At 46.5% G+C, this 115,690-nt stretch overlaps 1 protein-coding gene, 2 long non-coding RNA genes and 1 pseudogene across 9 annotated transcripts; 3 read left to right on the top strand and 1 right to left on the bottom strand.

Moving 5' to 3' along the window:
- The first annotated feature begins 16,837 nt into the window (after positions 1-16,837).
- Positions 16,838-62,109, top strand: Arhgef37 (Rho guanine nucleotide exchange factor (GEF) 37). Of its 7 annotated transcripts, none has more exons than XM_006526028.4 (13): positions 16,838-17,063; positions 29,763-29,959; positions 31,067-31,190; positions 35,624-35,771; positions 44,928-45,127; positions 46,438-46,568; positions 47,249-47,353; positions 47,984-48,094; positions 49,182-49,511; positions 51,832-51,960; positions 53,866-54,061; positions 55,514-55,674; positions 58,717-62,109. In XM_006526028.4, the coding sequence occupies exons 2-13, from the start codon at positions 29,774-29,776 to the stop codon at positions 58,924-58,926; spliced, it is 2,031 nt and encodes a 676-aa protein (XP_006526091.1). In that variant the 5' UTR covers positions 16,838-17,063; positions 29,763-29,773; the 3' UTR covers positions 58,927-62,109. The 7 variants fall into 7 exon arrangements, with proteins under 7 accessions (XP_006526091.1, XP_011245250.1, XP_006526090.1 ...); XM_006526027.4 differs by lacking the exon at positions 16,838-17,063 and adding an exon at positions 17,105-17,302; XM_030250512.1 differs by lacking the exon at positions 16,838-17,063 and adding an exon at positions 17,106-17,375 and having other exon boundaries at positions 44,980-45,127.
- A 2,432-nt stretch (positions 62,110-64,541) lies between these two features.
- On the bottom strand, positions 64,542-68,991 carry Gm46637 (predicted gene, 46637). The gene is made up of 2 exons (NR_168274.1): positions 68,880-68,991; positions 64,542-67,414 (listed from the first exon to the last, which is right to left on the bottom strand). It is a non-coding gene; the product is annotated as a predicted gene, 46637 (long non-coding RNA).
- Positions 68,992-69,158: 167 nt separating this feature from the next.
- Lncbate10 (brown adipose tissue enriched long noncoding RNA 10) lies at positions 69,159-83,541 on the top strand. Its single transcript, NR_045419.1, has 4 exons — positions 69,159-69,838; positions 79,436-79,503; positions 79,760-79,881; positions 82,604-83,541. It is a non-coding gene; the product is annotated as a brown adipose tissue enriched long noncoding RNA 10 (long non-coding RNA).
- Positions 83,542-86,612: 3,071 nt separating this feature from the next.
- On the top strand, positions 86,613-86,713 carry Gm25834 (annotated as a pseudogene).
- The last annotated feature ends 28,977 nt before the right edge of the window (positions 86,714-115,690 follow it).

Genomic DNA, 115,690 nt, shown 5'->3' with positions numbered 1-115,690 from the left:
ACACATCTTATCGACACTTTTTTTTTTCCTTTTGAGACAGGGTTTCTCTGTGTAGCTCTGTGTAGTTCGAGGCCAGCCTGGTCTACAGAGTGAGTTCCAGGACAGCCAGAGCTATACAGAGAAACCCTGTCTCAAAAAACCAAAAAAAAAAAAAAAAAAAAAAAAAAAAGAGTAGAACACAAATTTGAACAATTGTGTCTGGGTAATTGCAACTGTATTTATGGCTAAATCTAGATTTTAAGCAGCTACAGTTTTTTGTTGTTGTTGGTTTTTTTTTTTTTTTTAAGTTAGTGTTCCTCAGGAAAAGCTCCCTGGTTGGTAATCAGAGTGTGTTTTGGGTAAAATTAGAACAAACACAAGAAGTTGAGGTGCATTCAAAAACCAGAAGCTGGCTTGCTTGTTTGTCTCTAGGATCACAAACGGACAAAACAGTAGAAAACTGCAACATCTTTATAACAAATACAGCAAGCCCCGCCCCAGGTGCTGACGATCACCCCCACCCCCAGGATAGTCAGTATCAGATGCAGGAGTCAAGGGAGGGATTGAAAACTCCAGGAGACTGGAAATATGCTTTTGGGTCAGAATCATCATTTACTCAGCCTGTTTCTCAGCATTTGACACTGACAGCAATTTTATCTTCCTTTTCCTCCCTCCCTCCCTCCATCTCTGCCTCCCTCCCTCCCTCCCTCCTTCCCCTGTCCTTTCTTTCTCTCTTTTTCTCTTTTCTTGGTCTTTGCTCTCCCCCACTACATTGTTCAGAGGATTTTGTTAATGTAATTATGACATAGTGTCTTCTATATACGACAGTAAGTTATGGCCACGGAATCTTAACAACACGGTCACTTAAATAAGACGGGGCTCAATGACTGCTTTACTTTAGGGTTTTACTGCTGTGAACAGACACCATGACCAAGGCAACTCTTATGAGTACAACATTTAACTGGGGTTGGTTTACAGGCTCAGAGGTTCAGTTCATTATCATCAAGGCATGACAGAGTCCAGGCAGGAATGATGGAGGACTTCTACATCTTGCAAAACAGGAAAGCAAACAGGAAAAAATTGGCTTCCTGACAGCTAGGAAAAGGGTCTTATAGCCCAGACCCACAGTGACACACTTACTCCAACAAGACTACCCCTCCAAATAGTGTCACTCCCTGGGCAAGCATATACAAACCATCACAATGATAATACTAGTTAGTACCCAACATGGTTGTGGGGAATCTCAAGTGCCCAACTCTAGATAAAGGCAAGTAATGGCTGCTACGAGAGGGAGGGTCAGTCTTCTCTGGGGTGGGGCTCCCTAGCAGGTTATCCAATCCCAAATGTTCAGCCATGTGTAAGTGACCTCTATTATACATATGCCTGTGTGTTTATGTGTGTATATAAAATATGGTTGTGAGGGAGTAGAGGACAACAGGAGTGGAGCTATAAGGGGAGAAGGCTGGAAATGATGTAAATGCAGGGCACAGTACTCAGTTTAAAAAAACTGTATTGAAGAAACCCATAAACTCTTAGGACTATTTTATAGTTCGTGAGCTCCTTACTCCCTGTTGGGCTCTGAACTTGGTAAGAACTTCTAATAGAGCTTCTTACTTATATCTCAGTGGGCAGATGATATAGATTTAAGACCTCTCTACTTACCAGTTAGCCCTTTTAGCTTATATAAAACTCACGTTTCAATATTTTAAAGACTGTTTAAAATTTCAAGTATACATGTGTGTGCACATATGTTCAACTTCCTTTCTTCCTCAATCTCTCTCTCTCTCTCTCTTTCTTTTTCTTTTCTTTTCTTTTTTTTTTCCAGACACGGTTTCTCTGTATAGCCCCTGGCTGTCCTGGAACTCACTCTGTAGACCAGGCTGCTGGCCTTGAAATCCACCTGCCTCTGCCTCCTGAGTGCTGGGATTAAAGTCGTGCACTGCCCGGCCAGTATCACTCTTAATGTCTATGGAAATATGAATGGTACTGATGGAATGCTGAACCAATCCCAACTGAATATTCTGTTGTTTTCTAGACCTTTCTAGTCTAAACAAACAATGCTATAATGAATATTACTGTAACTAAAGTCTAGAGGCTAGACTTTAGTCCTTTTAGTCCCAGCCCTTGAGAGGCAGAGGCAGATGGATTTCTGATTTCAGGGCCAACCTGGTCTACAGAGTGAGTTGCACCATAGCCAGGGCTACACAGAGAAATCCTGCCTTTCCCAACCCAACCCAACCCAACCCCAAAACAAACAATCAATCAATCAATCAATCAAACAAACAAACAAACAAACAAAAAAACAATAAATGGTCCTCAGACGGGAGCTACAGTAGCAGAATAGTAATTAGAAGGGATTGAAAGGCTTGTTCCTTTTCAGGACAGTTAAGAAAGACAGCAATTATAACTTAGTTTTCAGAATAGCTATTTCTGAGGATAGGAGAGGGACACGAGGTTAAATAATCTCTAAAAGCCCCCCTCCCTTTTTGCGTAAAAAAAAAAAAAGCTTAATATAGAGTGAAAGGAGAAATGACTTATACCACCCAACACAGTAAAGAAATGAAATTCAACAATGAAGATCCAGCCAAGCCTCTCCCCTTTTTCTCAGGATCACTCTGAAACAATACTGGAGGCGTTGACTTGTTTGTCTGAGTTGAACATTCCACAGTATAATAATGCACAAAAGCTGGAAATACGTCCTGACTGTTAACAAGAAGGCGCACATCACTATGTCCTTGCTGACCACCCGACTAAAGCCAGGCCTTAAGCATCAGGTAGTGAAAGAGAATCTGCCTCCACTGATTGGCCTTCTCTAGCATTCTCCCACAATTCTGGTTAGATCGACCCGACAATATTTATATTATCAAATTCTATTTTTAATTGTTTTATTTCATTTGTATGAGCTGTTACTGTGCCACCTGGCAGTTTGGGGTGTTCGTTAGCTATTTTTTACAAGGAAGACCGCGTCCTTAAATTCTGGACTTTCTGCATCTTCTATGTGCCTTTCTTTTGTCCTTCCCAGCTTCTCCTTCTGCATTGTTCACTAGCAAGGGCATGAAGCCGTGCTCCTGTGACTCACGGTTCACTTTAGTAATCCACTTTTCTTTGTCAGACTAAATTTGGAGTCTCTTGAGTTACCATTCCTGAGGAGTGCTGGTCCTAAAGCCACATCCTGTTAACTCTCAACTTGCCAGGCTGAGGCCTGGAGGCATGGATGGCCATCACAGGAAATGGAATAACTGCTCCTTTGGGGGCCCGGCTAAGACTTGCTGCAGTGCAGTGAACAGAGCCAGAGTGGCCATGTGCGGGTCTTGGTGGTGATGGTTTGGATTGCAGGGTCCTAATCCGCCAAGACAAAATATCTGGTTATATTGAAATAACCCTTTACGCTTCAGAGTGTTTTGTAGTTTATGAGTTCCCGACTTCCTGTTGGGCTCTGAGCTTGGTCAGAACTCCTAAAAGGACTTCTTACCTATGTGGTCAAATAATAGGATTCTTCTACTTACCTGGTAATCTGTCTAGCCCATATGAAACATATTTTGGCATCCATCTATCTATCATCTATTAGTCTAGGGTTTTTCAAGATAGGCTTTCTCTGCGCTGTCCTGGCTGTCCTGGAACTCACTCTGTAGAGTAGTCTGGACGAGAACTCACAGAGATCCACCTGCCTCTGCCTCCCTCCCAAGTGAGATTAAAGGCTTGTACTGCCACCACCTTACTTACTTGGTATTTTTCAAAGGCGCAAGTTTGGTTATCATCCTTTCTTAGCTTAGTTTTTTTAAATTGTTCAACCACAGTGTCAAGGACTGCGTCACTCTGCATTTGTTGGAACAGGATGTGGGAGAGCACTTTGTCTCAGCCATAAACCTCCCAGAAATATATGCTGCCACAGTTATTATTAGACAATTCAACAAACCAAAGGTGACATTCTCTAACCTCTTGGAGGGAGGGGATAGGCTGCCAGCTAAAAGACGAATGTCACAATTACTGTTTGATATCTGAAATGAGAAAGGCAGCAGTTAGGGCATTTCCACAACTCACTTTTCGTGGCGACAACTCCTGTTGACAGGGTATTTATAAGATGTCTAAGTGTGTCACAGGGAACAGAAATAAGAATTTCCAAGCTATTCTAAAGGTTTCTGAACCTGTCTTCTACTCATCGAGGTAATATTGGGTTTTTACACGGCATCTACCTGGATTGAGATTTTCCCATGCTAAGGCAACCATTACTTGCAATACTTATTGCACTCATTTTACAATATTTACAAAAATTTATGCAATGCTACTACTAATATATGTATATATATATTTAAAAGTAAAGTCTCACAATGTAGTGGGTGACCTAGAATTTACTATATATTTCAGGCTGGCTTCAAACTCATAGAGATCCTCCTGCCTCTACCTCTGGAGTGCTGGGATTAAAGTATCTGCCATTACATCCAATCTATAATATTATTCTTATACACATAAGCATATGCCATAAATATTGCATAGGAAGAAAATTGTCATTGTTTAAAATGTTTTGATAGGACAGCTGAGGCTCATCTACTTAAACAGATTTTTTTTCCATGTTGAAGAGCAGGCTTTTTATTATTTAAGTCCCTCCATTTCAGGATTGCAAAATATATCAAAGACGGAAACTGTAAATGTATATCATAATTAAAAGAAGCTACAAAACCAGACATCTCTTTAACAGTCTAGGATACACAACCAAAGAGCCTTTAAGAACCGTGTCATGGTTTTCAATATTTATACAATGCTGCCATCTTGTGGCCATTTACTATAGCCAGCCTTTTATGACTGCTATACTGTGACTTAGATTGCCTAGCCGAATCTGAAGTCAAATATTAAATGCACAGAACCAGGCATTTGCCAGTCACAGAGAAGAAAATAACCCCCGAGTAAATACACAGTGTTGAACTCACTCTGAAAAAAAAAACAACCAACTATGATGTTTATAGAATATGGCGGATGAGAAAAGACCATGTCAGAGAACAATTAAACATTATGTGCAGAACAACACATACTGCAAAGAATCCTTTTTCCTCTTACTATAATGACGTCATACTGTGTCATACTCACTGTGTAGTGCATTCTGTCTCTCTGTAGACAGTGATCGATGAGAATGACGATCAGGCCTATTTGTATTTTGTGACGTAATGAGCGAGGGGCATAGAGAACAGAGGACAGATTCAGAGTTGTAGTTGAGCAGGTTTTGCAGATTCCCAGGTCAGTCAACACTCTCTCTACCCACAGTATCACATCTATTCCCCAATAACAGAAGCCTATTGGTGACTTAGAGACATTAAAACACATTTAACCTTCTCGGTGGCCACTAAGAGGGGCAGCCACTAGGCACGTGTACTGGCATTATTTGCTGAGTACCACAGTGGGCCAGTCACTGTATCAGCTCTAACACCCCTGCATCGAGGAGGTTTCCAGTCTAGATTGAGATGATCTGAGTAAGAAATGCCATTTTGTCTATGGCCTTAGAATTAGTATAAGCTCAGTGAATCCCACAAAATACTCTGAGATAGTTATGTGATCTCTCCATTTGGGTATTCTGAAGTTTATATCTTTCTTATACATTATTTCATTTTTTTTTGTCAATCAACTCTGGGAAACACATATAGACTTATCAGGGTGTGGTGCTACATGCTCTTCACGAGGCAGAGGCAGGTGGCTCTTTCATTGAGTTTGAAGCCAGCCCCAAGAAACGAAGTCCCAGAAATACTAGTGAATATATCCAAAGTCATAAAGATAATTAGAGGGGCCAGTTTGTGAAATTTTCCAATTCGTTTTCCTTCTGTCACATGGCAAGGGCCACTTTACTGACTACTTGATGCCAACAGGACTACTATTTCCTGAGAACTGTATAGCATTCTACATCTAGCTTTATGAATATGTGCATATATATTATGTATGCCTGTATGCCACATCCTTAAATATTTCTGTATATTTCCCAATTGCAATGGCATCTTTAATAACCCTAGTTTGTTTGTTTGTTTGTTTGTTTCTTCCTTCCTTTCTTTCTTTCTTCCTTTCTTTTTTCCTTTCTTCCTTTTTTAAATGTATAGAATAGAGTTTATTCAGGGCATGGGGAGGGGAGTTAAAAGGGTAGTAGAGGCAGAGAAAGGCAGAGAGGGAGAGGGAGAGGGTAGAGAAGTAGAGGCCGGCCATGAACAGGTGGAGAGAGGGGACAGGAATGGGGAAGGGAGGGGGGAAGGGAAGAGCCCAAGAGGGCAAGAGAGATGCAAGAGTAAGAGAGCAAGAGACATAACCCTAATTTCTTAAAAATTAGTTTTTAATTTGTGTGTGTGTCTAAGTGCATATATGTCACATGTATGCAGGTACCCAGGAAGGCCAGAGGGAAGCATCAGAGACCCTGGACTGAAGTTAAAGGCACTTGTGAATTACCTGACTGAATGATGGGACCTGATCGAAGTCCTCTAGAAGAGCAGAAAGCTCTCTTAACCCACGAGCCATTTCTTTAACCATACATTTTTTAAAAATCAAGAAATTTCATGTTGACACAGTACTGCTGTTTGATCCTCAGTCTGTATTCAAGCTCCCTCAGTTGTCCCAATAGTGCCATTTTCCCACACTCCAGGATCCAATTCGGCATCAAGAACTGAATTGCATTATTTTCTGTCCTACCCATTTTCTTCAATCTGGATTCTTTAGCCTTTGTTTATGGGTATATTTTCTTTGTTCTGTTTTCTTTCTGATATGCAGTCTTCCATGACTGATTCAGGGACTCACTCTGTTGACCAAGGCGTGCGTGGCCTTAAAGCAATTCTCTTAAACCTGCCTTTTAAGTGTCAGGATTATAGGTGTGTGCCAGCACACCTGGCTTCTTTGTTTCTCTGAATTATCACTTTTGAAGATGGCAGGCCAGTTATTTTGCAAAATGGCCTTTAATTTGCATTTATTTTACATTTCCTCATAGGTACATCCAGGTTATAAACCTGGAGCAGGAACATGTTTGCAGCAACTCTGCGTCCTTTCCTTTGTGTCCTATCCCTGTCACATGCTGCCCGTACACCTCAGTGTTCTTGAGATTACATTTTGGTTAAAGTGGTGCCGGCAGTTATTCCACTGCGCAGCCATCATTTTGCTTTTGTAACTCGTGAGTGGGTATGGTAGTCCTCCTTCCCCACCTCCACCCACTCCCAAACAGGTGAGCCCTCAGTAGAGAGGATTGAGTGTAGCGCCTTTATACTTTAGGCACACAAGTGGCCACTGTGCTTTTTACTTTTCTTCTTTGAAACAGGGTTTCACTAACTTACTCAGGCTGGCTTTGTTTTATTTTTATTTATTTATTTTATTTTTTTTTATTTAAAAAAAAAAGATTTATTTATTATTATGCATAAGTACACTGTAGCTGACCTCAGACACGCCAGAAGAGGACGTCAGATCTCATTACAGGTTGGTTGTGAGTTTGAACTTATGACCTTCGGAAGAAGAGCAGTCAATGCTCTTACCCACTGAGTCAGCCCATATTTTTTGTTTTTTTGAGACAGGGCTTCTCTGTATAGCCCTGGCTGTCCTTGAAATCACTCTGTAGCCCAGGCAGGCCTTGCATTAGTGTTCCTCCTGCCTCAGCCTCTCGAGTGACTGAGATTAAGGCCCCTAGCACCATACCCAGCTCGGCAAGATATTTTGACCCCCTTTCACATCAAACTTTCACTACAGCACATCCTTCAAGAATTTTTCCTTTCCTTTCCTTTCCTTTTTTTTTTTTTTTTAGATTTATTTATTTATTTATTTATTTATTTCATGTATATGAGTACACTCTAGTTGTCTTCAGACACACCGAAAGAGGGCATCCGATCCCCATTATAGATGGTTGTGAGCCACCGGGTGGTTGCTAGGAATTGAACTCAGAACCTCTGGAAGAGCAGTCAGTGCTCTTAACCGCTGAGCCATCTCTCCAGCCCCTAAGGATTTTTCTAACAGACGATTCATGTATATTGGGACGCTTTTGCTGTAAGGAACAGCTTTCCCAGTCTTTATTTCTTCATTCATTCTGTTATTTCTATCAGTATGGGCTTGTGGATTATTATTGTTTTAAATGCTTACTTTTATTTACATGTGTATATGCTTGTCCGTGTGAGTGTGTGCTATGTGCGCAGACTTCTAAGGACTGAAGGTCGTTTTGATCAGCTGGAGCTGGAGTTACAGGCCACTGTAAAAGGCCTGACACGGGGGTGTTGGGAACGGAACCTGCGTTCTCCGGAAGAATAGCAAGCGCTCTACTGAACTGTCTCGTTGGAGTCCTAGATTATTATTTTACTTGATTTATCATTACTTGTTGATATTTACTTGGATAAATTAACTTAGAATTGGCCAGGAAACCCTTGCAAGTTAACTCTTTATATCATTCTGATTATTATATTCTTCCACACATACCCCTCCTCCCACCCTGGAGACAGAGCTCTGTATAATAGCCCTGGCTGTTCTGGACTTTGCTTTGTAGATCAGGATGGCCTCTGACTCATCGAGATCCGTCCACCTCCGCCTCTCAAGAAGTGGGATTAAAGGTGTGCGCCGCCAGGATTTTCTTAATTACTGTTTGTTGGAGGAGGACCCCGCCCCCTGCGGGCAGTGCCATTCCTAAGCAGATGGGCCTAGGCTATAAAGGAAAAGGAGAAGCAATTTAGCAAGTAGAGTTCTGTTGGGTTATGGGGTATCCTGGGCTCGAGCTGCTGGGGAGGCAGGACACATAAAGTTTTGACTATGTTTACCCAACACCAGCGCCAGGTGGGTGTTGGGCTATGTGAAGCCGCGGGACACCGCTTGGGGTGTTGGGGAGCACAGTCTGAGGTCCCCGGGGACTGCTGGAGCTGCAGGGAGGCCAGTCTGGTTCTCAGACTCTTGGGCACGCAGGCGCTGCTGGGAGCCACAGAAGAGCTGAGAATGAAGTGGGGGCCGGAAGGCTGGATCTAGCCCAGGGATGAAAGAGGGGAGAGCTCCGGCTGGGTCCTACAGGGAGGAAAGTCCTTTGCTTGCTCCACTGGCTGCTTGGCTTGATTGGAGGCAGTGGCTGGGAGAGCTGAGAGGCCTCCGTGAGATACTAGGCTGTTTAGGGGGAAACCTGCTCCATTGCTCCCCCGGTGAAAAGAGACAGACCATGGTTTTAAGGCATTTATTGTCATGGCAGAGAGTGTTGATGGGTAAAACATACCCTACTTTCTCAGGGAAGGCCTGAGGTTAAATACCTTTTGCAGGGAGGAGTGTCTGGGAAGGAAAGTTTATTGGCCTTTAGGTACGTCATTAAAATGGAGATCTGTCTTGAGGCAACGTGACCATAGGTCACGTCCTCTACCTGTGGAGGGGCTTGGGGCGTTGGCTTTACATGACTGATGGTCACAGACCTATGGAGAGCTGTGGCCTCGTGTCAAGAGTCTGGTGTCCAGGAGTGTAGCAAAACACCTACTGTTCTTTGCAGGGTTATCCCCTGCAGGGTCACCGGGGTTTCCAAGCTAGCTCAACCTAGAAACCAGGCTGCCTTTTACAGTCCTACAGAGTTCTTCCACGGTTCAGTTTCTGTCTCCAGATTCCAGCCTTGAGTTCCTGCCATGGTTTTCCTTCAGTGACAGACTGTAAAGCGTGGGACAAAATGAACAATCCCCTGCCCCAAGTTGGTTTTGACCACTGTTTTATTTCAGGAACAGGACAACAAACTAAAACAAGGTTTTTTTTTGTTTGTTTGTTTGTTTAATTTATTTTTTTTAATTAGGTATTTTCCTCGTTTACATTTTCAATGCTATCCCAAAAGCCCCCCATACCCACCCCCCCCTAAAACAAGTTGTTTTAGGGTTACCAGCCTCTTCCAAGAGACCTGGCTCCTTTAATGAGGAATGCTATTTAGAAGCCAAGATCTGGGTGCTGGGTATGCTCAATATTCCTGGTTTGTCTCTATTTGTATGAATTTAAGCAACAGGTATTTTTTTTTCTTTTCTTCTTTCTTCTCCTTCTTCAATTGTATACTCCTAATTCCAGGGCCCTGTTTTTTTCTTAACAGCCAGAAATTTGGTTCCTCTTCATTTCTAAGTTATCTTTCAACACCAACCCAGTGACTAAAGATCCAGAGGGTAGCCTCAGAAACCTACTTATTAGAATTTAGCATTTATTAAAAATTTTAGGGGCTGGAGAGATGGCTCAGGAGTTTAGAGCACAGAGTGCTCTTACAGAGGTCCTGAGTTCAATTCTCAGCAACCACATGGTGGTTCACAACCATCTGTAATAGGATCCGATGCCTTCTTCTGGTGTGTCTGAAAACAGCTACGTGTACCCATATAAATATAATAAATAAATACACAAATAAAATAAAAATAAAAAATTTAAAAAGACTTATTCATTTTATTTGATGTGTGAGAGTATTTTGCCTACATGTATGTCTGTGAATCATGTGTATGCCTGGTGCCTGAGTAGTCCAAAAAAGGACATAAGGTGCCCTGGAATTGGAGTTACAGATGATTGTGAGCTACTATGTGGGTACCAGGAATAGACTGGGGTCCTCTGGAAGAATAGCCAGTGCTCTTACTCTTTGCAGGCATCTCTGTAGCCCCTCAAATTGAATTCTTTATGTAAAATAAATAAGAATATCAACCTTATCACCATAAAAATGCACTTTTGTTAAGAGTGAATGATATGAGGTTTAAATTATTAAAATTTACACTGTCTAACTTTTGACTGTGGGTATAGTGTGACCATCCAGCCTCCTGTTCCTGCTTGCTGTGCCTCCTTCCCATGACAGTGTGTGCCTCCTGAAACCAGAAGCCAGAATAAACTCTCCCTCCTTCCCTCCCTCCCTCCCTCCTTCCCTCCCTCCCTCCCTGTCTTTAGAAGAAAATGTATACCAAAGAATTGTTTTAAGGTAAATTTCTTTATGATTCGTTCATTAACACATGTTCAGTTTTATAACACTATTTTATATATCTGTACATCTGGGAGTTTAGGACAAAAGAGTCACAAATGGAAAAGGCTTGAGAAACCCTGCTCAAGGAGATGTCAGGTTTTGTGGCACACGATTGATAGTCACTCTAGAGGCAGAAGGAGGCTGATCTCTACCAGTCCAAGGCTACCCGGGTCTCTATAAGAAGTTTCAGCACAGACAAAGACCCAAAAAGAACAAAGACTGACCTCTACCAACCTGGAAACACTTGTATCAGGAGACAGCTTGGACTACAAGTTTTAACACTTCCCCAAGCCTACTAGCATACACGGAAGACTTCATTCTCACAGAAGCTCCACAATTGCGTAAACCAAACTGTTGAAATTAATCGTTCTTCCTCCCTCCCTCCCTCCCTCCCTCCCTCCCTCCCTCCCTCCCTTCCTCCCTCCCTCTCCAGCTTTGTCTACTCTTGTGTCTATACATAGATTGGTTGTCACCATCTAGAGAACCCCGATGAATACATTCTTTTTACTTCTTGAAGGTCACTGAGAAAATGTTTTCTCCTTAGAGACATTTTCACTAATGTGATGCTTGGGCTTGATAATTTGACAGTATCCCCAAGTCACCTAGGAGTCACACCTCTAGGTATATCTGTGAGAGTGAATAACTAAGATGAATAATTGATGGGGAAGACCCACCTCCATGTGACTGGCACCCTACAAGGTGTGGCCCAGATATAAAGAAGCTGAAGGGACTTCTGAGACCTCCATCAAAAAGCACAGAAGCAAATCCATCTTTAAATGGATGTGCTATACCCATGCCCAGGCTCAAGTATATCCTGAAGGCATGTATGAGTTATATGAAGACGTGGCCCAAATGGCTATGGATCCTGTTCCTGCTACAGCCTCTTCCACCCCCAAGCATGTGCCTATGTCCTCATGCGATCTTGTATATGATTATAGAGAAAGAGAAGACTGGGCCTGGTCTGTGGATGACTCTGTGGAACACTCTGAAGGTACTGTCTGGAAACAAGTATCTGCAGGATCACAGCATGCACAGTGGTTTGCATTTATAAGTGTTTGGGGACACAGACAGACAGACACACAGACAGACACATACACAGAGCCTCCTGGTGATGCTGTTTGGGAAGGCTCTGGATCCTTTAGGCGGTGAAGCCTTGTCAGCGGACACTAGAGAGTTACTGGGAACTTTGAGGCTTTATAGCTTGGCCCCACTTCCTGCTCACACTTTGGTTACTGAGTGCAGGGGTAATATAACCAATCACCTTCCTGCTCTGCCATCTCACCTTCCCTGCCTGCTGCCATGTCTTCTCCACCGCCATGGACTGTATCTCTTCAAAACAGTAAGCCAAAACAAATCCTTTCTCCTGTAAGTTGCTTCTGTCGGGATATTTTAATCGTACCAGTTGTGGGGCAATGGGCCAATGCACAGACAGTCTGGTCTCCAGTCGAGTTGAGGTCTGAACCCTGGTAGGATCCTGTGGTGATAATTCCCACCTACATGGGACAGCAGGCATTTGACCATGTCTCCTGGAACCCTGGCTCCTGTCAAAGTTACTGCCCCCACAGCAGGGAAGTGTGGCTAGTAGTCACATAGACAATGTCCCAAGCTTCTGACCTTCAGGCTAGACTTCTCCCAGTTACCTAGCAACAGCCCACCATAAGAGGGGCTGCTTGGCCCCACCTCACTCTCTCCTCGTTCTTACTCTCTCCTCTCACTTTTACTCTCTCTCCTCACTCTCTTACTCTCCTCCCACTCTCTTAATCTCTTTCCCTTTTGCTCTCTCTCTCTTACTCTAGCCTTTCTTCTCTCTCTCCTTTTCTCCCTTCTCTCTTCTTGGCCATGGCCAGTCTCTCTTTTACCTTCTCTCTTTCCCCCTGCCTTTCTACAATAAAGCTCTAAAACCATAGACTGTCTCTATTCATCAAGGCCCACTGTGCTTGGACAATGCGATAGGCTTTCCTCTAATGAGCCATTTCTAATCGCCCTTTGGAAGGCCTTCCTGTGCTCCAGTCAAGGACTAAGGACTCTCACCTGCGTGGGAACCTCTCTTGCTCTGCCCTCTCTCCCATAACCCCAGGGCCGAGGGTGTCGCCCAGGGGCCCCTGGTATTGGGGGCTGCCCCTTGTCCACCCCCCGTTGAGTGGGGTCAGTGGCTTAGATGCCCATCCGGGGCCGAGTATAAAGTGTCTGACAGCCCTCCTGCATCTGCCGGCCCAGAGCATAGGAGGAACTCTGGCCGGATATGGGCTCCTCCCTTCCCCCCTCCCCCCACACTCCCTTAGTTCCCAACAACCAGTTAGTAAGTAACTAAGACAACATGAAACCAACACTTTTGTTTTTATTAGGGGGCAAATGGAGCCCAAGAACAGTGACTTCCTTTACGGATCAATCCACTGATGAATTCATAGGAGTGGGGAGTCAGGAGGTCGGGGCTAGTTGGAGGGGTGGATCTCTCTTCTCTCCTTTTCCCTTTCCCTCCTGATTTCTTGGAGGTGAGCAGCTTTTCTTTACCATGAACTTCCTCCATGACATTTCTGCCTTGCCACAGACCTAACAACAATGCCCCTGGACAGTCACTGACTTAAATCTATGAGACCATGAACAAATAAAATTTCTTATCCTAAGCAATTTTGTCACAGCAACAAAAAAAGGAATACACTGTTCATCTTAGACTATGATGAGAAAGAGAGAGACATATATAGTTAAATAGATAGATAGATAGATAGATAGATAGATAGATAGATAGATAGATAGATGCAGAGAGAAACAGCCAATTCATAAAACTATTTGGTCAACTGTAGTGAATTACAGCGAAGATGTCAGTCAACACTTGTTCTCAGAATAAGAGCTGGGTCAGCTATGAGAGTGTTCATCACCAAATCCAGAGCCTACTGATGGGATAGCATCCTTCCTGGGGTGTGGTTTCTTCATGGATCTGATCATCTAGCCCAGTGGTTCTCAACCTACCTAATGCTACAACCATTTAATACAGTTCCTTATGTTGTGGTGACCTTCAACCATAAGACTATGTCATTGCTACTTCACAACTGTAATTTTGGTACTGTTATGAATCGTAATGCAAATATCTGATATACAGGATATCTGCTACATGACCCCCCCTCCCCGCAAAGGGTTTGCCACCCACAGGTTGAAAATCACTCATCTAGCCTCCATGGGTGACTGCCCACGTTTCTAACTTGGTTCTTGACCCTTTCCTTTTGTCCCTTTTATTTAAGATTTATTAGGATTTTATTTAAGATTTATCAACACACACACACACACACACACACACACACACACACACACACACACACACACACACACTTGCCTGTATGCCTGTGTGCCATGCATGTGCAGATACAGGTAGAGGCCACCAGAAGAAGGCAGTAGATCCACCTGGAGCTGGAGTTACAGAATGTTGTAAGCGGTCCATTGTGGGTACTAGAAATTAAATTCGGGCCCTTTGGAAGGGGAGCATGCACTTTTAACAGCTGGGCCTTCTCGTCTACATCTCTGTCGATTCAGTGAGCCCCCCAAGGACCTTCCAATGCACTCTGTTTGTGCTTCAGTTAACCAGTACCAGTTTTGTTACTGCTGAAGACCCTAGCAGCCTTGTTAGTCTGTCATTTCTAGACATATTTAACCCCAGGGAGTTACATCTTGCAGCTTATAGTACGTGTCTCTAAAGAATACCATGGTCAATTTCGTAACTGGTTTGGGAGTTCTCTCTGAGTTCCCCTTAAGTCTTTCTTGTATGCCTCAGGAAAAAGGAGAAATGGCAGAGAAAACGGTAGCTGTCTTTTGATTCTCAAAATACCTGCTATCCCATTTCAAATCAGCCCTCACTCTTCCTCTCTCTCTCTCTGTCTCTGTCTCTGTCTCTCTCTCTCTGACTTTCACAACTTTTTTTTTCGAGACAGGGTTTCTCTGTATAGTCCTGGCTGTCCTGGAACTCACTCTGTAGACCAGGCTGGCCTCAAACTCAGAAATCTGCCTGCCTCTGCCTCCCAAATGCTGGGATTAAAGGCATGCGCCACCACAGCCCGGCTCACAATTCTTTTTTTTTTAAAGATTTATTTATTCTCGGGAGGCAGAGGCAGGCGGATTTCTAAGTTTGAGGCCAGCCTGGTCTACAAAGTGAGTTCCAGGACAGCCAGAGCTATACAAAGAAACCCTGTCTCGAAAAACAAAAAAACAAAACAAAACAAAAAAAGAGATTTATTTATTTATTTATTTATTTATTTATTTATTTATTTATTTATTTTATGTGTATGAATACTCCATTGCTCTCTTCAGATACACCGGAAGAGCAGTCAGTGCTCTTAACTGCTGAGCCATTTCACAATTCTTTTGTTGTTGTTGTTGTTGTTGTTTTGTTTTTTGTTTTTTTTTTTTTTGGTTTTTTTGAGACAGGGTTTCTCTGTATAGCCCTGGCTGTCCTGGAACTCACTTTGTAGACCAGGCTGGCCTCAAACTTAGAAATCTACCTGCCTCTGCCTCCTGAGTGCTGGCATTTCACAATTCTTAATTTGTACTCTCTTATCCACCCACTTAACACTAACAGTGTCTTTTTGGCAGTATGCCAGGTACTGAAGAAATCCAAAGATCAGTGAAAAAGAATCCCAAGAATACGCTTTTGAATTTTAAATGAAACAAATGTATTTTTGTTTGCTTGTTTGTTTGAGACAGAAATTCACTGTGTAGCCCAGGCTGACCTGGAACTCGTTTTGTAGACCAGGCTGACTTTAAACTTACAGAGATCTGCCCGCCTCTACCTCTCAAGAGTGCTGGGATCAAAGGCATGTCCTACCACTCCGTGGGACAAATGCATTTTTTAAGTAGGTAAATTTTAAAGATTGATTACTACTGAAGAAAGAAGGAAAGGGGAATCCTTTGTATCTCTGGGTCACCGTCACTAGAGGCAAGGGGATGCTTATTTCTTTTTAAGTTCAAGAAATTACTATTAAAAAACAAATACAAAAATCTGGAGATTTAAAGTGTGCACACTTTAAATCTCAGCACTTGGGAGGGAAGAGGCAGGTAGATTTCTGTGTCTGACACCAGCCTAGACTATATAGTGAGGTGCAGGTTAGCCATTGCTACATAGTGAGATCCTGTCTTTAGATAAATTCTAGGGTAGAGCTGGGAAGGGCCGTATCTACAAGCTTAGATTACTTTGATAAGGGGGGCTGGTGAGGTGGCTCAGTGTGTAAGAGCACCCGACTGCTCTTCCGAAGGTCCAGAGTTCAAATCCCAGCAACCACATGGTGGCTCACAACCATCTGTAAAGAGATCTGACTCCCTCTTCTGGTGTGTCTGAAGACAGCTACAGTGTACTTACATATAATAAATAAATAAATCTTTAAAAAAAAAAAAAGATTACTTTGATAAGAAACACTGGGCTTCACCGTGTTTTGCTCTTCCAACTGTGAGTTCAGTGCCCAAGACAGGAGGCTATGGCTAACCGAGAACCTACCTGTGGAATTAACATCTGAGTTTTCAGTACCCAGAGGTGACCCTCGATTACTGTAATAATACGAAATAAAACATCAGCATTTTCACATCCCAGAAGAAACTACTGGCAGCTTTGTCTAAGATTGCACGCGCAGAGAGAGCCTTGGAGCAAGAACCGGTAGTGAGTGCTCCACAGGTTTAAGTCTCAGCTGGTTAGGTTTTGGTTGACTTGACACAAGCTAAGGTCTATTGAGAAAATGCCTGTATCAGATTGGCCTCTAGGCAAGTCTGTGGAGGGCATTTTCTTGATTAATGATCACTGTGGAAGGGCCCAGCTCACTGTGGACGGTGACACACCTGAAACCCCTGGTTTGTAGAAGAAAGAAGGCTGAACAAACGAAACCGTAGGGGAGAAAGCCAGTAAACAACATTCCTGTACGGTCCCTGCCTCAGTTCCTGCCTCCAGCTTCCTTCCCGGCATGAGTTTCTGTTTTCACTTCCTTTGAGAATGGGCTGTGATTTTGACATCCACCGTGGTCCTCTCCCTAAATTGCTTCTGGTCATGTGCTAATCGCAGCAATAGAAAGTAAGTTAAGACACAGCTCTCCAGTTCAGTGATTCTGCTCGCAGCACAGAAGAAACCCATTGTCAGCAGGAAGGCCCACGAGGGGATCTGTCGCCCTGGTATTGGGGTGAAGTCCCGCAGGTGAGTTGACAGGTGAGGTGCTGCCCGCCCCGGGACCAGCGGAGGCGCGGTCTGGGAACGCCCTCGGCTGCTGGATGACTCAGGGAGCGCGCGCGGAAAACAACCTGGCCTTAGAGTGGCAACTGACAAAGGCGAGGGCGCGCTCTGCGCGTGCACAGCAGACAGTGGAGCTTCCCAGAGCCGGGCAGCTGGAGCCCAGCGGGTGCAAGTGACTCCGGAGGGCATCCGGCGCGTGCGCGGTGAGTCCAGCCCGGCGACGGCGACAGGATGCCGCCAGGAGGGCTGCGGGGAAACAGCTGCTGGACAGATGAGGTGCGCGAGGTTGTTCTTGTTGGGGTCAGGCAGAGAGGCAGGGTGTGGCCGGATCCCAGGCCCCACGGTGCTGGGTCTCCAGCCTATTAGGCGCTCGAGCCACCAGATTCAGGTGGCTCCCCTGATTTCCTTTCTGGGTGGGAGAAAGGTCCTGGAAAGTAAGTTGGGCTAGAGCAAGGTAAACTGTTCTGTTTTTTATCTCTCTGCCTGGTTCGGATGTGAGGCGGCTTTAATAAGAAACCATTCATTAAAACAAAGGAAAGATTCAAAGGACAGAAAAGAGTCCTGGCTAAGAAACTGAGTAGACCGGCAAGGCCTGGGAAGAAAGGATCAGAAATTTAAGACGGACTGAAGGGAGAATTGGCCCGGTAGAAAAGTGGTATCAGAACTGGGTCCACAAAGCAGAGCTGTGGCTTCTGCGTGTTGGCAAGTTGGAAGTGGAGAAGCGCACCCCTAGGGCAGGTGCTGGTTCTTGGTCCTCTGGAGGTCAGTGGTCCAGCAAAAGAGCTGTCCACTGCCCACCCAGGCAGAATCTCTCAGAGTCTCCGAGAACAGTGAGAACAGTTTGTTCCTTGCGAGGGAAGTGGAGGGGTGGGGTGGAGCGCCAGCCAGCCAGCTGCGAAGTAGGCAGCCTCCTGACGATCTGGGACGTCCAATTTGCCCTTTTCCAGGCTCAGTACATTGCCCTCCAGTTTGTTTTGAGTGTAAAGCTTGGTACCTGGCACGCAGTAGATGCTCAACAGAAGGGCTGATGCCGATAATCAGATCAAACACGGCTGTGCCAGTTAGGAACGACCTGGAAGGAATTAGGCTGTGTCCAAAGTGACCTAAAATGAAAACTTTAAAAAGTGTGTATGTGAGTGGGACTAGGGAGATCGCGAAACGGGCAAAGCCTTGCAGGCGTGAGGACAGGAAATTGGATCTTCAGCACCCACTTAAAAAGGCCGTTCTTGCCGGGGAGTCTGTAACTCCAGTCCATGGAGTGGGGGCAAGCAGAGATAAAGGTATCCCCGAGACTTGCTGGCCAACCACCTTAAACCAGATAGGTGAGCTGCAGGCTCAGTGAGAGATTGCCAAGTTAAAAAAAAAAAAAAAAGTAAGTAAGTAAGTAAGGTGGAGAGAGGCTGAGGGAGCCATCCTACGGGATCTCTGGTCTCCACACACACACATACACCACCCCAAAGACGAAAGTGTACACATGAAAGTATAATAAAGTCAAAGATACCGTAACATACGTTCAGTAAGGGTGAAGCGAAGTACTTCATTCACGGTTTTTAAGATACTTGTATTTATTTTGATTATGTGTACGAGTGTGCCTGTCTGTAGGTATGTGCTTGTGAGAGCAGGGACTCCCTGAGGTCAGATGCCACCCAATCCCCAGGGAGCTGGAGTTACACGTGGTTGTGAGCTGAGTGCCATTGGCGAGGGGGAACTGAACTCAGGTCCTCCTGAAGAGCAGCGGGCATTCGTAATCACTGAGCCCTCTCTCCAGCCCCTCAGTTCACTGTATGACCCAAAGTCAAAACTAAATGTGGAAACTACCAGCTACTCTAATAAAGGTGGTCCCTTGGTGTCACTCGCCCGAGGGGAGAGGACATGAACTGGGACCTGGCAGCACCGTTCTTGCCCAGCCACATGGCCTCATTGAATTTCTGCCAGGGCACAGGATTCGCCAACAGCTGGCTCGCCTCTCTCTCGGATCAGCAGATTACTGCAGCAAACAGTGCTTCGGTTGATTCTGCTCCAGCTCAAATCAATGGCTTTTTATTTAACTATGGAGAGGGGGTGTGTCCGAGCGTTGTCATCAAAGCAGCTTGGCATTTACCAAGCTTGACAGTCCACAGCCTGGTGCTTGTTTATTGACAGGCTGAAGAACTTTAAATCTGTGGGTCTGCAGTTGTGAAGACACAGACTGGGCAGACCCACTGCTCTATAAAAAGACCTGCTTTAAAAAAAAGTCTGTATGGGCTCCTTTCTCTACCCCTTTCAACCTTCCAGGGAGAGCCAGGGAAGTCTGGCTAAGGGTAAATAGCTGTTTAATTTGGGTTAAGACACATACCACCTGTCTGACCATGTATTTACGAAGAGAAGAGAAGAGAAGAGAAGAGAAGAGAAGAGAAGAGAAGGGGAAGGGGAAGGGGAAGGGGAAGGGGAAGGGGAAGGGGAAGGGGAAGGGGAAGGGGAAGGGGAAGGGGAAGGGGAAGGGGAAGGGGAAGGGGAAGAAAGAGAAGAGAAGAGAAGAGAAGAGAAGGGGAAGGGGAAGGGGAAGGGGAAGGGGAAGGGGAAGGGGAAGGGGAAGGGGAAGGGGAAGGGGAAGGGGAAGGGGAAGGGGAAGGGGAAGGGGAAGGGAGGGGAAGAGAAGAGAGGGGAAGAGAAGAGAGGGGAGGAGAAGAGAGGGGAAGAGAGAGGGAGAGAGAGGGAGAGAGAGAGGGGGGATCTTTGCTCTTTTTCACTTCTGTATCACTCTCTTCTTAACTCAAAGGAGTCTTTTTTTTTCTTCTTCTTCAGGAAAGTGACTTTGGTACCTTTTTTTTTTTTTTAAAGATTTATTTATTTATATGTACACAGTGCTCTGCCTGCATATATGCTTGCACACCATACCAGAAGAGGGTGCCAGATCTCATTACAGATGGTTGTAAGCCACCATGTGGTTGCTGGGAATTGAACTCAGGACCTCTGGAAGAGCAGTTAGTGCTCTTATCTGCTGAGCCATCTTTCCAATCCCAAGATGTATCTATTTTTAAAATTTTTATTTATTTAGTTTTATTTGTATGAATTTTTGCCTGTGTGTATGCCTGTGCACCACGTGTGTGCTTAGTACCCAAGGAGTCAAGAAGAGATTATCGATCCCCTGGGACTGGAGTTGTGAGCTGCCCTGTGGTTCTGGGAATCAAACCTGAGTTCACTGGAAGAGCAGCCAGTGTTCTTAACCACTTATCCATCTCTCCAGCCCCCTATGAAAGATGTCTCTCAAAGATGAGTCCAAGTTTTCATGTTTTAAAGATCATGGCATGCTGCTGCCATGATTCCAGTCAGGAATCTGTCATACTCTTTCAGGAAGAAGGTAGAGTGAGAACTTAGGTGGTCTTTCAGATAGGAAACACTGGAGCGATTAGTGGATATTGGTAAATGAACAGAACTCAGGTGGTGACACATACCTTTAACCCCAGCATTCAGTAGGCAGAGGCAGATAGGTGAATCTCTGAATTCCAGGACAGCCTGGTCTACAGAGAGAATTCCAGGACATCCAACACTACACACTGAGAGCCTGTATTGAGAAACAAACAAACAAACAAACAAACAGATTTTAAAAATCTTTCACAATTTCACATGTGTATACAATGTATCTTGATCATACACACACCTAACTCCCCCTTCCACTCTCTTTAGACCCCCACATTCCTTTTCTACCTTCATGTCTACCTATTTTTTCATAGTCCATGATATTCAGTTAGTTCTGTCTGCATGTGTATGGGTGTGGAAACATCCACGGGAGCATGTGCAACCACCCATTAGCCACACCCCTGGGGAAAAAACCCACCCCTCTCCGGATAACAACTGTCAATAATTCTTCAGCGGAGGGCGGGGCCTCATGAGCCCCTCCCCTGCCCACGTTGGAATGTGGGCTATCTTGATCTTCCGCAGGGAATCCACAGCTGCTGTGGGTCTGTGAATGCAATAGGCATATCAGGTCCAGAAGAAACATCTCAAAGCATTTCTCCCCCTCCTCCAGCTCTTACACTCTTTCCACCCCTTCCTCTGCCATGTTTCCTGATCCCTGGAAAGAAGATAAAACAAGAGTGTGATATAGATGACCCATTTTAGGGCTCAACAGTCACTTAGCCACTTTGGCCCGCTGTAGAAACTTCTCTTGCTGAGCTTGGGAGCAACATTAATGCATGGGGGTGAACATAAATATTTAGGAGGCAGTTTGACAAGGTGTCCATTTAACAAAACAAATGCTTTTTGTAGGTTCCCCACTAGAGCTTATGACCTTCCTAGCCACGCGCTCGCGTGTGCACGGGCTTTTAACCAGGATGACAGTGACAGACATTAGTTCCAACGCAGCAGGCCTCAAATGCGCTCTGAAATCAGATGGCTATTCACTAACAGTCATGACACCATTATCCCGGTGGGTGCATCTTGCCTGGCAATTTTTTTTTTCCAATTTTAGTGCACATGATGGCCTCCCAATGCTGTTTTCCCCAGCTCATAACCACATCTTTCTTTCTTGTTTGTAAGGATGTCCTGAGAGAATCACAAGACCTTGCTGGGCCAGATTGCTGGGTTATGTAGGCTACAGCATTCCTTTGAGCTACTGACGCAGTTGACTGCCAGAGAATGAGGATAGTCTGGCATGACCTGCTTTTTTTTTTTTTTTTTTTTTTTTTTTGCCTGTGCTGACTCCCAGTGACCTGTTTCCTTCCAAGGACTAAAAAACCATCTGTCTTAATCAAGTGGCAGAAATCCAATTCAGAGTCCATAAGCCAAGGTGGAGGTAGAGAAGAAAAATGTATTAGCTCTTGTGAAAATAAAACCGGAACGGAATCAGTCTCCATTATGACTGGATTGAGTTACATCCTCAGGTCCCACTCTCCCTCCCAATCTCTCAGTTCTATTTTTGAGGCAATAGCAGCAATTTTGGGTGATGGCTCATAGTTCTTATTGTCAATGATGACGATTAGCACTTCAGTCATCATGAACTCTTTTATGTCTCCATTTACTTGAATTTGATTGATTGTAACAAAATCAGTCAGCAAGTATTCATAGATAACTTTCCACCTACCTGGTCAATGATAATACTAGCTGTCTTAGTCAGGGTTTTATTGCTGTGAATAGACACCACGACCAAGGCAACTCTTATAAAGGACAACATGCTATTGGGGCTGGCATACAGATTCGGAGGTGCAGTCCATTATTATCAAGGTGGGAACATGGCAGCATCCAGTCAGGCATGGTGCAGGAGGAGCTGAGAGTTCTACATCCTCATCTGAAGGCTGCTAGCCGAGTCCTGACTTCCAGGCAACTAGGATGAGGGTCTTACAGTCCACACCCACAGTGACACATCTACTCCAAGGACACACCTCCTCCAACAGGGCCACAACTTCTAATAGTGCCACTCCCCGGGGGCAAGTATATACAAACCATCACACTAGCTTTCCAGTTTAACAACAACAACAACAACAACAACAATAACAATAACAAAAGATATTAAAAACCAGCTGAGAGCTTATGTTCTGGGCAGTCTGTTAGACATTCTCTTATCAAATCGTATAAGGATGGTTGGATAAACATGCAAGGAAGGTTGGTAAATTGATCGCTGAATCAGAATTTCAAACCAGCAGCTGGCCTCATACTCTGGAGGCAGAGACAGAAGAATCAAAGCTAAGTGTGGCCATGTGAGAGCTGGAGCTAGCCTGGGCAACACGAGACCCTGACTCTAAAGCCTATGAATACGACGTGAAATCAGGTTTTCTTGGCTCCAGGCCTGGGCTCTGATCCTTCATCATCGTTTTTACAATTATTTTTAGACAGAGCAGAGCCATCAGATAGTATGTCTGTTTTATATTGTTTCTGAGCGTGAATATTTTTCCTCTTATTGAAAATAGATTTTTTCCCTCACATGATGTATCTTGATTACAGTTTCCCCTGTGTCTACTCCTCCCAGTTCTTCCCCACATCCCTTCCCATCCGGATCCACCCACTTCTTGTCTCTCATTAGAAAACAAACAGGCTTCAAAGGGATGCTAATAAAATATTCTGGAATAAAATAAAATATAATAGGAAAAAAAGACATTAGAATAAGACAAAAACAAACAAATAGAAGAAAAAGAGCCCAGGAGAAGGCACAAGAAAGTCTGCACACTCAGGAATCCCATGAAAAGACTAAGCTCGAAGGTATGTATAATGTAGGCACAAAGGACCTGTAGGGCTGTTGGCCCTCAATTGCTGGGCACTGAGCATGAATCTTAAGAGTATGGTTAGTAGTGGAACTTGAGAGATGGCCCAGCAGGTAAAGTCACTGGCTTCGAAAACCTCATGGCCTGAGTTTGATCTCCAGAACCCATTCAGAAAGCTAGAATGGCACTCATTCGTAATACCAGTAGGTAGAAGACAGGAGCATCTCTGGGCGCTCAAGGGTCAGCTAGCCTGCTGTACAAGGCCCAGCATCAAACAACAAAGAGACCATACCTCAAACAAAATGGAAGGCCAGGACTGACACCTGAAGTTGACCTCTGACCTCTCTACCTGAGTGTGCCTGTATATGTAAGATATACACACACAAATACACTTGGTAATCAAGTAGGGGCAGGCTTACAAGGTGATTCAGACACAAATTTCAATCTCAGACCCCTCTGAGCTTGAGCGCTGCAAGCTCTTTGTATAGGAATTTTTCTTCTGACTGCTACAGAGGTCTCATCAACCATGCCCTTCAGCCAGGGTCCCCTCCTGGCCACTGTTGTTTTTATAGGTGTTCCTCAGTAGGGTCTTTTACTATCACAGCTCCTGACCTTCACCTTGGATAGCCCTCCGTGAACCATCTTTTCTTTTAAAATTTATTTATTTTATGTATGTGAATATGCTGTCTTCAGACACACCAGAAAAGGGCATCGGGTCCCATTACAGATGGTTGTGAGCCATCATGTGGTTGCTGGGAATTGAATTCAGGACCTCTGGAAGAGCAGTCAGTGCTCTTAACTGTAAGATCCCCGAAGCTGGGCCTCTGCTCAAGTCCCGGGATGAGCTGGCCAGCACCCCAATGACTTGAGAGAAAACCACACCTGATGCAAACTGCAAGAGGTTTCTAGGACGAACTCTTTCTGCCATGCAGCACAGGGGCGTTGGACCCTGAGCGGTGACAGTAGGGGGCTTTTAACAGCTAGCTGAGGAATTGGGAGGAGTTGGGAGGAGTTGGGAAGAGTTGGGAGGAGTTGGGAGGAGAGTTCTTCTCTTCCGGGTGTCCTTGGTTTCATTTACAAGGCAGGAGTGGGGAGTGAGTTCTTTCTGAATTTTTATCTCCATGTCCTCGGCACAGGAAGGCAGGCATCTCTGGTTTTATAGTATAGAAACAAAAAGGCTTTTTGCTGGCTATAGAGAACAAAGAGCTTCTTTCTGGCTGTATTTTTAGAGATCAGGGAAAACAAGCTTGGGGAACATCCAGGGGCTTTACCTTCCAGGGAGAAATGCTCTAAATCGGGGTCTCACATAATCACTGAGCCATCTCTCCAGTCCCCTTCTTAATTTTTTCATTTACATGTGTTTATTTGTTTCACATATATGTGTGTAGGTGTCTACATGCCATGGTGCAGGTGTGAAGATCAGAAGACAGCTTTCAGAAGTCAGCTCTCCCTTTCCACCTTGCAGGTCTTGGGAATTGAACTCGGGTCATCAAGGCTTGCTGGCATGCTCTTTTATCCACTGAGCCACCTTGGCCTCCCTCCCTCTGCTTGTCTAGTGGCAGTATCTTGCTGTACAAAACCCAAGTCAGGAAATGGACACTAGCATACTACATGTATGCAGTTATTTCACAGCATTTTATCACATGATGGGTTGCGTAACCTCCACTTATGCATACACGTATAGACGTTCCCACCACCGCAAAATGCTCCTTCATGTTCATTTCTATAATGTAGTCCCATTCACTTGCCTTCTAGCCCTGTCCCTAGGCAGACAGCCACTGATCCGTCCTCTGTCTCTGTAATTTCATATGTCATTTGGTGGAATTACTGAGGACAGTAACTTTCTAGGTTGTTTTTAACAGTCATTTCTTGAGAGCCCAACCAAGCCAGTGCTGTGTGTCAATATTTTGTGTTCATTTCTGATTGTTCAGTCTGCTCAATCATTCAGCTGTTAAAGGGCACTCTGATTGTCTTCTGTGAGTAGTCACATATAGAATTTTGTATGGACCTACATTTACTTCCTCTGGGTCAGATGCCTAGCTGCCTAGGAAGGTGATACGTACATGCCTCATTTGAAAGAAACTGAAGACTTATTTGCCAGAGTACTGTACCCAGGAGGAGTTGGAGCCATAGGGGAGAGGCAGATGAAGGGTACTTGTAATGGAATGTTCTAAACCTTGACTCTATCAAGGTCAGCAGATGAGTAATTGAGTCATATGTAGTTTTGCAACTGACCGTGCATGAAATTGCATCAAGGGCCAATGTAGCTTCTCTGTGTAATTTAGAAATTTTATTTATTTACTTATTTATTTATTTACTTACTTATTTATTTATTTATTGTGTGCATGTGTAGGTTAGAGGACACTTTCTAAGTGTTGGCTCCCTTCTTTTATCATGTGTGTCCTAGGAATGGAATTCCTGTCCTTAGACTTGGTGACAAGTACCTTTACCCACTGAGCCACCTCACTGGCCCACTGCATATGAATTTGAGCTACAGATCCAGCCCATACATTATTATTGTTGTTGTTGTTATTTATTATTACTAATTTAAATAAAATTGGAAAAAATCTCATTTTTTCCAGTTAATTTTCAGTTGCTTCACAGTTATAAAAATGTCACTTGAGCTGACAGGCTGGCTCAGTGGGTTAAAAAACATTTGTCCCCAGGCCTGACAACTCTCATGCTTTCCCCTTGGAAGGTTTGGTATTTGAATTTTCTGAAATCGCCAGTATATGAACGGGAGAAGAGCACCACAGGTCATAATTCTAACCTGATTTGGAGGCCCGGGGCTGGGAAACTGTCTGACTTTGACAGATACATAGAGATAGGCCTGGAAAGAAAGCAGCATGAGCCACTATGAATACACCGAATGGGGAACCCCAGGAGGCCTGTCTGTTCAGGTACCAGCCCTGTCTGCACAATATTTATTCCTCCAGCAATGGGTCAAGATTCCTTTATCTCTTCTGCACAAAACTTGTTTTATACACACACACACACACACACACACACACGTATATACACACACACATATATATACACATATATATGTATGTATGTGTATAAATATGTATATATATATATATTTGTTTGATTGACTGGTTTCTTAGTTTTCTAAGAGTTGTCTGTGTAAATGTTCCCAATTAAATACCAGATTCTATACTAATTCAACAAATCAGGCAGTGGTGGCGCACTTGGGAGGCAGAGGCAGGTGGATTTCTGAGTTTGAGGCCAGCCTGGTCTATAAAATGAGTTCCAGGACAGCCAGGGCTACACAGAGAAACCCTGTATCGAAAAACCAAAAAAAAAAAAAAAAAAAAAAAAATCTGTTCTCAAGGTATTCTCTAATCTTCTGACATTCTCTAGTCCTAATTGTTCTCCTTTAGCATGAGGCCAGCTGTCAGCTCTAGTGTCCCCTCCCCTACCTCCTCCACCCCCCAACAGCGCCAGGATCCCATCGGTTCCTCTTCAGCCTGTTAATCACTGCTCTCCAATATCTTTCTTGATTTATTTCCCTGGTGGGCTGATCCTTTCCTCTGACTCACCATTTCATGAATGGAGAGTATTTCCTGGCAAGTTCCCAGTTGGCTGAGATTGGCCGCAATCATTTCCTTGCTCCCTCTACTGAGGGCACAGTGGCACCAGCCCACTCACCCCCGCTCTGATTTAGTTCCCTGGAGATTTCTCTTAGGCTTTTGTAAGCCCTGCTCTGGAGTTAAAGTTACATCCGTTCTGGCTTCTCTGAGTGTTTCATAGAAAGATTTTCCTTTTGTTCAGGTCGTCTTGTCCATACCATGGCCTATTTATACAGTTTTAACATCTAGACACAACGAGTAGAGAGTACATGGGAGTTTCAGCGTTGAGAAGGGTGAGGACCAGGAATGGGCTTAGGGAAGAAGAATGCTACAGATGGAGCCGGGGAGAGGTGCAGCAAGTGCAGAAGCAGCACAGGGCAGAGAGAGAGGCACCACCTTCTCTCTGGCTGGCTTCTGGCTGGGGGCAGTGAGGCTGAGCAGGAAAGAACTATGATTCTGTGGGCAGCAGGGGATGAACGCCATGACCGCAGCTTGTTTCAGGGACTTTAAACTGGAAGCACATCCAGGATAAATGTGAATGGATGGCAGGGTTGGAGGGAGGTCTCAGTTCAGAAAGATGGTCCTGGAACCTTAGAAAAATCACCTGGCAAAGCTGGGCATGGTGGTGCTTACATTTGATTCCAGCACTCAGGAGGCAGAGGCAGTGGATCTCTGAGTTCGAGGCCAGCCTGGTCTATATGGTGAGTTCTAGGACAGCCAGAGCTGTACAGAGAGACCCTGTCTCAAAAAAAAAAACAAAAGGAGAAAAAGAAGAAAGAAAAGTCACTTGGTCATAGGCTCTAGGTCATGATTGAGGCCCAGAGCCAGGAACCGTGGGGGAGAAAAGGAAAGAGGACTTAGCTGAGCCCAGTGAAGAAATCTGGGTCAACGACTGTGGTGCCCCTGGGTATTCACCAACAAAACTTCAAGTCAGCACCTCCAGAGCTACATGCACATCAGAGCACTTTTCCGAATACTTAAGCTATGGAAACAACCTGGGTTGCCTCCAGCCAGGGAGTGGCCAGGCTTTGATATATACGGTAGGATGGATTTCTTTTTAGCCATGAGGAAGAATGGAGCTGTGTCATCTATAGGAAAACAGATGTACCAGGGACTATCATGGTAAGTATGTTACAGGAAGACACGATCACAGGTCGTCACTCACGTGTGGACTTAGGTTTCATATAGGTGCAATGGGGTCGGCATAAAAGGGAAGGACTGCCTTTTATGGGGAGGAAGTGTGATCAGAATACATGTATATATCTACATGGGCATGACCTCAAGAACATATTTTAATATGAGATTTAATAAAGAACAATATTTAATATGTTCTCAAGAGCATAAAATATTTTAAAAAAAGATGTTTGTATGTATGTATGTATGTATGTATGTATGTATGTATGTATGTGGTCGCTGTGTTCAGATGCACCAGAAAAGGACATCAGACCACATTACAGATGGCTGTGAGGTTCCATGTGGTTGCTGGGAGTCAAACTTAGGACTTCTGGAAGAGCAGCCAGTGCTCTTAACTGCTGAGCCATATCTCCAGCCCCCCAGCATAAAGTATTTTTAAAACGAATGACTGAATGCCTGAATCACTCTGGTTCAAACTTTTGAAAAAAAAAAAAAGCGATTTTAGGAAAGTACATTGAGTCCTGGGAAATACATTTCTTTTTTTTAAATTATTTTTTATTGATTATTTGGGAATCTCACATCATGTACCCCAATCATGCTTACCTCCCAGTTTTTCCTATGTCCACAACACCCTCCTCCCTCACCAAAAAAAAAAAAAAAAAAAAAGAAAAGAAAAAAAGAAAAAACCAAGTCCGTTTTGTGTTGTCGGTATACTCATTGGAGCATGCTCACATTCCTGGTGGCCGCCCTCTGTCCCCAAGGGAGGAGGATTCTTTCCTTGCTCTCCACCTGCATTCTCTCGAGAAGCTATCAACTTAGGAAAGCCTTGTGGTGGCTGGAAAGGGGCAGGGACGCACTGACATTATCGTGGCTTCAGGTGTCTGCTCAGACAATGAACATCCGCACGGACTTCGGTGGTAACACAGGCCACAGGCATCAACACGACCCTTGGCCATAGGACCACCAACCCACTCATGGCCCCCAATGGCTGCAGAGACCATGGGCCTCAAACATGCCCTCAGGTGGCTACACATGCCACTCACATCAGGATCCCCCTCCAAACCATCTCCCAGGCAGCAAAGCCTGAAGACATTACCAAGGCACCAGGCAGTGGCAGAGATGCACGCATATGTCCACATGAATCACAAGGCTTCATCCTGCCCAGGGCAGCAGCAGCAGGGACCGCCTACACCAACCTGGCCTCCTATGGTATCGAGGACCTTGGTGGTCCTTCGAGGGGATCTGATCCAGAAAGTGAACTTTTCCTCATTCTGGGCCTCCGACATGGCCCAAAGCTAGAAGAATCCTACGGCAGGAAAGCGGGTCCGGGTCCGGGGACTAAGTCTGTATCTGCTTCAGCACCAGGCTGTTGTATACCATCCTGCCAACCCTACTGGGCAATGGCAGCGTGTCGGCCTCAGCACTCTCTCTCACCTGCCTCTGCCAATCACATCTCCCGTCCTGCCTCTCTCCATGGCGCATGTCTACATCTTTATCGTTGTAGTGGCGCCAGCCAACCAGCGCCTCAAGGCAGAGGCAACCCTTTGGAAATGAATTTCCAATGTCAGCAACAATTTGAGCTGTTGTTTGACCTCTTGCATTGTTCAGACACCACCCGCAAAAGCCAACGGTTCACTGACTGTTTAATAAACAGTTGACTCTGTAGCTGATGATGTTTTAGGCCACTTGATAAGTAGGCTTCAAGTTAGGGACAACATTTCCCAGGAGATGGAATGAGAGGTCTACCTTACAATTGGATTGAGATTTTTTTTTTTTTCCAGAACCTGTGGACATGGCTGACTTTGGAGCAGATGAGGCCTCTTCCAAGTCAGAGAGTCCTGAGCAGGAAGATCAGGGCTCTGAGGACAGATCGCTGCTCCATCAGAGGCTGGCCATCAGAGAGCTCATTGACACAGAAGTCTCCTACTTACACATGCTCCGACTCTGTGCCTCTGACATCAGAAGCCACCTACAACAGGTACTCATGTGCCCCTACAACCTGTCTTCATAGCAGCAGGAGTGGGCTGCCTCTAAGACCTCTCATCATAGATATAAGCTGCCAGTCTTTATTGACTGGCCATGTAGCTTTCAGCAAGGCCTTGAATGACTTGGGTGTGTCCAACTTGCAGCCTCTTAGCCATAGAGGCTGAGGATAGCTATGAATTTAGCCCGACATAAAACTTACTTAAAGTATTATGAAAATATCATTGTTGTCTTCTTTTGTAACTCAATTTTGCAAGGTTAGTTTTTGAAGATATATTTATTTATTTTTAATTAAAAATCTATCTATCTATCTATCTATCTATCTATCTATCTATCTATCTTAATGCATTGGTGTTTTGCCTGCATGTATATCTATGTGAGGATGTTGGATCCCCTGGACCTAGAGTTACAGAGTTGTGAGCTGCCTTGTGGATCCTGGGAATTGAACCTAGATCCTTTGGAAGAGCAGTCAGTGCTCTTAACCACTGAGCCATCTCTCCAGCCTCTTGAAGATTTATTTTTATGTGTATGAGTGTTTGATGGCATATGCTTAGATAACTGTGTGTGCGCCCGAGGAAGCCAGGGAGGATGTGAGATTCCCAGGAGCCAGAGTTACAGATGGTTGTGCGCTACTGTGGTGGGTGCTGGGAAGCTAGGTCTTCTGCAAGGGCAGCAAGTGCTGAATCAAACAAGCTATTGGACAGACAAGGAAGGAGTTGGAGCCGGCTGAAAAGCCTTCAGGTCCACCTCCATTAGTCTACTCCCAGCAAGGCTTACCTCCTAAAGGTCCCGTAGCCTTTCCAAATAATGCTACCAGCTGGGGAAGCAATATTTAAACATACGAGCCTATGGGAAACATCATATTCAAATCATAACACTGACCCCTTGCCCCAAACTAGCCCCCATCCCCAGTCTTAAGCATTCCTTCCATGCTGGACACGCCGAACTTGATGTCTCTTAATATTCTCAAATCTTCCACAATATTGCATTGGGCAGCCAGTCTTCCCCAAGAGCGATATGGCCCCAGATAGCGTGAGTGGCCAGGTCTGTTCCCGAGAGTCCCCTACCAGGCCCCCAGTCTCTTCATTTTTGTTGTTTCCAGCTGCCACCAGGCGATCTGGACATCCTGTTCTCCAACATCGATGACATCATCCAAGTGAGCAGCAGGTTCCTTCGAGGGCTGCAGGAGACAGCCTGCAGGGAAGAGGAGCAAGCGCACCTGATTGGTAAGCAAAAGACCCAGGTGTTCACGGGCTGCTTGGCTTGCTTGCCCTCGGCTCTGTCCACACAGCCTGTGCTTACCGCAGAACTGGCTCCCGAGCTCCAGGGAAAATCAGCGAGGGGAAGTCTGGGCATGTCAGAGGACGCAGGGCACTCATCTAGTGTCTGATCCCTGTGGCCCCACTCACGGCTTCCTCGAGGCGAAGCTTTTAGCACATGTACCTGGGAGGAGATGCTGAAACCACAGTTCTTCCCAGTTTAGTCTCCACACGGTACTGATTTAATTTTGTCTTTTATATGTATGAATGTTTTGCCTGCATGCATGTCACTGGACCATGTGAGTGCCTCGGGCCTGCAGCACATGCCCAGAAAGGGGCATTGAATCACTGAATCTCCTGGAACTAGAGTTACAGATGGTTGTGAGCTTTCACCTGGGTGTTGGGATTTGAACCCAGTTCTCCTGAAGAGTAGTAAGTGCTCTTAACTGCTGAGCCATCTCTCCAGCTTCTATTTTTTATTTCTAATTAGTAGATTTTATTATTTTTTTTAGAGCACTGTTAGGTTTATAGAAAACTGACCGTGGTACCAAGCGTCAGAATGATCTCAAACCTTGTTTTTAATGCAGCAGTCTTCTTTGTCTCTTACCCCTATGGTGCTACCCCAGTTCATTTACTCGTCCCACCTTCTCCCTGTAAGTAACCGGATTCCTATTAGAAGACACAGAACACTTTAGGAAATGGTTCCGGGTCTGTTTCATCTTCTCCACTTGTTCTAGCTTTACGGTACCTGCTCTTGAAATTAAGCTGACATGAGACCCCAGCTCAAACCACTCCCTCCGCTTCCTGCCACCACTGGATTCCAAACTGAGCTCCTGGCTGCACACCACTTACGCTGATGCCCCAGCAACTTGGCTTTAGTATCCCATGTGTTTCCACCCCTGTGTGCCTGGCTCACTTTGTTCCTAGACACACCAGGGTCTGTGGCTGTTCTCAGGCCAGGGTTACCTGACTCTGGGCCTTGCTATTGTCATCCACAAGCTTGGGAGTCACCCCTCCCCTGGGCTTTCTGGGGCTGGCTACCTTCCTCAAAAAGACACCCCACCCCCCCACCCACACCTAGTCTTTGATGTTTATTTGGCTTTACTTTAACATAGTCATCCCTTGGTATCTACAAGGGCAGGTTTCCCCTCACCGGTGCTCAAGCAGACCCCTTGTGTAAAATGGCATAGTATTAGCATACACCCCCTGAAGCTCCCCTGGACACTTGAAACCATGCTAGAGGGCTTCTGATGGCACTGGTCAGGGGTTGTGTAGAAGGCTGTGGATGGAGGCAGCAAGAAAAGGTCTCACATGCTCAGAACAGACACTGTTTTCTTTTATAAAAGGTGTTTGATACAATTTAACTGTAGGACAAAAAAATGATGAAAACAGTATTTTAAATAGAAGTTGCATGGAGATTTCTAATATCCCATTAATGTGTGAGGATGTTCAACCTGCTGATTAAGGGAAATGAATGGAAACTACAACAGGAACAAAGTAATGTTTTTTTTGTTTTGTTTTGTTTTAAAAGATTCATTTATTTTATGTATACGAGTACACTGTAGCTGTCTTCAGACACACCAGAAGAGGGCATCAGATCCCATTACAGTTGGTTGTGAGCCACCACGTGGTTGCTGGGAATTCAACTCAGGACCACTGGAAGAGCAGTTGATGCTCTTAACTACTGAGCCATCTCTCCAGCCCCATGTCTTTTGTTTTTGTTTGTTTGGTTTTGTTTTTTGTTGTTGTTTTTTTGTTTTGTTTTGTTTTGTTGTTTTTTTGTTTTTGTTTTTTCGAGACAGGGTTTCTCTGTATAGTCCTGCCTGTCCTGGAACTCACTCTGTAGACCAGGCTGGCCTCGAACTCAGAAATTTGCCTGCCTCTGCCTCCCAAGTGCTGGGATTAAAGGCATGTGCCACCACGCCCGGCTTGTTTTGTTTTTTTTTTGAGACAGGGTTCTCTGTGTAGTTCTGGCTGTCCTAGAACTCACTCTGTAGACAAAGCTGTCCTTGAATTTGGAGATCTGCCTGTCTCTGCCTCTCAAGTGCTGGGATTAAAGGCATGTGCCACCACTGCCTGCTGCAAGGCAATTATTAAGATGGATGCTTCAAAATCCAGAAAAATTTGAGAGCTGACATGCTACCACAGGTAGAAAATTTCACACCTAACATTGTATGGTGGATCACAATTAAAAGACAGGTGCACCAGAAATAGGACAGAAACATAAAAAAGGGCAGAATTGGGCAAGAACTGTGTTGGATATATATATATATATATATATATATATATATATATATATATATATATATATATATATATATACCTAATATTCATATGTTATCTTGGACCCCAGCCCCAAGAGATTTTATTATATATATATACAAATATCCCCAATCTTGAAAAATCCAACACCGGAAGCGGTGCTGGTCTCAGGCAGTTTGCACAGGTAATTTCAACTGGTCTGTATAGGTTATTGGCCTGCTGTCTATACAGGGCTTCTTAAACTACACTCAAACTGCTCACATAGGTTATCAGCCTGTTTTATGATTCTACACAAGGATCCGGCTCCACTCACAACTTCTTTTTACCTAAGAAAATTTTACACAACTCAGGGGTGGAGTATATTGCTATCTAATATATATATATATATATATATATATGCCAGTTAGTGATGGCGCACATCTTTAATCCCAGCACTCAGGAGGCAAAGGCAGGCAGACCTCTGAGTTTGAGGTCAGCTTGATCTACAGCCCTGGTCTTCCAGAACAGCTAGCGCTATCCAGAGAAACTGTCTCAAAACAATAGCAAAAACAAAAAAGCAAAAAACAAAAACAGAAAACCCTGAGCATTTACTGATAATCACAAATAATTTTAAGACATGTCTCCTATATTCATAGTTTTGCCACTTATTAAAGTTGAAGGCAGCAGGGATTTGTATCACATAAGTTTAATTTCAGTATTCAGGAGGCAAAGGCCGGTTTGGTCTACAAAGCAAGTAGTGAGACACTGTCTCAAATACAATAATAATAACAATTATGAAAACAAATTTCCATACTAGTGAGATATATGTGTTTATTTTTAACCTAAAGAATTAAGTCTTGGCTGAATATCAGATACTTTACAACATAAAACATCCTCAGGTTTTTTTCTTTTTTTCTGAGTTGATCAATATTTTGATTTGACCATTATTAATGTTGAGAATTCCACTTGGTCTGAATCTGTAGTACAATGACAGAAGTGTAGGGCGTCTTTTTACTTAAAAAAAAAAATTAAGGAAAGTACTGTCTTAATTCCAAGCCAAAATTTGACCACGTTTAAAAAACTGAAACTCCAGTCAAGCAGTAAATTTTATTTTTATTTATTTATGTGTGTGTGTCTGTGTGTCATATGTGTTAATGTATCTCTAGAGGACAGAAGAGAGCATTGGAGTCTCTGGAGCTGGAGTTACAGGTGGTTGTGAGCCACCTAGTATGGTTGCTGGGACCTAAGCACAGGTCCTCTGACAGAATGGCAAATTATTTCTATGAACCACTAAGCCATTTCTCCAACCCTCTCAAGCAGAAAATACTAAAATCGGGCATTCTATCACAAAGTGATCCAAAGATACACTAACTTGCTACATATGGAGTGACAGTAGAGAAATATTAAACGTCTCGCTTTCCACAACTAAACCAGTCTGTTTCTGTAAGAGCAGAAAACTTTGTATATACGGAGAAGATGCTGTGACTCCTTTCATATCATCCGGGGGTCTCAGGTCTGAGAGGTATTGCAGGCAGTGTTCACTGGGGTTGTGTAGCATGAGGTCGCCTGCAGAACAAAGTGCAGATGTTGCGTGTGTTCAAAACCAAGGCAGCAAAACCAAGGCAGCAGAGGAAGTTCCGTGAGCCCGCACAGGTGGGCGTGGACAGAAACACCACAGGTTCATATTCAGTTTGCTTTAGAATTGATCTCCGGTTACCCTGGGTTTGGAAATTTTTTACTCTTGCCAAACTTTCCCAGACCCCACATTTAGGTCTGCAGCCAGCCCCACCTGGGGTTATGACCTACAGTTTAAGAACCTGGACCCCCAGGGCTAGAGAATTGATGGGTTAAGAACACTGACTGCTCTTCCAGAGACCCTGAGTTCAAATCCCAGCAACAACATGGTGGCTCACAACCATCTGTAATGGGATCTGATGCCCTCTACTGGTGTGTCTGAAGACAACTATAGTGTACTCATATAAATAACATAAATAAATAAATCTTAAAGAAAAAAGATATTTAAGAACCTGGACCCTACAGCATTCTGTTACCCACTCAGCAACGTCATGAAATGGCTGGAAAATAGAAACAGACCACTGCAGAGCAGACTCTACCTCCCAACTTGTAACTGATAACCCTTGTTGCTTGCTGGCCGTCAGGTAACTTATTCTTGGAATTCCAAGAGGAGTTTGAACAAGTCTATAAAGTCTACTGTGCCAACTATGACCAGGCCCTGCTGCTGGTCAAGGCGTACCAGAAGGAGCCAGAACTGCAGAAGGAGATCCAGGGCATCATCGAAGCTGCCATGTGAGTACCATGTCTGGCGACAGTTCAAGTCTTGATCCTGCTGGGGTCTGCCCAGGCTGCTTGGGGCCTGTGTCAGCAGCCAGGCCTCTCTCTCAGTCAGGAAGGCCTTGCTGCCAGTCAATGTTCAAGTCTCAGTGGTCTCAAGCAAGGCTCCAAGCTTCCTTGTGTTCCTGTGTTTCCTGTCAGTTTGGATTTCTATGGATAGCTCTTTTGCATGTACAAGTAGTTACAGATATACAATCTTATTTCCTGCCTTCCTGCCTCCCTTCCTCCTTCCCTCTTTCTCTCCATTCCTCCCTCTCTTCTTCCCTCCCTCTTTCCCTTCTTCCTTCCCTTTCTCCTTCCTTCCTTCCTTCCTTCCTTCCTTCCTTCCTTCCTTCCTTCCTTCCTTCCTTCCTCCCTCCCTCCCCTCCTCCCTCCCTCGTTCCCTCCCTCTCTCCCTCCCTCCCCTCCCTCCCTCCCTCCCTCCCTTCATTCCTTCCTTCCTTCCTTCCTTCCTTTTTCTTTGTTGTTTTTCCAGACAAGATTTTTCTGTGTAGTGCTGGCTTTCCTGGAACTCAGTTTGTGGATCAAGGTGGTCTCAAACCTGCTTGCCTCTTCTCCAAACTGCTAAGACTGAAGGTGTGCTCTACCACTCCCAGAACACATATCGGGTTTTTGTTTTTTAAAAACCTACTACTTCTACTTCTCTATCTCTACCCACAATAGGGTTTCTTTGTAGCCCTGGCTGTCTTGGAACTCTCTCGATAGACCAGGCTGTCCTCGGAATTCACAGAGATCCTCTGCCTGCCTCTGCTTTCCTAACCTGAGGGCTGGGATTAAAGACATGCACCAGCATGCCTGGCTAAACTTCTAACCAGAAGCCAGTTACATTTATTTCTTTCTTGGAGGTGCTTCCACTTAAACACACGTCATTCCTCATCCTTTGTATTCAAGAACACATGTGGTCATGGTCACTGGTGCTATGACATTATCTCCCTGGAACACTCTGCGTGATACAGTTAGAACCCTCACTTAGTAATTGTGACCAGAGGTTCCTCTGCTCTGGCCCAGCCAGATGAGGAAGCTATTGGATCACATTCTAGGGCATGTGGGCGAAAGGAACTCCTTTAGGAGCTGAGATTTCTGGGTGGGGAAGGGCACCTGTGAGGGCAGACATCAAATGATACAGGACAATATCATCTGTAATGGTAGCAAGATGGAAGGAAATCCCCAAAATCAGAGAAATAAAGTCAGTCATAGACATTAAAACTGTGCAATAGATAGCCTCAAATGTCAAAAATTCAGAGACCAAAGAGATACATAAAGATAGGAATATAAATGCTCAGGAAAAATAAATTCACATGCACACGCTTGCTCCAGGTAGTCATGCCAGCTTGCTTCACCCGTGTTGCGGGTGGGTGGACATTCAGTTTGTTTTCATTCTCTCAGTATTATGGGCGGGGCATTTTTTTTTCAGGATTTGCGGTCATCTTACTCTGCTGCAAGTCATATTTTTCAGAAGTTGGGTATAACTAAAACCTCCCTGTAAAGACGTGCCCATTTATATTCCTGTCAACAGCACACACTTGTCTCCCACATCCTTGCCAGTGCAGCATGTCACCAAACCTTAGGAGGCTTGCCCTGGGTTAGGTCAGGAGGTGGTCTCCGGCTGGCTTTATTTTGCCTCTATCTTACAACAAGTTGGCCATCTCTTTGGACATTGAAGAGTCCTTTGTGGATATTTTCTTGTGACACATTCTGTTTCTATATTAAAGAGAGTGTGTGTGTATGTGTGTGTGTGTGTAAAAACAGATTTCTCTTATTGTTTGGGTCATTTATTCATTATTGGTTCACATTTTACTATTTCCCTTCTATCAAAATTTATATATTTCTTTTTTCACATTTCTTGACGATTTCATCCATGAGTGCTGTATTTATATCATTTCACCCCACCCAACCTTCCTCTGCCTCCAACTCCTTCTGGGTCCCATTCAGCTCCCTCTTAAGCTCAGGTCTTCTTCTTTAATTATTACTGTTGCACATGTATGTATATATGTAACACACACATGTATATGTATGCACACACATACATATATACATATCCTGCTGAATATATTCAGTGTTGATCATATGTATATGAGCTGAGATCATAGATATAGACAAGGGCTGACCACGTGGGATTAGATAACCTAGCATGAGAATCACACTTGCAGAAGTCCGATTCTTCCTCTCTTGGTAGCCATTAGTTGCCTGTAACTCTTCATCCAGAGGGTAGCTGTTTTTTTGTTTTTCATGTATTTGGTTTTTGTTTTTTAGTTTTGGTTTGTTTGTTTAAGAAGCCAAGGCAGCCGGGTGTGGTGGTGTACGCCTTTAATCCCAGCACTTGGGAGGCAGAGGCAGGCAGATTTCTGAGTTTGAGGCCAGCCTGGTCTACAGTGTGAGTTCCAGGACAGCCAGGGCTACACAGAGAAACCCTGTCTCAAAGAACCAAAAAAAAAAAAAAAAAAAAAAAGAAGCCAAGGCAGGGGAATTGCTATGAGTTCAAGGCTAACCTGGGCTACATGGCAAGCTCATATCTCATAATTCCAAAACTTGGCTGGATGGGATACTGTACACTTTTAATCCCAGGACTCAGGATTCAGAGGCAGGAGGATCTCTGTGAACTTGAGACTGGCTTGGTGTGCACAGCGAGTTCCAGGCCAGCCAGGCTTACATAGCAAGATCCTGCTTGTAAGCAAAAATCCTCCAAAGCCTACAACAGTGAAAACCCAGAGCCAACAAGAAGCCCCAAATACAACTTAAGAAGCTTGCCAAGAGGGGATTGATGGCCGGGCTTGAGAAATCAGGGTGGCGGAGGCAGGACAGGGAAGCCATCATTACCTCACACAGGTGCTTCTTTATGCCCTAGAGAAAGTGCTGAGCAGGCAGGCGTGTGCACGTGGCGTGATGTGAAGTCGGGCCAGCCTTTCTCATCTGCCTTGTCTTTCTCTCAGTCTTCCATCTCCTTCTATCAGAGTCTCCTTTTCACTCATATCTGAGATCCTCTCCTCAAAAAAAAAAATTGTCTCATAGGTCTCAAAAACATAGGCTTTTGTAGGGCTATTTATTAGATGTGTGGCAGACTACAAAACCCAGGAAAGCTAGAGCCCAATGTGGGACAAAAGGGAGCAGTGGAGACTGTGGTAAAAGGGAGATGGCAGACCCTGTTTAGAGCATAGAATGGCTTTAGGAGAGTGTTGCTGTCAGTAGCTTTTGCTAGGTAATAAACAACCTAAAACAGTGCCTTAAAACAACATTTACTGGGCTGGCAGGGTGGTTCAGTGGGCAAAGGCACTTGACTGCTGCCACCAAACCTGACCACCTAAGTTCACTTCCCAGAACATGGTGGAAGTAGACAACAGTCTCCCACAACTTGTCTTCTGGCCACATACATGTGCTGTGGCCCACCTGTGTCCACATACATACACGCAAATAAATGCGCAAATATTAAAAAATAAGATTTTTCAGAGAAGCAGAAACTTAGGTGAGATGCCTACCATGGGTTCTGTTCCTGCCCTCCCCCCACCCCCAGCCTCCCAACCATGCTAGAAGCAACAACTAGTTGGCAACCAGGTTTCTGTTTGTCCTGTTTGTGCAGCTCTGGAGCCAGGCCCACATGGTGGCAGATTGGGTTCAGCCCCTTCCTATGAGAGCCATTTCACATCTCAAAACCAATTTCCTTATGGGTCTGATGGGAGTCCTAACAGGGCTTGGTGGAGCGTAGACACACGACACAAGGGACGCTAAATAAGTCCCAGCTATTCTTGTCATCTCAGCCAGACAGGAATCGTGTCGCTCTGCAGTTCTCGGTCCTGTCCGTTGCAATGTCTCCTTTTATACCAAGTATTAAATGTGTTTATTATCCTGAAATAAATCCTGGAAAACGGAGCCTGCCTATGAATGACCTGGGGAAAGTCAGTGTGATGCTAACTCTAATATGAAGGAGAAAGGATGGAGATGCATTTTCTAGCAATGTGGGTTTCAATGTACACTTGGGTACCAGCACTCCAGAAGCTGCGAGGAAGCATGCTAAAATTAGCTTGCCTCTATACGTAGGAAGTAAGTTTGGAGGCCAGGAAAGAAAATCCTGAAGCTGCTCTGTTTAAGAAGTACAAGAAGGGCTGGTGAGATGGCTCAGTGGGTAAGAGCACCTGACTGCTCTTCCGAAGGTCAGGAGTTCAAATCCCAGCAACCACATGGTGGCTCACAACCACCCGTAACGAGATCTGACTCCCTCTTCTGGAGTGTCTGAGGACACTACAGTGTACTTTAAATAAATTAAAAAAACAAAACAAAACAAAAACTTCTTTTTAAGTACAAGAAGCTCTGCAGTTTCATGAAGTTCCATTCGTCAATTCTTGATCTTAGATCATGAGCCATTAGAAATTTTGCCCTGTGCCAATGAGTTCAAGGCTCTTTCCCACTTTATCCTCTATTTGATTCAGTGTATCTGGTTTTATGTTGAGGTCCTTGATACACTTGGACTTGAGCTTTTTACAAGGTGCAAATATGGGTCTATTTTCATTCTTCTACATACAGACAGCCAGTTAGACCAGCACCATTTATTGAAGATGCTTTCTTTTTTTTCCCCATTGTATATTTTTGGCGTCTCTGTCAAAGATCAAGTGACTGTAAATGTGTAGTTTTATTTCTGGGTCTTCAATTTTAGTCCATTGATCAACATGTCTGTCTGTGTACCAATATAATGCAGGTTTTTTTTTTTTATCACTATTGCTCTGTAGTAAAGCTTGAGGTCAGGGATGGAAATGGAGAGGAGCCTGAGGAAAAGAAGGTCCAGCAACAGGCCCAAACTGGGATCCAGCTCAAGGGGAGGTCCCATGGCCTGACTCTATTACTAAGGCTATGGAGCACTCGTAAAAGGGGGCCTATCATGACTGCCCTCCCAAAGACCCAACAAGCAGCTGAAAGAGTCAGATGCAGATATTTGCACCCAACCAATGAACAGAAGCAGCTGACTCCTGTTGTTAAATTAGGGAAGGCTGAAAGAAGCTGAGGAGAAGGGCTATCATGTAGGAAGACCAGCAGTCTCAATTAATCTGGACCCTCCTCCCCCAAGATCTCTCAAACGCTGGACCACCAAACAGGCAGCATACACCAGCTGATATGAGGCCCCAACACACATACAATAGAGGATTTCCGGGTCTGTGTTCATTCAGAGATGATGCACCTAACCCTCAAGAGACTGGAGGCCCCAGGGAGTTTAGAGGTCAGGTGGGGTGGGGGATGGGGACATCCACGTAGAGACAGGGGTTGGGGAGGAGGTATGGGATGTGGAACAGTCAGAGGGGTGGATGGGGAGGGGAGTAAAATATGGAATGTAAAAAAATAATTAATTAAAAAGAAGAAGTACAATAAGATGAAAGAGCAGAGGGTGTGTGTACCCAAGGACCACAACCCACAGGGAAGGCAGTCCTGACTTCATGTGTATGAGGCACTAATGATAATGTAACATGATAGCTCACACACTCAGGAGGTCGGGAAATGAGAATGGATGATATCCTTGTAAATAGCCTGAGTCTTTTGTATAGAAGGTGGTGTATAAAAAGCCGGGTAGTGGGCTGGAGAGATGGCTCAGCGGTTAAGAGCACTGACTGCTCTTCCAGAGATCCTGAGCTCAATTCCCAGCAACCACATGATGGCTCACAACCATCTGTAATGAGATCTAACGCCCTCTTCTGGGGTGTCTGAAGAGAGGGATGGTGTACTCATATACATAAAATAAATAAATCATTTAAAAAAAAGAAATTAAAAAAAAGCCCATTAGTGTGTCGTGTGGATGGATAGAGTCTGAGAGTCACAGAAGTATTTTGGCTCTTGGAGTCAGAGTATATTTTGAGGACCTGTTCAGACTCCGAGTGTTCAGAGGGACATGAGAGACCTGTGCTAGTCTCTGTAGCACAGGTCTGTATGTGGGTTATTGCCGTTCCCAGTTAGTGCTTGCTCTCTCTCTCTCTCTCTCTCTCTCTCTCTCTGCTTTCGACATGTGGATGGAGATGTGAGCTCTCAGGTATTCCTGCTTCCATGCCTCTGTTCCACCATCATGGACTCTTAACACTCTAACACTGTAAGCCCCAAATTAAATTCTTTTAACAATTGTGTGAGTTGCCTTGGTTAGGGTGTTTTGTCACAGTAGTAGAAAAGTCAGACCGTGGTCTCAGAACGTACACTGACGACTTCACCTTTGTGTGGATTAGCTGTGAGGGTAGCCTGACCTTTAAGACAGAAACGAAGGATGGCCAGGCAGCTCTATATTAGGAAGGAGCTTTCACAGAGTGGCGTGGGAAAGGAGGCTTAGCAGAGGAGGACCAGGCCTGGAAACCAATGCTTTAGAAGGCTGGCAGGCGCAGGGGTGTTTGGAGAAGGCAAATAACCTGTTTCCCTTCATCAGCTAATTGTGTTTGGTTTAAATATGAACGTAATACTCAAATTATACGCAAACACATGAAGTCCATTCCCAGTTGGCCTTCCCAAGGGATGGCCATTCTCTGTTTAGTTTTCTTCTGTATAGTTACAGACAGAAAGATACAGAGGCCGGTAGGGAAGCAGGAGGAGGTGGTGGTGTTTTTAAAGAGACGCCTTCGCTATTCTAGAACTTTTATTTAATTGTAGCTGTGAGCATTGTCTCCTGACAGTGTAAGCGATTCTCCCGTGTTCCTTTTAGGGCTGCATAGAGCTTGCTCCAGGACAGCTCCCAGATTTTGCTTTACTCCCCTATTATTCTATTGGTGGACTGTATGTGTGTGTGTAAGTGTGGGGTATGTGTGAGAGCGTGTATGTGTATGAGAGTATGTGTATTATGTGTGTGAGTGTGTGTATGTGTGTGTGTGAGAGTGTGTATGTATGTGAGAGTGAGTGTGTGTATGTATGTGTGTGAGTGTGTGTATGTATGTGTGTGAGTGTGTGAGTGTGTGTGTGTATGTATGTGTGTGCATGTGTGTGAGTGTATGTGTGTGAGTGTGCATGTGTATGTGTGTGTGTGTGAGTGTGCATGTGTGTGTGAGTGTGTGAAAGTGTGTATGTGTGTGAGAGTGAGTGTATATGTATGTATGTGTGTGTGAGTGTGTGAGAGTGTGTATGTGTGTGTGAGTGTGTGTATGTGAGTGTGTGTGAGTATGTGTATGTATGTGTGTGTGTGTGCGCAAGTGTGCATGTGTATGTGTGTATATGTGTGGGGTATGTGTCTGTGTATGTCTCTGTGTGTGTGTGTGGTGTGCAGTCATAGAATTGCTGAACAACTTAACCTCTACCCTTATTTGCTTGAGCCAAGATTTCTGTGCATAGATGTCTAGGCTGGGGTTGGTGGAGCAAAGGTATGTTTCAAAAATATTGCCCAACTGTCCCAGATCTCAGCCAGTGACACTCCCAAGAGAATGTAAGAAGCTGTGTTCTGTCAAACTCCCTCAGCCTTCTGTGTTGTCCTTCCATTCCTATCATTTATATGAGATGGCGCATAGAGTTTTCCTCTGTGCTATTTTAAGAAAGCCACAAATGTGAGTGAGTGGCTTCCACCATTCTGTACTGATTCCTTGGTGACATTAAAAAAAAAATGCAGTCATCTCTTTAAGGACCCCTAGGCCTCTGGTTTGTACTATGGTGACAGTTGTCCCTGGGAGGCAGCTGGCTCTTTCCAGTGGAATGTTAGCCTAGAATGAAGTTCCCAAAATACCCACCCACAGTTATCTGAGCTCAGGACACCCTTAGGGAGAGCAGATGGCCGGTCCAGGTGAAGTCCACCCGTTGCCCCCCTTGGGCTCCCACCTGCTATGTCTATTCTTAGCCTCTGAGCTGTTTCTTTTCTGAACATTTGGTCTGAAGAGTTTTCCTTAGGAAGGACTTGACTCTGTTACAGGGCCCCAGAGGCTGGCCCTTAGGAACACTTGTGATTCTTGTAGGAGGCGCACTGGGACAAGTTAGGGGCTGGAATTCTATACACCTCTCAGAATCTGAGAATCACCAAAGAAAGCTTGCTGCCGGAGCCTCTCCCCAGCGGCCCTTGACCTGCCTCAGTGCGTAAGAGCATTGGCTGCTGTTCTAGAGTACCTGGGTTAGATTCCCAGCATTCATATGGCAGCTCACAACTGTCTGTGATTCCGGTTTCAGGGGATCAGACACCCTTGCACAGACATACATGTAGGCAAAACACCCACCAATGCACCTAAAATAAAAATAAATAAATCATTACATGTTTTTTCTGATAAAAATTCCAAACCCATAGAAAACTAGGATGATATGATGAAGATTCTATCTACCACCTGAAATGAGAGTTAACACATCAATATCTTCTTATCTATTTTTATGCTAAACTATTTAGAGGAAGTTGATACTTTCTCCCATATACTCTAAAAATTAGGCTCCCGTGGTACTTTTACACTCATTTATTTATTTAGTGTGTGCATGTATTTGTGGAGGTCAGAAGACAGCTTGTAGGAAGGAATCAGCTCCCTCCTGTACCATGTGAGCATCAGACACAGGTCCTCAGGCTTTGTGGCAAGCCCCCTTACCTGCTGAGCCATCTCGCTGGCCCTCAACCCTTTTTAAAGTAATAGCCTATTTTGTTAAGTAAAATATCAAGTGAGTGACCTCTGGGTCCTGGGATGTTGTTATCGGACTAGAGACGTGACGTCACAATTGAGTGCAGTTCAGCATGTGATTCTGATGCTTGGAGAGAAGCTAACGGTGAGAACAGGGGCTTGGGATATATCGAAAGCAGTAGGACCACACAAGGCCACCAAGGGCACACGTGGAGGAAAGGGCTCTAGCATCAGGCAGACAGAGTAGCCCATGGAATGAGCAGACACTGGACAGAGGGTCTCTGGGTCCTACTGAGTGATACCTGTTAAGGAAGAGGGTATAGTCAGTCATGTTTAATTCTGAGAGGGTGAATAGGGCCAATAGAGCGCTGGACTTTGTACAGATCAGGGATTATCAAGGCCTAGGAATGGCTCTGGCTGCCTACTATCTAGATTCCATAAGTTACAGAAAAGACAACAGGGAGAGAGTGCACTGCCTGATATCACACACCGAGCTAAGTGACAGAGCTGGGCCACGACCCTAAAGCCCCCTGGTCCCCTAAAAGATGGTCTCTACCTGCCTAACAGCAACCTTCTCCCTCAGGCCACAAGCTGGACCTTCGGGTCTCAGTTTCTTCCTTGTGATCCCTCTACAGAGGATTACCAAGTACCCCCTCCTGCTGCAGAAAATTCTGGAGAACACACCTGCAGATGCCAGCGCCCACCCTGCCCTTCAGAGAGCCACCTCTGCCCTCCAGGATGTGAACGGCAATATCAACGAATACAAGATGCGCAAGGAAGTGGGTAGGGACTTGCGTTTCGGGGTGCTTCAGGGACAGCATTTCTAGATCCAAAACTCACCCCGAGATAGCCTCATCTATCATGAAAATGTGGGGCTGGGAAGGAGTTCTGCTGACCAGGTACTTGCCTGATATGTGTAAGGCCCTGGTTTAATCTCCATCACCGCTGGGAGGGAAAGAGATGTGTGTGGATGTGCGAGTGGCTGGATGCACCCACCTCTCAGGTTGCTTGTAGTCGGAAGGGTTTACCAAGAGTTAAGTGCAAGTTTATTTTTTTAGAAAGTATTATTTATTTATTATTATTGTTCGAGACAGGGTTTCTCTGTGTAGCCCTGGCTATCCTGGAACTCACTCTGTAGACCAGGCAGGCCTCGATCTTACTGAGATCCTCCTGCCTCCGCCTCCGCCTCCGCCTCCGCCTCCGCCTCCGCCTCCGCCTCCGCCTCCGCCTCCGCCTCCGCCTCTGCCTCCCGAGTGCTGGGATTAAGAGTGTGTGCTACCGCCCCCTGGCTGAATGTATTTGCTTTTATTTTGTGTCTGTGGGTGTTTTGCCTCCGTGTACGCCGTGCACCACATGCTTGCCGTGGAGAGCAGAAGGAGGTGTCAGATTAACCCTTTGGATCTAGAGTTCTAGGTGGTTGTGAGCCACCATGCATGTGCTAAGAACCAAACCCAGGTCCTCTGGAAGAACAGCCACTGTGCTTCTTTTGAAGACAATTACTTCAAATGCATAAATATTTGCAGGGCAGAGTGTGTTACTTCTGCACACACATACAATGTCCAGCTGATGGAGTGGTGGTCAGTATATGCTGTTTGAAGGCTAATTCTGCTATGCTTTTTTTCCTTCAATATCTTTTTTAAAATTTATTTTTATTTTTAAATATTTATTTATTTGTTTATTTATTTATTATATGTAATTACCCTGTAGCTGTCTTCAGATACTCCAGAATAGGGAGTCAGATCTCATTACAGTTGGTTGTGAGCCACCATGTGGTTGCTGGGATTTGAACTAGGGGCCTTCGGAAGAGCAGTCAGTGCTCTTAACCACTGAGTCATCTCTCCTGCCCAATATATATATTTAAACTGAGACCCCAAGTTGCAGTGACCTGTTAAAGTACAGCGGCTGCATGCTCTCCAGCCAGGAATCATATCTGGGACAAAGGGGACCCTGAGTACTGGGATTCCCTGTGGGATCTACCATCCTGTGGGGTGTAACTTGATGGAGCAGAGTGCCAAGTCAGGAGGAAATGGGGCTGTATGCCTTCTGGATCTACTTTGGTCACCCACAGTGCCTTGTCTTCCGTGTCACCGCAGCCTTAAAGTATACCAAAGTGGAGCAGCTGAGCCTTCGGGAGCGGCTGGCCCGCATCAACACACATACTCTTTCCAAGAAGACCACCAGACTGAGCCAGATGCTGAAGCAGGAGGCGGGGCTTGTATCCCGGGTGAGCGCAAGTTCGGTGGGGAATGAAAGCAGGGTGAGTGAGGTACCTTTGGAAAGCGAGGTATCTGAAGCTGAGAGGGAGGAACCACAGAGAAGCACACCACCTGATTCTCTGGGCCCACGCTGCTTATAGAGGAATCAGGCTCTGAGCTTGGGCAGGGCACCAAGCAGTCTGAACAGTTCCCAGCCGAGGCTCAGGCTGAGTGCCTCTTCCAAAGCAGTAGCATTTAAGCATTTAAGCCATGGGCCTAAATAGGTATTCTTATCTCAATTTTCACACACGGAAACAGAGGCTACCAGAGGATGAAGTGTCTGCCCATAGCCACACAGCTAGGAAACAAGTGAGCCTGGACTCAGAGTGCAGTGTCTGATTCCATGGTCTGAATGCAAAGCAACCCAACGTCACTGCTGTTTGTTTTTGAGACGAGTCCTTGCTATGCCATCCTCATAATCCTGCCTCCATATCCTAGGGTCTGGGCTTACAGGCCTGTGCCACCACATACAGTTTATACTGTTTTGTTTTGTTTTTTGTTTTTTGTTTTTTTAACTGCTCCTCTAAGTTGTAGAGAGATTGTGAGCTGTGGAGAGATTGTCCCCGTTGAGTTCCTGAGGCAGAGAAACCAGTTACACACTGCCCCCATGTGGCTCTTCTGACCCTCGCACATATGACTTTACTTACAGACAGAAGACAAGGAATTTGATGACCTGGAGGAGAGATTCCAGTGGGTGTCTCTGTGTGTGAAGGAGCTCAGAAACAATGTGGTCGATTTCATGGGTAATCTGGAGGTGAGAGCCCTGCAGGGTCGAAAGGCCAAGCCCATATGCTACAGAGGTGCCAGCTGCAGAGACTCTGGGGTAAAGTGTCAGTTAGGTGTGCTGACAAGCATACTGTAACCCAAAGCCACAAAACTGGGGGCTAGAGGTAGCTTCTGAGCCCATTAGAGTCCTCATGGGTCAGGGTCAACGGTCTTTTGGAACTGGAATTACAGATGGTTGTGAGTTGCCTTGTGGTTGCTAGGAACCAAACCCAGGTTCACTGCAAGAACAGTTAAGTAGTACTCTAACCACTGAGCCATCTCTCCAGCCCCCTGGCTTTTTCTTTTGCATGCATTGATTTGAATGGCTTAACAGACAAAACACGAATAGCTTCGGTAGAGCATGCACATGGCCAAAGATTCACCAAGGAGGTGGCACACAGATAAGTGTGGCCTCAAAGGAGTGAAGAGATAAGGACCCCGGCCCAGTAAGCCTCTTCTAATCCCCCAGGTTGAGCAGGGACAGATGGCATATGTGCTAGTTACAGGGAGGTATGTGGGGGCTCTGGAAAGTTGCTTGGGAGGTCTGCTGAATTGGGGGTCAGGCGTAAGATGGTCATGGTGGGATCTAACCACCGATCTCTGTTGGCCCTGGATTCAGGTTTTCCTCAGCTTCCGGCCACACGAACGGAGCCTGGATATCCCTGGGGGACCTGCGGAGCAGTACTGCAGCCTAGCGAGGGACCTTCAGCTCCATGCCTTTCTGCAGTTTGTGAGTGCAGTATCTCCTCCCGTTCCCCTGATAGGCAGGTGGTGGCGCCCGACAAGGGTAATATTTAGAAGTCAGGCACTTACACAATTGTCACATCCAATAGGGGAGGGAGCGCTATTCCTGCACTTACTGATAAAAATAGCCCAACCGATGTGCAGTGAGCCGCGCCCTGTACCAGGCAGCGTGCCCGCCTTTCCCATTCCTGACCTCATTTACCCCCCAACACACGCTTTCAGATGAGGCGCTATTAATAGCCCAGTTCTGCTAATGGAAGCTTGAGGCCCAGAGAGCTCCATCTCTTGGGTCATTTACACAAATGGAGTCTGAGTTCCAATGTATCATTCTATACAGAAATCTGTTTCAAGTTCTTTACATAATAACAACACTAAGAAGTACCAGGAGTTGAGAACCTTCCCTGGGCTGCACTCTGGGGACACTACATACCATGCCCCCCACTTTCCAAACCATAAGCCCAAGACTCAGTGAGGTTAGAGCAGGGCTCTAAAGCTTTTTCCACCTCAACCTCATTATGTGAGGAACTTCTATGTGACCTAGATATATAAATATATATATAATAGGTATACAGATTTACAGATGATAAATAAGGGAATATTTTTAAATAATTCTTTGAAATATGTATAATTTGACCATGTATTAAAAGTAAAAGCATATCTATGCCCTAATGTGATGGTGAGCTGTTCATTTTTATGCGAGCAGAATCTTGGCTGAATATTTGATGCAGATATAAGATCCCTGGATACAGAACATCTTCAAAGGTTTTTCAGAGTTGATGAGCTTTTTGATCGTATAATCATGAATGCTGAGACCATCACTTCACATAAATGCACATTACATTTTGGGTCAGCGCACATTGAGAAAGCTTTTACAGTTGCTGAATCTTGTTCAGTCATGACCCTATATGGACTGCAATCCACAGTTTAAGCAGGAGGGGGTTAGGATATGCTATGAGTCACAGCTTGTCAATGGAGGGGGCCTAGAACCCCAACTGTGGGCCTCCAGCCCCCTACCCAGCCTCTACCCTCTGCCACCCCCCCATCCCAGTTCCCACGGTCCCCTCTCCCTACAGAAGCAGCGGTTAAGAAGCCTGGTGTGGCAACCATTGTGCAGTCTGGCCAGAGCCCTGGCTGGTCCTCAGAACTTGATCAAGAAGCGCCTGGACAAACTCCTGGACTTCGATCGAGTAGAGGAGAAGCTGTTAGATGTGGGCAGCGTGACCTGGGAGGAGGAGGCAGCCCGGCACGAATACCAGGCGCTCAACTCCTTACTAGTGGCCGAGCTCCCACAGTTTAACCAACTCGTCATGCAGTGGCTGGGTCAGATCCTGTGCACATTTGTGGTCCTCCAGAGAGACCTCGCCGATCAAGTGCTACGAAGGGCAGAGAGCACCATGGCTCTGGTAAGGCTCTGGGGACTAAGGTTGCTGTGGAGCATAGCCAGGCAAGACCCTAAGTGTTGTCAAGGCAGAAATGGGGATATTGTGGACTAAATAGGCTTCTGGGACCCAGGACTCAGCAGGGACCCTCGAGATATCTCTCATGCCTTTTCTCTTTCTCTTGTGGAGGCAGAGGTCAGGACTCTAGGCCACTCTAGGTCATCCCGGGACTCAGGAGCAGAGGAGGTTACTCTGGAAAAACAGCAGCAAACCCTCCCTGGGTGTGGCGGGGGGGGGGGAGTGATGAGACAGTGACAGACACAGGTGTCTCTTCCATCTAGTCAGGAGTAGATGTGTCCAGCTGGGATTACTGCCGGTATTGCTAGCAGCTGTTTCTTGTCTAGCTGTTTGGGGACCTTTCCAGGCAGTGCCTCACTTAGTCCTCAAGCAATTTTGTACAGTATGGGGGTCCTCTCAATAATATAGAGGCCAAAGCCCACAGAGGTAAAATAGCTTGGGCAAAGATGCAGAGTGGACAGGAGGTTTTGACCCCTGACTGTGCAGTATCTGAGCTTTGAACGTAATAATCAAGAGCCTCTCAAAAAGGAACCATCAGCTGAAGCCATAATCAGATTCCAAAGCTCTACACAGACCACCACGCGCAAACTTGCGGTGGAGAATTTAGAAGTCTGAGTTGGTATGGGAGGGACTAGGTGGCAGTTCCACATTTGGCTCTGTAACATCAGAGTCAGAGCTGAATGGCTCATGAGTCAGGCCTTGGGAGCCATTTCCACGCTCTTTGTCCCCACATTGCCTTCTGTGCTTCCCTGTCGTCATCTGACTCGCTACCCCCAGCTCCCCTTTATTCCCCACATCCTATCTCCTCACCTCCCCACTCCTGCCAACTTTCCAATCCATGGTCCCATTGCACTGCTGTGGCATGTCCCTCCCTCCAGCCTCTGCTTCAATGTCACTATGTCTCTGTGCAAACTCTTCTTCACTTGGAAATACCTCAATGGTTCCCCGGGCCCCTCTCGATGCTTACCATCCAGTGACAGATGAAGCAGTCCTTTCAGGAAGCTCCCAGAATTCTTGTTGCTCTGGAGGAGTGGGGACAGCCCCCTCCTTAACCTCCATATACCAGCAGAACTTGATGTGTGTCCTAACACATTACTGCTTGGTGTTCACTAGAGCCTGCCTTTCTGCTGGAGTCCTGGGGACCCATGTTTTCCCTCAGTTGGGGGTGGGGGCCAGAGATCCAAGTGGCTCCTCCTTTGGATGTCTTACTACTGGGCCCTGCCTCAGGCATACTTTTCGAAGTATGAGGTTGAAATAGACTTAGTGCTGTACAAGAAGAAGAGTGAATCTGATTGGATAGCCCTTTTGTTTCCTTCTAATTACCCCCCCCCCCTTTTTAACTTACTAGTCTGACATTTAGGTGAGCAGGCAAGGAGGTTTATAGGCATAGAACGCGCATGTGTGGTGGTGGTGATGGGGAAGCAGAGAGAACGTCTCCTGATTGGTCCTGAACTATGGATGGCTATGACCTACCTAGGATTGCTGCCAGACCTCCCTTGTATATATCCAGTGGGTCATTCACCTTGGCCTCACTCCTGTGATTCAAGACTTGCAAGGCAAAGACTGTCTTCTCTCTGCAGCCTAGGAGCAAGGCTCTGGGTTATAAATGAAAGTGGCAGTAACCCAGAGGGCTGGACGTGTCTGTTGGCTGTGGGGTCTTCATTCACCCTTGAGCTGTCTGATGAGAGTATGGGAAGAGTCTGAACAGGGAAGGGACTTCATGGGAGGGCTCAGGACTCACAAGCTATATGAGCCAAAGTGGCTGAACACAGAGAAGAGCAGAACAGCCTGACCCCAGGAGGGGTCAGGGGTCACACCCACTTGTAGACATGTAGTGTCCTGACTCTCTCCCAGTCTCCTGCCTGTTTTCCTCCCTGGCTGGGCCGATTTTCAGGCAAGATTTGTTTCTGTGTGTGTGAAAGATGGAAAATCACCAGGCCTGCACCTTTACCCCTCGGAATCTGAAGGAAGAGTAACTGGTGTTCTGAGGTTTTCCACGCGGCATCTGACAGAAGGGGCCTGGCCTAAGTGCGTTGTTTTCCCTTGATGTAGTCACAGTAGGTAAGGGGAGGGATGCTAGGCCTGCCAGCCCCAGAACTAGGGTGTCATGGTGGCAGAGGTTCTCTTCCTTCCCCTATGGAGAGATGTTTTCTTAACACAAAGGTGGGCAGGCAAAAGCAGCAGACTGGGAGTAGAGGGTGGGTGCCCAGGCACCCCGTGGCCCCTTCTCCTGCAGAGGTTGTGCTGACAGCATCTTCCCACCCAGCTGCCTCATCACCACGTCTCAGAGCCGGACTTCCAGAAGCTGCTGGAGCACACACTAGGCCAGAGCAGCAGTCAGCTCCGCCTCTTTCAGGAGAGCTTTGAGAAGGTGCTTCCACCCTCCACCACTCAGGTAGGTGCCCCCCCATGTCCAGCCGCTCTCCTGCACAATCTGCCCCCCCCCCCATGTCCAGCCGCTCTCCTGCACACTCCCCCCCCATGTCCAGCCGCTCTCCTGCACAATCTGCCCCCCCCATGTCCAGCCGCTCTCCTGCACACCTCCCCCATGTCCAGCCGCTCTCCTGCACACCTCCCCCATGTCCAGCCGCTCTCCTGCACACCTCCCCCATGTCCAGCCGCTCTCCTGCACACCTCCCCCATGTCCAGCCGCTCTCCTGCACCCCCCCCCATGTCCAGCCGCTCTCCTGCACAATCTGCCCCCCCCATGTCCAGCCGCTCTCCTGCAGTGTGCTGAAGCTTCCCTCCCTCATGTCTCTTATTTCTTTCCCCTGTTACTCATGGAAACATTTCTTCTTCCTGACACACACACACACACACACACACACACACACACACACACAGAGGGGTGGGTTGGAGGAGGTGGGGGAGAGAAACACTATCTCCCAATCCACTTGAGCAGCACACCTAGGCACAGCATGTATTTTATTTTACGTGTGTGTGTGTGTGTGTGTGTGTTCGAGATAGATTTTTATATACCTCAAGCTGGCCTTGAACTTGCCACATAGCTAGGGCTTAGCCTGAGACAGCTGTGAGCTGTAAAGAGAGGGTTCTGTGGAAGTGGAGCCACAGGCGGCTGTGAGCTGCCATATGGGTGCTAGGTCATCTGGAAGAGCAGAAACTGCTGAGCCATCTCCCCAGCTCCCCAGGAATACAGTTTTTCATACAACTGCCACCTGTATGTTTAGCCTGGAAACATCTGTCTGCTTGATTTTTATCCTCTTTCTGTGGGGTTGCACATAGCACACAGGCCTTGTACACACCAAAGAGGAGTTCTGCCCCTGAGCTCCAGCTCCAGCCCAGTCATATGTAGACCAGGCTGGATTTGAACTCACAGAGATCTGTCTGCCTCTTCCTCCCAAGCACAAGGACTAACAACATGCATCCTGGTTCATAATCCAGACTCTTTGTTAGTACAAGGGCAAGAGTCTATGTTCAGATGTCCCTGACAGACAGACAGACACCTTTACCTGCCCTGTATCCAACATCTCCAAATAACCATACGCAATGCAGTGAATACAACAGGCATACACAATGTTTAAGTAGAGAATATGATAAATGTATGTATTTTACACATTTGTATGGTTTTACAGAGGGGGCAATCATACCTGAACTCCTTCTTGATAATATATATGTGTGTGTGTGTGTGTGTGTGTGTGTGTTTTTTTTTTCCTGAAAATAGTGAACGGAAAAAACAAAGGAAATGGCAGGTAGTTTGGGGATAGACTGAGGTCCCCTCTCTCCCAAATCTCCCTTCCCAGCTAGATGGCAGTTTCTATCTGAATAAAACCCTGCTGTATGTTCTTGCTGCACCAGTGTATGGTGTCCATGCTGTATGAAGTGTGCTCCAGTGCAGGTATCCAATACATGTGCAGTGGAAATTCCCAGAATCACACCTAGCTGTCCTTCATCCATGAGAGCTGATTCTATATTAGCCTCTGAGGATTCCAAATGGCTAAGGCCTGGTGTACCATGGAGCCCATAGCCTGGCATGGTTCAAAGACCTAGATAAGACATCTCCTGTGGAATGACTTAGCTTCAGGTTATGCATAGAATTTAGGGCTACATCCCACGAGTTCTATAACTGTCAGATATCTATCCTTGAATTAGTTGAAATTTTCTTCTAAAATGTCACTGGAAGCTAAGATCCAGGTATGGAGTAGAGGGCATGGTTGTCCCCATCAGAATGGAGTCTTCAATGACAGAGGTAGGGCTGGATAGGATTCCAAGCTGTCAGTTCATGCTGGCACAACCTTGACACTTAATTCAGACTCCAGTGTCTGTCTCTTCTCTCTCTCAGCCACTCCTTCCAGGGTCTGAACACCAGATGCAGGCTCTCCTTACCAGATATGGCCCTGAGAAGCTATACCAGGTGTCAAGCAACATCAACGGGACTGGGACTCTGGACCTGACCCTGCTGCGGGGCCAAATCGTGGCCCTTCTACAAAACAAGGATACCAAAGGCAACAACAGTCGCTGGCTGGTAGACACAGGGGGTATGTGGGTCCCCATGACCCCTTCATCTCCTTTTGGGAAAGCCAGTTGCCGGAAGCTGCTAGGGAGGCAGGGATGTCCTTGTGTGCCAATCTGACTGCAAACTCAGGAAGGATGAACCCAGTGACAGATTCAGGAGCTCAGTCAGCTTACAGTGGTGCCAGTCAGCTTACAGTAATTCAGTGGTTCATGAAATGTCTAAAGTAAGATCCAATGTGGCCTTCCTCGCCCCGTTCCTGGGTGCTGTGCAAGCAAGGCAAACCTTAGAGAGCATACACACAATTGGGTGATAGGTTGTGTGGAAGGAACTTGAATAGTACCCTTGAAAGATACAGATGTGTGCTGAGAAGGGATGCTGGCATCTGAGCCACTCTCTCAGAATCTGATTTATGACTTGGACTGTAGATCTCCAGTGATCATGGACTTGGGATGTGTCACTGAGGTCTGGGGCTCATGGGTAAATTAGATAAAGGTGAGCTGTACCGTGAGCCCAGGGTAACGAAATGGCCCAATGGCATATTCTAAACACGAGGGTTGCACAGGATTATTGTTGGTGATATAATAGTTACTTAAGTACCTTTATGTGTATTATTAAAACATTCCACTGGTCCTTAAACTCGTGATTTTATTGCTGTTACTGTACGGCACAAAGCCAAGCTTTAAAACCAAGCCACCTTTTAAAAATGAAGTAGAGTCTTGTATGATGGTGCATGCCTCTAACCCCAGCATTAGGAAGGCAGAGGCAGGGGAATGGCCACAAGTTTGAGACCGGCCCTAGCTATATAGAGAGGTCTAGGGACTAATACAGTGAGACCTTGTCTAAAATAATAATAATTAAAAGAAAAACAGAAAGCGGTACACTCTGAAAACATGTCTGTGGGGAAGTAGTATAAGGACCATCAGAGGGAGGCTTCGGGGTGTTCCTAATGGCGTGATCGTACGGAGGCATGGGGCTTCTCTGAACACAGTGGCATCAGCATGAAACGGAGTGACGGTGACACAGACCGACCCCAGACTGGTGTGAAGACTCTACCCACCTGGGAAGCGGGACATGGTGGTCATTCCTGAGGGCAGCAGCTGGGCTACGTGGGGTGGGTGCTGGTGAGGAGGAGCCCAGAAGGACAATATCAGCAGTGGAAGGCAGCCCTGGTCCTGATGAGAGCTGGGGAAGCAGCCTTGCTCTGGGCGGCCACTAGAGGGCCCAGGGATGAACTTCAGACCTCATGGGCTGTCCCATGGGAACAAACAGCAGCTAGGAACATCAACCACTGTAGAACAGGGTGGTGGGAGGGAGTGTGCAGGTCCTGGGTGACCTTGTACTGTTTATTTTTATTTTATTTTATTTTTTAATGCTGGGAAGCCAGGCTCTAACACTCACGTTTACAGGCTTTCCCCACCACTGAAAAGGATAGGAAGCTAGCTGGCAGCTACTGAACCTTCTGCGTGTTTCCTAGGACACCGGGGCTATGTGCCAGCTGGAAAACTTCAGTTATACCACCCCATCATTCCCAGTGAGAAGGAGCTCAGAGGCCAGACAGGGACACATGAAGACTCCTGGCTTCCAGCCCCAGAGCCCACCCAGCTCTCTGTTCCCACTGTCCCAACCATGAGTCAGGTGAGTCTGGAGGAAGGCATCCCCTTATCTGTTTCTATTAGGGCTGGGATTTTTCTTTACTGTTGAAGTGACTGCTCCTTCTATCACCTCCTTGTGAGGCCAGGCAGTGACCAGTGATAAGTTCTTATCCTGGCCAGTGGTGTAATGCATAGAGAGTCTTCCCACAGGAACACCAACATCCCCTCTATCAGCAGGATAAGCGGGAGTCCGCCATTCACTCTGTATTTGCCAGGTGTGGTACTAAATGAGAGTCACGGTGATGAATAGGAGCAAGTCTTGGTCCTCTTCAAACTTACACGGCCTGGGGGAAACAGTGATTAGATTAGCCATGTGAATGTGTGAGTAAACACAGTGGAAATACAATGTTCCCTGCTGTGGTAAGGCCCAGAGTTCCAGGAATAGAAAGAAGAATGCTTTCTCCTTACATAGGAAGGAGGAGTAGGAGTTAACTAGATAAAGGGGGTACAGCGGGTTGTGATGCCTGGGCTGAGTTCTCAGCATGCACAGCAATGCAGAGACCTGGTGATCCGCGAGGGTCCAAGGAGAACCAATGATGCCAAAACCCGAGGGACTAGAGAGGGCATGGTGTAGTGAGGTGCTCCTGGTGGAACTCTGCAGGGCCAGGCCCAGACAGACCCTGTGTGCCCTTGAAGAGGGTGTCGGTCTCCCCTACAGATGCAGTGGGGGGCACAGCTGCATGTGCTCTTGAAAGCATTATTTATAAGAACCCAAGTATCCATCCGTATAAACAGGTAAACCATCTACGATAGGGCCACGTGTGCTGAGAACTCTTTCCCTGGAGAGCTGTAAGCAAAGTTTACTCCCTCTTCATAGGGCACCGATGGCACACCAAAGCACAACTCAGCCACGTCCCATAGTGGGGGAACCAAGAAGTTTATTGAGCTTTCTTATAGGAGATGGGTGAGATGGTACTTTTAGGAGTGAGGGTGACCCCATAGTAGCTGCAAAGTCTCACCCCACTGCAGACGACTTTCCCAAAGTTGCATAGATGGGACACCCCCCACCCCGTCAGTTAGTCTTCCACTACTATATACTTATGAGACCATGTGCAGTTAGGGCCGAATGACATACAGGTGGCTGAGAGGTGCAGGAGGAAGCGGCTGGAATGGCAGATGAGGGTCCAGTGCTCGTCCTTACAGTCCCGCTATGAGCTTTTGTGCCTCGGACGAGTAGTGGCCCTGTCCTGATAGAGATGATGGTGGTTATTATTGGAGGATAGGGTTCTGCAACACTGTAGAGTGGAGTATTCTTTGATAACAAAATGAACAGAGTAGGTCAGTATTGACATGCTAACAACATGGATGAACATGGCAAGAGAGAGAAAGGTCAGGACCCCACTCACATGAAATGTCCAACCTAGGTAAACTGATAGAGGAAGAAGGTGGGTTTCTGGTTGGCAGAGGCTGAAGGGAGGGAGCGGGGGAAGATTGCTAACTGGTATGGACTTTTCTTTGGTCACAGTGGGAGTATTTTTGAAATTATACAGTGGTGATGATTGTGCATATCTGGGACTATATTAAAAGCTACTAATTGTATACTTTAAAGGGATGACCGGTATGGGTTATGAATAACATCAAAAGAAAGGGAGGGAGGAAGGAAGGAAGGAAGAAGGGAAGGAAGTGAGGAAGTGTGGTAGGGATGTAGCCCAGTGGTGGAGTGTTTGGCCTGGGCAGAACAACCCTTCAGGTTTGGGGTTGGAGAGACTGCTGAGCCCTGGTGCTCAATCTCTAGCACTGAAGGGTTTGGCTTTGCAGGGGCAGAGTCCTTGACACCCACCCTACCTCAAGCAACCTTGGAGGGTTGGGTGGATTGGCCCTTCACAGACAAGGGAGAGCTACAAAGATGAGACATGTGTGATAGAAAGATGGTGGACAGAGAGGAGTGGGATCCAGAGGTGCTGAGGACGTGTATGGGATGCTCTGGGTCAGGGCACCGTGGAGCTGAGAGCCAGTGTCTGGGGAGGTGTACAGTTCCCACCACCCCTACCTCTTTCAGTGTCAGCTAGATATAATACATCTCAGGAACTACAAAGGGTCCCCGAGAATCTCACCAGGGACCCAATCACCCTACCCAGCCGCCCCTCTTCCCACCAAAGGGGAGTGAGGTTGCTGCCATCATCCAGGTAGCCAGCTCTGGTAGATGTAAACGGAGTCTCCAGGAAGCTTGGCCTAGGAGCAGTGGTCTATCTGCCCCTTCCTCTGTTTCTGGACCCTCTGTGGGACTCTTAGGGTACTCTCCCATGATGCTTATTGTTTTGAGTCACCGGTCACACTAATGGTAAGGAGTCAAAGCAAGCCACATTGATGGGTACCTTATTCTGCATGGGCCTTCGTCCGTCTGCTTCCTCAGTAACCTAGAGGGTAGGACGTTGTTACAGACACTTGTAGGGGATGACAACAAGCCATAGAGAACTTAGACATCGGTTTGATGAATGCCTTCCCCTCTTATTGTAGCCATGTCTTCAAACCTCACTATTCCTAGGTTAGAAACGGGTCTGGACGGATAAGCTAACTCCCTAGATCTGGGAAAGGAGAGGTTGCTGAGGCTACTCACTGACACGGCTGCAGGGATGGTGTTCATGTTTAATACCAGCACTCGGGAGGCAGAGGCAGGCAGATCTCTGTGAGTTCAAGGCCAGCTTGGTCTACAAAGCAAATTGCAGGACAGCCATAAACCCTGTCATAAAACCCCCCCAAAACCCCAAAACCCCAAAAAAAAAACAAAAAACAAAACAAAACAAAAAACCAAAAACCAAAAAGATGGGGCAAATACAGGATGGAATTGTAGTAAAAACCAGAGCCTAGCAAAGTGTTAGAACTATGTCAGCCATACAGTAATTATCAGCCACAGTGGTAGCAGGCCCAGCATCTTTAGTGCTAAGAATGTGCCTGGGAAGTGATGTGTCCAGCAGTAGAGACTAGACTACGGATGAGTGTGGTGGGGACACAGGATGACACCCTCGCTGCATGGAGTTTGGCTCTCTGCCCACCCCCTGACATGTGTCACTCCTATGTGTTTCAGGTGGTGGCAGTATACCCTTTTGTGGCCAGAAGCACCCACGAACTGAGTCTACAGGCAGGCCAGCCTGTGACCATCCTAGAGGCCCAAGACAAGAAGGGGAACCCAGAATGGAGCCTGGTGGAAGCAAACGGACAGAGGGGCTATGTGCCTTCCAACTTTCTAGCCAGGACCCCAAGCCCAACTCCCTGGGGCTGGAATCTTCCCTCTTAAGATGCCCTCTTTGGAACCCCCATTCCTATGGACTTAAAAGGTGTCTGACCTAGGGGACATGGCACAAAGCACAGTGGGAATGGGATCGGTGTGAAGGGCACCCAGAAGTTAGCAGGAAGTGGTGACTAGGCCTTACAGAATGCCTAGTGTGGGAGGCCACAGTGGGTGGCTCAGCAGTGCCACTCTTGTCTGCATAAAGAAGCCATCTCAAGGCCACAGCTGATTAGCTAGGGCTTGCCACAGCTCGAAGCTCATCCTACCTCTTTCCTCTCTCATGTTTAGGATGAATGTTGCTTGTGTTAGTCGCAGGCAGGGCATCTCTGAAGAAGACCAGACCTGTCTGGCTTGATAGTACACTTCCCCCAGCGTTGCCAGGAAACACCACGGCTCACTACTCATCTTTTCTTTCTTGCTGCTTTGAGTTACTGTGAACAGTGAACTGTGAAGAGTCCTGCTCAAGGGGAAGCCATGGGCCTAGGTTCTGAGGAGATCCTCTACTGGGTCTGGGAATGGGTGTGGTCTCTGCACAGGTCTGGACTGTGTGTACAAACTCGGAGGCGGTTCCAGGGAAGAGGGGAATTTGAGGGTGGATCAGTGGGTGTGTGAGGCTGATTGCAATGGTCTAGACTCGTGGTGTTTTCTTCAGACTAGGAGACAAAGGAACTTGGCAGTCAATGCTGGTGGAGCTCTGTGAGACAGGTGACTACTGGCCTGGCGCTCTGGGTAGGTGAAGGATGGTGTGATTTCCTGGTTCTGGGTAGAAGAACCAGAGAACACAGGTGGCCTGGGTTTGCCTCTGAGGCCATGGAGGCTGCAGGGAGCTGAGGTTGGGTAGATGTGAGGCCCAAGACGTAGGACACAACTGCACTTTTCCACCTAGGAAAATAACCAAGTCGTGGGATGTGGTAAGAATGTATGTCATGAGGCTGAGGATCCTTGTCAACCAGGAAGCGTGACACTAACAAAAAGACTGTTAGTGGCGTCGGGATGGCGCAGCCATTGGCTGGCTTGGGTTAGCAGAGTAAAGCAGTCCTGTGCCACCCCTCATGTCCAAGCCAACAGTGTCCTTTTCCTTAAGCCCAGGCTCTGACCCCAGGCACAGTCAGCATGGATTAACAATAGACACATTTCGAGACATGCCCTGTGTCTTAGTCAGGGTTTCTATTCCTGCACAAACATCACGACCAAGAAGCAGTTGGGGAGGAAAGGGTTATTCTGCTTACACTTCCACATTGCTGTTCATCACCAAGGAAGTCAGGACTGGAACTCAAGCAGGTCAGGAAGCAGGAGCTGATGCAGAGGCCATGGAGGGATGTTCTTTACTGGCTTGCTTCCCCTGGCTTGCTTAGCCTGCTCTCTTATAGAACCCAAGACTACCAGCCCAGAGATGGTCCCACCCACAAGGGGCCATTCCCCCTTGATCACTAATTGAGGAAATCCCTTACAGTTGGATCTCATGGAGGCATTTCCTCAACTGAAGCTCCCTCCAGCTGTGTCAAGTTGACACAAAACTAGCCAGTACACCCTGTTAGGGGATTTTGTTTTGTGTGAACATCATGGAGTGTGCAAAATAACAAGGTTATGACATCACTAGGCAATATAATCTCACGGGACTATGCCATACACACAGCTGTTATCTGTAGCTGGCTGTTGCATGGCATGTGACATTGGATACAATCTAGAGCCAAAGTCCCAATGCCTAGTACTTAGTGAGCAAGTCATTTCTCAAATCTGGAAACAAACCCCTCAAAGAAGACCCCGTTCGAGGATGACAGGCCCATGGGGGCAGTGTTGGGTGTAGTCACTGATGGGCAATGTCCCTAGGTTGTTGCTTTAGGTCAAGAGTCATTGGAAGATCCCAAGACAGTGAAAAAGGTGATCCACTATGATCTCTATACAACCGACAAATTTGGAATTGACCCTCTTGAGAGACAGCATAAAACAGGTGGCTACTTCAGTGTTTTCAAGACTACATTTGTTTTTCCAACTCAAGTGCCTGTTTGTTAACTTTGGCTTCTGAAGGGCTCTTGAGAAAGACAGCCTTGCCTGTGACAGACCATCTATAATGCGCCTCCTCTGGGCTTGTTAAAGCCCCAACAGTGTGATGCAAGAGCAAGACCCCCCAGCTTCTTTCCCAACCTCAGGTTCGCTCGCAAGATGTTCTTAGCTCACTTTCCTATCTGTTTCCTTCTCAGGCTTCAGATCAAAGTGGGAAGCACAGACAAACATGACAAAGCAGGAACGGGACCTGCAGCTTCCACGGCTTTTCACTGACAGCTCATTGTGAAGCCGAGACTCTAGCTTGGGGTTCTTAGCATGGCCTTTCGTCCACTGCTGCAATTACCTGGGTAGCTCTAAACTGCAGGGTCCCACCCAAAGAGAGCTGATGTCATTGATCTGGGCATGGTCGTGGCCTTAGGCTTCAGGAAGCTAACCAGGTGAATCTCACACGCAGCCACGCTGAGGACCTCTGCCCTAGACATGCAGAGGTAAACAGCTAGACCCGGTCAGAGGTGGGAAAGGATAAGTTAAGTTATGCCATGCCTGAGCTTTGTACTGGCTATCTAAGCAGGAAGCTTTAGAAGCAGTTTGTAATAGAACAGCCTGTTCTGTCAGGTCCCAGAATATATATTTATGAAGTGCCATTAAAGGGGACCTGAACAAAATTGGATATTCTTGTAGGCATAAGGGAGAAAAATTAAATATACTTTGAACCAAGGCTAGCTCATGAAGGAGAAATAAAAATGTAGTCAGTACATGTGGGTTGTAGTTTCTCAGACCAGAGGGTGAGATTAAAATCACTGGAGAGTGAGAGAGGACGTACGGAGAGGATGGAGCGTGGCCTGGATTTTCTCCAAGGGACTCTGTGTAATGTGCCTTTTTACCCCAATGCCTAGAGCCATTGCACTGTGTCTTATTTATTTCACTCTTGGGCTGTCACGTGCAGACTCACAAGGAGAATTGCCTAAGAATGGAACAGAGCTCCCAGGAGTCGGAGGATGGTTCACAAGCTATCCCCCCTGCTCCTCAAAGGGAAGTGGGAACTCTTTAACCCTTTGAGCTCCAACTTCGTTTAGGATACAAGGAGACGACTGTATTACCCAAGGGAAGATGGATAAATTCTTGAGTCACGTGATGAGCATGGTGTGAAGGACTGGCAATAAAAGACTTAATATGACTCCAGCCGTTGGCTAGTATACCATTCATTCACCGTTCTTGCCAGCTATGAAAATGACGCCTTGTTCATTCATATGTTTACTTGAGTGTCTACCTCATACCCTTGATGTCTCCAAGATTTGGGCATAGATGCTGGGGATATAGCAAGACATCAGACAGATGGATATGCCATTTTCTGAGCGCACAGTCTGGGCAAGGAGGCAAACAAGTTAGCACTCAGTTCTATGAGTGTGTCAGAGCAGTGCAGAAGCCGGAGCCCAGGAGAGATGCTGACCTCTGACCTGGACTTGGCAAGCAAGGAACGCTTCCTAAAGGAGGTGATAGATGACCTCTGACCCAACGGGTGCCTGAGCTTATGTGGTCAAGAGGGCATATGCAAAAGCTAGAGAGAGCAGATCGCAGAACTGAAATACTGTGGAGCCAGAGTGAAGGGATGGAGTGTGTGTGTGTGTCAGAGGCAGTAAGAGATGCGCTGGGCAAGCCTGCAAGGTTGCGTGGTGGCTTTCAGACAGTGCATGGAATCCACTGGAGCCATTGAAGGAGAAGGAGTGAAATGCTCAGAGCTACAGTTTTGGGGAATCACCTGGCTCTGGCTAGGTGCCTCGTATCCCCATAAATGACACCACTTTACAAGGAATGCTGCTTCCTTCCAGAACCTTCTAAAGTTCTGTCATAAGCCCCAAGCTAGAAGTATCCAGTATGTATTACATAGATACATGTCATGGGAGCAGAAACACTGAAACCTTTATGAGCCCCGCTCCTGCCTCATAGAACTGCATGCACCAGGCTTAGACAAGGGGGAGATTTGGGAGGGCTGAGGTGGTCGTGGGAGGCTTGCTAGAAGAGATGGGCATAGATGCAGGACCTGGTTGAGGAGCAGGATTAGGAAAACCACATGAGAGAGTGCTCGTCTCTAGCTAGAGGAAGCTTGGCCTCGGGAATCCCAGAAGTGTTTTCCCTACACACCATGGCAGCTGCACATACAAACTCACAGAGACTTCGACAGGGCGCACAAGACCTAAACATGCTTGAGCCAGACAGAATCCCAGCACGGAGCAGGGGAAGTGGGACACAGAGTCCACTTCTAACCAAGAAGTGATCTGAAGTTGCTGAAAAATAGAGGGAAATCCAGCATTTCTCCAATAGACTGATACCGGACATAATTAACCGTATTTCAGGGCCCCGTGCTCAGAAATAGTTGGCCAAGTCAAATCAGTCTCTATGTTGGTTGGTGTTTTGTTTTTCTTAATTTTTCTTTAATTTTACAGACAAGCGCTTACTATATAGTTCTGACTGGCCTGGGACTCACTGTGTAAACCAGGCTAGCCAAGTCTGCCTGCCTCTGCCTCTGTCTCCTGAGTGCAGGGGTTAAAGGTATGCACACCATGACTTTTTTTTTTTTTTTTTTTTTAAAACAAGGTAGTCTTTATTAGTCCTGGAGTTCACTATGTAGTCCAGGCTGGCCTTGAACTCAGAGTGCTGGGATTACTCAAAGGGGGCTTGTACCACCACATCCAGCTGTGTGCTTTTATTTTTAAAACTACTGGAGATTGAACTTAGGGATTTTTGTGTGCTAAGAGAGCACTTTATCAGTCAGCTTTATCCCCAGCCCTGCACATCTGTTTTCTCTCCCTCCCTCCCCACTCCCTCCTTCCCTTCCTCCCTCCTTCATTCCTCTTGGTTAAGAATCCAAGGAGGGTCTGGAGAGATGGCTCAGCGGTTAAGGACATTTGTTCTTGCATAGGACCTGAGTTCGATTGCCAGCACCCACATGGCGGCTCACAACGGTCTGTACCTTCGAGGGCACCGGGCAAGTGGTATGCAGACACATGCAGAGAAGACACTCAAACACGTTAAGATAAAATGGAGGTAGTGTGTGAGCTGTGACCACCAGGGGGCAGCAGGGCTCTTCCATTCAGCCATGAAGGGTTTTGAGGAAGGCAACTGAAATGCCTATGCATCTGGCTGGGCTGGCGAGGCAGAGAGAGAAAGGCTGGGAGAGGAACGTTAGGTAGCGTTATGGTTCTCAGCCTGTGGGTCACCGATTCACGGGGGGGGGTCGCCTAAGACCACCGGAAAAACACAGATACTTAGGTTGCAATTCATAATTAGCAAAATTACAGTTATGGAGTCGCAGTGAAGATAATTTAATGGTTGGGGGTCACAGCCACATGAGCAACTGTGTGAAAGGGTCACCGATTTGAAAGGTTGAGAACCACCGCACTGGGGAAGAGCAGGGTGGGGGTGGGGCGGCTGCATTTGGATTGGAATCTGTACACCACATCTAAAGGACGACAGCTTCCTGGCTTCCAGCCAACTGCTGCCACGTCAGAGTGACACGGGTGACATCAGACTGGCTGACTGTTCCTCAGAAGCCAGAAGCCAGAAGCCAGAAGCCAGAAGCCAGAAGCCAGAAGCCAGAAGCCAGAGGCCAGAGGTTTTGCTTGGCTTTTATTATGCTCCCTTGGTTTGGTTTTGTTGTAACCCAGACTGACTGACAGTTTTCCCTCCTCAGCCCCCGCAGTACTGGGATTCCAGGCCTGCACCACCATGCCCGGCTTTGTCCCCTTTTCCTATGGAAATCTTCACATGGTCTACAACAGGCCCACCTTTGCTCCTCCTGCTGGAGCATCTTCTCTAAAGAACTAGTTTCATGTCTTGACTTCATTGGACATAGATTTCTCTCCCTTGGATCTTTGGGAAGTGTCACGTTTCCCTCAGAGTCATTCCTCTTACGATTATCATTGATGCTGAGTTTCTGTGACTCCTTGCTTTTTATCAGTGAGGACCACGGAGAACTGGTCACCAAGATTCTCTGGGCAAGTAAAATGACATACTGATAAATCCCCTGGCCCTGCCCCTTGGCTCCTCTATGCTCAGTGACATGATTGTTGTCGTTATGGGGACCCTTAGGGGGGATGTAGGGAACTTGGAAAGGTTTCAGGGCCTGTCTGCCTCCCTGTATTTGATTCTTCTTGGAACCTGAGTAGGGCCCGAGCTCTTCACAGGCTGCAGGCTGGGGCCATCCCTTACTGCCAGGTGGCTCAGGTACAGAGCACAAACCCACAGCCATGCTCCCTGGGCAGCCATGCTTGCTTGACGAGCAGCCTGCTCCTGTTTTCCTTGTGTACTGCAGGAAACATTTCCAAGGCTCTTTTGTCCTCTGCTCAGGGGATGGATTGGATTCATGGGAAGTACTAGCCAATGGGAGGAGCCAAGGTATTCCCCCTCCCGTTTCTCTGTTGTCTTCTAGAGGGTGGTCTTCTCTGTGGTCCTGCCTCATGGCCCCTAGTTGTGCTGAACAGGCCAGGCTATGCTTCTAGTGTTTGTTGCGTGGCTCTAGATCTTGAAGTACCGGTGGGACTCTCTTCTCCAGCTCCCTCAGTCCAGATATTCAAATGCCATGTGTTTGCTGATCTCTGGGTTGTGTCTTTCCCCCTGTAAAATCCACTGTCTGTGTTAAAATCCTCCTGACTGGAAGACACAATAGAGTGGTTTCTGGTTTCTGCTTAGACTGATAGATCGCAGAAAATCAGGTTCAAGGCAAGGCTGGGTTTTCAACTATTGAGGTCTCTCAGTTAGTCCATCCTGTGAAGGACACTGGCAACCTTCACCAGCTCTGACCAGCACCAAGAGAACATCATCCCTTTTCACCTGGAGCTACTGAAGTGCCTTCAGCCACATATCGCCGGGTAATGGCCGAGGGGAATCTGCTGAGCTGGTCCCGTCTCGGCCAGCCGAGGATATCATAGCACGGCCCAGAGCAGACACTAATGAGAAGACCCAAAGGCCATGATATCAAGCCAGGACTGTGGATGAGGCCAAGCTCTGAAGGAAGGGGATAGGAGGGACATGATTCTGGAGCTGTCGTGTCTCAAGAAGGGCAGTGAGCCCCAGGTCTAAGAGAAAGGAATCGGGGCAGGTTTCTGGCCAGAGAAGAGGCAGCTTGTCTTGGTTCTAGGGTCTCATGCTCCTGAGCCCATCAATGGAGTATCAGAACAGACCGGCATGTTAGTAGCCCTGCCTGTAGCATTTCCTCTTTGCTCAAAGGGCTTTGGAGAGGTTACATGAAGGAATTCAGTTTCCGTGATGAATCCAGGTTTTGTCACATAGAAAGCTCTGAAGAGCAACGGTCTTTAACAAACACTCAAACAAACTCCAACAGCAACCATGGCAGCCAGCCACAGTGGAGTTCACTCTCTGCAGGCACCCCAAGAGACAAGCATTGGGATGGAGCCCTGGGCCTCTCCCCTGAGGCAGGGCCAAGCCCAGAGATGCAGATCTACTTGCCAGAGCTAGAAGTGTTGGGTCAGGAGACGGCAGGGAGAGAGGGAGGACGCTGTGACCCTCGGGCACCCTCCCCAGGGACGGGGAACAGCAGGTGTCTAACCGACATAGCTGCAAGGGGACACTTGGGGACAAGCATCCTGTGGTATCCAAACAGAACAGAGGTCAAAACCAGGTTATAGAATGGGCAGCAAGGCTCCAGGCTTTGGGCCACAGTTCAAATATAAGACTATGGGGGACCGTGGCAACTTAGGGACACTGCTCTAATGTTGGGAGCTAGTGTTGAGAATAGGATACAAGGTTGGGTCCTGCAATTGGTACAAGAGACTTTGTACTGGGCCCCGCCCTGGAGACCGGACTGGAGCTGCCTTCAAACCCTTGCATTTGGGGTTAGGTTGGTTTTCAGAGCCAAGGGAGCTGATTAGGGGAAATAGTATAGGAGCCAGATTTTTTTTTCTCTGCAAGATGCTTGTGTTCAAATCCTGACCCACAGTTGTGGGCTGGGTAACCTCTTTGAAACAAGTTACTTAATCTCTTTAAAAAACCTCACCTTCCTCTTTGCGGGCTAGTCATGGGGTTGCTGAGGTGTTGAGACAGAACAGAACACAGCACCCCTAGACAGCGTGTCTTCTAGGCATAGGGCTCAATGCAGATTTGATTCTGGGCACCAAGCCCTCTTCAGCTTCCCCTGGAAGCGTCACAGGCCCAGGACCCTGCACTGTGCTTCAAATTAACCCTAGCACCTTCAGCCTTTCTTCTGATGCCCCTGTTCCTGACCCCTTACTCGGCCACACTGAAATGCCCCAGGGCTGCGTGAGCACTTTCAAAACGCAAAGCAAGTGGAAGTCTCCAGACACCAAGGGTGGTTCCCCTGGGAAGTAATCGTGCACTGTCCTCTTCCAATGCTCTGAGAATTCTCGTCAGCCATCTTGGATTGTTTCTGCCTTTGAAGGGCTCCCTCAAGCTGCTGACTGTGCAGTTGTAGACAATGTTGCTGTTGTGGAAGGTGCTGTGGAAGATGATGCTGTAGAAAGGGAAAAGTCTTTTCCGTTACTATTTTTGGGCTCTGGTTTATATTTTTCAAATTTTTTAGTGTTTGTATTTCACTTTTTAAAATCTTGCCCCTCATGTATTCCTTGCCTTGTTTAGAGATGCCAAGGTGTGGCACATCACTTCGAGGCCACGTGCATGCCCCCTGTCTCTATCCTCATGATAAGCGCAGTCAATACTACTATATCTGGATTTGTCTCTGTAGCTCATATTATAAAGATATTTTCCATAACTTCTTGAGATATGCCTATAGTACTTTTTCACTAAAGCTGAATACTGAATTATAATTCTTTCATTTTCTCCACCTAGAGGAGAAAAATACTTCTTTAGCCCTCTGAACGTTACCACATCTAGAAATGCCTCTCCCACACTAGGACCCCAAAGTTGCACGTTTCTTCTCAGGAAATTGTCCATGTTGAAAGCCAAGGACACCTCCCCGATTCTTCCTCGTCTCAGATCTCTGTACTCAATCCTTCAGTGGGTCCTTTTGGCTCCACCTTCAAAACCTCAGAGGCATCCCGAATCGCTTCCACCCATTCCCTCTCCACTACTTTCTCTGACATCTCCTGCCTGGACGTCTGTAGTGGCCTCCTGACGCCCTCATCCTTCACCTACCAAACCCTCGGAGTCACCAGGTGGATTTCTTCAAATAAGTGAATTAGAGACTGCTTCTTCTCTGTTTAGATGGATCAAAATCCAAATGTTGTTTTCTGAACCAGAAGGCTGTCCACTGGAGGGTCCTTCCTGCTCCATGTGCATCAGAGGCCCCGCCCACTCACCAGCATGACAAGCCCCGCCCACTCATCAGCATGACAAGCCCCGCCCGCAGTATTAGCATGACAGACCCAGCCCACAGCATCAGCCCATTGTACCATTCTCTTCTTGCTCACCCATATGTGGTCTTCATCTAAGTTCAGTTCTGATCCAGGACCCTTGGATCCAGGACTATCTCTTTCCCTCACACACATAAAATGACACAGAGTTGGTTAAAGGAGCAGCGGGAGTGGGGACATTGTGACCTTGGGGCACTTTCTCCATGGTTGGGAAAAGTGGCAGGTATCTGGCAGCCAGACTAATCACTCAGTCCAGACGCCCCACCCTCCCCACCAATGTACCAATGTATCAATACAGAACAGACCGGTTTTATTTGCTATCAGATTTGTCATTGATTCGTTGTGTGGGTTTTCTGTTAGAACGGAGGTCCCTGAAAGTAGGGACATTATCTCTTATTCAGTGCCAGATTCAAATAATCTGGCTTATAGGCTTGAACTAAAAAAAATTATCCACCGTTTATCTGACACTCGAACCTAACCAGGCACCTTGAAATTTAAATGGCAACCCTACCCAAGCCTCGTGGGGCCATGTGATGGGGACATGTACCCAAGGGAAAGAAGTTGGCAAGAGACGAGGAGAGTGAATGGGAGGGGAAGCAGACTCACCGTTAGGCTCTGACGTCATCTAAGTATCTCGTGAGCTTCACAAGCCCTGGCTTCCCTACGGCTTGCTTTTCAGTTACTAATAAATTGCCTTGTTGCTTAAAAACAATCTCCAGCCTTTCTCGAGCATTTGTGTGTCTCAGGTGCTGAGTCAAGTGGCTTGGACGCACAAACTCATTTATGCTGTTACGTCACAATGATGCTCTGGATGCTGCTGTCACGCGTCCCTCCGGAAGAAGGACGTGGGGACTTTAAATAGCACACCAAGGTGGCAGAGAGGCTAAGCAGCAGAGCCAGAACTCAGCCTCAGGAATCAGATCACCGCCAGGACTCTTGGCCACTCCATGGACTCACTGTTGCTTTAACCAAGGAGGTCTGCATGGCGGCTGGTGAAGTAGCCTCAGCAGAAAGACTGGCTCCACCGTGGGCTTGGGCACCAGAGCCTCGTGATGCAGGATGGCGTGTGGGCTTAGAGCTGGACCACAGGTTAAATCTAAGTTCTCCTAGCCTGCTGCAGGACTTCAGAATAAGTTTTTTTTTTTTTTTTAACCTCTTTTGAGCCTTGGCTTCCTCTTACATAAATTGAGATGTTGGTGATAAAAGTAGCTAGACTTGGGGTGTTTGTCTGTATGTCTTTGTGTCTGTCTGTCTGTCTGTCTGTCTGTCTGTCTGTCAGTCTCTCACCCTTTAAATATTAACAGGCACTGATGGGTGAGGATGATGTGGGGGAGTACTGATCATCATTAATGAGTGATTTAACATCTGCAATGCACAAGCATTTCGCTGAGCACCTCACACGCATCTCAGTCTTCGTGACATCAGCGTCATGCGGGGACTGCTATCTCCCCCTTTGAAAGATGAGAAAACTGAGGCTCAAACCTCCCAAGTCAACAGAAGGCCATGGAGCAAGATCCGGAGCTGGGATCTCAGCGCTGGTGCATGGTTGTGCTGACTTTGAGGAGGTAAGGATGCAATCACACGAGGACCTTCTTCTGTGAGCTGAGCGTTGACCTCTTACTGGTGTCTTCCCTGGCATTCCTGTGTACTGTACCTATGGCTCTCCACAGTTTTCAATGCTTTGCTGTTCCATATGCTGAGTATGAAGAGTCCCAGAGGTCAGGGCGTGTCGGAGGCCATCTAGTAGTCAGGAATAGCACGGGATCTGAACACACGTTCATGATTCTATCTCCAGTCTGTCCACTGTACTCTCAGAGAGCTCCCCTGATGCTCCCTGACAGAGCACTAACCCACCTACCTTTTCTTTCCCCACACTCTAAGTTCAGGTTTCATGAGGACTCATGTTGGATCCCGCATGGCCTGTGTCTATTTCCCACTTCCGGCTCCTTCTGCCTACCTTCTAGTCTTCAGACCCACGGCCTCAGATACACAGGCTTGACTACCACTCCTTTTAGGGCTCTCGATCATGGCCACACGTCCTGGGTCCTGTTCTCATCCCCTCTGTGAACTGTGCTCTTTGGCTGAGGAGAATCATCTGCACTGCTGTCTCTGCCTTTTTTTGTCACACACTCTTGCTTCAGAGTGGAACACTCTGTGGAACAGAGTGGAAGTAGTGGATGCATCCCTACTTTCTTGCTTTAAACATCTTTCAGATCTCAGTAACTGCCGCCTCCTCCAAGAAGTCTTCCTTGCTTTGCTTAGGCACTCTTCCTATGTGTGTGTGTTTATATGGCGCTCTTCTTTTGTGTTGAATTTTTTTCTTAAAGCTCTCTCCCACCCACCGAGCTAGCTCCACACAGGCAGGTTTTTGTCTGTTTGCTCAGGCTGCAGCCCTGGTGTTTGGTACCATATCTGGTGCGTGGCAGGCAGTCAGTGAGACGCTGCTGAATCAATGAACACTAGTGAGATTTCTCTCGTTACCGCTCCTTACCATTAGTATTTACATTTAGCACCAAGCTGCACATAGTAGGCTCCCAAACACATCCGTTGCATTCAATGGAGGAATGAATGAATGAATGAATGAATGAATGAATGAGGAGCATCTGCCCCAAGCCCCAACCCTGCCTAATTTGTCTACTCCTGGCTGTGAGTCCTCTTGCAGACTAAGAGGGACCCCAAGTTCATGGTTAACTCTTGGGGGGCAGGGTCTTGAGTGGGAATACTACTGCCCCTTCGCCAAGAAGGCTTTCAGGCCACAGAGGCCTTTCTTGCTAGCAAGGGATGAGCAAGAGCTGTGGCATCAGCCTCATTTCAGAACGGCCTCAATTGGCCCTGAGCTGACTAATAAAGTGTGAAATTGGCTTCATCCTCCACCAAGTCTCCCCAGCCAGCCCGTCCCCGTAGCATCTCCTTGTGCTCCAGCAGATGCAGTGTTCCTGACATCCCCTCCATCACCGGCAGGCTAGAGCGTCATCAGTGCCCACGCAGTTCCTGGGCCCAGTGCTTTGCAAAGCCTGCAACGTTATTTGGCCAGCGGCCAGCGGAGGCTTTCAAAGCCAGAAGCATCCAACTCCAGTGTCTGCGGTGCCCTAAGCCAGCCGGCTCCTTCTGTGTCCTTCTTTACTCTACCGCTACGGGCTTCTTAGGCAGGGTGACAGCCAAAGGGACCAACCCCAGAGGGTTGCAAAAGGAGATGAAGGGAACATGAAGTGCCTTGGGAGGCTAGGGGGGACCACAAGCTGTCTTTCTAGCACATTGGAGTCCATTCTGGGGTCTATTCAGTTTATCCACTCCTGTCGAAGATAATCTAGGAAAAAAGAGATTCCATGGCTGTAATATGTCCTAACTCTCTCTTACCCATGGATCAGAATTAACTGGCAATGAAATACATATTGTGAGTCCGGTAGCATTTTTTTTTTTCTTGCTTGCTTAGCACCCATTTACTTCTTCTTTGAGGAGAGCTTCCACATTCCCTCAGGGAGGCATTCTTATCCGCCCTGACATCATCCACGTGGTTTCATGGGAGATCCTGACTGGTCCCCTGAACTTGAAGGGACAAGCGTGTCCTAGACATGGCCAATCAAAAGGAAGGTGACAGACAGTCCAGGGCCAGAGGCACGCTACAGCAGAAGGCCCCAGGATGAGTCAGAACTGGAGGGGGGGGGATTCCCCCACCCCCAGAGGTCCTAGGCTGGTGGCTGTCAGCTTGAAACAGCCATTTGAGAAGAGAGAGCCAACAGGGAAGCAGCAAGTGGGGACAGGGTGGGGGCAGGGGCCAGGGTGCTGACAGACATCCAGAGACATGCTGCATGCTATGAGCGTGTTGGATCCAGCCAGCCTTACCTTGGGCTTGACAAACAATTCTTTTCATTTTTGTTTGGTTTGTGGCTGTTTCTACTTCAGCCCATTTCTATGTCTCCATTAGATCTATGCAACTGTGAGCCCTGTAAGATAGAGTTGAGGATCTTCTATTTAAAAAAAAAATTGTAGGAAATCCTGAAAAGTTTTGCTCTCGGCTGGGGGCTGATTAAACCCTTGAAGAGGGGCCAGTGAGATGGCTCAGTAGGTAAGGGGGCTTGCCACCAAGTTTGAGGACCCGGGCTTGATCCCTGCAACCCACATGGCAGAAGGTGGGCCTCCGACTTCCACACCCAAACTGTGACACATGGTTACACATCCACTCGCTCATCCACCCATACACATTAATAAACACAATAGTAAAAAGTTTAAAACAAAACAAATACTTAAGCAAAGCAGGTCCTTCCAAGAAGGAAGAGGGCCAACATGGCTGAGGAGTGTCTGCCATAAGGTTCTGCTTCATCTTCCTTAGTCACTGCCTTAGTGGGATTCCAGAGGTGCTCACTTGGTTTACTCTTGTTAAAAATTTCCTAGGAAGAACAAAGGATTCCGTGGCCCATGTTTTGAAAGGACTATTGGGAGATGAAGGAAGATGAAGGAAACTAGTCAGACATCTTTTGGTCATTGGGGAGAAGGCTTCATGAAGACTATGTGACCCCAGTCCTTTCCTCTTCTCTCTTTTACTTCCTGACATGAGTGCTTTGCTGGGGCATAGGCCCCTGCCTTGATACGTCATCACAGACACAAGGCAACGAAGCCAGTTGATCACAGACTGACACCTCTAAAACCCTGAGCCCAAACAGCCCCTCTCTTAGCTGAGTCTCTCCAGCACTTTTTAACAACTTGCTATAAAGCCACATATGTGCTGTCCGTACGCCCCCTTTGGTAGCCATAGCTCTTGAAAGAAGGTCAACGGTCAGAGTTCAAATGCCTCCCGACGTTTCCATCTTTTCCAGCCCTCTGATACTGACCATAAGGCAACCTGCAGAAACCTTGACTTCAGACACGGCCGAGCATTCTTTCTGAGTACCTGCATAGCTCACTTGTGGTTGGATTCACACCCGGTCACTAGGTTGCCCAAAGGACCAATATTGTAGCGGGCACATGCTGTTGCTAATTGTGTCTTGTTTCCCTGTTTCTGATTAGAGGATCCACATTACCCTCTGGGCACCCACCCTCCTCCACTCTCAAGCCTCATGGTATAAGAAACCCAGACCCTCTGGGGACCCAAAACTCTTATGGGGGTCTTCTCCTATAAGGAAGAATGTGCCTGGACCATGTGTCTTAGGCCTATCCAGTCACTGTTTGATACGTCTTCCAAACAATATGATTTATGATGTACAACATCTCTGGTCTGTTCTTGTGAAAAGCCATGTCCTAGGCCTTGGGCTCAGAGCCTTGAGTGAGAGTTTCACTATTACAAGCAGCAATGTTTGAGCTTGGCGCTTTCAGCAACCATCTAGAAACTCCTCAAAAGAAAGCTGGTCTAGGTATTGACAGAGAGGCCCCAAGCTACTGGGTCTGGCTGAGCCCGATACAGGGGAAACCTCCAGACATTTCAGTCACATGAGTCACGAGTCCTTCTGCTGGTCCACCTGCCTTGGCGCCTGGTCCTTATAACTTAAAGGCAACTGATACAGCGAGTGGCTTTGATGGTGCTTTGTTGTGGCAGGGACATGCATGTGTGAGCGGTGTAACGAGTGATAAGGTTAGAAAGTAAGGCATGGTGAGAGCCGAGCAGTCCTTATATGGGCCACCTGATCTTTGAGATCATTGAGAACGTTGGCTTTCCCTGAGGCCAGGTGAACCTAGGACTTGCTAAACAGGCTCTCCGCTGCCCCCAAGGAATCCACTAATGGTTCCAGAGCTGCTGATAAAGCTGGATTCTTGGCCTGCAGTAGGATCCATCCTCCAGGAACACTTTGCCAGAGGGAGAGTAGGGTGAGTCCTGCATAGCTGAGAATGTTTGAAGACCAGGAGCTGTTTTTATTTGTTAACTGGGGTGATGGGAGTGTGGGAAAACACTTAAGGCACCTTCCAAGGAGAATCAAGCAGACCTGCTCTTCTCAAATGGCCCAGAGTAGGACACAGGCTGCCCATAGGAAAGGGACAGCCGTCTTCCACCTCTTCAGACAGTCCTCCTCCCCTTCCCCCTCCTCCTTCCCCTCTTCCTCCTCCTCTTCCTCCTACTCCTTTGTTTTGGTTTTGGTTTTCTGAGACAGGGTTTCTCTGTGTAGCCCTGGCTGTCCTGGAACTCACTCTGTTGACCAGGCTGCCCTCAGAACTCAGAAACCCGCCTGCCTCTGCCTCTCAAGTGCTGGGATCAAAGGCGTTTGCCATGACTGCCCAGCAGACATACCTCCTCCTCCCTCTCCCTCTCCCCCTCCCCCCTCCTTTCACTTTAATTTACCAGCCCCATGCATGTGAGAGTGGACTGGGTCCTGCAGCTCACACTGAGGTTAGTGTGAGCTTGTGTGGCAAGAGTGGTTACCTGCTCAGTCAATCTCGCAGTCAATGCACTGATCTACGCTCCATCAGTTCAGCCCCCAGTGCCAACCGCTCCACATTTAAACCAACACCCTCCATGATGCTACCAAGTCTCCATGGTTATTTCCCACTTCCTCCCATCTGGGGAGAACCATTCCCACAGCTGTCTTATGCCAGGTAGGATGCCAGGAGTCAACATTCCTCTCTTGGGAAGGTCAAAGAGACAAGAAACCAGCATTCGTTCTCTCATGACTACCACTGTTACTGAATAGCGACATCCAAACAAGACACAGAGCAGGCCATATGGGCCACTCTCAGGACTGCCCCTTCCTAACTTGTTAGCTGGAGAGCTTGGTCCCACCAGGGGCCCTGGGAACAGAGTTCCATCCACACTGTTACTCCCTTCACATGTACCCTCATGGCTATGTTTTCTTCTGAGCTCTTCCTTTGAGTATCTGAGAAATAAAGGTTGCCCTGGACAGGTTGAGGGTCACCTTTCCTCCCAGCTAACATTAAAACCCAAAAGAAATGCCTAATTCTTTTCAGCCATGATCTCCCCTATTTATGAACATAACATGATGGACAGAACTAGTCAGTGATTTCCATCCGCTGATGTAGTTAGCCTTGATAGAATCCATAGAGCCCCTCAACATGCCCCTTATTCATTTTTTACATTTGTTTTATTATTCCATTGGTGGTTTGCTTACATGTATGTATGTATGTATGTATGTATGTATGTATGCCATGTATGCCCTGGTAGCCATAGAGGTCAGAAGAGGGCATTTTATCCCTTGGGACTGGAGTTATAGATAATTGTGAGGCACCACGTAGGTGCTGGGAATTGAATCTGGGTTCTCAGCAAGAGCAACAATTGCTCTTAACTGCTGACTCGATTCTCCAGCTCAGTGTGTCCTTTTTATAGAAGATGGGACTGAAGTGTACACAGATTAAGTGACCTCCTTAACACTATGAAATTAGTGACAGATTAGAGCTTTGAAATGGAGTAGTCTGCACCCTTAAGCCTGTACCGAGAGCTGGCGTGCATTTCCTGGAAAGGGACAGGTAGGATTTTAAACATTGAGGATGACCAGATACTGACTCTGCCATAGTTGCTCCCAGTACTGTCATGGCAAGGTGTGTGTGTACCCGTGTGCCCTGTGCTAGTACATGTATGTTTGCAGCACTCAGATTGCACATCATGAGATCTGCTTCTCCCGACTTCCTTCCAACTGTTTAAAAACACGAGTCAAGTGTGTCTATGTGTGTGTGTGTTTCTGAGACAGGGTCTTGCTATATGGATCTTTCCAGCCTCAAACATGTGGTCCCTGTGCTTCTGAGTTACTAAGATGATAGACTTGTAATCCATTCTCAGCTTACACCCTGTGTATGTGTGATGTGTGGTGGCCAGACCTTGCCCTGTGCTATCCCGGATTCTGACACTTTCCTCTTATCATCTGTTTCCCAGCAATGAGTTGAGGAAGTTGAGGAAGTTAAGAGCTTGTGCAAGGTGCCCAGTGAGAAACAGGGGGTCAGAATTTCTAGCCCTTGGGTTACAGAGGCAGGAGGGGTAGCAGGCAGGCAGGCAGCTGGACTCAGCATTACCTTGCTTGTTTGACTTGAGTCTCCTAGTCCACCAAGAGCTGGTAGGACTTTCTTGCCTACCCTAGGAACTTAGTACAAAAACCTAGGGACCTGGGCTGGTGAGATGGCTCAGGGGGTAAGAGCACTGACTGCTCTTCCAAAGGTCCTGAGTTCAAATTCCAGCAACCACATGGTGGCTCACAATCACCTGTAATGAGATCTGATGCCCTTTTCTGGTGCATCTGAAGTCAGCTACAGTGTACTTATGTATAATAATAAATAAATTAAAACAAAAACAAAAACAAAAACCTAGGGACCTGATCTGGGGTACCGTGTGTGTGTGTGTGTGTGTGTGTGTGTGTGTGTGTGTGCGCGTGCGTGTGTGCGTGTGCGTTGTTTATTTTGTTTATTAAATTGACACCACTAGAGTTATCTGGGAATGTTTCCTGATTGGTGATTAGTGTGGAAGGCCCAGCTCACTGTGGGCGGTGCCACCTCTGGGAGGGTGGTCCTGGCGTGTATAAGAAAGTAAACTGAGCAAGCTGGGAGGCTCAAGTCAGTAAGAAGCATCCCGCCACGGCCTCTGCTTCAGCTTCCCACCTCCAGGCTCCTGCTGTGGTTTCCCTTGATGGCATACTATAACCCGTAAGGCAAGCTGATTTTGAAACTGATGGTTATCGCGGCGATATAAAACACACTAGATCAGAGCCCCCGCCCCACAGGCCACTGTAGGCTCACTTGACACCCTCCTGGGACTTGTAATTAACACGAATGCTCTGCCTTCCAAGCCTGGGGCCGGCAGCTCCAGCAAAGGCAAGAGGTTGCTTTGTCTTTGTCTAACCTTGTCAACTACCTGGCCAGCCTCTAAGCCCAGAGATGTCCCCTGTGAAAATATTTCAGCTCTGGTCTGGTCAGGAAAGGACATCAGGGAGGGAGGGAACAAGAGCCAGCAAAGGGGCAGAAGAGACAGAGAAGACCGACCCAGAGGCAGGAGGCGGGAGTGGCAGACACACTCAGGCACACTCAGGTAAAAGCTGTTCCTTGCTGGCCATGGTGGCTTGTGCCTGTAATGTCAGCACTTAGAAGGATGACGGGGTAGTCACAAGTCACAAGTCACCAGCCTGAGCTACAAGGAAGGTGTTGCCTTAGCGATGAGTTGTTCTTCTATTACCTCGATCCCTAGCTATGGGGACACAGAAAAGCCAGAAACCTTCCTGCTTGACTTGTTGGTATTCATCTTTGTGGGTTCCTTTATTCTTCATTTAAACCTGTGAGCAAGGTCCTCAGGTGAGCAATGAGTGAGTGAATGAATGAATGAGTAGATGAATGAATGTGTAAATAAACATAAAGTTTAAAACAAAACAAGAACCTCACAAAGAATCCTGAATCCCAGAGCAAGATATGACCAGGGGATCCGGCAGTGACCAAAGCACATATATATTAAGTGATCTTCTCAGAGTCACCAAGTAGCACATTGTAAGTTTGATCCCGAGTAGTTCCCACACTTACATCTGTGCTGAGGGCCAGCAGGCTTTACACGAGTGGGAAGCTCTCGATTTAGGCCTGCATAGCTTCCATCCTCCCCCAGAAGGACACTGAGGGAAACACACGGAAGCGTTCATTTCCTCTTCTCCCTTCAGCCAATGAGACCCTGCAGTGCTTGATCAAGAAGCAGCAGAGGCATATTATACTGGAGTGAGCAAGGCAGCAGTCAAGTGGTACATGTCCTAGTGGCCAAGCACAACAGAAAGTGATGGATTCCAGGGCATCTGGATAGACTGCAGACAGCAGAAGATTGGTACCCACGGGATGGATGCTGATGGGTCTCTTACACAAAGGATGCTGTGCCTCACAAATCTTTAACACTTAAATTGGATGACTTAAGCTCCCTCCCACCACTTCTGAGAATTGTTTACCCAACTTGGGATCCATCTCTGGGGAGTTTCTTACTTTCATTTCCATGTCCAGAGGGAAATAAACCAAGGGAGGCTGGTCTTTAGGGCTGCAACGTTGGGTTCTGACACACGAGGGTCCTCTTGAAAAGGCCTGGTTTGGTTGCCTGGTGGCAGGGACCTGAAAATAGTCAGTAGCATCTGTGGGCTCATCCTAAATGAAGTCTCTATACCCTAAGGAAAGTGTGTGTGTGAGTGTGTGTGTGTGTGTGTGTGTGTGTGCGTGTGTGTGTGTGTGCATGTGTGTGCGCGTATGTCTGGGTGTCTGAGTATGTGACTGTGTGCGTGTGTGTGAGTATGAGTGTGTCTGTGTGAGTGTGTGTGTCTGTGTGTGTGAGTGTATGTGTGAGTGTATGTGTGTGAGTGTATGTGTGAGTGTGTGTGTGAGTGTGTGTGAGAACGTATGTGAGTGTGTGCGAGTGTGTGAGATGGTGTGTGTGAGTGTGTGTGTCTGTGTATGAGTGTCTGTGTGATAGTGTGTGAGTGTGTGTGAGATAGTGTGTGTGAGAGAGTGTGAGTGTGTGTGTCTGTGTGTGATTATAAGTGTGTGAGAGAGAGTGTGTGAGTGTGTGTGAGAGATAGTGTGTGTGTCTGTGTGTGAGAGTGTGTATGAGAGTATGTGTGAGTGTATGAGTGTGTGAGTGTGTGTAATTGTAGGTGTGTGTGTGAGAGAGAGTGTGTGAGAATGTGTGTGTCTGTGTGTGTGAGTTTATCTGTGAGTGTGTGTGTGAATGTGTGTGTGTGTGTGTGTGAGAGAGAGAGAGAGAGAGAGAGAGAGAGAGAGAGAGAGAGAGAGAGATGGAGGGGAAGATGCTAGGGATGAAGCCTAGTGTTTTATTGGTCACATAGTATATGTGGCTGTCTTGCATTTGTTTCTCAGTGAAAAAGCATGAAAATCTCCCATAGTTATCCTCTCTCCATGGCCACACAGACCTAGTGTTACAGCTCTTTTCTTACATCTCCATGCTCAAAACCAACTCTGTAACTCCCCAGATTTACCAGCACCTAGCAAAAGTAGCAAGGTTAGGGCAAGCTCCATGCTCAGTGGCAAACTGAGCCAGAGTTCTTGATTCGAGGTCTTCCAGCCTCCATCCCTCCTTCCAAAGATATCCCACTCCATGGAAGGATGTGGCTGCTCCCCACTGCATCGGAACAGGCTAATTCTGGTTCCTGTATCACCTAGAGAGAGGACTCCCTTCAGTTGCTGTCACGAGGGTCTGACCCTTTCTCTCTCATCTCTTGGGAGTCACTTGGTGATACATAATCTCAAATGCTCTTTTCCAGAACTTTGAAGTCTGGCAGTGAAAAAGGAAGGATTTCCAGCCAGTGGCTTTGTGGTAGCAGTCCTTGTGGTAAGAGCATCCTGATTTAAGTCTCGGGTGCAGGCAATGGCTGCCTTTCCTGCTTCCCAGCCCTTTAGTGTATCCTTAATTCTACTGACCAAGCCTGCTCTTTCAGTCCTTCACCAACAATGGAAGCTTCCCCTGGCTTCTCACTGTTCCTTAGTTTCTGGAACTTGCACCAAGAACCCTGTCTGACACGATGTCCCACAGAAGGAGGCCTCGACCTTCTCTTCCATCCAAGATTTGCTTCTGTTTGTTTCCCCAGGAGGACAGCTTGGGTACCCCAGAGGAAACACCTCCTTTGCCCTACGTATATTTCCATATACAAGAAACAAAACAACAACCCAAGCCTGAGGTTATGTGCTTCCTAAATGTTGGCAGTGACAGGCGAGTTTGCTGGGGTTCCTGGAGGAGGGGTCTCGTGGTGCCCACTTTGTTGATCTTTGCCACAGCTTCCGTTACAGTTGCAGACATCAGTCAGTGTTCATTTCATATATGTGTCGCTTACCCTGCAGCCAGAGAACCTGCGATAGTGAGAGAGAGGCAATGAGGGCCACCAAGTGCCTTGTGCAGTGTCCTTGAGAAGCCTTGGCTGGCACCGTGGCACTGCCTGCTGCCCATTATCACCCACTGGCTTGGGTGTGGCTATTGACACAGCCAAGGCCTGATACCTCAGGTGACTTTGTTGCATGTGTGACTAAGGCCAAGCCCTTGGTCCCAGGGTCCCCAATCTCCCACTCACACAAGGAGGGAATGGGACAGAGTGACCTCTAGAGAGCTGCTGCTCAACCCTGAGCCTGTTGAAAGCAGCATCTAGGGGAATGAGCTGGACTCGTGTTCCAGGGCCCAGGAGGCACGATGACATCTCACATGGTCAGCTCTCTGATGATTGCACAGGGCACTGAGAAGGTTTGGGTTCCAAATGGCTGGGTGCAGGGAGTAAGAGAGCCAGGAGGGCACAGCTCTCTTCTTGCTTCATTCTTGGTCATGTTCTTCCCATGGCAGTCAGCAGCCCTCATGGGCTCAGAGAAGTGGGTGGAGAATCATGGTAAGCCGTCTTCTCTACGTGGAGCTGGAAGACAGGGGAGTTTCAAAGCTGATGGCTAGGAGTGGTTCTTTAGGGGAACATGGGGGTCTGTCATCGGAGGTGGAGACCATGATGGCAGAAGAAAAAAACAAAAATCCCACAGAAGTCCCCTTTGGGTCAGCAGCAGTGCCCCAAGTATGTCCTCAGATAAGCATTATCATTGAACAGTGTTGCTGAGAAATGCAAAGAACATAGGCCCAGCCCAGTGAGAGTTCAAATTCACAGAGAAGCACAGGGGTGTTACTCATACCACAGTTGCTCACTGGGGAGTATTCCTGATGCCAGGACCCTGCTGAGTGTTTAGATAAGATCTTGCTGCATAGCCCAGACTGGCCTAGAAACTGTTTCTTCTGCCTCTTGGACACTGACTTTATAGGTGTGCACTACCACAGAAAGCTTCCAATCAGCTCTTTCAGGATAATGAGGAAGAAACAGGTCCATTTAGACAACTGTTTCCAGTTCTGGCAGCAACGGCTCTGTTGTTAAGCATGCTCGTTGCTTTTCTGCAGGATCCCAGTTTGGTTCCGGGTACCCATGTTGGGTGGTTCACAACTGCCTGTAATTCAAGCACCAGGGGACTCAATGCCCTTTTTCTGGCCTCTATGGTCTCTTATACACGTGTGGCATTCACACACACACACACTTAACTAAATAATCTAAATTTCCCCAAATGGCTCCACTGGAAGGAAGCCTTGTCCTCCACAATTCCTGACTTGCCACGTGCTGATGAACAAGAATGTGAGTAGGCCCTCTGCCAAGACCAGCCTGGGAAGACTGACATGTGAGGTACAACCCACAGCAGATCGAATGAAGTGTGAAGCTTTTTGGTGGTAATCCAGTGACGGTGGATTTTGAACCTCAGATTTCCTTCTTGTAACAAATTAATCTGCACACCCTTACTGTTGGTTCACCCAAGACAAGGAAATAGACATGACTCCAAAGTTATTTTTGTATTTATCTCATTTAAATAAGATATAACCCCATGAAGTGTGTAATAAACAGAAATATAAATATGTGTTAGGGAATTTTTAGGAGACGTACAAGTTGTGAGGTTGGTAATCTATTAAAAAGGACTATAACTGGGTAGGTAGGTCATGGTGAACAGCCATGGAACTAGGGAGATGACTAAGTAGAGATAGACCAGGAAGGTAGGTAAGAGAAAAATTCCAAGAGGAAAAAACACCCAAGGCCAAATGGTAACGCAGTCCTGGGTAGCTGAGCTGGGATTTCAACCCAGGGCTGCTTGGGTTAAAATCAGATCTTTACATGCATATGACTCAACACACACATGCAGGCAGACCACTTATACACACATAAAAATTACACACAGACACAGACACACACAGACACAGACACACAGACACACAGACACACACACATATATATATATATATGCTGGTTTTGTGTACCAGCTTGACACAAGCTGGAGTTGTTATTACAGAGAAAGGAGCTTCCCTTGAGGAAATGCCTCTATGAGATCCAGCTGTAAGGCATTTTCTCAATTAGTGATCAAGGGTGGGAGAACCCATTGTGGGTGGTGCCATCCTTGGGCTAATAGTCCTGGGTTCTATAAGAAAGCAAGCTGAGCAAGTCAGGGGAAGCAATCCAGTAAGCAGCATCCCTTCATGGCTTCTGCATCCACTCCTGCCTCCAAGTTCCTGCCCTGCGTGAATTCCTGTCCTGACTTCCTTTGGTGATGAATACCAATGTGGAAGTGTAAGCTGAATAAACCCTTTCCTCCCTGACTAAGACAGTATGTATGCACATATATATTCAGGCTTTTACTCCTATTCACATGTCCTTCCGGGAAAGGTCTTTCATCTCTAGGGGTTGAACAACTCTAGGAGAAGCTTACAGGCAAGCCCTCTGGTGTCACAGGCTGTGGAATGAGCCCTGGCCTAGGTCAGAACCAGGTCGCTGCTTAGTCTTGTGGCTTCTAGTAAGTTACTTTGGCACTGGGTCCTCAGTCTCCCATTCTGTACAATGGGGATCATGCTAACAGGCCCGTAACTTCCTTTTCAGCTGCACAATGATGTCATGGAGAGATCCTAGCAGCATTCTTTCTGGGACTCTAAGGTCTGCAGGCCAAGCTCCTGAATCCCCGTGCTCCAGCTTTCATCACAGCCACACTGGTTGCTGAAGATCCTTAATGATCCCTGAGATTTTTTTTTTTTTTATTTCCAAGACTTAGAAAATAGTACAACTCCTACAGAAGGCCTAACACTCACAATTAATATTGGAGGACTAAGAAGACTCTAGAATTCTGTGCCTTCATCATTGAGGACTGCAAAAGCAGACAGTGGCGATTTCACTAACATTTATCTGTTCCCTCTGACTGGGTGTGGTGCTAGTGAGCAGGGAAAACAGAGGTCAAGGGGCAGTGCCCTGGAGCTCAGGAGGAGAGGCCCGGGTGGGGGCATTATCCCCGGCTGGTGTGCAGGGCTGAGTGTTCCCACCCACCACTGCAGGACCGTGTATCTGTACAGCTTTCTCAGAGAGTAAATGTTAATTAACTCATGCACCCCCTTTAAAGTTATTTTATATATATGGGTGTTTTCCCTGCATACATATCTGTGCACTGTATGTGTGCCCCATGTCCGTAGAGGCCAAACGAGGATGTCAGATCCCCTGGAACTGGAGTAACAGATGGTTGTGAGCTGTCATGTGGGTGCTGGGAAACCCAGGTCCTTTGGAAGAGCAGTCAGTGCTCTTAGCCACTGAGCCATCTGTCCAGCCCCAGCAAATACACCCCTTAATCCAGTGATTCCAAAGGTGACCTTCAAAAAGTGCTTCTCCTGAACCAACAAGAGGGCTTTGTGGGAAAAGGTGCTTGCGGCCAAGCTTGAAGACTTGAATTTGAACTCTGAGACTCACACATTAGAAAGAGAAGACTTACTCTTGATCTACACACAGGTACACACAGTAAATAAGTACATAGGTGAATAAATGCCATGAAAACTTTAAAAGGAATCAAATTGTTTTTGATTTCTCTGAATGCAAAACAAAACTGCTCATTAGTGTGCTGGTGGTGTTCGTACTGGCTGGGGGCAGCCGGCAGTCAATCAGTAGGAGATGTGTGTAATGGCATGGAACACTTCCCAAGGGCTACAGGTGAGAAAAGCAGATTCCAGAATATATTTGGTTATCACATACACCACACAGTGAGAAACTTCATATCCACCATGATGTTTATGTAGAAAGAAAAGACAGATGAGGACAGTGGTGGTAGTGGGGTATAGAAATCAGAAGCTTAGGTATTTTAAAGGAGAACATGGGATAGCGCAGCCACCAAAGTCCTTGAAGCAGCTAAACACAGAATTACTAAGTGGGTGGCATCTTATTGGTGACATCCCAGTGCTGGGAAGATGAAGGCTGGAGAGTCAGGGGTCATCCTCTGCTACCTAGTAAACTGGAAGCTAGCTTAGGCTACATGGCTGCATGAGATCTTTCTTCTTTTCTCCTCCTCCTCCTCCTCTTCCTCCTCCTCCTCCTCCTCCCCCCCTCCCCACTGAAACAATCTAAATAACTGAATAGCCACACAGTGGAGTCTTATTCATTGGAGATGAAAAGAAATAAAAAGCCGACACGTGGGACACAGACAAACCTTGAAAACCCTCTTAAATCAAAGAAGCCATTCACAAAATACTATGTACAACTGTCTATACAAACGCCCCAAACAAGCAAATTTTCAGACCTAGAGAACAGAGCACTGGTTGACTAGAGACTCCACTATGTGTGGCTATGCAGTTATTATCTACTCATCAGTTTGTAGATATTCAGGTTGTTTCACACATTGGGTTATTATAATAGTGTTGCTATGAATAGTCATGTATGAGTTTGTATTCTTATCTATGCTTGCTATATATATTGGAGTGGAATTAATTGGATGTATGGTGATTATTTTTGTTTTGTTTTGTTTGAGATAGGATTTCACATAGTCATATCCTGCTCCATGTAGGAAGATATGGATGTGGGGTGGGTGTCATGGTTGAAGGGTATGAAGTATGGCAGGTAATGTGCAAGTCTGTAAATACACTGACCTTGCGTTCTATACCTAAAGCAGGTAAGTGATATCGTGTGCTGTCTACATCTCAGAAACCGCTTAAATATATCCAGAGTTTTACAATGATGTGTTTTACAATAGCAAAAGACAATAGCCCAAGTGTTCACTAATCAGCAGTAAGCTAAGGAAATCGTGGTGAAATAGACCCCTGGAGACTAAAATGGGTATTGTATGAGTGGGTATTGCGTAGTCTCCATAACACATCACACGGTTTCCACATGTCACACGCTGAAACTCGGAGCACAGAGGGCCTGTGCATCTTCTGTGCTTGTTTGTGTTTGTGTGAGGACTAGATGTTGACAAAGTCATTTCCACATTAAGTCCAGCCTGTTGACTGTCATTGAATAGCCATTGATAAGAACAATACTGAGATTTTCAATAGTTGATAAACCATCAAGCGCGCTCAGCTTGGAGATACAGTTTGGTAGTAGAGTGTTTGCCTAACACGCACATGGCCCTAGGCTTAGTCCCTAGTACTGAAGAAAAAGCATCATGGCACATAAAAATTAAAATTGGTGCCCATAATAAACTTTTATTGACACATAGCCATACTTATTCAGTATATGTTTTCAATGGCTCTCTCTCTCTCTCTCTCTCTCTCTCTCTCTCCCACATTAAGTTATTTATTACATCCAGATCTCAGCTTCCCCTCCCTCCTCTCCTTCCAGTTACTCCTTCTTCCCTCCCCTTCCTACCATCCACCCTTCCTCCCCTTCTCTGCAGAAAAGGGGAGACTTCCCAGGGATATCAACCAGCCTTGGCATATCAAGTTGCAGTGAGATTAAATGCATCTTCTATGCACATCTTCTTCTATTGAGGATAGACAAGACAGGCCAGTTATAAGGGATCCAAAGGCAATGGCTGCTTTCTTAATGATAGACTTGATGAGTTGCCATAGAGCTCATGAACCTGCAAATCCTAAAATATTCACAACCTGGCCCATTAGTAGACAGGGTTTGCTGACTATTGGCCTAGTAACTATGATAGAAGCCTGAGATCCAGTGGGCTGATCTGGTAGGGGATTGGGTTCCTGGAGGCAAAGAATGAAGAGAGCTCACTGACCCTATGCCCTTAGGATCAATTAAAAGAAGCCAGTGCAAGATGAATGTGGTGGTAACACGGTCATCCCAAGATCTCAGAGCTGGAAGCAGGATGCTCAGCAGCCCAGGGCTATGTTTGATAGATGGTGCACTTAAAGACATCTTGGGGCACATAATACTCTGTCTCAAAACCCAGCAACAACAAAAATGCCAACCCAGCTATATCTCTCTGTATGCTGCCATATTAGGACATGTTTGTATACATATTGATGTGTATGTTTTTGTTTCTTTTGAGAGAGGGCCTTATTTTGTAGCTCTGGCTGTCCTGGACCTCACTAGGTAGACCAGGATAGCCTTGAACTCACAGAGATCCTTCTGCCTCCAAGTGCTGGTAGTAAAGGCTCAGGCCACCAACTGAGGCGTCTTTGGGGGAGGGGCTAGAAGGAGAAAATCTGAATAGAGGGCTGAGAAGGAGAAAATCAAGTGGCTGTGATTGTGTGCATGTGTGTGTTGCTGACATATTTTTAAAAAATTAACATTTATTTGTGTATATATGTGGAAACATTGCAGGACTCCATTCTCTCCTTCTACCATGTGGGTCTTCAGGGTTTAACTTGGAACTTCTGGCTTTGTGGTAGGTTCCTTTGCTGGCTGAGCCATTTGAGGGTCTCATATATGGTTGCTGTTTTATAAGGAGAATCCTTATGCATAGTGTGTGCCATTAAAAATAAAGAGATATACCAATGCTTGGTATGGAGACACATGCCTGTCATCCCAGCACTAGGAGGTGGAGACAGAAGGCGTATGAGCTCCAGACCATGGGCTACATGAGAACCTGTCTTAAAATACAAAACAAGGTAAGAAGGGGGGGGGGAGGAAGCCCACCACCACAACTACAAAAACACATTCATTAAAACAAACAAGAATGGTTCTGGATTTGGCAGCACATATAACAAAAATTGGAATGATACAAAGATTAGCATGGCTACTGCACAAGGAAGACAAATTGGTGAAGTGTTCCATATTCTAAATGAAGGGGACAGAGGAGGAGGAGGAAGGGGGAAGGAGAAGAAAAGGAAGAGGAGGAGGAGGGAGAAGGAGAAGGAGATTGAGAAAGGGAAGGAGAAGAGGAAGAAGGAGGAGGGGGAGGAGGAACAGGAAGAAGGAGGAGGGAGCAAGAAGCAGAAAGAGGAGGAGAAGGAGGAGGAGGCATCCATACTTCCATTGTACTTTTAGAGGTCTTTGTTCAGCCAGACTGTAGGCTCTGCTGGGGCACAGTGTAGACCCTAGTACAGAGCATAGCCCACTGCAGCCTATCATAGTTATAGAACAAATGAAAAGGAACAAAGAATATGTGTTAAGAGAAGGGTGGTGCTGGCCAAACCTTTAATCCTATTAGGGAGGCAGAGACAGAGGTTCTCTGAGTTCGAGGCCGGCCGAAGTTCTACAGAGCTAGTTCTAGGACACCAAAGCTGTACAGAGAAACCCTGTCTTGAAAAACAAAACAAAACAAAAACAAAAAAAGTGGTGGCGGGGGCGATGTGCACACAGAGGAATGTACACTTACTTAAGAGTGTGTCTGGCTGTGCTAGAACAACCCAAGAAAAAGTTGGGCACAGAATGGCAGAGCAGAGACATTACCCACAGTGCCTCCTCAGACCATGGCTGAAGCTGCTGCTGGGCTGCAGAGCCTGGGCTGCAGAGCCCCAGCTTCTCAGTGTCTCCCGCGGTCCTGGTCCTTCCCTCATAAGGTATCGGCTTCCGTTTGTCCTTCACAGCTTCCTGAAGGACAGCAGAGGAATCTAGCTGGGGCATGACCAGTGCCAGCTCTAGCTGCTGCTGCTGCTCCTGCTGCTGGCTCTGTCTTGGCTGTAAGCACATCTGTGGGGTCAGTACTCCCTGGGAAAGGGGAAGTCTCTTCCCACCAGTTGTCCAGAATCTCCTACCCAAGGACCAAGCCTGGGGTGGCTGCAGCGGAACTACACGTCCAGGGACAGCCTGTTTCTAGAGACAGCCAGTGTCAAATTGAGGACATCTTTTGTTTTGCTTGTCGTTATTCTTACACACACACACACACACACACACACACACACACACACACACACACGGCCCTTTGTGACTGAAATATAGTTGGACACCTTTCTCAGTTCATACACATAGAAGAAACCAAGCCAACCCTGGATACAGGATTGGGCCAATCATATTATTCCATTCCCCTGGTCTCTGTGATTGGTTTAGAGCAAGGCATGTGTGTTCATGAATGGCAACCCCAGGACTTTTGCTGGTGCTTTCAAAAGAGGGGAGATTTTTGCCACTATGCGAAGTAATCAACCATAGGAATAAAGTTGTGATAGAAGCAAGAGACTCTGGGAGTGAGAGACTGATTTCTTTTTTTTTTTTAAATATACTTTTTATTAGGTATTTTCCTCATTTACATTTCCAATGCTATCCCAAAAGTCCCCCATACCCTCCCACCCACTCCCCTACCCACCCACTCCCACTTTTTGGCCCTGGCGTTCCCCTGTACTGGGGCATATAAAGTTTGCAAGTCCAATGGGCCTCTCTTTCCAGTGATGGCCGACTAGGCCATCTTTTGATACATATGCAGCTAGAGTCAAGAGCTCCCGGGTACTGGTTAGTTCATAATGTTGTTCTACCTATAGGGTTGCAGATCCCTTTAGCTCCTTGGGTACTTTCTCTAGCTCCTCCATTGGGGGCCCTGTGATCCATCCAATAGCTGACTGTGAGCATCCACTTCTGTGTTTGCTAGGCCCCGGCATAGTCTCACAAGAGACAGCTATATCTGAGTCCTTTCAGCAAAATCTTGCTAGTGTATGCAATGGTGTCAGCGTTTGGAAGCTGATTATGGGATGGAACCCTGGATATGGCAAGCTCTAGATGGTCCATCCTTTTGACACAGCTCCAAACTTTTTCTCTGTAACTCCTTCCATGGATGTTTTGTTCCCAATTCTAAGAAGGGGCAAAGTGTCCACACTTTGGTCTTCATTCTTCTTGAGTTTCATGCGTTTAGCAAATTGTATCTTATATCTTGGGTATCCTAAGTTTCTGGGCTAATATCCACTTATCAGTGAGTACATATTGTGTGAGTTCCTTTGTGATTGGGTTACCTCACTCAGGATGATACCCTCCAGGTCCATCCATTTGCCTAGGAATTTCATAAATTCATTCTTTTTAATAGCTGAGTAGTACTCCATTGTGTAAATGTAGCACATTTTCTGTATCCATTCCTCTGTTGAGGGGCATCTGGGTTCTTTCCAGCTTCTGGCTATTATAAATAAGGCTGCTATGAACATAGTGGAGCATGTGTCCTTCTTACAGGTTGGAACATCTTCTGGATATATGCCCAGGAGAGGTATTGCAGGATCCTCCGGTAGTACTATATCCAGTTTTCTGAGGAACCACCAGACTGATTTCCAGAGTGGTTGTACAAGCTTGCAATCCCACCAACAATAGAGGAGTGTTCCTCTTTCTCCACATCCTCGCCATTATCTGCTGTCACCTGAATTTTTGATCTTAGCCATTCTGACTGGTGTGAGGTGGAATCTCAGGGTTGTTTTGATTTGCATTTCTCTGATGATTAAGGATGCTGAACATTTTTTCAGGTGCTTCTCAGCCATTCGGTATTCCTCAGGTGAGAATTCTTTGTTTAGCTCTGAGCCCCATTTTTTAATGGGGTTATTTGATTTTCTGGAGTCTACCATCTTGAGTTCTATATATATATATTGGATATTAGTCCCCTATCTGATTTTGGATAGGTAAAGATCCTTTCCCAATCTTTTGGTGGCCTGGTTTCTGATAGCCCTGTTTAAACTGGTTCTGTTCTGCCTGAAGTCCTTACCTGGCCCTAGCTCTTCAGTGGAAGAAACACAAGACACAGTCTTAACTTAGGCTGGTTTGTTTGCAAGACTCATGGCTTCTGCTCAGGCTTGGCCAAGCCTTGGCTTTGAACATACGTGGAGATTTGCTTCACACCCTCTGTACCCCGCACTTAGGCCCTCTGTTGAGCTGTTACCCATCTGAAAGCAGGCTGCTTATCTAGCCTGCTCATTTTCATCCCTGGGTGAGGTGTCTGACCTGCTGAACATCCCAGCCCTCTGAATTCTAGCTCTTGATTCTTCAGGCCTCCTGCCTGCTCTCTCTCTCTCTCTCTCTCTCTCTCTCTCTGTCTCTCTCTCTCTCTCTCACACACACACACACACACACACACACACACACACATGCACATATACACACACACACATGTACACATACATACATTCATGTGCACACTTGCACACACATACATGCATACACACACATACATGCGCAAGTGTGCATGCACACACACACACACACACACACACACACTCATTAACCTTTATGATTGAAATATAGTTAGGCACTGATTTCGGCCTTCAACTTTTATTGAGCATTTCCTGTGTAACAGACTCTGTGCCAAGCACACTTGTGGATAATCTCCTTTGGTCTCAATAACCCCATCTGTAGGTTTTATGATTATTATTCTCATTTTCAAGCAATGGGAAGCAATAGCTTAGGAAGGCTGACATCAGATAGCCATGCCACATCATGACAAAGCAGCTCATATGAGGGGAATGACCTCAGGAAGACTGACATCAAACAGCCATGTCACATCATGACAAGGCAGCTCATATGAGGGGAATGACCTCAGAGGCTTACTCCACCCCCTGAAACTGTGCTTCTGGCCTGAATGGGCTCCGGGGGCTCAGGTACCCATCCAAGGTCCTTGTCAATCATGGGGCCAGACCTGAATATCTCTGGGAAACCTCTTGGTTAAGTGAATACCTCAGAGGACACTAAGTCAGGAGTGCCCAGGACCCCACCCAGACAGAAGCCAAGGTCTCCGCATCAAGTACTTTGGCCCAAAGAAAGACTTTGATGTGGCCAGATGTCTTCTTGCAGGGACTGGAGTAATGTCCTGGTGAAGAACGGCTATAGCTCCAGGCACCTTCTCTGGTGACAGAGGAAGGGACAGAGACCACAGCTATGAGCAGCTCAAGTAGGAGGGGAAAACACGTTTTAAAACTTCATTTTGCAAGGCTATGGTGAAACACACCTTTAATCTTAGCACTTGGGGGACAGAGGCAGGCTAATCTTGGCATTTGAGACCAGCCTGGGCTACAAGAGAATTCCAGGACAGCTGGGACTACACAGAAAAAGCCTGACTCAAAAACAAACAAACAAACAAACAAGCAAGCAAGTAAGCAAACAAACAAACCCCGAAACTTTGTTTCACTCTTCAAGAGTGGCTTCCGAATCCAAAGAGGTAAGCCATGGTCTGAGATAAATTTAGATTCTATAAGATTTCTTCATTTTTCTCTCTCTTTAAATTTTTATTTTATTTTTTGGAATTTTATACAATACATTTTGATCGTACTCTTTCATCTGCCCTAACTCCTCCCTAATCATCCCATCCATCCAATTCCACGAGCACACACACACACAATTGGGTTTATTTTGTGTTGTTCATCTGCTACTCCTGGGCACAGAGCCTTCCCTGGAGAGGTTGTTTTTACCCAGTGTCACTATATTGAAGAGAGCTGCTTTCCTCTCACCCCAGCAGGTATAAATGACAGACAGCTTCTTGGCCAGGGATGGGACTCCGTGCCCATTTCTGCTTCTATGTGCTGGGGTTTTGTTTGGCTTGAGTTTATGCGAATCTTATGGATCACAGCCCAGGCTCTGTGAGTTCATGTGAGCCCCTCCCTCTCCAGCTCTTACAATCTTTCCACCTTCCCTTCGACATACATCCCCTGAGCCTTGAGGGGAGGGGTGTGATATGAACACCCCGTTTAGGGCTGAGTCCTCCAAAGTCTCTTACTCTCTGCACATTGTCCAGTTGTGGGTCTCTGTTAATTCCCATCAACGGCAGGAAGCAGCTTCTCTGATGAGGGTTGAGCAAGGCTCTGATCTATGGGCATGGCAGTCTGTCACTAGGAGTTATTTTGCTGCTATGTTCATTTCGTAGAACAATAGTAGCAGAGTTTTCCCCTGGTCTCATAGCCTTGACCTCATTGTGTAGAACTTCCTCGGGGGGTGGGGGGGCGGGGGGGCGGGGAACCAACCTGGAAATCAGTTTACCACAAGATCCTGCTCTATCACTCTTGGGCATATACCCCACAGACCCTACAGCTTTCTACAGAGGAACTTGCTTGACCCTGTTCATGGCTGCTCTACTCATAAAAGCCAGAAGTTGGAAAGAGCCCAGGTGTCCATCAAATGGTGAATAGACAATGAAAGCGTGATACATTTGCACAATGGAATAATACCCAAAGATGTTAAATAGGAGGGGAGCGGGTAGGAGGAGGGGCTCCTCCAAGGAAGGGAAAATGGAATACAGTGTATAAAGCAATAAAGAAATTAGAAAGAAGAGTTAAATGGAGGGGAGATGGAAAGGTAGGATAAAAGAGGGACTATGGGAGGGACAGCAAACTCTAAAGGCCTTTCACAAAGCCATATGGAAACCCGCTATTGTAGAAGCTTTCTAAAATATACATATGTATAAAAGGAGTTTAAATGAAGTCACCATATAATGGGGAGGGGGAGGGACAGTACTTCAACTAGACATCAAATGATGTAAAGAGAATCTCGTGGACTGTACGAAAGCATCACCTGTCAATAAAAATGCTGTTGGCCCATTAGCTTAGGCGGGAAAAAGAAAGATGGGAGTTCCGGTGTGGAGAGGAGATTCTCGGACAGGTGGGAAGAGGAGATTCGGCCTCACAGACAGAGGAAGACTATTGCAGGTAACTGAGGACCAGGTAACTGGCCACGTGGCAGAATTTAGAATAGAATAATGAGATGATTAAGTTATAAGCTAGTCAGAGAATGATCCAAAGCGCTTGGCCTAGGCATTTTATTCATATAGAAGAAGTCTCAGACTCATTATTTCGTGAACATGGGTGCAGGTGGGAAAAGCATATTTTTGAGTTATTAGACAAGGTAATATCATAGAGACTCCCCCCACCAAACATTAGGGGCCAAAGATATTGAATACCCTCCATAACATGATGATGTTACCCTAGGATACCCTATAATATAACTTGTACCCTATTGCTGAAGGTACCATATACTTATGTGTGGAACATGGAGAAATCCAGCTAGTACCTAGCTGGAAGCTTCATCCCTACCTAATCATGTTCACAATGCTAACAGTGTTATATACACCACTTAGAGGAGTAAGCTTACCCAGCTATGTACACTGTGAGCTACAATAGCATCCTGCCTGCATGCTATGCTCACTAGTGCAACGGTGACACAAAGTATGTAATAACCAACCATTTTTTGATTCACCCTAAGGCCCAGTCCATGAGATGGAACCCAAAACTGACCAATAACCCAAGACTAGATAGGTCATGGATTCCCTAATGGAATACCTACAGAAATTATTCATTTTTCTCATGAGAAGAAGTGGCTCTCACAGCATTAACGATGAAAACAAAAGGCTCCCCCCGCCATGCCTTTTGTTTGATTTGAGACAGGGTTTCTCTGTGTAGTCCTGGCTGTCCTGAAACTGGATCTGTAAGACCAGGCTGGCTTCAAACTCAGAGATCCTCCTACCTCTGCCTTCCCAAGTGCTGGGATTGAAGGTGTTTACTACCACTGTCTGGCCAAAGCTCCTTTTTAAAATTGCATTTATTTTGAGAGAGACAGGAAAGAGAGGGGGGAGGGGAGCGGGGAAAAGGGGGAGAGAGAGAGAGAGAGGAGCTCAGAGGATAATTTTGGGCTTGGTGACAGTGTCTTAGGGACTGAATCACCTTGCCATCCCTTAAAGGTCCTTTCCCCCACCCTGAGACAGGGTTCCACTATGGAGCCCTGGCTGAATTTGCACTTGCAGGTTCTCAGGATGGCTTCGGTTTTATGGCAACCTATAAGAATTGTCCTTTTTCAACCTCAGCAAGCTGGAGTTGCGGGCATGTATCTTCTGACTGTGCTCTCTCAGTACCAGACTGCTGGGTATGCTGTTCCCTCTGCCTGGACACTGCGGCTTCCCTTGCCCTCCTTTGCCTCATGCCCTCTGCACAGGTGTATACAATGCTCTCGGTGTGCACTTGCTTTTCTTAACATGTTTCAATCCCACCACTGTATTCGATACATTTGGTTTTACCACTAGACCCTGAGGTTCCTGAAGGAAGGTGGACATTGGTTTTATTCTCTATGATACTCTTAGAAGCAGAAACATTGTAACAATTAACTGAGTGAACAAATGAGAAAATAAAAATGGAAAGAAACCAACCAAAGCAGTGCCCCCCTCCACCACCCTCAGAGTATAAGCCCAATAATTATATGTTGGGCATGGTGGTTTATGCCTTTCATGCCGGCACTCTGAAGGCAGAGGCAGGCAGATCTCAGTGAGTTTGAGACCATCATTGTCTGCTTAGTGAGATGCTGTCTCAGAAAAGAAAAGGAAAAGAAAGAAAACCAAAAAGCCTGAAGCAGGTATAAGTGCAGTTCCTTACAGTGAGTTTTATGACCACTAGATGGCGCACTGCTGTACATCCCAACAGGGAAGGGTGGTAGAGGGTAAAAGTAAAAGATTGGCAGGTAGGGGTGGGGGTGGGATAATTAGACTTCCCACAGACTTGTGATCTTCTCCAGCAGGAGGCCTTTGTAGTCTGCAGTTAGTGGTGTGTGTGTGTGTGTGTGTGTGTGTGTGTGTGTGGTGTGTGTGTATGTGTGTGTGTGTATGTGTGGTGTGTGTGTGTGTGTGGTGTATGTGTGTGTGTGTGGTGTGTGTGTGTGTGTGGTGTGTGTGTGTGGTGTGTGTGTATATGTGATATGTGTGTGTAGTGTGTGTGTGTGGTGTGTGTGTGTGTGTGGTGTGTGTGTGAGTGTGTGTGGTGTGTATATGTGTGTGTGGTGTGTGTGTGTGTATGTGTGTGTGGTGTGTGTGTGTGTATGTGTGTGTGGTGTGTGTGTATGTTGTATGTGTGTGTGCTCGCGGTGTGGTGTGGGTGTGTGTATGTGGGTGTGGTGTGTGTGACTGGTAATTGTCTCACTGTATAACTGCACCCCCACCCACCTCACATCCTCAGGCTGCTACCATGTCAATGTTATTCCCATCAAAAAGGTGGGTTTGTTAATGTTATCTTTCCTGGCTGCTTGAAATGATTTTACAAATTGCTTTTTCTCCCTACTGTATAGGAATTGAATGGGCTCTGTCACTTTTAGCATCTGAGTCATATTGTTTGACTTAAAAAGAAACACAAATTTACACTTCTCTTATCCCATTGTAACACAAGTTAGCTAAATTTTCGAGGAAGTATACTTTATAAAAAGCCAACTCCTCTGTGTGTGTGTGTGGGGGGGGTTGTGTGTGTGTGTGTGTGGTGTGTATGTACGGTATGGTGTGTGTGGTATATGTGTGTGTATGATGTATGTGTGTATGGTGTATGTGTGGTGTGTGGGGTTGTGTATGTGTGTGTAGTGTGTATGTGGTATATGTGTGTTGCTGAAACCATACTAGATAAACTCTGTCGCTAAACTATAACTGCAGCCCAGAGATAATATTTCCTATTACTTGTGAGATTGTCAAGGCACAGAACAAGTAACAATAATAACAGAAAGACAATGCTGGCACTGGTGAGGTGGCTCAGTGGGTAGGGCACTTGACCCCCAAGCCTGAAGACCTCCCAGGGTGAAGGGAGAGCACCAACTCCCAAAAGTTCAACTTTTCTCTCTCTCTCTCTCTCTCTCTCTCTCTCTCTCTCTCTCACACACACACACACACAAATAAGTCAATTTAATTTTTTAAAAAACGAACCGACTCAGCCATGAACCTAATGCAGAAAGCTGATGTATACAGATGGTGTACCCACAGAGCCCCACACTTCGGTCAGAATGGAAGTGAAGCCTACAGAATCGTTTTCTCTGGAAGCTCATAAAAAACTTGTTTGGCAGAGGTTCAGTACTTTGGAGCCTGTAAGAAGTCAGGAGTTAGGGATTGGCCTGGCGGGGTTAATCCTTGACTCCTGTTGGTGTTCCCACGCGGCTCCTAGCCTCTCCTTGTCTTTCTTCCTTATCTGCCCAGTGGAGGCTGCAAGGCTGGTCCACCGAGGGAGTGTGAGTGTCCTCTTTGCACTTGTATTTGACTTGGAACTGGTTCCAGACCAGTAGAGCCACAGAGGCAGTTACAGAGGCCTCTGGCAATCTTGCCTTGCTGGGCTCTCCAGTCGATGCCAGTCCTGGCCATCACAGCCTTCATATCTGAGTGGTTTGGGAATCATTTAGAAACTGTCTTATTTGTACTGCAGCAATTCAGCCAGTATGACAGCCATAAAGATTGCTTTGTGGCCCCTTGAGCTGTTGTTGATTGGAGGGTGCAGAGGGAAGCAGAAGCTGACTCAGTCAAGGGCTTTGGCCCAAGGTTGACCAGAAGTCTCTATGTGTGGGTCTGTGTGCGCCTGCATATTTGTGTGTATCTGTGTCTCCATGTGTATCTGTGTCTGAGTGCTGGGTAGAGGGAGCACATATGAGTGGTTTAACCTCATATTTTTCCTTCTCTTAGCAAACAAAAATAAAGTTGATGCTAAGCATTGAGTTAGATTTGGCAGGGCTATCTTGACTATGATACTATGGGTATGGGCAGCAAAGAAGAAAACAGCAAGTTGGACTTAATGAAACTTTAAAATTTTGTGCATCAAAAGACTCTTTTTCTCAACCCCTGTGATTAAATCTGTATTAAACTCTCTTAAAAATAAGCTGGGTACTGGTGGTCCATGCCTTTCATCCCAGCATTCGGGAGGCAGAGGCAGGTGGATCTATGAGTTCAAGGTTAGCCTGGCCTACCCAATGAGTTCTGGGATAGCCTGGGCTACACAGAGAAACCCTGTATGTACTGGCTGGTTTTGTGTGTCAATTTGACACAGGCTGGGGTTATCACAGAGAAAGGAACTTCAGTTGAGGAAATGCCTCCATGAGATCCAGCTATAAGGCATTTTCTCAATTAGTGATCAAGGGTGGGAGGGCCTCTTGTGGGTGGTAGTCTTGGGTTCTATAAGAAAGCAAGCTGAGCAAGGCAGGAGAAGCAAGCCAGTAAGTAACAACCCTCCATGGCCTCTGCATCAGCTCCTGCTTCGTGACCTGCTTGAGTTCCAGTTCTGACTTCCTTTAGTGATGAACAGCAATGTGGAAGTGTTAGCTGAATAAACCCTTTCCTCCCCAACTTGCTTCTTGGTCATGATGTTTGTGCAGGAATAGAAACCCTGACTAAGACACTGTTCCCCCATCGAAAAAAATTCCCCCCCCCCAAAAAAACCTTCTACTTTGCCTCAAAATCAAACCAAAAAACTCAAACAACAGCAACTCAAACAAACAAACAAACCAAAGACTATCAATAAAGTAACAAGCCAAGCATGGCGGCTTACAGCTGTAATTCCAGCACCTATGAGCTGAGGCAGGAGGACTGCTGCAAATTTGAGGCTAGCTTAGTCTATCTACATAATAAATTGTGGCCAGCAACTCAACTGACAAAAAGGAAAAAGAGAAGAAAGGATAAAGCTGCAATCCCACAGACAGGGAGAAAATAGTTACAAATCATATATCTGATAAGGTACCGACATCCAGAATGTAGAGAGAACCTAAAGCAACAAAGCAAGCTAATTTAAAAATGAGCCCAGTGTTTGAGATTTGGACAAATAATATATGCAAATGAGCAATAAACACTTGAAATAACGCTTGCCATCATTAATCATTTGAGAAATGAAAGTCAGGACTACAAAGCTGTCGGTGGTGGCGCAGCCCGTGATCTCAGCGATCAAGGCAGAGGTGATAGTGACGCAGCCCCTGACATCAGTGATCAAGGCAGAGGCCAGTCTGAGCTCCACATTGAGACCCTATCTCAGTACCACTCCCCCACCTTAAAAAACAACCTCACACACCACGTTGGTGACTGAAAGCAAAAAGGAAAGACATCAAAACCACAAACAAACCCCAGGTATTGGTGAGGATGTGGAGAAATGGGCAGAGATAGGACATGGTCTAGCCACTGTGGAAAACTGATAGAACGTCCTCAGAACATTACAAATGGAATTATCATAGGTTCCAGCAGTCCTACCTCTGGATAGACCCTGGAAAGACTACAAAGCAGTCTAAGAGATAATTATACAGCTTCCAGCAGCAATTCACACAATAGCTAAGATGGAGAAGCTAAGTGTCCACCGGTGAGTGAATGCATAGGCAAACTGTGGTTTATAACATGAGATGGAATATTACTTAGCCGCTAAAAGGAAGGTAGCTCTGACCCTAGAGGACATTACATAAGTATATGTCTATCTACATAATAAATTGTGGCCAGCAACTCAATTGACAAAAAGGAAAGAGAGAAGAAAGGATAAAGCTACAATCCACAGACAGGGAGAAAATAGTTACAAATCATATATCTGATAAGGTACTGCTTTTGTGATAAAGCAGTCACAAAAAAGATAGACAGGTTGCTAGGGGCCTTTGGGGAAGGAAATGGAGTTATTTTATGGGCACAGAATCGTAGTCTCACAGAATAGGGTCAAGAAGATCGTGCCCATCAGCAACACATTTGATACTACTGAACACTTCAAATAGATACAATGTTAAATTCTGTTCATGCAAATAAGACAAGTTAAAAAGGAGATTTAGACCAGGCTGGCCTCCAACTCAGAAATCTGCCTGTCTCTGCCTCCCGAGTGCTGGGATTAAAGCCACCAAAAAAAAAAAAAAAAAAAGATTTAGTGCTGAGTGGTTTTTGTCAAATCAACATAAACCTAGACATATGGGAAGAGAGAATCTTAATGGAGAAAACGTCTCTGAAAATCCCGGCTGTAGGTACTTTCTTATTTAGTAATTGTGAGAGGCTACAGCCCATTGTGGGTGGTCCATCTCTGGACAGGTTCTATAAGAAAGTAGGCTGAGCAAGCCATGGGGAGCAAGCCAGTAAGCAGCATCCCTCCATGGCCTCTGCATCAACTCCTGCCTCCAGGTCCCTGCTTTGACTTCCTTTGATGATGGACTGTGATGTGGAAGTGTAAGATGAAATAAAATCCTTTCCTCCCCAAGTTGCTTTGGTCATGGTGTTTCCTTGTAGCAAAAGAAACCCTAACTAGATGGATATCTCAGTACACAAAAGCACTTGCCATGCTAGCCCGACAACCTGAGTCCACCCCGGGGAACCCAAGTAAGAAAGTCAGTGTAGTGTCTGATGTCTGTAATCCTAGCACTCCTGTGGAGAGATAGGAGGCAGAGACAGGAGAACTGGCTGAAGCTTGACCATACAGGACAGTGGCAGAAAGGAGACAGGCTTGACTCTGAAATGAAGCGAAAGGGAGAACTGACTTCCCCAAAGTTGTCTTCTGACCTCACGTGTGTGCTGTGACACAGATGCGCGTGCACACACACACACACATATTGTAAGCAAGTAAACAGATGATAAATCTTTTTTAAAAAGTAATTCAGTAACGAGCCCACTGTCATTGATAACTAAGAAAAAACAAGACGCAGTCCCCTGCCTCGGAGTACCTACAGTGTAGCCAGGGACAGAGTCAATAAACCAAGAAGATAGGGACACAGCGCAGGCTCCTGTGACTTGAGCTGATGCCCTGTGTCCTTGACGCACGCCTTTAATCCCAGCACTTGGGAGGCCAAGACAGGCGGATTTCTGAGTTCGAGGCCAGCCTTGTCTACAGAGGGAGTTCCAGGACAGCCAGGGCTATGCAGAGAAACCCTGTCCCGAAAACAAACAAACAAAAGCCAAAAAAAAAAAAAAAAAAAAAACAACCAAACAACAAAAATATTGGCTCCACCCCTCAGCAGGAAGCTCAATGCCTCTCAAAGGTTTGTACAGGTTCAAAGGCAATTCATCTCTATCCTGGCTCTCAGGCCGGGGGCTCAGCACACCCAAAGCTGTTTGGCTCTAGGGTCACTGGGCCTTGCTTGTCCTGTTACCTTCCGTGGAATTCAATGCAGCGCAGAAGAGTCGTCAAGGCAAACAACTGTAGCTTAGACCCTAGCAGGCCTCAGCTGAGGCTTCAAGCCACCTGACTGGCTTCCTTGGCCATCTCTTTTCAAAGACCTCCACCTGTGTGTGAGTGCCTGATCCCCCACCCCCAGAGCCCTCTGTCTGAGCCACCCCTATGGCTTTTTCTGTTGTTCCCACTCCTCCTAACCCTTGCACCTTTGGATGCTTTGTGGTGTGCACAGCAAAGAGATTTTACAACCAACACTTATTTCTAAGGAGCCAAGTAACTTCTTTAGAGGGGCCTTCTTAGGTTCTCAGCATTTGCCACAGAGGCAAAGCTATAAAGCCCTTGAGTCCCAGCTGCCCCTTCTTCTCTTACTAGCCTACAGAAGCCCATGGAGATTCTTTTCCTCACCCACAAGAATTCCGCCTTCCCTCTAAGGGGGCAGAAGTCACTGCCATGAGTTTGAGTTTTAAAGGACATTTTCTGTCTCTACCTTACCCATGCTCTCGTTTAAACAGTTTAGATTGGCTTTAACAGATGTAGGGCTGGAGTGATCCGGTGTAGTTCTTGGGAAGGATGGGAGCTGACGCAGGATTTCAGAGCCGGGATGGCAAGGCATGTCGGGAGTGGGCATGGGGATCGATTGGCACAGAGGACCCACAATCTCCAGCGTGGTCAATGGCCATGAGCGTTCCACGGAGAGGTGGTCTTCTGGCAGACACCCCAGGGGACAAACAGATTTGAATGACCAGAGGCACTCCCGGATGAGAGGGCCATTTGGGCTGAGGGATTAGATGGATGTGTGGGTGACTGAGCTGAGGGGGCAGGAAGCTCTTAGTTAGGAGGCTGGGAGACGGGGAGGGGAAGCTGGAGCAATGCACAGGGAGGATGCTGGTGTGGGGTGAGCAGAGCAAACAGGGCAGAAGGACTTGGTCCTGGGAACAGGGCAACAGGCCCAGGCACCTTTGAGCAGGTATAGCTTCAGGATCTAGCTATCAAAGGCGTAGCTGGTGGGTGTTTACAGACACAGAGGGAACAGATGTGGGAAGCTGAGGGAGACCACGGAGTGAGCTATAGCCTTTCTAGGGAGCGCCGAGGCACAGTAGAGCTTGCAGTTAGAAGGAGACCAAGAGGGAGCAGGGACACACGGGGAGACAGGAATGAGCCTCCTCGACTGGCTGGCGATGATGCTCCTGGTAGGAGCCTGAGGCTGCTTAGGTTGTCTGAGAGTGAGAAAAGGCCTGTGGAAGGCAGAGTCAAGGACAGCCGGTAAGTTTGACAGGCGGTTGAGCTTTTGCTCACACTAAGAAGGTATCCCTGTTCCCATGCCCTGGGGGCCTCAGGGAGAAAGCCTGGCTGGCTGATGAGGACAGGTTGATTTTCACGGCTGACTTCTACTTAGTGAAACCAGATTTCCAATTAGGGCAAAGACATTTGCTTTTAAACAAGGCAGAGCACTAAACATGGAGTACCTTAAAAAATACACTAAGTGGTTGGAGCCAGGTGATTCAGGCTGTTTTGGAAGAGCCAGGAGCGAGGGGTTTGGAGGCCTGTGACAGGGTGTACGAACGTAGAATCACTTGTTCTTGTAGGGCACGGTGTATCCACGCCTGGGAAAGGGCTTCCTGATCCCGAGGAGGCCAGTGAGGGGTGGGTCTTGGCATCATCCTGTTTCAGAAGCACAAGAGGAAGTCGCTCCCCCTCCCCCTTGGTGGGTCAGACAGGAGGTAGGAGGTGACTGTGTGGGAATAAGTTAGCGCCCATTTTATTCCAAGAGCCTTTTAAAAGAAGTGAAGCCTGAGAATATGGCTCAGCATAGCCCAAGGCTTCCAGTGTCATTCTCAGTAGAGGGGGAGGGGGAATGGTGAGGGGGAGGGGGAAGGGGAGGGAGAGAGGGATTCCTCGAAGATGAAATGATTCAAAGAAGCTGACCAACCACTGACAGGGCAGCTTTTTTTCTTCTCTTCAAGTAGTGTCTTAAATTGAACCTCAGGACATTTTGGAAGGTCTGGTGTCCCTAGTGTCAACTCAGTGTAGTTCCTTGAGTGGAACAGAGAGTCCTGGCCTCTGTCAGCAAGGGGAAGCAGTTCAGGGGTTGGGGATTGCCACTGTTGCAAATGTGAGGGCTCTGTGTCCCTGTGCACGGGGCTTCCTCTTGGGAACTTTCCATATTAATGGTGGTGTGTGTGTGCACACATGTGTGTGCGTGTGCATGTTCACATGCATGTGTGTGTGCCTGCGACCCTATTGCCAGACTGTAATTAGAAGTTTTTCTTCAGAGCTACTAGATGGTCACCTTAGTTTAGCCCGTCTCTGTTTACTCGTCATAAAGGAACAGCAAAGGACAGAGCATGGCTCTCAGAGTCTGCACACTGTTCACAGCGAGTGCTGCTTGGTAAGTCTGTGGTGAAGGAAGGAGTTTGCTGAAATGGCCAGGGCCAGGATTCCACTCCCCTGCTTCCTCATGAGGCTCCAGACAGATGCATTAGTGCAGGCCTGAAGATGGAGAATGGGAAGAAAATTGCCCTTTTCTTGCCCCTATGACCTCATAATCCATAAAAGGGATTAAAGAAAGAAGGCTTTCAAATTGAAAGCCCAAAGAATTTAAAATGGCCCTGAGATCAAAATCTAAAGCAATATTTAAGGAAAATGGCTATGCACCCATTAACTATCTAAATGGTCCCTGGGTGGAAGGGTTGGGATTAAGAGGGTTCCCTGAGGATGGAGGGAGATAGATTGCCCAGCTTTGGTCTCATGAGTAACTTGCTACATGGCCAGAGCTGCCTGGTACCTAGTTTTCATCTGGAATGACTCACGGCTATGCTTTCAGAATGGGTTCCTATCTTCATGTCCACTTGGTAGCCATGTGGAATTAGGCAAGTCGATTCCACTCCATAACTAGGGATAAGCATGGTACCTCTGATATGAGGCTGTTACAAGGATGACCTGAATGAAAACTTATAAAGTTCTGACGACTGTTTTGCTGGGGGTGCCGCCGGTGTACAGCTCTCAGGAGGCATAAGCATGGCTTACATAGTAAGTTCCAGTCCAGCCAGGGCAATATAGAGAAACTCTGCCTCAAACCAACCAACCAACCAACCAACCAACCAACCAACCAACCAACCAGTGTTCCATACATAGTAATTATTCAATAAAGATCAGCTCTAGGCTGAGACAGGAAGACCATGAGTTTGAGGCCACCCTGGGCTACACAGTGAGACCCAATTTCAAAGAGACAAAAGTCAGCTTTTGGTCTGAGGACCTACCTCAGTTAGTAGTAGGATTCTCGCCTCCTATGCATGAAGCCCTCACACACTAGTAATCCAAGCAGTTGGGAGGCAGAGGTAGGGGAGTCTGAAGTTCAAGGTCATCCTTAATTATTCAATAAGTTTGGGGTCTGCCTTGGCAGCATGAGATCTTGCCATAATAAAAAATTAGCTTTAATACTTATTTATCGCCTTTCCTTTCTGTGATATGATAAGCCCTGCTCTAAGAATAAAGGAGCACTGTAAATTATATAGAGGGAAAATATGAATGGCAGTTACTACCCAATTAGATATATACTTATTACAATGAGATAATTTCCAAAAGGCAAGTCTCTTCAGTGAGCTTGGGCCTCTTCCTTCACAGTCTGGGCCATGTCTCTGAAGAGATGTGATATCTAGGTATTGACCCCGAGTACCCTCACACCAGAGACTTTACTGAATCGGTCAAGTGTGACTGATTTCTGCTCTCTCTCGGCCAAGCAAGCATAAGAGACACCTGAAATCGTTATCACTGTAACCTCAACAAATTAACAGTCGATCCCAAATTTATAATTATTGTCTGAAGGATTATACTTGGAAATGCAAAATACTGACGGTGATAATTCGTAGAGAAACTCACTTTATACATAATACCTTTTATGTCCCTAAGTTAATACCTTGTGACCTAGATAGAAAGGGATTGCACCCATTTTAATCCTCCTCTAACTTTATACCCACCCCACTCTGTCTCTTCAAATGCAGCAGAATTTTCCCACAGTGTGTTCATGCTGGCAGCAACCTTCCTTTCTGTTCTGGGTGCACACACATTTCCCCCTGGCTAAAATCAGCTTCTAGTTGGAGACATCAAAGTCCCAGGGAGTTAGGACATGAAGGGGTAGTCTGGGGATCTTCTGGGAATGAGATCCATCCATCTCCCTGTCAGAGATCCTTGCTCTCTTTTCTGAGAGAAAGGGACGCCCTTTACTTATTGAGAGCATAGATGAAGCTGAGTGTGGTCCAGCTCAGCTATAATCCCTGTCGTTTAGAGGGTTCTGAGGTTGAGGATATCCTGGGCTCAGAGTAAAATCACTTCTCAAAAAAAATGAATACAAAACAAAACAACACAAAACAACAACAACAACAACAACAACCAGTGGTTGTAGAGATGCCTCAGCTGTCAAGAACAGAGACTGTTCAAACTCAAATTCAGATTCAAATAGGGGATCACCTTCTTCTGGCCTCCATGGGTACACATTCACACACCCTCTTTTTAAAAAGCCTACAAGACTAGTAAGGTGGCCGAGAGGGTAGAATTTGCCAGGCAAGCACAAGGATTGAGTTCAGATCCCTGGCACCCAAAAAATGCCAGGTGGGCATGGTGGCTACCTATCCTTCCTGTACTCGGGAGGCAGAGGCAGTGGATCCTTTGAGCTAAGATCCTTTGACTGACAGACAGACAGACAAGCTAGGCTTGGTGGTGCACACTTTTAATCTTAATCTCCTTTAATCAGGAAGCAGAGACAGGTGGTTACATAGTGAGATCGTGTCTGAAAACAAAACAAAACCAAAAACAAACAAAAACAACTCCCCCAAAACAAATAATTAGACAAATGAAGAAAAACCCCAAACAAAACAAAAGCAGATTAACCGTAGAGTTTCCCTTTCCTTTAGATGCCCCACCGCACAAGTCCCCATTTTACCAGTGAGGGATGGAAGCAGGTTGTATTAGACGGCATTTTATAGGCCACGTAATTGTGAGTGCCAGCCAGGGCAGCCCTAATATTGCTGTGTTGGCGTGAGGGTGAGCAGAGACTCTTCTGGATCAAGCATATCTTTATCTGTGTAACGGGAATGATCATATATAATGACCAAGCCTTCCTCAAGACATCACGCGAAGATGAGCTAATGGACAAGCACGGGGTTTATAAAATATTAAAACAGCCTAGCAGGCAAAGTAGGAAAAATGATCAGATATATAGTAAGAGGAAACGTTATTGAATGGGTTAAAACACACACACACACACACACACACACACACACACACCACAACTCAACCATTTATTAAGCAGCTACTATGCACTTTACACACTCTCCTGGGAGTCCTCAACACCACCCTCCAGAGACCTTTCCCAATCTCTTGCTGGGGGCAGGGCATCTTGCCAGGAGTCACATGGCTGGTGTATGGTGGAGCCAAGATTTGAGTCAGCACGGCAAGATCTCCTGCAGGCAGTGGAACGGGGCCTGGGTATGCTGGGGAGAAGGTCAGGAGAATAAGAAGGTGAAAAGTAGTTAAGACAGGCATCCCCGTGTGGATCACCCAGGCCAAGACAAGGCCCCAGGGGTTCCAGAGAACTTCTCAGAAAAGAAGCAGGAACTGGAGACAATGGTTACAGTTTTGTAAGAGTTTCTAATTCTTGATTGCTTCCCCATACTGGTTCTTCCACTGCTCAAGCTTTGTGCCTATAGGAAGAAGGAGTGAAACCTACCCTTCTAGGTGCAAATATTTCTTAATGTCCCATTATGGTGTCAGGCAGTCTGAAGGCATGGAGCTAGGCACATCTCTTCACAGTGGAAGAGCATCTTTGAGTCCAACTCTGTGCCTACTGCAACTGAGCAAGACAACCCCAAATCACAAGAGAAACAGAAAGCTCACGAGTCCCCAAAACCCTCAGAGAAAAAAGGGGAACATGGGAAGGGATGTGAGCGCTGCTACACCCCAGAGCACAGGGTAGGCGGAAAAGGGAGAGGACTTGGCCCTGTCTCCACGGCAGGCTACCTCAGGGCTAAAACTGCCCTTGAACTGGCCTATGTCCTCCCTGGCCTTCCAGGCCCTCAAGTTTCTCTTCCTCCTCCCTCCCCTTGCTCCACAAGGGCCCACCCGCATTCTTAGGAATCATAGACTAAAAATAAACATTTGCCACCAGACTAGGGCACAAGGGCGAACTGGTTCAACGGAGGTCTTGTAGACAGCGAGATGGGTTTGGTGCAAGATGGAAGAGATGGCAGTTCCAAAGTCCCCAGACCTCCCCCTCTGTCCCCCTCCACTCCAAACTGGCAATGAGAATAATTCTTTCTTTAGTGTGGCTCTTGGAGAGCTAGGCTTGCCCTCAGCTTTGTGACCTTCTATGGCTGGGACTATTTGGATCTCCAGTAATGTCACTGTGCCTGCTGGAGAGATAGAGCATGTGGCAAAAAATAGCTTCACCCCCTTGCAATACTCCTACCATAACTGGACACGGCAGGTCTTTATCAGCCCAAAGGCATTTTCCCCACTGGAGCAAAGGTACTTTTCTGGGAAGGCAAAACCCGTGACTCCCCAGCCTAGAGAACACATATGGGGGTGGAGGGGGCTCCCGTTATAGAGAGCACGGCTGGAATCCTACAGAAGAGAGTCCAGCTCTAGGAATGGGCGGCAGGGTGAGAGGTGGGGGCTCATGTCAACTGGCAGCACATATCTGTCATCTAAGCCACCGTCCTGGGTCTTAGCTGTCCTCTACTCTCCTGCCTGTGTCACTGACAGACATGAACCCTCTCCTGAGACTTTGGTGACAGTTGCAGGGAATATTATCCCTACTGAGTCATTGCCTATGCTTTGTCTACAAGAGTCCAGAGGCCCCAAAGACCCCTCCTGGCCTTGTATTAGCTCCGGATTTAGCCACAGAGACTGTACCTCCAAGGCAAGGGGTCTGGGCTCCTAAAGACTCCTGGAACACTAGTTCTGCTGTGCTAAGCTCTGCTAGTGAGAGGCATTGGGCTCATGACTTTGAGTGCTCATAGCTAATCCTACTGGATCACAACAGTCCTAGAAGGTCATATTAGATGTCCTTGGTCCAGTTTACAGGTAAAGTGACATGGGGCGGTTGAGCTGCCTGATTGGACCCTCAGTGTGAGCGATGGTGCCAGGCCACTGGTTTATATCCGTTCTGCTCCAGGTGTGTGCACTGGGCCCCAACCAGAAACATTCCAATTCAAATGGAAGGGGAAAAGGGTGTTAGGTCAAGTGGCAAAATCCTAAAGTGTTTGCCTGAAGCTCACTACAATGCATGTGAGCCTTGTTGACCTCTGAGGCTTTGCCCGTGCAGTGCCCTCTGCTTCAAATGCTCTGAATGGCCGACTTCTGTCCACTTGTAGGTCTCAGCTGAGAAAGGATGTCTGCAGGTAAGCCTGGTCCTGGCCATGTTTGGTCTCAGCAGACTATACTTCCATCTTGTGAACTTTGGCACGGATGCTATGGAAATACATGCAAGAGTTGTTTGGTGATCAGTGTCTGTGACTCTGGCTGTAAAGTAAGTAGGTACTCACCAGAGTGCTCATGCAGTTGAGCTAGCCCATTCAGCACACAGTTAAGCGTTCAGTATGTGTGAATGAAAGGAATATAGTAGCAAAATATCAGGTGAGGACCTGGCAGTCTGTGACCGCCATTGGTGCCATAGATATCGCGGCCACACTCCCTAGGTGCCTCACCTACCACTTCCTGTTTTCCCTAAACATACAATCAAAATAAATGTCACGATGTGAATTCTGGGCCTGACGAGGCAACAACTGGTAGGATTACTTAGAAATGGAGCTGATGGAGGATGGGATTCCTGTCATCTTCTTTCTACTTTGGGTGGTTCTGTAATGACTCCTCCCCCTTCCCCTCTCTCTTCCAATCAAATGCGTTCTTACTTCCCTGTTGGCCGACTTCATAAATGCATGTCGTGGAAGTGTCTCCCCTTTAGGAAGTTTATAGTCTTACGAGAAGAGAAGCTTGGGAGCAAGGGTCTGAGCTGGAAGGACAGGATCACTGGCTACTTTTTTGTTTTTCTTCGAGACAGGGTTTCTCTGTATAGCCCTGGCTGTCCTGGAACTCACTCTGTAGACCAGGCTGGCCTCGAACTCAGAAATCCGCTTGCCTCTGCCTCCCGAGTGCTGGGATTAAAGTCGTGCTAATTCTTTTCATTGGCATGTGGTGAAACTGGCTTTTTGTTTGCACCCCGCTCTATGAGTTTTGACATAGGGTGTAGTAGGTTTTTGTAAGCGCTACCACAATTGGACTGCAGATCAGTTTTGTGGGCTGAAACAAACAAACAAACAAACAAACCTTCTACCACCTATGAGACCTTCATCTGGCTCTACCTTTCAAGATCATTTTGTACATGAAATCAGTTAGAATGCCATTTATACTTTGAGGCAGGATCTCATATCAAGGGGACTACCTTGAACTTCTCATCTTCCCATCTCTGCCTCCTGGGTGCTAAGGTTACAGACCTGTGCCAGAATTGATGCAGTGATGGGAATCAAACCCAGGGGCTCCGCAAATGCTTGGTGAGCACCCTACGGGCTGGGCTACATTCCCAGCCCCAAAGTCCGTTTTGAAACAATCTTGCTACTACTAGCCCAAGCTGACCCAAGTTCATTATCCTTCTGTCTCAGCCTCACAAGTACTGGGTTTAGTGCCATGCACTCCATGCCCAGCACGAATGTCCCCTTTTGAGAGTGGCTTCTTGTGTTCATTCAGTTGTTGTGGTTCAGTCAGTGTGTGTACCTTGCTCTGCGGGGTGTGCTAGGGTTTACCCACCCACCCACCTACTAGAGGCTATGGAGATGTTTCTGGTTTGTGGTGATTACTGACAGCTGCTAAACACCCTGGTGCAGGGCTTCTGTGTGAAAGTAAGTTTCCATTTTCTCTAGGGAGGTTACCTAAAGAGGGGTGATGAACTCTGTCAAGTATAACTTAGAACTGCCCAACCCACAGGGCCCTCTGCAACCCCAGTCCACCTGTATTTGGCTAGTGATTGGCATCAGCAGAGTTGGGGGAGGGTTGTTTTGTGTTTATGTTTAAAACAAGATCTTGTTATGTAGCCTAGGCTGGCATCAGTCTCATAGTACCCTTCTGTTTAGCCTCCCTACATCTGAGAATTCGAGTATGTACTGCCACACCGGCTTGGGGCTTTTCTATTTCATTTTCTTTTCAACCAGAGACTTAACATAAGGTAACCTGGAGCTCACTTCTGATCTTCCTGCTTCCACCTCGGATGCTCGCCTCACAGGCTTTTTCACGTGTGCTGGCACGCTTTGTGGAAAGTCTACCAACTGAACTGTATCCTTAGCTCCAGACCCCCTTTATTTTCTCTCTGACCAGTTTTTAAAAAGTTGTTCTGGTGCTGTGGGTCTGGTGGCAGGTGCCTTTAATCCCAGGTCTCAGAGGGCCAGAGGCAGGAAAGTCTCTGTGAGTTCAAGGCCAACCTGGTCTACAGAGTGAGTTCCAGCTAGAATTCTCAGGCCAGCCATAGCTTCAAAGTAAGAACCTGTCCCAAGAAAATTGATTTTAATAATAATAATAATAATAAATAATAATAATAATAATAATCTGGTGTAGAATGTTATATCATGGCTTTGTTTTGCAAACCCCCATAAACTAATACAATTAAATATCTTTGTTTATATTGCTGTGGAGAACAGAACCCCCCGCAGCTTTGTGCACATCAGGCAAGTTCTGTACAACTGAGCTACCGTGAACTCTGTAGGGTAGCTTCCCACGTGCTTTTGGTTTGCCCTCCTCAGTGGCTCTTTTTGGATGAACTGTCCAATCAAACGTCGGTCCATTTCCTACGTGGGTTGCTCCCTTCCTCACATCTGTTTGGCTTGACAGGGAGTCTCAAAATGGACCTTGCTGGCCTAGAACTTGCTGTGCAGACCAGACTGGTCTTGAACTTTTGATCTTTTGCCTCTGCTTCCAAGGGTCTCAGAACTAGGGGTGTATTGACCACCATGCTCAACCTTGCCTTAGTTGTCTTCTTACTGTCGAATTAAAAAAAAAATCCTTTTATATAGTCTATAGAAATCTTTCCAGTTTTGTATTTATTTATCTAATTTTGAGATGGGGGTTTTATATCCTGGCCAGGCTGATCTCAGTCTCAGGCCATCTCCCACCTCTGCCTCCCAGGTGCTGGGGTTGGAGGTGCAGCCGACCTACCCTGTCTGTGTACAAGTCTTTTGTGAGAGGCAACTTGCAGGACCCCTCCCTCCCCCCACCATACTCTGACTGTCCCTGCTCCACTAGTGTCCTCTGTCAAGCCAAGAGTTCTAATTTTAACAGACAATTTTAGTCAAGTTTTTTGCTCCCTTGGCTCTGATGCCATGTTTAACAGCTCATCTTACACCATCTTTGTTTTTGCTAGTCTATATTTTATAACCAGTTAATAGTTACCAGAGTCCTAGAAACTTGATGAATGTGGCTCTCTGGCTCCTTCTTTCTCTTTCTTTCTTTCTTTCTTTCTTTCTTTCTTTCTTTCTTTCTTTCTTTCCTCCCTCCCTCCCTCCCTCCCTCCCTTCCTTCCTTCCTTTCTTGCTATTGTTTGGTTTTTTTGAGACAGAGTGTTTTCTCATTCTGTAGACCAGGTTGGCCTTGAACTCAGAGATCCGCCTGCCTCTGCCTCCCCAGTGTTTGGGATTAAAGTCATGTACCACCACTACCTAGTAACTTGGCATTATTTCTATCTAACTTCAAATGTTCCAGATGATGAGACAAAGGCACAGAGAGCTGAAACCCATTCCCCAGCATCCACCTGGCTTTCACCAGCAGACTGTGGAGCCCTAAGCCTGTCCTCCTTACTTCTAGAATCAAGACATCTTAGGACAAGTGGGAACTCTCCTTCGGAACCCATGCGGGCCAGTGACATTCAATACTACTTATTGAATGTTCTTAAACACTACTACCTTCAGGGGTCTTTTGTACCTTCAGGGGTCTTTTGTGCCTACACCTCCAAAATAGTTTCTTTCTCTCTCCTCTCTGCCCCCCATTCCTCAAGTCTTCCTTCCTTCCTCCCCTCATTACGAGAGAGCATGCATTTCTCTGGGTGCAGCATCCTGAGTTGGTTAGATCCTTCTGTGACTTCTCTTCTGCTTGTTTTCTTTGTCCCTCACTGGAAGGTGAGCAAGCTGAGAGCAAGGACCTTGTTTTCTCACCTCTTTATCTCTGGCCTCGAGCCTTGTGCCTGGCACAGGGAGAGTGATCAATACGTACTTGTTTGCAGACCTCAGTGGACATATGAATGGGTGGGTGAGTGGGCGGGTAAGGTTCTTCATGGCTGGGGGGTTGGTTTTTTGGAGGAGCTTGTAGCCTTGGATCTAAATTAATGGGTAGAAAGAATGGAAATTGCATTCCATAGGGAAATACTTGTCTCTCTGTGTGTGCGTTTGTTCAATTTAAAAGATAAGACCTATAGTATCTACATGAAGTTCTTTGAGAAAGCAATTCAAACATCTGCAATACTAATTGTTTTCCACAGTAGAATTGTGGTAGGAGTTTAGGGAGGGAATGAGACCATGTTTCATTGTGTAACTATATAATATTTTGAATCTCTGTCACATGCATGTCTTCTATCTACCCATCCATCAATTATCTATCTATCTATCTATCTATCTATCTATCTATCTATCTATCTATCTATCTATCTAAGATAACCCTAAGATAATAACAATTTAAGATCTCTGTTTTTGAAGAGCTGGGCAGCAGAGCAAGGGAAAGAATTAATCAGAGGAATGCATTCAGAAGACAATTAACTCCTCCTTTTCACCCAGGACCAGACTTTGTAGAAACTAAAGTAGGGCAAGTGTGAATATAAGAGGTTTCCCAAGACTGGCTGGGCAGGAAACATTGCTTTCGAACAGTGCTTATTGGCAATATCATCTGTCCTCCTTGCAACAACTCAGACTTGAAGAGAAATCCGAAGCCGATCAGACTCCTCTGACACAGTGACTGGAAAATGTGTCACCGTTGCCTTTCTTTGCGTGTCCAGGGTGATTTGCTTGTTGGTTTTCTATAAAATGTTGCCAGACCACAAGCATTTTCTTTTACATCTCTTTTCTTTCAGATGTGTTAGTGATAACCTTAAACTAGAAAGCATGGAAATACCATATTTGTTTCAGTAGCTACACACTTTACAATAGGATTGTCAGAAGTGCAAAGTCTTGTTCTTCTTGCTGTTACAGAAATGTTGCATAGGTACCTCTAGTTATTCATCATCCATTTGTCCACCTACCTACCTACTTACCTACCTAGTTGTGGATCAGTCTATCATTTATCTGTCACCTGTCCACCAGGTAGATATCATCCATCCAAATCTATCTATCTATCTATCTATCTATCTATCTATCTATCTATCTATCTATCTATCTATCTCCCATTCAAATCTATATATCATCCATCCAAATCAACCAATCTATCTATCTATCTATCTATCTATCTATCTATCTATCTATCTATCTATCTATCTATCATCTATCTATGGATCGATCAAGCTTCTGTCTATTATAATTTACCTATTTCTCCATATAATTACTTTCATTTCTGAAAGTTGGTATGCATCCCCAGTCCTCATACATTATTTTTGTGTGTGTGATGATATTTTGGAAAAATTTTGTAAAGGCTGTAATGTTTCACAGCCTAACAATAGATATGTAAGGTTATTTTATGTTGTTACCAACTATAAATGTTACCATTTTTTTTCTCTTTTGGGAATATTAGAAGGTGTACAGTAGCTTATTATTTTAAGTTCTGTCTCTCTACTTACATACATATTTATTGCTCGTTTCCATTTTGCTTGCTAGGTTTTATTATATTTTATTATATGTGTGCATGCACGTGTGTGGACGCTTGTGCACAGGTACCAAGGCACACAAGTGGAAGCCGGGAGACAACCCATGGGATTCTGTCTCTCCCTCTCATGGATTGGACCAGGTCATCAGACTTTAGTAGCAAATGCCCTTTCCCGATGAGCCTCCTTGCCAGACCTGTTTGTTTTTTGAGCCAGTGTCTCATGTATCCAAGATTGGCCTCAAATTCACCATGTAGCCGAAGATGGTCTAAACCTCCTTATCCTCCTGTCTGCACCTCCTGGGTGCTGGCATTATAGGCTTGTGCCATCCCATCGTGCCTTGTTTCATGTGATGCTGTGTATTGAACCCAGGACTTCGCTAGGCAAGTACTCTAGAATTGAACTAAAGCTCTGGGCTCTGTTTTTGTCTCTTGAGATAGAGTCTTACTGTGTAGCTCAGGCTGACCTGGAATTCTCTATATAGCCGAGGCTGGCCTCTACTGAGACTCCTGAATGCCGAGATCATAGCAAGAGCTGTCAGTCCTATGCTTTTGGCTATTTTTATGTTTTCTTCTGAAAACAATTCAGTCTTTTGTCCACTGTCCCCTTGGGCCATTCATGGTTTTCCATTTACTTGCCAGAACATGTTTGGACCAAGGTAGTAAATCTTTGCCATATAAAGTTGAAATATCTTCTCCTGCACCCCATTTATCTTTTGGCCTTGTTGGTACTGTCCTTCGTTATACAGAAGTTTACATTTTTATATAATCAAATCCTTGCATTTTTTCCTTTACAGTTATTAATAGCCACTGGTGTTTGTATACCCCAGTGGTTTCCACGCTGTCCTAAGCTTAGGGTTTATGAATGGGAGAGATGTGTGGTGTGGCAATTGAGGTATGACTCATACTAGTTCTTCTCTGATTGTTGACCTTGTATTTATATTACCTCCAAAGCCATAGTGGAGGAGGGCCTAGCTCTGGAGCTAGTGGGACTGAGCCGGTCACTAAGGTCCGTGGGCCTTGGGTTCATCTGCAAGATGGGAATTTAGGAGCGTGTCTGGCCCAGGATTGTGGTTGGGCTTCAGTGTGTTCATCCATCTCTAGTTGGCACTTGCCTGTGTCAAGTGCCAAGTGAGGCAATGTGTGTACATGTATTTCCACGTGGTCCTTACGGTTCCTGTCTTCCTGAGAAGCCAACATGATTGTCTCTGCTTTAGGGAGAAAACTTGGGCCAGATGACTTAGATGAGTGGCCTAAAAGCATGACAGGGAGGACATTAGGCATGGTGTGTGGGATAGAGAGCATTGTAGGAGGCATAGCAAGTGAAGAAGTTGAGATTTACAACCTGTTCTCTGTGTTACTTCAAGATCACCATCATTATCATCATCACCACCATCTCTCTCTCTCTTTCTCTCTCTATGTGTGTGTGTTTGTGTGTGTGTGTACGTATATGATATATGTGTAGAAATGGGTGACATGACACCTGTGCAGAGGTCAGAGGACAACTCTGTGGAGGAGTCAGTTCCCTCCTTCTACATTTATGTAGGTTCCTAGGATGGGGGTTGCACCTTCACCCCCTGAACCATCTCACTGGCTCTAAGTTCAAACTCTTGGTGGTTGCTTCATCCCCCCCGTCTTTGCAGTGATACTTACTGGACACCTGCTACCGTGCCTGCCCCACATAGGTGAGCACGGCAGTCCCAGTCTGACGCTGTCCATTGGGCAACAGAGTGATCAACATCCAGCTCCTGGTTGTGGTTGAATGAGAGGAGCCTGGAGCTTCAGAAGACATTGATACTGATAGCTGGGGTCAGCAGATTGCCTTTCTGACGCAGCTTCATTGACGTTAGACATAAAACATGAGCAGAGCCGACCACGTGGGAACCGGCATGTCCAGTTGCTGGGGTTTAGAGCAGAGAAAGAGCTTGCCTGTCTCCAAGACTAGAAGAGGCAATATAAGGGCTTGAATATGAAGTGCCCTAAAGGCTTGGTATTGAAGGCTTGGCCCTAGCTGCTGACACAGCTACTGGGAGACAACTGGACAATGAGGGCTCTGATCTCTTCTATGGATTAATTTACTTCATAGGCAAATGGGTTATCAGAGGTGAGGCCCAGTTAAAGGAAGCAGAGCGCTGGGGCTGTGTCTTCCAAGAGTGCTTCCTATCCTGGACTTTCCTCACTCTCTGATTCTGGGTCACCATGAAGCTTTGTCCTGTGATGCCCTCCCCCATGCCATGATGCTCACCACAGACCCCAAGGCAACTGAGTCAGATTGCCTCTCAAGAACATCTGCCTCTCACCAAGGGTCAAAATACCCTTTCTTCCTTTAAATTATTCCTCTTGGGCATTTTGTCACAGCAACAGAATAGCGGATGCACAGAGCCTGTAAGGCAGGAGACAAGAGTGTGAGCGGGCATGATTGGAGATGGAGTGGTGGGTAAGGATTGGTGCAACAGGCCTAGAAGATTTGAAACAGTCTTGGATCTGGGAAAGGCCATGGTGATACCAACGGCACTGGCTCTACTAGAAGCCCTGTTCTTGCTTCTCTCTCAAGAGCATAATGATACCTTTCCCTGCTGTATTCCCCCAGGGCTCTCCGAAGGCCCTGGGGCAGGAGTTTTTAGCATGGGACACTAAGCCAGGCTGGGAAGAAGAGTCTTTCAGCTATTGGTGGGCTATGTGTTTAACCATGAGAGACTCTCTTTCTGTGCATTGGCTGCTCTCGTTCTTCCTTAAGTCTAGTTGTAAGCAGGATTGGCCTTTTCCCATTTGTGACACTTCTTCATCCCTGGTGCGCACCTTCTAGCCTCAGTTTTCAGAAAGGTTCCATAGACCAGGGTGAGCCACCAGCACTGACCTCGAATGGCCCTTACCCTTGTTTTCACCTATTATTTGGCAATAGGCTGTAAGTGCAGGGCAGAGGGGACTATGTGTGCCTTCGCTCTCATTGTTACCCCAGCACTGGGCATATGGAGGGTTGATCAACTCGTCCCCTGAGCTCACAGCTCTGTTCCCTGGTGTCACGTCAGATGTGTCCTCTGAGCCACGTTCCTTCTCCATCTGGCCTAAACCCATGAATCCCAGCCAGTGACTGTGAAGCTGTGTCTAGCTTTGTTCATAGCATACACCCAGCAGGACCAGAGTCCACTGGGCGTTTAGGGACACACCTCATGTTTACAGAATCCCTTGAAAATACTCATGACCACAGCTA

Source organism: Mus musculus, chromosome 18 (assembly GCF_000001635.26).
Source record: "Mus musculus strain C57BL/6J chromosome 18, GRCm38.p6 C57BL/6J".
In the NCBI taxonomy this organism is placed as follows: Eukaryota; Metazoa; Chordata; class Mammalia; order Rodentia; family Muridae; genus Mus; species Mus musculus.
The sequence above is the reverse complement of the archived record's forward strand: the minus strand, read 5'-3'. Positions and strand labels throughout refer to the sequence as shown.

Bases quoted from the DNA above. Each gene is read 5' to 3' on its own strand.
- Arhgef37 (XM_006526028.4), top strand. From the start codon at position 29,774: ATGGCTGACTTTGGAGCAGATGAGGCCTCTTCCAAGTCAGAGAGTCCT. The intron at 45,128-46,437 runs GTAGGGACTTGC...GTGTCACCGCAG, and splicing joins CAAGATGCGCAAGGAAGTGG to CCTTAAAGTATACCAAAGTG. The intron at 47,354-47,983 runs GTGAGAGCCCTG...CCCTGGATTCAG, and splicing joins ATTTCATGGGTAATCTGGAG to GTTTTCCTCAGCTTCCGGCC.